Genomic DNA, 144,179 nt, shown 5'->3' with positions numbered 1-144,179 from the left:
TGCATTATTTTTGTGTAGGATCTTGAGGTAAGTCACTTAGCATGGGTTGAGTGAGCTTTCTATTTTATTATTTGGATTCTAAAATATGTATGCAAAAAAGGAAGAGCAAGGTCAATGACACGAAGACCACAAGGGCATGGCATGAAAACACATTTGCAGAGCTAGGGCATGACCATAGATTGACTAGAGATTATTACAATTTAGTCAAGCTCATTTGATGCCATAGACTACATAAAAAATATTTTATTATCTTATAGGGAGGAAGATATTCAAAGTTAGTGTGAAACAATAGAAAGACTAAATAATGAGGAGAATGCATTATAATTAAAATATGATGGCAAAAAAATACAGAGCAAGGCCACGGCTAGGAAATTGTAGATCTCTACACTCCACACTCTTTTGTAACTTCTCTATACCCTTGTTCAAATTTCTCCACAACCTTTTGCATGAAGCTCTCCACAATCGATCAAACGAGAATAATTAATGTTGTGTTATTTTTTTTTTGTAATCACACCGAAGTTGAAATTACAATGCCAATGTCGATATTATGATGACATCAAGGAAAATTGCAAAAAAAAAAACATGAAAATCACCACAAATTACACCGCCATTGCAATTTGACCCCAGATATTGTAGTGAGGTAACAAAGCTTTCCATCACCAAAAAATTAAAAAGAAAAGAGTGGGCATGTTAGTAAATAAATTTTTTTCCATCAATGCCAAAGGGGGAGATTGTTGACCTTACATGTATCTTCAACAAGAATATTAAGAGAAGTATTGAGTGTTGTCATTGATGACCAAGAATATCTATTTGGAAAATGTATTGCAACTATTCAGAGGAAGTGGCAGGAGAAAGAAGTCTAGAGTTATTGATTGAGAATCACACCGACGTACACCTAGGCACAACCATATTGGCACACGAGGTTAGATATTGATTACAAAAAATAAAAATCATCAACATGATGAGTCACCAACAATGTGACATTAGAGAAAAGATAAATGATGTAAGTAGGAAAGGACGACTTGCCACCATTGGCTCATAGAGAGATTGGTAGTGCTACCAGTCTAGACCCTAGATGTAGGGTTCACAAGTCCTCTATGAATGAAACAAACTTGGAATTCAAATTTTGAACTTGAGAATGAGAGGGATAATTTGGTTGTGGGTAACTATACCCTAACAACGATAGAAGAATAAATGCAATAAGTATCAAAAAGTAGAGATTGATAACCACTGAACATAAAGAAGACAAAAAGAGTACACACAGAGAGTTGAGAGGGGAGAATTCAGCTGAAGTAAGTGTAACAGAGAGAGAGTAGTGAAAAGTGATGAACCATTGTAGGCAACCATGGAAAAAATGATAACATAGCTCTAACCAAGTGAGAAGGAAGATAATTGTATCTTTAAGAGGAGACATAGAAGAGATCGAAATGACAAACTATTGCTACATTAGATCAAGCACTTAGTATGCATTCTTACCCTTGCATCTATCACTAAGCTTCTAACTAGGAAAGCTTCATTAGAAAGCTCATTGTAAATCCTATAACAAGGTGTCTCTTATAAAGGAGATTTTTAAATCCTCTAAACAAGTAGCTTTAACAAAGCTTTATTAACCCTAACACACTACAAGCATTTCTGATAGGATGTGCTTCTAGAAGCAACACTTGTAGCTCTTAATAGGGAACCCCTTTACATGTATTATAAGAGTTAGTGGGTATATTACCACCACCATGGTTTTCATTCTCACATTGAGGGTTTCCATGTACAAAATATTTGTGTCAACTTGATGAATTCTTTTGTGTGCAAGTTCGCTTTTTTTTATCTTACTACATTTATCTTGTTTATAAGTGTAAAGTGGGTTATATTAAGGTTAGTTGGAATTGTCGGTAGAAGAACCAGTTTCATGAATGGTATTGATTCACACCCCCTCTCAATTCTTATTAGAAAAAACATCATCACCATAGGGAATATTGTTGACATCATTAAGAGAATGAGGCAATCTAAAGTAAGATCATATGGTAAAGGAAGAATGTCTAGATCTCCAAAAATCTCCCAAACAATTTTCCAAATTGTGTATGGGCATTGAATACCTCCCAATTCTAGGGTAGATGTTGTTGAAAAGATACCAAGTGATGTTTCTATTATCAAATTTATAATATGATCATTCATCTCTCCCCAAACACATTGCTTCACCTATGACTTTCACTCATGAATGAGTCCATAAAGATGAGGCAAGAGTTTAAGCCGTCTATAATGTTTGATTATTCCTTTTTCACATGACTCATAATTATCCTTAGTCAAAAGTATTACCACTAGATGTGTTTCATAACCCATGATTATATTATTGATATACTTCTCACACTACAAAGTGAGATCAACAAATGATCGTACCCTACAATTAGCTTATAATAGACTTAGATCATTATGCAAATGAAAAAAATAAGGCCTATACATTACAATTGCAAAACTAATCTAGATTGTGAAATTACAATTTTTCTCACAATCATTAAAAGCTAACACCAAATTTGAAAAATATAGAAAAAATCTATGCACTTAAAAAAAAATTTGCACCTAAAAAGGAGTTCATATGAGTTCAAACAAGGACTTGGAAGTAACAAAAAATTGGATTTGTGATTTTCATAAAAACTCTGGAATAGAGACCCAAAATCACTTGCACATTGTGTAGCTTGTAAAATTGTACTCTAAAACAAAACAAAAATTGCTCCAAAAAAATATTTTGGGTGAGTGAGATATCACTGTCTGAAAATCGTCTCCAAAATTATTTTTTCTAAATCACTATCGTGATGTCGTTGCACTTCCAAAATACAAATGGCTCTAGATTTGGTCTCAATTGTCCAATTTTGATGAAAAAAAAAACTCATTTAGGATATTTTGGACCTCCTTTATGTGATGCAAACCTCTGATTTGTATGAGTAAGTTCCAATTTTCACTTGCAATAGAAAGTCACAAAATACAAAACCCCAAATTTCTCACAAATAGATTATGCAATGATGATGCCCAAATTGTCATATTCTACATCAACAATTGAAAAAAGTTGAGATTGCTATCTTTAAAAGAGGTTTCCACACCTCGAGAGATCTGATTCCATGTTAGATTTTTAAGTGACTCTGCAACATCTCCAAGGATCAAATGAAAGACCAATATAACTTCCAAAAGAGATTGACAAGACAACTGCATAAGATGCAATAATGATATTATTGATAATGAAAATTAATAGATTACATTGACATGATCGATTGAGTCCAATGGATTCATTCAAATGAACATAATATGCCTCTTGAAATAGGAAGGTCATAATAGACAAAATAAGGAGAAGGCAACCTATCACCTACACAAAGTGGAATCACATGTCTACCAAAGGTGGATCATCCTTCATTATAAAATACAATATATGCAATTCTGAGGACGATAATGTGATATGTGCACCAAAGGTGAAGTGAGATAACATGTATCACCACATAGATGGAATTCTCCTACACCATGTGCTTAATTGAGGTGTAAACTCCTGGGTGTCTCAATGACATACTACCATGCAATGCATTATCCTAAGTAAGCTTAAGTAAAGTGTAATTAGTGAATCTTTAATTACAACTAAAAATTTTAATGAAAGAAACACATCCCTTACCAATTCTTTGTGGATTCTCATAGTTTAGAAATTTTTTTGTAGGTTTTGATGGTCATGAGGTTCAATTAGATTAAGTTATTGGACCTGTTACATGATGGACAGGTGTGGGTTTTTAAGAGGAAATTTCACACAGCTACACTAAAACTTGTTTCTCCAATGATCATACTCCATTTGAGATAGCCCTACATAATTTTATGGAAGCCCAAAAGTTGAGAGTAAATGTCATCAATTGTAAAAGAGATTTTAATTGGATTGAATTGACCCTCTACATAAATTTAGCAGAGTTCATAAGAGCATTAAAATGGGTTACTTCAGCTAATTGTCCTTGTGACACTCCCACTTCAAGAAGAACCTCCTTTACTTCTACACCATGGGCTCTTTGTTCAATTTCAATTCTTCATCCTCACTACCTTCACTGCATTGGTCATTATTTTTTTGGTTGGAAATCCAAAGCAAGTGTTAATATACAAAGAAAATAAAAAATCCTCCTAATTGTTTTAAATTTTAACAAAAACAAAATAAACTACTGGGCAATTTTTGAAACTAAAGAAGAGATAGTGAACTTACCTCAAGTGATTTAGATTTGATGCTCTCTTTCCCTCTTCTCACTATTGTTCCTATCTTTTCTACTAGCTATTCTCTATTTTTTGTATTTCACTCCATAAGTTGAAAAATGGCAAGATGAGTTTCTTTTCTTATTTTAGATGTCAATATTTTAATTTCATGTTCAAGTTTTGTGTAAAGGTATGTGGGGGTTCTCCTATCCCTTTATTTATTTATATTGATTTTGTGTTTACAAAAATACTTGAGTGTTTTAAGTGCTTGGCCTTATAATAACTTAGTGTCCCCTGCCCATTTTTTCTTGCATTCAAAATTTTTCTAGGAAACCAAAGCTTGGGTGGTATGCTCACAAAGAGTCATAATCCTTCATCTTTGAAAAAACCACTTAATTATTTTCTTCTCTTACCTTCATTATTTGGTTAGGGTTCATTTGGCTCGTGGAATTGTAGAAATCAAGATTTGTACAAATCTTGATTTAGCCAAATCAAGGATTTGCATACCTTGAAAATGATTTTTGCAATTTTAGTAGAATGTTTAGTTCACCTAGAAGATGAGTGGGAAGATTCCATTTCTACATTTGGTTCCTCAAATTAGAAGTGGAATATGTAGTGCTTAGTTATCCTATGCATGCAATACTCCTTAGATTCCATACAATCCCTCATGAATGAAGATTTCACAACCCATGCACAAAGCAATTATTGTGTTGACTAATAAGCACAATCTTGATTTGATGATTAGAGAAGAAAATAACAATGTTTTCGAACATAATTCAAGCAAAATCTTTGTTCTTGAAGCATTGGGATTATTTTGATAATATTCGAGTGTATGAGTACCTTCCAAAGGAGATGTCAAAATCTTACTATGAGATGATGAAGAAGAGAAAATATTGTTTGTGTCTTAGTGGATATGACATAGCCAACCCTAGAATTGTAGAGGTCATCTACGGCTAGTGTGTGCCTATCATAATATCAGATCATTATGTTCTTCCTTTTAGTGGTGTCCATAATTGGAAGGCCTTTTCAGTGTACCTTGCACTGACTAAGATCGCCAATCTAAGGAGAATACATGAATCAACCCCCTCGCAAGAGATGCAAAGATGCAGCAAAGGCCGAAGGAGGTTTCGAGGCATTTTGAGATAAATTAGCCTCCCATGTACTATGACATGTTCCACACAATCATCCATTCCATATGGCTCAAAAGGCTCAACGTCCATCTTAACCAGGTCTAATATGAATAATGTTGCAAATGCCCATGAATTACAAATTTGAATTTCTCCATTGGTTAAAGAATGATTCACCTGAATTAGCTTCATTGTTCTTTTAAAATTAGCCTAAAATGGCCATTCATAGAGAAACTCAATGCACAACTTTGAACCTGAGAATGGTTAAACAAATAGGTTAACTAAACAAAAACGAACATGAAAAATTAATAAAATTTGATTTTTACACTCTTCAAAAAAGTGTAGCTAGGTTACAATTTTCAATTCCAGGTATGTAAAAGGAAGTGTAGTTATCTCATTTTGAGGGAAAATTAGAAGTTTGATATTCTAATTCCATTTTGACACAAACTCAAAAAATTTCAAATCTAGATTATGCAAATGTCAATTCTAGTCACCTTCCATGAACCAAACAAAACCTTAAATCATTCCTTCATTCTTATGGTCTCTCTACTTCTTCCCATTTTCTCCTCAAATGAAGTTCACTTCTCTCCATTTTATTTCTTACATTTGTGGGAAACAACTTCTCTGTTCATGCCTTTTGACCATTTGTTTAACAAACCAAAATTTTAGTAATTTTCAAATTTAATTCTTTTATATTTTAATTTAATTATTATTGTTTATTATGTAATCCAATTTCAAGGAGTCATGACTTTTTGAAACTATTGAATTTCATTCCTTTTAACAACATTATTATGCCACTCTAATTTGGTTTCTTCAACCCAAGCTACTTGTAATATCGAAGTGACCCTCAACAATGCCTCATCTTTTTCATACTTTCTAGATCTTAAAGTTATGACCCAACATCTTAGTGACTCATTCTTGTTATTCTTCAAAGTTTAGATGATAAACCTTTCTCTAGAAAATATTTTATGCTTTTTTCTTTTGTTTAAAATTTGATGTTCTAGGAAACCCCTCAAAGTCTAATGCTTCAAAGAAGGGAGACAATAAGTGACCCAAATACTCCACTTTGTTGTGGCCAAAAGCACACTTCGAAGGTATAGAAAAAAGTTGCTATTGTTGGATAATTGACGATGCTTGGTCTACATGGTGCAAATGGTTTTTCCTTGTCTTTTTATAAATTGATATATCATCAAATAATACTAGAAAACTCCCAAAAGATTATATTAAAGATAGAATAATCAAATTTTGAAACGTAGGAGCATTAGTAGGATCCAATGGTGTCTCAAGAAAATCATAATGAGCCTCATAATTACTATTTATATTTTGGGAATATTTTGATCCTAAATTTTTAAATGTTATAACCTGATCTAAGATAATCACTTGTTAAAAAATATGGCTTCATTTAGTTTGTCTAATAAATCATTAGTAAGTCAAATAGGAAACTTGTCTTTGATGGGGTACTTGTTTAGTTTTGTATAGTTTGGTCACATGTGCCAAGTGTTATCCTTCTAGATATCATCAGCATTAGAGAGGATTGAGTACATTGGTGATGACTAATAATACTTGTGTCTAGTATCTCCTAATCCATCTTATCAATCTTAATTTTTTGTACATAGTGATACTTGTTGAATGGTATGATCTTTATCTTCCAAACTATCTTCTCAATCTCTCTTTTTTTGTACATAAGGATACTTTTAAAGTTTGATGTTGGGTGATTAGATTCTTGGTACTAGTTGAATGGCATGATCACAAGTTACTTTAGGAGGGGATCATTTAGATATATCTTCATACATTTTTAATTGATTATCTATAATTTCTTATACTTGTAGGTCTAGCTATGTGTGAACATTTGATTGATAAGATGCTAATAATAACGATTCAGCTACAAATCCATCAACATCTTTGTTTTGCATCTTTTACATTTAACGATAGCTTGCCCTCTACAGGGACTTTGTTTTTAACTCTCATAGTTGATTATCTTATTGTTTGAGTGTAATTGTGTAAATAGTTGTTGGAATGTCACCTTACTTGTCCCAAATGAAGTAAGTCATTGTACTCCCAACATGGTATTTGTTCCACACATGAGACTAGAAACATCAGGCAGTCTAGTTGGTATTCTCCCCTAATTTTTAATGTTGTTCCATTTCCCCAAACAACTAATACTATCTCATTACAATTGGACCTAAATTTTTGGAGCTGGATATATAAAACAATTCAAATTAGCAACAAACTTTTTCCTAATTAAGTTGGGAGTGCTTTTATGAGTCTATCGATGTTACTCTCTCTTTCTTTGATTAACCTACCATCTTGAGATTTTTTGGGCTACTAATGACATAAACTGCTTGCTAAGAAATGGTTTGTTGGATATCTCCAAATTCCTCATCTACCTTGGTAAACTCTTCTTCGTCACCTTCTTCCTCTCTTGGCCTTTCGATGTAGTACAATTTCTTCTCTGCATATTTATGCCCTCTACAATAGTTTCTATCATTACTAATCTAACCCTTTTTTTGTCCCCCTTTTTTTCAATATGTTGGAAAGTCAATTTTATGAGGTGGAGTGATTACATTGAAATACTCCTCTCTTTTGTCACTGTACCTTTGGCTTTTAGGCGCTGAAAACTTCTCCTCTAACATGTTAGTCAAGCCAAAAGAATTACTTCTAGGATTAGGAAGATATAGGTGAACATATGTACCTCATGCTTGATATGATCTATGACGCCTTTTAAGAAGATTGTAATTAAAATTCTCTAAAATTGTCTCTACTTGCAAGGATTCATTTGTGAATTGTTGAATGTAATCTTTGAATGATTTTGTTTGTTCAAGTTGGTTAATTGGTTGAAGTAGTTGTTGTCCAATACACCTTTATTCACCATGTAATTAATGACCATGTGACCATGTGAACACTTTTCTTCCTTTGAGTGTGCGACTATGTAGTCATTAGTATTAAGTGAATTGCTCTAATTCTAGATATAATGAATTCAAGGTCACTTTTTATCTTTATGGATTTCAGAAAATTCTATATTTGATTTACCCAAGATAGTGGATCCCTCCCATCAAACATATGCATATAAGCCTTACTTAGTAGGTTCCTAGATCTTGTGTGAGTCCCAACTTTTAGATCTAGATCACATAGCTTGGAAGTTCCACTTTGATTCCTTGAAACATCAAGTTGCTTCTTTGATTAAGATATACATCCTCTAGTTTGTAATATTGTATCTTTAATGTAGGATATCACGTCACTATGCTATTAACTTCTAATTTATCAACTAGTGACAATATCCTCCATCTACATTTCATCCCTTACACCATCCATGAAAATGGTATCTATCTCCCATATTAATGAATTACCATTATCAGGAGTCTTTCCAAGAGTAAGATTTCTTGCCAGTACCTTAAGTTGTGGACCTATTATGTGAGGGTTTTTAGAAATGCTTTAGAATCATTTATTCAAGGTCCAAATGTCCTATTCAAACTTTTTCACTAAGTATAGTGAGCCCATTCATTCCTTCCTTCATCCAAGCTTTAACTTTTCTAACCAACAAGTTACTATAAATCAACATGCAAGCATAACACATAAGAAATCAACACATAACACAGTGATTTATGTGGAAACCCAATTTGGGAAAAACCACCAGTAACATGCTACTCCATTCTCACTCTTCTGAAGTGATGTCCTATGAAAGGCCTTCCCTTTTAAAGGCTTACAACACTGTTAAATGTGACTTTATTAGAGGATTTAACCACCCTATTAGAAGTGGGCCTAGTTAGAGGACTTTAAAACATTCACTTGGAATGCCACCCTATTAAAAGATTTACAAATGGCTATTAAACCAACCTAAGTCCATAAGATTTTCTTATCTAATACAATTGCTAGAGAGTATTAGAAAATCTTTGACTTGACTACAACATACAACTTATTTTACAGATCTCAGATCAGTTCTCAACTCATACCATTGCTTGGCCTTCAATCTTTGCAACTCTGACAACTTGCCCTCCTTTCAAACTTAGTCTCCTTAAGTCTCCATGCTCAATGTACTAGTGCAATCATCTCTTCATGGCCACTTGTAGAAGTAGAGCCTCTATGCTCTTCCTTCTTCTAGATGACTCCTCCTTGACACCCTTCTAACCACTTTATAGATTTGGCTCTTCAACAGCAATAGTATCAGCAACATTTGCTTCTTGGTCTATGACTCCTTAAGTAGAAGTCTTGGAGTTCTTTTCCTGCTCGATTCTTCCATTCTTTAATTTCAATTTGTATGGATTAGGTAGGATTCATTACATCTAACCCATATTATGTTTCCTCTAGAAACTTCTTGAATAATCCTTTAGAATTCACCTTAAAATCATTTACATAGAATTCTATGCCACCAGCTCATCATCCTTATCTTCCAACTCATTCACAAAATTCAAGGTAACCACTTTGTTAGCTTAGATTTGGTGAATCTTCGTTATTTGAAATAATGCAGCAGCTTGGCACTATTGAAATACTGGTGCTCGACACATACTATATTACTCGACATCAATTTTGTTTTTCCTGATACTTGACACCTAAAGATCACTCGACACCAACTAGGATTTTCTAATGCTCGGCACCTGATCTTCACTCAACACATGAAGATCACTCGGCACACACTAGAATTTTCTATTACTCGGCTCCAATTGAGAATTTTCCTAGCTTCAACTAACTTGCTCGGCACTCACTAATGATCTTAGTTTAAGCTTTACAGTCAAGCTTCTTACAACTTCTTCCTCCAATGTTTCTAAGTGTGACCAACCTCTGTATCTTTGAGTATGCTATCAATACATCATTTAACCATTATCTTATCTGATTCTTGCACTTCATTACAACATCATAACTCAACCTTTCCCTTAGGTTCTCTTGTTACATCTTGTTGATCAAATCCTCTTCATCAATCAACTAAGTGATACTACTTGGATCTTATAAGAAAATGTCATTCCCACGAATAGAAAGTTTGACATCAATGACAAAACAATGATTGAAAACAACAATCTTTGCAACAATCTTCCTTCTTTGATCTTCAACAATGAGCTTTTCAATCAGATTTCCAACAATCTCCCTCTTTGGCATTGATGGCAAACCAAACTAATCAACCATCAGACTAAACTATTCAACCACAAGCTTACTAAGTTAGAATAGTAAGTCAAATGCCAAAAATTAAACTATAACTTCACATCTCCTTCTACTATTTTGATTACTTCATTTATGCTTCTCCCTCTTGGTTGTTGTGTCCTTGTGCTTTATTTTTCTCCCTCTATATTGCTCATCTTCTATTGTTCTGATCAACTTTTGATTACCAGATCATCAACATGTGATCAGTTACTCACAACTTCTCTCTCTTGCTTCAGCAGTTGTTGATCAATTTTCTACTATTTTTCTCTCTTTGACAACAATGCCAAAGACATATTAGCATCTTAGTATGCAAGTGTAGCTTTTTAAGGTGCATTTCATTTCTCCCTCCGTCACCTTGCATGTGACTAATTTGGAACTTCAACACTTTTACTACTTTAGGCATGAAACCCAAAGTAAACAACCTCTACATCAATGTGTAATATCTTCAATAATTAGCTCATTTGATGCAGGGCATTCTTGCTTTTGCCTCAAGTAGCCTTGGCTAGGCGTATCAACCCTAACTTACCTCAAAGATACTCAAAAGCATCTTTAGGTAGTGCTTTTGTGAAGATGTCAGCAATTTGTTCCTTTGAGCCAACATATTCCATCTTCACTTGTTTTTCTTCCACCAACTCTCTTACATAGTGATACTTGATTGCAATATGATTGGTTTTAGCATGCATTACAGGGTTCTTTGATATGTTGATAGCACTTGTATTATCACAATAAATTATCACAGGCTCAGTTACCTCTTCCTTCATACCTTGTAGCAAATGTTTGATCCATACAATATTGGTACAATTTATAGCTGCTGCAACATATTTAGCTTCAGCAGTAGACTGTGAGGTGCAACTTTTCTTTTTGCTAGTCCATGTAATCAACCTTTTTCCTAAGAAAAGTGCTCCTCCACTGGTGCTTTTTCTATCATCAATGTTACCTCCCCAATCTGCATCAGTGTAGGCTCTTAGTTCAAATTTTTCACTCCTCTTGTAGTACAAGCCAAAGTCATCAGTTCCTTTCAGGTACCTCAATATTCTCTTTACTGCCATTAAGTGATTTTCTCTTTGATTTGTAGAAAATCTAGCCACTATTCCAACTACTAGTGCAATGTCTGGTCTATGTACAACATATTGCAACTTTCCAATCATTGATCTATATAATGTTTGATTCACTTTAGTAGACTCATCATTCTAGGATAGCTTATGGCCTGTTGCCATTGGTGTGCTGACTAGTTTTGAGTCTTCTAACCCAAATGTTTTGAGTATCTCCTTGATGTATTTGGACTGGGTCATAAATATGCCATGCTTCAATTGATGTACTTGTAATCCAACAAAGAATTTGATTTCTGCAAACATTGACATCTCAAATTCATGTTTCATTTGTTCAACAAAATCTTTGCAAAGAACATCTTTTCCTCCAAATATTATATCATCAACAAAGGTTTCTAATATCAAAATGTCTTTACCTTTTTCAGCTTTGATGTATAAGTTGCTGTTGTCATCTATTCTCTCAAATCCTATCTTCACAAGATATTTGTGCAACCTCTCATACCATGCTCTAGGTGCTTGCTTCAATCCATAAAGTGCTTTGTGTAGTTTGCAAACCATGTCCTTGTTCTTATCATCTACAAATCCCTCTAGTTGTTCTATGTAGACTTTCTCTTCCAGTATACCATTCAGAAAAGTAGATTTAAAATTCATTTGGTAGACTTTGAAACCTTTGTATGCAATATATGCAAGTAATATTCTTACTCCTTTCATTCTTACAATAGGGGCAAATGTTTCCCCATAATTCAATCCTTCTTCTTATGCATAGCCTTTGCAAACTAATCTAGCTTTATTTCTTGTTATCTCACCATTCTCATCAAGTTTCTTTCTAAACACCCATTTGGTACCAATCACATTCTTATCAACTAGTCTAGGAACTAAGGTCCATGTTTTGCTCTTCTCAATTTGATCTATCTCCTCTTCCATGGCTTTATACCAGTCATCATCTTGTAGTGCATCTTTCACTATTTTAGGTTCAACCTTGCTCACCAGACATGATTCATTTCTTAGTCTATTCCTTGTCATGGGTCTGGCATCCTTGTCACCAATGATTTGTTCTACAGGGTGATGTCTTCTCATATACTTGGCTAATCTTGGTTTTGTTCTTCTTTTCGTGTTTTATCCTTCAGCTTCAAAGTCATTTTGTTCTTCTTCATCTGGAACTTCATCATTCCTTTTATGTATACTATTTTCAAAACCAAAATGTGCATTTTCTACATTTTGCAGCTCAGCTTCTAAATGCAGCTCGACATTCACAGGCTAAGACTCGGTAGATACTAAAATTTTTTGTTGATTCCCAACTTGATTTGTAGCATTGTCTTCAACAGTCATTCCTTCATAGAAGTATACAAAGGATCTATAATCTTCTGATTTCTTGGACTCATCAACTTAAAATTTTGTATGCTCATCAAAATTTACATTTGCACTCTCTACAATCTTGTTAGTATTAGTATTCAAACACTTATATGCTTTACTTCTAGTGGAGTATCCAAGGAATATGCCTTCATCACTTTTTGCATCAAACTTGCCATTTATAATATCTTTTAGAATATAGCATTTACAACCAAATACTTTGAAATGTTTAACATTAGGTGAGTGACCATACCACAATTCAAAAGGTGTTGCATTTGTACCTTTCTTGACTTGAACTCTATTCAGTGTGTAGACTACAGTACTTATAGCTTCTCTCCAGTACTTTAGTGCAACATTTTTCTCCATCATCAAGGTTCTAGCACAATCAATCACTGACCTATTCCTTCTTTTAGCAATACCATTCTGTGGTGGAGTTCTTGGTGCTTATGTTTTCCTTTTGATGCCTTTATCATTGCAAAATATTTCATACTCTTTTGATGTGAACTCACCTCCTATGTCTGACCTTAGACACTTCAAATTATTTCTTGTTTCCTTCTCAACTCTGGCCAAATACCAGTTAAACATTTGAAATGCATCAAATTTTTTCTTCAAAAACATAGCAGTCATCATCCTAAAATAGTCATCTACAAATAGCATTATGTACCTGTCTCCTAGGTAGCTTTGCACTTCTATTGGACCACATAAGTTTGTATGGACTAGCTCTAGTACTTCTTTGGAAGCATATGTTTTTCTTTTGAAACTAGACTTAGTCATCTTTCCTAGTTGACATTGTTTGCACATTGTGTTTTTAGGTTTCTTCAATTTGGGCAATCCTCTGAGTTTGTTCTTCTTGATGATGCTAATCATATTATCAAAGTTAACATAACACAACCTTTTATGCCACAACCACACATCATCAAATCTAACAATAAGACATGTTGCATCTTCCATATCTAGGTAAAATAGATTACTCCTAGTTTGTTCACCTTTTCCTATCAGCTTTCCATCAATGTCATAGATCTTGGTAGTTTTGTTTCCAAATTCAACTTTGCAACCTACATTGCCTAATTGTGATACACTCAACAAGTCGTAATTTAGTCCTTAAACATATTATGCATTATCACATGAAATTTTCTCTATGAGCTTATTAGAGCCTTTTCCTTTGATTTGACATGGAGCATCATTACCAAATCTAACACTATTTCCATCATATTGAGTAAAGGTAATGAACTTAATTTTTTCTCCTATCATGTGATGTGAGCATCCACTATCTATGATCCACTTGTCATTCTCGTTCACATAGGTAACCAATGTTGTTGCTTCATCTTCATCTTTATATAATTCATCCTTCATTGCCATATAGACTACTTCATCACCATTCTCATCAGAATCTTCTTCAACAATGTAGCATCTGTTGCTTTTCTCCTTGTAGTCTTTGTTATCATCTTCTCTTTTGTTCCTATTCTTGTTTCCTTCTTTGTAGTTCTTCTTTTATGTACATCTTGCAGCAATATGAACTACTTCATTTCAATTAAAATATATGATAGGGAGCTTACCTTTGCCTCTATGGAATCTCCTAGCCAGTAGTGCTTCTAACTGTTCCACATCTTCCTCATCTACGTTGCTATCACTGGATACATGTTTTCCTTTTCTTCTCTTCTTGCTTGATGTCTCCTCCTTAGTGTCTTTTATTGTCATCTTGGCCTTAAAAGTAGATTCAAGGTTCTCTAGTTTGTAGTTATCAAAATTGGAAAGCTCAAATGCAATAAGTCTTCCCACTACTCCTTCAAAGGTTAGTGTGTTTCCTTGTACACACCTTAGCTCTTGGATGGCTGAAAATCTAATAGCATAAATAGGGAGTAGAGTTCTTAAGTATTTGTTGATGACAATTTCTTCTTCCAATTGACCACCTAGACTTCTTATTGCACTTACCACTTCTTTCATTCTAGTAGCATATTAAGTAGCATTTTCACCTTCCTCCATTTTCATGTAATCAAAATTTCCTCTTAGGCTGTCTCTCTTTTCTCTCTGAACATTTTGATCTCCTCCATAGATATCTAATAAGGCTTTCCACATCTTGAATGCAGTGTCACAATCTTTAATGTCATCATATTCTGCATAGTTAAGTGCATAGGCAATCTCCAACATTGCCTAATTGTGCTCCTTCTTTTTGTTCAAATCATCTGTAGTAAGAGGTCCAGCTAGATTTACATGTTATGTTCCACTTGAGGTTTGTGCATGGTCACCTACTGATCCAAGGTGCAATTTCATCAGACTCTGCGATGTAGCAAAGTTATCTTTGTTGAGCTTGGGAACTTCTCTCTTGGACATCTTGATCTTCTTGCTTCTAGTACCTTGAAACTAAATTAGTAGATGACTCTAATACCAACTGTTAGAAATGCTTTAGAATAACTGGGAGGGGGGGCTGTGAATCAATTAATCAAGGTCCAGATGTCCTATTCAAACTTTTTCACTGAGTATAGTGAGCCCATTCATTCATTCCTTCATCCAAGCTTTAACTTCTCTAACCAACAAGTTATTGTAAATCAACATGCAAGCATAACACATAACACAGTGATTTACGTAGAAACCCAATTTGGGAAAAACTACTGGTAACATGCTACTCTTCTGAAGAGATGCCCTGTTAAATGCTTACAACACACTGTTAAATGTGACCTTATTAGAGGATTTAACCACCTTGTTAGAAGTGGGCCTGGTTAGAGGACTTTAGAACATTTACTTGGAATGCCACCTTGTTAAAGGATTTACAAATGGCTATTAAACCAGCCTAAGTCCATAGGATTTTCTTATCTAATACAATTGATAGAGAGTATTAGAAAGTTTTTGACCTGACTACAACATACAACTTATCTTGCAAATCTCAAATCACTTCTCAGCTCATACCATTGCCTAGCCTTCAATCTCTGCAACTTTGACAGCTTGCCCTCCTTTCAAGCTTAGTCTCCTTGAGTCTCCATGCTCAATGTACCAGTGCAATCATCTCTCATGACCACTTGTGGAAGTAGAGCCTCTATGCTCTTCCTTCTCCTACATGACTCCTCCTTGACACCCGTCTAACCACTTCACAGATTTGGCTCTTCAGCAATAACCATATCAACAACATTTGCTTCTTGGTCTATGACTTCTTAAATAGAATTCTTGGAGTTCTTTTCCTGCTTGATTCTTCCATTCTTTAATTTCAATTCATATGGATTATGTAGGATTCATTTCATCTAACCCATATTATATTTCCTCTAGAAACTTCTTGAATAATCCTTTAGAATTCACCCAAAAATGGTTTACATAGAATTCTGTGCCACTAGTTCATCATCCTTATCTTCCAACTCGTTCACAAAATTCAAGGTAACCACTTTCTTGACTCATATTTGGTGAATCTTTGTTATTTGAAATAATGCAAAAGCTCAGCACTATTGAAATACTGGTGCTCAACACATACTGTGTTACTCGGCATCAACTGTGTTTTTCCTGATGCTCAACACCTGAAGATCACTTGACACCAATTAGGATTTTCTGATGCTTGGCACCTAATCTTCGCTCAGCACCTAAAGAGCACTTAGCACACACTAGAATTTCTTGTTACTTGGCTCCAACTGAGATTTTTCTCAGCTTCAACTAACTTGCTCGACACTCACTAATGATCTTAGTTTAAGCTTTGCAGTCAAGCTTGTTACAACTTCTTCCTCCAATGTTTCTAAGTGTGACCAACCTCTGTATCTTTGAGTATGCTATCAATACATCATTTAACCATTGTCTTAACTAATCCTTGCACTTCATTACAACATCATAACTCAACCTTTCCCTTAGGTGCTCTTGTTACATCTTGTTCATCAAATCCTCTTCATCAATCAACTAAGTGATAGTACTTGGATCTTATAAGCAAATGTCATTCCTACAAATAGCAGGTTTGACATCAATGACAAAACAATGATTGAAAACAACAATCTTTGCAACAATCTTCCTTCTTTGATCTTCAACAGTGAGGTTTTCAATCAGATTTCCAACAAGGGTTTGACACTAGAAAATCTACTTGCTTTTATCACCACCTTAGATTCAAAATCATAGCTCTAGGACTTGGACCAGGCCAAAATATTGACTCAGAATTGGGACTTGGGAAAATACTTGGTATAGACCTAACAAAATACTTAGCCAATAATTCAACACATACATGATTGCAAAAAAATTCATAATTACACACAAAAACAATAATTAATGTATCTAGAGAACATAAATGTCTAACTTGACTATCAACTTGTCATAATTCAAACATTACATATCACTTGATCCTCAAATTCTCAAATTTTGAAATTTCATAGTTTGAACGTAAAATGATATACTCTAATACAAAAGAATGATGAATAATAAATAATCAACAACATTATAAATTTTTACATATGATTCTAAGTCAAAATGAAAAAAAATGAAAAAGCACAAAATTGCATGGTACAGATATAGATTTGAATACTTCGAATACTAGTGCAAGATATGAATACAACCAATTTTTAAGACCTCCAATATGGATAAGGTTGAGACAACATCCATTAAAAAAACCTACATATTTCACACAATTTTCTAAGTTATTGCATGATTTTTTAATAAATTTTAAAGCATTATAGACATGTAATTGCTACATACATAAATACAAGATCATTGCAACATATGAAAAAATGCTCTAGATGATAATCCCAAAAAATGGGAAGACGAAATAGAAAAAAATATTTCAATTTTCTTCCTCATATGGTTAAGTTATTTTTTATACAACCAAAAAAAACTTGCATGAAACAAGTTTTTTTTTAATTAAGGAGGATTTATGTCAAACTTTAAAAAAAATTAGATCGGATGGTATTTGGCATAGTCAAAAAATTAAATATTTTCCGGCACATCTAGGTAGGGAATCTGATGTGTATCCATGATATATTGTATTTGTATCCAATATATATACAAAAATGGATGTGGACATATGTGTAACCAAGGAGGGATTGTGGAGTTTCTGGCTTCACTGACCAAATACAATGAATGTTTTTTTCTTTTGACAATTTCCTCTAAATTTTAAGTTTTTTAAGATTTAAATCAAAAGAAAACCATAGTTGTTTGATGATTTGATCAACTCTGAATTCTTAAATTTCACTTTAAAAATGTGGCTTTCATGTCTAAATGCTAGATGAGTTTGAGCTCAAGATTCAAGATTTCAAGAATAAATTTTGATGAGTCTAGGAGTAGGTTTTGGTTGAGTACCATCCAAGATTCAACCAAAGCATGTACTGCTTGCTTAGGGGCTAGTAAGTATGGTGAGTCTTGCAAAGTACTCACAGATCCCTAGAATGATGTTCAAAATGAGACCAAATAACTTCAAACTAGGATTGTAGTAGCTTCATCCAACCGTTTGTAAATTATAAAAAAAATCCAATTTGAGAGATGTGCTAGAGAATCTGACTTCCCAACTCAAAAAAAAAATTGCATTTTTTCTTGACTTCCAAGTGTCCATAATACTTATAGTGGCATTACTTGCACAAGAGGAGAATGTATGTAACAAATACATCATAATACTTTAGAATAATAAACCAATCATAGGGAAAAACAATCAAACTCTTTAGGAACACAATTTGCAATTTGGTGATTATAAGCTAACCCTCCTACTCATATATATATTGTGATATTGCTATCAGGATTTAACTGTGTAGTTTTTGAGTCAAACTCATTGACTCACGTTTCATGAGTAGTGATTCACACACAAATTCTTTCTTATTTTTATCCATAGGTATTATTTTCCAATCCATTATGTCTTCCTCAAAAACTTCATAGCAAGAGTGAAGCCTAAGAAGAAGATGTTGTCTAGGAAGGCCTAGTAAGCCTAGAAAGAGCTCAATTAGGGTTATCTAACTTAGAATCATAACCCATGTCCAATCCTTTAAAATTTTAAAGAATCTCCAAATGGGTGTCTAAAATAGTGAAAATATCTTGGTGTTGTTTAAGAGTTTTGAAAGTTGAAGGTGAAAAATGCAATGGGCTAATTCAATTAGACCTACTAGGACATCTAGTGCAACTAGTTGAATCTTGAGATTGTGAATAGAACCTATGGTCCCAATGATAAAAATACATATATATGAAATCCACCTAAATTAAGATAGTGAAGAGTTAAGTGACTTGGAATCTTGATTGGTAGGGAAATTATGGGGATTGGCCAATTGAAGGGGTAAAGTGCTCATCCATACTAATGGATTGGTAGGAAGGAATTAAACTTGTTTGAGGAAAAACCTTGGGCAGGCTCTTAGATTGCTAACCATTGGATGATTCTATAATAAAGTTGAATAGGTCAAACCTATTGTCAAGTTGTCATGTGTTGCTTTGCATCATATGTGCACTAAAGGTGGATATAGATAACAAGTATCACTACCTAGAGTGGATTTCTCCTACACCATATACTTAATTGAGGTGCAAAATCCTAGGTGTCTCAATCATAAACTACTATACAAAGCATTATCCTATGTAATATTAAGTAAAGTGCAATTAATGGATATTTAAATACACCAATACCCCTAACTTAGAGATATGTACTTAAACTCAAAACGTAAGATGGGTCCTAACCAAAAGTTCATTTTAGATACCCATGTCAAATATTTGATGAAATAAATGAAATAACATCTCTCATAAATCAAAGAAAGATTAAAACTCATGGGAAAAACCCTCCCCCAAAAAGAGAGATGAAAAATAAGATGCATGGATGGATGAAGTATCCAAGACCCCCCAAAAACTAAAAACATCATCTATATATAAATAAGTATCCCACCATAGGAAGGATGATAGGAGACATTATATTATCACCACAATGAAGAAGCTCCAATATTTATGAAGTCTACCTACAAAGAAAAGAGAACCTAATTTGTAAAAGAAACATGTTTGCCCTAGAAGAAATTAATACATCAAATAATGAAGAATCCAACCTATGTGAAAATAGAAGAATTAAGAAGAAGGTCTCCAAGTATGCATCTCTAAAAATTGAATAGGTCTCTCCAAATACAAAGATTATATCACACCATCAAGCCAACCTATGAAATGTGACAAACGAAGTGAAGTTGAAGAGTTAGGAAGTCCAATATCCAAAGAAGGTGAAGAAGTGGAGTAGAAAAACTCCCTCAAGTATATCTCCCAAATTACAATACGAGACTCAACAAAAAATAAACCAATATCTGGAAAGTAGAAATCCCAATTAGGAACACAAATAGATATCTCTTGCAATGACTCTTTGGATTTGTCAACAAGAGATGAATGTGTGATCTCAACTAGAAAAGTAGGAGTTGTAAGAGGAATCATTAGATTATCCTCTCTCTCAATATATGCAAATTATTCAATATCATCTAAGGTATCATTTTTTGACCTCACGTGCATCTTCAACATGAAGATTAAGAGAAGTATTGAGTATTGTCACTGATAGCCAATAATATCTATTTGGAAAAATGTGTGACAGCCAATCAAAGGAAGGAAAAGGATAAAGAATTCTAGAGTTACTAATCGAGAGGCACACCAACATACACTCTGGCACAACCACATTGGTACATGCAAATATATCCAATAAAAAAAAATAGATCACATAGAAGAGAACACAGGACACTAAGATTCAACATGGTTCACCCAATCCCTGGGCTACATCCACCAACAACAAGTCCAATATTATTATTATCTATTGATTACAATCTCGATTCCCTTATAGCTCAATACTATTGTAAGAAGCTACAATATTACCATTACATTATGAAATCCCTAACCTTAAACCTTTTTATACAAGCTTTTTCCACTTACAAAATTAGGGCTACAATAAGTCATCCAATGGGAAAAATAGAAGTCGATGCCTTTTACAATATAAGGGCATTTTCGGCTTCAAGGTCACTGCCCTTGAAAATCATTGCAACGGTGTTGCTGCTCAACCCCACCATATACTACGATAAGGAGTGCACCTAGGGAACTACCCCAGGACCCCATAGGAGTGCTACCCCCAAACCCCCATAGAAATAATATGGGGAGAAAATTGCACTGAACAAACCTCTAGTCCAATTAGGCTCCACATCACAACAATCTCCCACTTGGAGACTAATCATAGCACTACTAAACTTGTAGCTCCCACTGGAATATCAAACCACCCTGGACTCTATTGTTCTTTTATTCTATTCAATCCAGAAGACCAACCAAAGATGAAGAGGAGTACAGCTTCTCCCTTGTTACTACCTTGGTAAACATATATGTTGGATTATCATTTATATGTATCTTGTCCAACTTTAACTGTCCATCATCCAAAATTGATTGAATGAAGTGGTACCACAACTATATGTGTTTTATCTTTGAATGCAAAGTGGAATTCTTTGCAAGATGAATAGCACTCTGACTATTTGTAAACAAATAATTATCCTATTGAGGGCGTCCCAATTCTTCCAAGAAGAACTGAAGCCATATCATCTCCTTGGATGCCTCTGTAGTAGCAACATATTTTGCCTCTGTAGTGGATAAAATATTAAGCTTTTACAACCAAGAAACCCAACTCATTGCAATCCAAATAATAGTAAATACATAACCTATTGTACTCCACCTAGTAACAATATCCCCTACCAAATCTGAGTTGACATTGCCCTAAAATAAGTAGTAGAGCCCCAAAAGTGTAGACATTTACTAGATGTTCCTCTCAAATATCTGAGAATCTATTTCACTACATTCTAATGCTCAATTCTTGGATGACTCATATACCTGCTAACAACTCCCACTGCATGTACAATATTTGGCCTTGTACATACCATAACACACATCAAACTTCCTACAGTTGAAGCATAGGGTACCTTGGACATCCTCTCCTCCTCTTCTCGTATCTTGGGACACATCTCCTTAGTAAACTTCAAATGACCAGGCAAAGGTGTGCTGACAACTTTAGCATTCTCCATAAAGAAATGTTGCAATACCTTCACAATATAATCAACCTAGATAATGTCAATTTCTTGTTCTTCCTGTCTCTGCAAATCTTCATACCAATGATTTGTTTTGCTACCCACAAATCCTTCATAGCAAATGCTTGTGCTCACTAGCATTTCATCCCCTTAATGTGAGCCATGTTAGACCCAACTACAAGCATATCATCAACATATAAACATAAAATAATGTAGTTGTCATCATCCAACCTCTTAAAATAAACATAATGATCTGAATGACACCTACTAAGTCTATGTTCATGCATGAAACTATCAAATTTTAGATACCATTTTCGAGATGCTTCCTTCAAGCCATATAAAATTTTCTTCAATCTGCACACTAAGTTCTCCTTACCTTTGACCTCAAATCCCTATGGTTGTACAATATACATCTCTTCATCCAAATTACCATGAAGGAAGGTAGTTTTAACATCAAGCTATTCCAAATGCAAATCTTCAGTAGCCACAATACTTAAAACAATGTGAATATAAGTCATTTTAACAACATGAGAAAATATCTCATCAAAATCAATGCATTTTTCTATGCAAATCCTTTGACACAAACTCGGCTTTAAATCGTGTCTTACCTCCATCCTCTTCTTTCAACCTGTAAATCCATTTATTCTATAAAACCCCTTTACCTGAAGGCAACTGGCATAAATCCCATGTCTTATTTTTTACAAAAGAGTACATTTCTTCTTTCATTTCAGACTCCCACTAAATCTTTATATCCACCTACATTACTCCATCATAACATTTCGGTTCACTAGTATAGAATACAAAGAGGGAGAAAATCTCTCTAGAGGTCTACTTAGCCTTGTTGACAGTCTAACAGTCACTGGTGTGTGTGGCATTTGTTGTTGAGGTAATTGCAAATCATGAGGAATTGTTGGAATGCCATCTTTTGAAGTTCAACCAACACTACATAATCATCTTTTTTCTTCTTGTGTTGCTGCAACAGATCTTTGTACAACACTTTCTCATTGAATATGACATCCCTACTTCTTAAAATTTTGCAAATTTCAAAATTCCAAAGCCTATAACCAAATTCATCAATTCCATATCTAGAAAATAAACATTTCTTTGACTTACCTTCCAGATTGGTTCTATTTTTAGAATCTATATGAGCAAATGCTTCACAACCAAAGGCTTTGAAAAAAGAATAACTCACTTTTTTACCAGTCCATGCTTCCTCCAGAATGCCACAACCAAATGGAGTAGAAGGACCTATGTTAATAAAATATACAATAGTATTGATAGCCTCTACCCACATGTTTAAGATCAACCCTACATGCAACCTCATGCTTCTAGCACGCTCCATTCTAGTCCTATTCATGCATTCAGCCACTCCATTTTCCTGTGGAGTCTTTGGAATAGTTTTTGTTTATGAATACCATTAGTGGAGCAATAATTTTCAAATTCATGACTACAATACTCACTACCATTATCAAATCTAAGACATTTTAATTTCTTACCAATCTCATTTTCAACCAAGCATTTCTGTTTCTTAAAATTTTAAAATACATCAGATTTATGTCTAAGAAAGTAAACCCATAATTTTTTAGTTTTATTATCAATAAATGTAGCACAATAATGAGAGCCACCAAGGGAAGATAGTTGAGCTGATCCTATACATCTATATGCACAAGCTCTATTCTCTCACTTTTCTTTTCTTTCCCATTTTTCACAAAACTCACTCTCTTTTGTTTTCCATACACACAACTTTCACAAAAATCCATATTAACACATTTCAGACCTGGTAAAACTTTATTTGAATGAATTAATTTTGTACCTTTCTCACTCATGTGCCCAAGTCTATGGTGCCCTAGTGTTGTATCAGAATCTACAACAACTATTTGTTCTCCTTGCTCAACTACAACAACTATTCCTAAACATTCATTTTTCTCTAAAACAATCAAAGTAGAAGGAATAGTATGACTTGTACAAAGATATAAGGTACCTACTTTCACACTTTTTGCTACTACAAGGGAACCTTTTCAAAAACTTCCAATTTTTTTCATTAAAAGTAACCACACAACCCTCATCACTGAGTTGCCCTACTGAAATTAAATTCCTACTCAACCTTGGAACATGTGTTACCTCATGTAGTAGCAAATGAATTCCATTCTACAACTTAATCTTAATTTTTCCTTTTCCAACAATCTTACAGTGTTCATTGTCCCCCAAATAATCAAGCACAAAATCCCCTTGGACGTAATCAATAAAATAAGCTCAATGAGGTGTAGCATTAAATGAAGCACCAAAATCTAAAACCCATGAATCATTGACACTTTCTAAAAATAGAAGCAAAGCATCCTCTTTATATTTGTTACTTACCACATTTGTCTCCTTGTTCCCTTCTAGTTTATCCCTTTCGTTATTCTTTCGAGTCCAACAATCTTTCTTCTTATGTCATGCTTTACCAGAGTACCAACAATCTCCTGGTCCTCTAAATTAGACCTCTTCCCCTTTGACTTTCCTCTTGATTTGCCACGATTTCTAGAATTATTTCCTCTCTCAGTTTTTCTGCCTTTGCTTTGTGCATTCAAAGAACTTCTTAATGTAGATTCACTTGAAGTTTTCCTACGAGTTTCCTCACTCAGAATAACACTAATCACATCATCAAATTTTAGGGTATTAGATCTAGAAATAGAATTACTCAAAGCCATTACCAAGCCATTCCAACTTTTAGGCAAATAAAACAAAATCAAGAGTCTTAATTTATTCATCAAAATTAATGCCCATAGAAGATAACTGACTAGTAATAGTATTGAACTCATTTAAATGATCTACAACAGATCCACCTTCTATCATTTTCATATTAAATAAATGCTTCATGAGAAATACCTTGTTTGAAGCAAAGCACTTTTCATACAATTTTGCTAGGATTTGCATCAACTCTTCCATCATCTTCAATTTTGTAATGTCAAATGTTATTGATGGCACCAAGCATAAACAAAAGTTTCCACGTGCCTTTCTAGCTAAAATCTCCTAGTCCTCATCTGACATATATCCTTGTTTCTTTGATTTTCCTTCCAACGAATTCCATAAGTCCTTCTGATAAATATAGTCCTCCATTTTCATCTTCCATAATTGAAAGTTTTGCCCATTAAAATTCTCCACCTTTAGCTTACCCTCATTTTCCATTGCTCCCACTCAACTGTGAGGCTCTCACTCAACTATGAAACCTTCCTACAAAGGATTGCCAAAAAAAAATGATGACATTTTGGCTAAAAAAAATGACAACCGTCTAGCTCTGATACCACTTGTTAGGATTAACTTCAAACAGAAATAATAGTTACATGCAAATATAACCAATATCAAAAATAATAGATCACACAAAAGAGAACACAAGACACCAAGATTTAACATGGTTCACACAATCCTTGGGTTACATCCACCAACAACAAGTCTAATATCATTATTATCCAGTGATTACAATCTGTAGTCCCTTACAACTCAATACCACCACAAGAAACTACAATATCACCATTATATTATGAAATCCCTAACCCTAACCCTTTTTATACAAGCTTTTGTTGCTTACAAAATTAGGGCTAGAATAAGTCATCCAATGGGAAAAATATTAGCCGACACCTTTTACAATATAAGGGCAGTTTTGGCTTTGGGGGCACTACCCACGAAAGGGTCATTGCCCCTCGACCCCACCTTGTACTGCGATAGGGAGCACACTTGGTTTGTTGCCCCAGGACCCAATAGGGGCACTACCCCTTGATCCTTGTAGAAATAATATGGGAAAAAAATTGCACTGAATAAACCTCAAAGTCTGATTAGGCTCCACATCACCACAAGTTCATAGAGATATTGGCAACACTACCAGTCTAGACCTTGGGTGTAGGATTCATGAGTCCTTTATGCACAAAACAAACTTGGAATTCAAATTTTGAATTCTATCAATCATGGGTAACTATAGCTTGATAATGATAAAAGAATAAATGCAATAAGTAACAAAAGTAGAAGTGAGGATAATCAAGAGTTATTGAGAGAGATTGATAATTCTTGAAGAAGAAGAAGACAAAAAGAGTACACACAAAGAGTTTAAAGGGGAGAATTCAACTAAAACAAGTGCAATAGAGAGAGAGAGAGAGAGAGAGAGAGAGAGAGAGAGGTGAAAAGTGACAAAGTGTTCTTGGCAACCAAGGAAGAAGTTACAACATAGCTCTAACCAAGCAAAAATGAAGATCAATGTATCTTCAAGAGGATACAAAGTAAAGATCTACCAAAAAAACTAGTGCCACATTCAACTCAAACACTTAATATGCACTCTTATTGTTATATCTATCAATAAGCTCCTAACTAAGCAAGCTTCATTAGAAAGCTTATTGTAAATCCTCTAACAAGGTGTCTCTCAGAAGGAGATTTGTAAATCCTCTAATTTGGTAGTTTTAACAAAGCTTTTATAAACCTAGTAGGTTGTAGGCATTCCAAACAGGATGTGCTTCTAGAAGAAGCACTTGTAGTTCTTAACAAGGCACCCCTTTACATGTATTGCAAGGGTTAGTGGCTATATTATCCCCACAGTATTTTCATCCTCATATCAATAGTTTCCACATAAAAAATATTTGTGTCAACTTGATGAATGCTTTTGTGTGTGAGTTCATTTGTTTCTATCTTACTGCATTTATCTTGTTTATAAGTGTAAAGTGGGTTATATTAAGGTTAGTTGGAAGAGTTTGACGAACAACTGATTTTGTGAACACTATTAATTCCACCCCCTCCCTCTTAGCACTTGTTGGGACCAACAATTTGTATCAAAGCAAAAATCCCTATGAAAACAAGCCTAATAATTTGAGGGAAGATCTAATGGCATCATTGAGGAGATAGCTAGAGGAAGCCATGGATACCATCGAAGACTTGAAGGAGAAGCTAAGAAATTCCTTAGCTAAAAGGAATAAGTTGACGCAAAAACTTAGAAAAATCCATAAGTCAATGAACATCAACATAGTTGGCTCTAAAGAGTCAGAGGAAGTCATTTATGATGTAATACCTAAAATAAAACAATTGAGCAAAATGACCACTTAGCTAAGAAAAGAAAAAGAGGAGCTGACCAGAGAGCTCACCAAATTCCAAGTAGGGAGAGATGTTTTCATCCTAATAAGAGATGAAGTTACCACAATATCAAGGAGAGTGGGTGAACAAAATACTAAAGTTAAAAACAATCCCAACATGGAGCAATTCACGGATCTAACCCAACAAGTGCTCAAGCTCACTAGAGAACTGAGAAGCACAAACAAGTAAAATGAAAAGTTGAGGAGATTTAATGAGAGCTCCAAAAATATTGATGATCAACTGAAGGGTAAAAGAGGGAACAAAAGCACATTTGATATTGGTTACCAAGGTGATAGTAAGAAGGAAGAAGGAGAGACTTCTGGAGCAAAGAACCTAATCAATGACAAATCAAGAAGTGCATCTCCAAAATGTAAGGGTACTACCAGACCCACCTATAGATTTTGTGCAAGAAATGATACAAATCTGGTGTGTTTTGGTTTAAGTAGATCACACCATTCAAAAATGTACCTAGGAAGGTCATAGTAACATCTTCCATCTCTATGGCCATACTACAAACCAATGTATATATCTTTTTAACGAGAACATAATTGTTAGACATTGCTATTATTGCAACAAATATGGACATAGAGCAGAAGATTTGTGAACTAGATCTTGAGATAATCAAAGGTCTCCAAAGGAAATGTGTCATGTTGGAAGGGACAAGCTCCCCACGCTAGTTTGTATGAGCTATGGAAATGAAGGTTACCCATCAACTCAATGCAAGTTGAGGATGAACTCAAGGACCAACACCAGACCATGGAAAGGTACTGGAATGACCTTCTCTATCTACCACAAGATAGGCCATCTTATAAGAGATTACAAATGTAGTAGAAGATGAGGCAATAAGTCCTCGATTAGAAAGGAGAAGATGATGATTGTAGAACAGTTGGAGAAAGACCCACCAAGTGCACAAAGAAGAGTGAAGTGGCTCAAGCTAAGTTAGAAGAAGTGGAAATCTAACAAGTTAGTGGTAAGACTTCACAAACTAACTAAGCTCACAAATCTTAGAGGGGTTAGAAGACAAGGGTAAAATTTAGAAACTAGCAGTAATGTTTATAAAGAGAAGTGCATCCGCTGAAACAAAGCATAACTTATTGATCAAGGTAGTGAGAAAGAAACTAGTGCAAAATGACTCAGAGAATTGATAATATATGTCCTATGGTATGTTAATTGCTTGTCAACCATTGCAACCCTGGGTAAAAGGATAGATCTATGTCACCGTTTGTGATACAAAAACCTGTTTTGGTCAAATCTCATTTCTCTATCAAAACTCAATTTTTAAAAAAAATTTAAAATACCCTTTTATAGATTCCAAATTCAATATCATCATTATATAAATTTTTGAGTGTTTTGATTAGTTATAATATGTTATAATCTCAAAATATTATAAGTCGATATTTCAACATTTCAGAAGATGCTCTCTCAAAAAATGATAAAAAATAGTAAATCATATCAAAAAAATAAAAAATATATATTTATCACTAGAGGAGAGAATATTTTTCACAAATATGTAATTTATTTTCAAGAAGGTATAGATTTGATAGGGAAGTTTTGACGGGAGGAAAAAACTGTTGGATTCTGACAAGGTCGAGCTTGAGTACTTATAACAAAGAAAATATACATCAAAAATAATTATTTCTTTTTTTGTGCACTAGCTATACATGTCATCTATAAAATATTTTCAAATTAGAACAAAAAAAGGTGATTTGCACATACTTGTTTGACGGGAACTACATCCTATATTTTTTACAGTTAAAAAAGGGACGTCAAAATAAAATAAAATAAATAAATTCTTAGTCAAAAAAATTATAAAAATTATAGGCATAAAATTCATACAATTCTACACATTTCATTAGTTTACATCATCTTCATATTTTAAACACAAATACCATTTTTTTGTCATTAATGTTGAACTGTCACATTCTGATATCACATTTCTTTATAAAAGGTGACACAGGTTTGTGCTTTTACCCCCCTAATAGTAAAAATATTGTGACATAAATATAAGGGTCGAGAGTCATTTGATACTTTGCATTGTGAAAACACTTGTTCTTTGATATTGTGAAACCCTAAAAGCTCAAAGGCAAAAAAGTATTATCTACAAGAAGAAATTATTATGGCTCAACACAATAAAGAATCTGGAATCAAGTGTAATTATGGTAGAAGAGATCAACAATGTGAATCTGATCGACAATAAGAAAAGTGCTCACCTTGAATATCAAGGAATCATAGCAAAAGGGAAAGACATTGAAGATGAAACCACACTATCATCTTTGTATGATGATGTCTTTCTCATAGAAGATGTGAGTGCATGGTTGGAGGCCGAGATAAAAGATACCGACGATAATGAAATAAGGAATATGTATGACACATTCTTCTCGGAATGAGCCCTGAAAGAAGAGCATAAAGATGTAGTGGAGTCCATGCTAAGTAAAGCAATGGAAATACCCAATTTTTTCTGTAAAGAGTGGGTAAGATTTGTGCTTTATAGAATTCATGAGCAATATGTATGGTTGGAAAAACCATACACAATCACTAAGGCCCTAATTGAAAGGTTAATTGGGTTAAACACATCAGGTGTTGATATGTCAGTGAGTGTTGTCTTGGTGAGATAAGTTACTTCATTGACTAGAGGGAAGACAACATAGGATGGAATGGGATGCATTATAAGTGATATTCCAAGCCCCAAATTGAGGTTTACAACCATTATAGAATAGTTCAAATCATCCACAAAAAATTAAGGGTTGATATATGTGGATACCTTCACAGGTAGATAGTGGAAAAAATTGGGAAAATAATGAACAATCATCATAATCATACTCTACAGTTTGGTCCATACTAGTATGTATCTTATTCTATCTAAGAGGAGATTTCCTTGGATCCCTAAACATCAAATAGAGTAAAGACCAATTGGTCATGGCTCAAATAGGAGAATTATACAAAGGATTGGAAGTAAAGGGAAATACCATGATGTGAGAGTATTTCAATAACTTCCAAAAGGAGATGAATTAGAGAGAACAAATACCCACAAGTCTAGTAGAAAGCTATAAAGACAATATTTTCTTTCTAGCAAGCACAAACATGTAGTGCCTGCCCCTGGTTCACATTTTGTTATCGTTGCTGAACTCTTTTAGAGCTAATTTCATGTTGATGGTTAGTAACATTATTATGAGATTATCAGATATTGTGCTATGGATTCAGTTTATTATGTGATGAGATTACTTAGACTCTGCATTTCATGTATGTATGATGATTATTTTTAGTGTTCACAATTATTGATGATGATTATTACATTGCTTTCAATTATTAATGATGATTAGTAAGATGATTTATTATCATATGTGCTTTCTTATGGATACTTACCCCATACTTGCATGTGTATGGTGTGTGTGTTTGCCTTGCGTGTTTGCTTTTGTATGGCGTGTCTGATGTGGTTAAGGAAGAGAGTCGTAGTCATCTGCTAGTCGAGATCTACACGATGCACCACTTCCTACCATTGTCTATTTAGTTTAGTATATATTGTGTTTGTACATGCATGGTTTTTATGCAGATTGCAAGTACGAAGTATCGACTTTCCTGAATTGCCAAGATGAGCGTACCCTATCACATTATCTCAATGATAAGAGAGGGGAGATAAAATTTCAAGTCCAAATCCCAACCCTTTAAGCGATTTGTTCTAATTGAAAAATTAGGACAAGTATCTAAGTTGAGTACCCTCTGAATGCATCAGATGATGTAGTTCGTGATATAAACCCCTTGGTTTGATTTGTATGTATTTTGGCTATGATGGGTTTTTCGTATTTTTACCTTTGTGTGTCTTTGGAGTATTTTCTATTAATTAAGCCTAATTAAAAGATTTAATTAATGGTTTAATTTAATGGAAAAATTAATATGGTATTTTAATATTTATTTTATTTTATTAATTGAAAAATTAATCAAATAAAATAATTAAATTTGAAAATAAAATAATTAAATTGGAAGATAAAAGTTATAATATTAAATTTGGAATGTGACAATATTTATAATATATTTGGAGCTCATTTTTAAATAAATGACTAAATAATAATATTATTAAAGCTAATAAATATTTTAGCAATAAAGTTTTGGAAAATGAAATTTAAAAATGGAAAATATATTTTAAATTATTAAAAGATTCTAAATCTCATATGATTAAAATATAAATATATTAAGATTGAAAAGTGGAGATATTAAAGTTAGTGTATGAGACTTAATAAATAAATTAATTAAATTTGGAAAGAGTAAAGTAAATTGGAGTTATAAACTTGCATGGAAATTAACACGTGTCAGCAACACGAGGGTTAGTGCATCAATTAAACACAAGGTGTCTACAATTCTATGACTCATCAAAAAGGTTGGAAAAGACCCATGCTTAGTTGGTGACACCTTTCAGCGGTTTCAAGAAGCAATCCAAAGGTTTCTTGAGAGCTCTTTATATTCAGGCATTCATAGAAGCTTGGAGGGGGGGTGGAAAGCAATTGGAGCATTGGAGGACTCAAGAACGTTGAAGAAGGGAGCTTGCTCTGCGAATTTTCTGAGGAAGAGCGAATTAGCATCAAAATTCGGGTAGATTCTTGTGATTTTTCTTATGTTATTTCCGCATCATGCATTCCTGTCTTCTTCATGCCTTCAATATGTCTTCTGAGGAATTTCATATTGCATGCATTTTCAATTTGGGCAATTAAATTTATTTGAGAATTTTATATGCATGGATTTAAAAAAAAAGAGAAAACGGGTTTGGGTTCGAATTAGAATCAAATTGAAATAGATTTGAAAATGGTTTCAAGATTTATGGCCAAATCCATTAGTGAAATTATTGGATAAATTTAGAGATCAATTACCTTTTTAAGAGAAAATTTTTAATTCATCACAAATTGTCTTGTCGCTGCCCCTTGGATAGACCCGAACTCAGTCATTCATAACTTTTTATTGGGATCGAATTTATTCGATCGCTCTGGTCAAAATTGGTGCAACTTGGCCCTCTCCAGTATATTTAAATTTCAGCCCGATCCAACAGTTCATTAGGGAGATATGGCCATCGTACTGAGACTATTTTATTCGAGGACAAATATTTTTCCATTTCCCATAACCAAGAGTTCTTTATGCTTAAACTTCACAAAAATAATATATCAAAGCATGGAATGAATTAAAGATAGTATTGAAATCTTCCCTTATTAGAATCTTATTAATATGCATTAGTTTTATATGGTGCATTATCTAATCTAATTAAATCAAATTTAATTAAAATTAGTTAATAGTAGAAGAAGTGTAATTAAGAGAAAATTAAAAGAAAAGAGATTTTGATATAGTTTATATAGTGGACTTTTTATATTTATTTAATGTATATTAAATACTATTTAATATATATTAAATAATTTAGAGATGGTAATTTTATATTACGAAAATGATTTTAAATTAAGAGACTCAAATTTTAATGATATTGGACAATGGGTCATTGTTACATTTTGACCTTGTTATAACATAGTTATGATTTGAATTATTGTTATGATTAATACATTGTGTATTATTGATATACTTTAATGGTATTAAGAGTTAGCTAATAAAGCTTATGTAAAGTTTTCTAGATCGATTAATAATAGTTTTGATGAGTTTATTATTTATTAATGTTTGTTGGGTCTAACAAACTATTAATAAATAATATTATAAATAGTTTAAATAGTTATCAATTAATACGATTAGAGTAAATCTAGAGGAGATTAGTTAATGATTGAAGTACTGTAAAAGATATTAATCAAATTGAATTGGTTAATAATTTGGAGGAGTATTAATTAATTGAATCAACGTACATAGGGAAAACTTATTTGAGATAATAATACTTGGTATTGGAGATTTATTATAACTTGTTATTATTAAAATATAAATGGGAACATTGTTGTAGAGTGAGGAATGTGGTCATTACAGAATTATTATTAAGATTTCCAATATAGCTTGTTATTAATTATTAACAAGATTATTATTATTGAATTCTTAATATGATCATTTGAGTATTGAATTATAGTTGACTTTCAACTTACAGAATTCTAGTTGGTTATTAGTCAATTGATATTAGTTGGAACGTTGCTATGGTTATGCAATTATAAATTAAATCAATTAATGAGAGTTAATTAGATTTAATTAATAATTAAGTTATGTAATAGAGATTTAATTGATATAATTCTTTTAGTGAGATTGTAAAAATATTGATATCAAGTTCATAGGTCTTATTCTTATGACTTGAATGATGACCTTAGATGTTTTAATGGTGAAGACTTAGTAATATTTAATTGAGGACTATTAGAATATGGACCTATGTTAATTGATTGATGTAATTGATCATTTTAATAAAGTTATAATCTCTTATTCGAAGAATGATAATTGGTCCTCTTATAATATAACGAATAATGATCCTAAAAAGTTGAAAGGTTAATCAATTAGAATATGGATCATGGTTAAATATAAAAGACAATTTAATTTAGGTCAATGATGATCAGTTTAGTGAATATTTATCCTTAAGTTATTTTTAGAATATAATTTTAAATGATGGAAGGATAATGCTATCGGGGAACAAACGGGTTGACTTGTAGGTCAAATGATGAAACTTAAGACACTTGAAGTATACTTGCAAACAGAAAATTGGAAACCCCTGCACATTATTCAACTATGTGAATTTAGTAAACCAAAACATGTGTTTGCATCGTGTATTCTATATGCTTCTTGTTTTGGGTTTTGGGTTGACTAGTGTTGACCAGTCCTAGGATGTTACCAGAGGCTCAGAGGTTATGAGATATAATGGCATGTTGATCTTATTTGGTCTCGATCTTTATAAGCCCAACCATGGTAATGTGATCGTATGCTCTATGAAATGTTTGTATTTACTGATTGTTATTGTTCATCAACCTTCATGTGTGAAGCTGAGAGGTATGTGTATGAGACACTTGAACTAATCATTTTTGAGTCATCGATTAGTTATCCTTGGATTATTTTCTAGTTGCCATGATGGGACTGAAATGTGGATTTATTTCTTGATGATGTCATGTTGTGACATGTTTTGACTCAACCATTTTGGAGTCTTCGATCAGTATGATTTTGAGATATTCTTGGTTGCTTGTTGAGAACCATTTATCTTGAGATATATTTTGGTTATTGAGAACCAATTGATACTTATGATTATCAGTGATGCCTTCAATTTCCAATAGAGAACTGTTGTGGTCATGATTTTCTATGGATGCTTTTTCAGATGCTCATGGAGATTTGATGATTCTTATCTTGGTGATTTGATGATTTTTATTATGGATATTTGATGCTTTTATCATGGATATTTGATGATTCTTTTTATTGGATTATCTTTTGAATTTTCTTTATAGTCGCTTGTAAAGGACTGTGGTGATTTATGATTCCATGAGCTTAGGGTAGGTAATCTACTTGTAGTGTCGGGAAGTGGCTTGCAATGGGGGTCGGGGCCCTAAGTGGCTGCCAGGGTAACTCATTGTAAGTTTGGTTAATAAGTGATAACATTTACACACTAAATGGGGATTAAATGAACCTAAAAAGATAATTGTTTTGATGTTCTCGCCCATGCCTTGAGTGCTTGTATAGACTAGGATGGGAGTAGTGAGAACGCATGGTTGCGACCGTGCATTCCGTAGTATGCCTCATCAGTATGAGAGGATACTAGTGGCCGCATGAGATCAATATGGACCCGTGGAGTTTAGCTAACAGCTAGGGTAACTTGTACATGATAAATGCGATGACACTTTTTTGCTTGTAGAATAGGTTTCCTACATGTCATTGTGTGCCTCTGGGAATTAGATGTCGATTTTGTGTGTGATGGGAACCTTTGAGTTAGTATACTTTTAGGATTCCTGAACTTTTTATGCTATGTATTGATAGCCTTTTTGAGACTTGAGATTATCTCCTCAGCACGGTGGGAGTGGACTACTTAGGTTCCACGCGATCGGGTGGTAGTGTATTTTCACTCTTATCATTTGAGATTTGCCCGAGACACCGTGGCTGGAGTATCCTTAGTTGGTATTTATTCTTCATTATGTTCTTGGAGCATTATGATAGATAATATACCTTATGATGGATGTATTTACTGGTATGTTTCTTATATTGATGATTTGCTTTACTTTGCATATGTTAGTTGATGATTTATTATGCTTTACTTTGCATGTTAGTAGGATGTTTTAAGAGTGACATTCCTACTATGTTAATACCGATAATCTCTTCGGTGCTTTGGAATGTTACGTACAGAGGGATGGCTAGGATCCACGATGGTCTAATGATGCTTTTTACGGTTGGGAGGAATCGTGCACTTAGTTATTTATGTTTGTGATATATGGTTATCTTTTGTGATGGTTGTTCATATCTTTTGTGATGATGTATCATGTATGATATGTGGTTTCATTTATGTTATTGCATCATGGATTAATATTAGATGATGATGATGTACTTTATTTACTTGAATGTTTATTCTGTTAAGCTTTTCATACCCTGTGATATGTACAGTGGATGATTGAGCTAAACTAAAATATAATTACAAAAGGACACTTGTATATTGTTTAAGTACATTGGATGTATCATTGTTATTTCATAAGGATGGGATGTTAGATGAATAGTTAATTTAGATGTGATACAAAGTTAAGAGATCTTTAAAGAATGTAGCCTGTTATGTATATATGTTATGTTTATTTTCATTTGAATTGTTGCTATTGCTTCTGCAAATGTTATGAATGGTTTTATCATTCATGTTTAAAAAAAAAAATTGTTTGGAAAACTTAGTAAAATTCTTTGGATCCCTTGGTGGGGCATTACAAAACAAGTGTATCATGTGCTTGACACAACCAAGAGCCCTTTGGCTGACACCCTTTGGATATGAAGTAAGAGATGATGAGGTCATTCCCTACATAGAGAAGTTACTAGCCTTTATGAAATAGTTATCCTACCAAGTTTTATAACCTATACATAAATAAGAAGTAGGCTAGTTCTGGAACAAAAGGATATACAAAATCCCATTGCATAGAAGCCCACTCCATAAAGAGTAACAAGGAGTCAGGCACCGAAGCACTTTAGAGCTATGTCATCTAATGAAATGAGTGCCAAAAAAATGGAAGAAGAGTTAAGAACTGGTCCACCTTGATGACCCCTACACTAGAGAGAAGAAAACCATCCTCAAAAGATCTAGAAACTGAAGACTCATAATCTAATAATGACACAACAAGAGAAACAATGATCATATAGGCACTAAAGAAGAAGCATCACCAACAGCATGGAAAGGTAAGAAGAAATCTAAACCAATTCTCATTGGTGTAATTATGAACACAATTGTTAAGAACCATGATTATGCTATTGTAAAGAATAGATTTAGGAGGTTTTCTAAGGAAAGCAAAGAAAAAGCTATAAGTATTGTGTTAAGAAACTTGAGGATAATAGAAAGAAGGCCATATGATGTTGGGTTACAATTTCCCAAAGACTTTAGAAAGATCCAAAATGATTAGAGTATAGGAGTAAAAGATTATAAGAAAATGGTGGAAGACTCTCTAATCAAGTTGAGACCAAAGATGAACAAGTCTCAAAAGAAGGCATTGATAGAAATATACAAAGGAAGATATAACAACATGAGGGATATAATAGACCTCATAACCTGTCAAATGAACCAAACCTGAGCTAGTATAAGTCAACATCTAAAGGAGTTCACTCCAGATATGGATGCCTACTTGAAGAGAAATCAATTTCTAGGAGGCAAAGTTGAATCAACCAACCACAAGGTCAGGGGAACATACAAGATCAAATTTGCAAAAGAAACAACTAGATCTACAGATAGAAAAGAGAAAAGAAAAGAAGAAAGAAGGGAGAAAAATCCTAGTCCTCAAAGAGAGAATGATGTATCTTAGGGAGAGGAACACAAAATGATCAATATGACTCAAGAGGAGTATATTATGGCCAAGGGAACTAAAGCTAAAAGGTTTGCAATAGAAGCAAAGAAGGATGAACAACTAATAGGCTCTCCATCAGTTACATACACAAATGAGCAGACCATACAGGAGCAAGTTAAGTCACCAGAAGGTATGACTCAATAGCGGATTGATGAGGCAATCAATAATATGACTATATCTATTGGCTTGTCACCAAAGAAGGATGATGATAATGAAATTAAATTTCCTATAGTGGTACACATACGAAATGATGAACCTTTAGATGATAAATACCTAGAAACAAAGGAAGATATAGAGTCACCAACCAAGCAAGTTGTACAGGAACAAACACCGCAAGAAAAAAGACATGGTACAATAACGAAACTTGCATCTTCATCAAGAATGCTTGAGAGAAATACAAATAAACATGAAAGTAGAATGAGAGCACCAAGAATATCTAGGACAATAGGAGGAGAGTATGCTATAAAGAAGAGAAGGTCAACTAGGAACATGATAACATCATCATCCTCATCTTCTTCATCATCACATTCAAGTTTCAAAGATGAAGGATAATTTTATGAGAAGGATTTGGGACCAACCAAAGGAAAGACAGAGCTAGATGGGCTCATAGCTGGAAGGAACAAAAAGACTAAAGACATGGATCTAGAAGAGATCAATGAGTATGAGTTGCACCTAAAGAGGTAAGACAAACTTAAAAAAGGAGCAACATGCTAGCACACTAGTGATCACTACAAACATCATTGCAGAACTAGCTTCTAATGTCCAATATGATCCTAATATGAATCTCATCAACCAACTCTCCACATTGGTTGACAAAGCCAAAGACAACTAAGTGAATGTAGAAGCACTAGTCAAGAAGAAGATTGAGACCAAGAGAATGAACACTCTAAAAGAACAAGTGGAAAAGAACTGGACCACCCTATAGGAAACAAATGAAATTTGAAAGAAACTTTATAGGCTTTAGTCTCGGTCATGAAGAAGTCATCAGATCTAGAAGCACTATCTCTAGTTCTAGAACATAAATTACAACAAGCTCAACATGAGCTACAAAATATGAAAGATAATTATAACATAGTCACTAACTTCACAACTAATTATCAATCCAAAACTCAACAAATATTGCATTTCATACATGAGATCAAGGATGAGAAGGAGAAGAGAGTGCTCAAGATTATGAAAATATGATAAAAACTATCCTCGGTGAGAAGCATCATCCAAATGTAAATTGAAAAATAATAAGTAGTCATCAACCAACTCCCAAGAAACACCACGAATGAATTATACACTCTTGGGAGACATGAAGAGTGAGATCATTGCTCTTAAAAATCTAAAAATTTCATGGGACACCCATCTTTCCACCATTTAAGGTCAATATCAAGATATATTCAGTAACCTATAGGCACCCCACTACCACCTTTGCCATTGATAACAATAAAGGGGAGAATGAACTAAGGTGGAGAATGAGATTAAAAAAAAAAGGAAGAATGACATAAAGGGGAGAAAGATAGAAGAGAATGAAGAAGAAGAGAAAGAAAAATGAAAAGAATATATGGGGAGAATGGAAAAACAAAGGGGGAGCATCCATCTACCGTCATCGTCTACTGGCACAGGCAAAGGTATGGTACCAATTTTTCCCATCGTGATACTTTACAAAGAAAAGAGTGGGCATGTTAGTAAACAAATGTTTTGCCATCAATGCCAAAGGGGGAGATTGTTGACCTCACATGCATCTTCAATAGGAAGATTAAGAGAAGTATTGAGTGTTAGCATCAATGACCAAGAATATCTATTTGGTAAAATGTGTGACAATCAGTCAGAGGAAGTAGCAGGAGAAAGAAGTTTAGAGTTATCGGTCGGGAAGCACATAGGCGTACACTCTAGCACAACCACATTGGCACATGAGGTTAGATACTGATTATAGTCAATCCAAGTCATCAATATGATGAGTCACCAATGATGTGACAATAGAGAAAAGATAAATGATGTAAGCAAGAAAAGATGACAAGCCACCATTGGCTCACATAGAGATTGGCAATGCTACAAGTCTAGACCCTAGGCATAGGGTTCATAGGTCCTCTATGAATAGAAAAAACTTGGAACTCACAATTTTAATTCAAGAATGAGCAGGATAATTTGGTCATGGGTAAATGTGCCCTGTCAATGATAGAAGAATAAATGAAACAAGTATCAATAATTAGAAGTGAGGATAATAGAGAGTTATCAAGAGAGATTAATAACTGCTAAAGACAAAGAAGGCAAAAAGAGTATCCATAGAGAGTTGAGGGGGGAGAATTCAACTGAAACAAGTGCAATAGAGATAGAGAGAAGTGAAAAGTGATGAACCGTTGTAGGAAACCAAGGAATAAGTGAGAAAATAGCTCTCACCAAGTGAGAAGGAAGATCAATGCATCTTCAAGAGGAGACATACAAGAGATCTATATGAAAAACTATTGCCACATTTAGATCAAACACTTAGTATGCATTCTTACCATTGCATCTATTAGTAAGTTCCTAACTAGGTAAGCTTCATTAGAAAGCTTATTGTAAATCCTCTAATAAGGTGTCTCTCAAAAGGAGATTTGTAAATCCTCTAACTAGGTAGCTTTAACAATGCTTTCGTAAATCTAATAGGTGACATTCCTAATAGGATGCACTTCTAGAAGAAGCACTTGTAGCTCTTAATAGGGCACCCCTTTACATGCATTATAAGAGTTAGTGGGTATATTATCCCCATTGTTGTTTTTCATCCTCACATCGAGGGTTTCCACGTACAAAATATTTGTGACAATTTGATGAATGCTTTTATGTGTGATTTCACTTGTTTTGATCTTACTGCATTTATCTTGTCTATAAGTGTAAATTGGGTTATATTAAGGTTAGTTAGAAGAATCGTAAGAACAACCAATTTTGTGAATGGTATTGATTTACCCCCTCTCAATACCTGTTGGCAACAACATCATCATCAAAGGGAATATTGTTGACATCATCAAGAGGAATGAGGCAATATGAAGTAAGATCATAAGGGAAAGGAAGAATGTTTGGATCTCCAAAAATCTCCCAAATAATTTTCCAATTTGTGTATGGGCATTGAATACTTCTCAATTTGGGGTAGATGTGGTTGAAGAGACACCAAGTGATGCTACTACTGTTAAATTTATAACATGATCATTCTTTTCTCCCAAAACACATTGCTTCACCTATGACTTTGGCTCATGAATGAGTCCATAAAGATGAGGCAAGAGATAAAGCCATCTGTAATGTATGATTGTTCCTTTTTCCAATGACTCATAATTATCCTTAGTCAAAGTATTACCACTAGTTGTGTTTCATAATCCATGATTATATTAATGATACACTTCTAAATTACAAAATGAGATCAACAAATGATTGTACCCCACAATCAGGTTATAATAGACTTAGATCATTATGAAAATGACAAAACTAAGGACTATACATTACAATTACAAAACTAAGAAACATTGCGAAAGTACAATTTTTTATCATAGTTATTAAAAGCTAACACCAAATTTGAAAAACATAGAAAAAATTATGCATTTAAAATAAATTACCCCTGAAAAGGAGTTCATATGAGTTCAAACAAGGACTTGGAAGTTACATAAAATTGGATTTGCGATTTTCATAAAAACTCAAGAATAGAGACCCAAAATCACTTGCACCATTGTGTAGCTTTTAAAATTCCACTCTAAAACTAAAAAAATTGCTCCAGAAAATGATTTTGGATAAGTGAGATATCATTGTTTGAAAATCTTCTCTAAAATTATTTTTTCTATATCACTGCTATCACACTTTGAAAATTCAAATGGATCTAGATTTGGTCTCAATTGCCCAATTTGAATGAAACAAAATTTGATTTAGGAGTTTTTGGACCTCCTTTATGTGATGCCAACCTTTGATTTGCACAAGTAAGCTCCAATTTTCACCTACAATAGAAAGTCACATATAATTCCCCAAATTTCTTGCAAATAGATTATGTAATGATGATTCCCAATTGTCAAATTTTGCATCCACATTTGAATCAGGTTGAGATTTCTATCTTTAGAAGAGGTTTTCACACAATTGAGAGATCTGATACAGTGTTAGATTTTTAGGCGACTTTGCAACATCCCAAAGGATCAAATGAAAGACCAATATAACTTCCAAAAGAGATTGACAAGACAATTACATAAGATGCAATATTAATATTATTGATAATGAACATCAATAGATTACATTGACATGATTGATTGAGTCCAATGAATTCATTAAAATAAACATAATATGCCTCCTTATATAAGAAAGACTATAAGAGCCAAAAATAAGAAGGTGACCTATTAGCTACACAAGATGGAATCATATGTATACCAAAGGTGGATCATCCTTCATTATGGAATGCAATATGTGCATTGATGAGGATGATAATGTGATATGTGCACCAAAGGTGAATTGAGATAACAAGTATCACCACATAGAGTGGTATTCTCCTACACCATGTGCTTAATTTAGGTGCAAACTCAATGACATACTACTATCCAATGCATTATCCCAAGTAAGCTTAAGTAAAGTGTAAATAGTGAATATTCAAGTACAACAATAAATTTTAATGGAAGAAAAATATCCCTTACCAATTCTCTGCGGAGTCTCGTAATGTAAAAATTGTTTCATAGGTTTTGACAGTCATGAGGTTCAATTAGATGAAGTATTTGGACTTGTTACACGATGGACAAGTTCAAGTTTTTTGAGAGGAAATTTCACGCAACCACACTTAGAATACTTTCTCCTATGATCATACTCCATTTGAGATAGCCCTTCATAATTTTATGGAAGCCATTAGCGAACAACATTATAAAGAAGAGTAAGAACAAATAGAATATGCTGGTGTTGTGTCACTTTTTGTTATACCTACTTGTCTAGATTGTTGTTCTAGTTATTGAGGCAATATACCATCCCTACAGTCAAAACATCTAGGATGACAAGATGCTCGGCTAGATGGAGGGCCCTAAGGATGGAGCAACTAGGTTACAATAACCTTGGTGATAGACCATGACAAACTCAATTATCTACTAGTCAATTTATTCATTCCAACTTTGTATAGCTATTCAATGTACTTCTCAAATTGTATATGATATTCATCTAGATGACTAGATCATATACATGTAACCATAACCTTGTATTATCTAAAACTCTCAATAGTTTCTTGTAGTAGTAGCTTTGATATTCATTATTGGTTTTTTGCAATTGAGATATCTTATATAGAACATAAATAAATAAATAAATATAATCTTATTTTACTTGTATTTTATAAAATATAGTTATATTAGTAAATATAACATTCCTATGCTAGTGGGACAATTTCTAGACCCATCCTATTTTCGCTTTAAAAAATTAAAATTAAATAGATTTCAAACAACCTTAATGACACGTTTATTTTTCTTCATTAAAAATTTTCTTTTTAAAAGACATTGAGCTTTAACCCCTTTAGAAGACCTCAACTTAAATGAAAGAATGACACGACGCAAGGTAGGAGAGTCCCCAAAGGAGATGTCCTAGCCCCCAACAAATAACCACACAGAGGAAACATAATAACAATGCAAGATCTGATATCAAATCACAACTCTTTATTCATAAAATAACTAGAACATGTAATGTGTCGGGCTATAAGACCTTCCAGCGAGTTATGGCCAAATACAAAGAAAATAATAGTTCTGTAAGATCCCTTAAGATCCAATCTAAACATTAGCTAGTCCAGATCCACACTCTGGTAGAAACCTCCAAAATCTCATCTTGTGCTCACAAGCCACCAAGCAATCTCCTTGTTTCTAACCCATAACCATTAGCTCTTCTCACAAACTCGCAACTCCACCACAATCTTGCTGTAAACTGCCTCACATTCGGTGCTCTATCCACTGACTCAAGAAAACTCACTCCTCGCTTCCTCCTTCTCTCCAAGCTTCTACTAAGAAGAGATCACACCTTGAAGCTTGATTAGAAATGCTCATATGCCTTGCTTAAATAGGCACTTACCACCCAAGATGTTACCAACACAACCAACGTGGGATAAAAGGTAAATGCAAATACCTTTCAAAAAATACTTAATTCCCACCCAAATACAACTAAGCACAACCACGTGACCCAACAAATATTAAATACATGATTTAATAAAATGTCCATAAACTTCTAAAATTCCACCTACACACCTCGTTAAGTGGAAGGACAACCATTTTATTTATTTTTCTATTTATACCATCAATGCACCTTGAAAATAGAAATTCTTATTTTTAAAAAATATTTATTATTATTTTTCCTCTAATTTTCATCACTTTTTCTCTCCTCCAATATATATATTTTTAATTTTTTAATTTTTAATTTTTTTAACACAAGATGCTCGTGCATCAGGCTCCCCAGGTAAAAAGAAAAGTGTGTCTCACACTTTGACGCCAAAACAAAGATCTACAACCATCTTTATCTTCACCAAAGGTTTCCACCTCAATAGGGACAAGAAAACCAATATGCACATCTTCCACATTTGCATCCATATGTCAAACACCAAAATCTCAACCATCCAATCAACATGGTCACTCCCAGGAACAAACTGAACATAATACTTCATTAGCAAACCCTCATCCGCACCAGTAACTAGTGAATCCACACCAACAACAACAAAATCCATATCAACAACAATATGTAACTCCTCAACAATATGTGCCAAACTCACAATACCAACAAACTCATTGCTCACAACAAGATGCTCTACAACACACAACTCATCTAGCAATCAGATCATCCATGACCAAGTGCTCCACAATTTCCATGTTAGATCCAACTGATTGATCATGAAACTAATGTCCATCCTAGCATCAACAAGGTTAGGGATATCCTCAACAACAACCTCTAGTTGCTTTGCAAGTTTTGTGTCAAGCTCCACAAACTAATCAACAAAATCAACCTCTTCCACCTCCACCTTATTATACCATCTTCTTTCTTGAACAAGTCGCTTAACCAGCCAAACGACTCTCTTCTAGATTGGTAGAATCCAGCTCCACAAACATCTACGGAATGCCTTCCTCATCCTATCCTTATCTTGATTAGTCGAACTAGTTTCAAACCGAGCAACCTCCTTCTTAGCTCAATCCGCCAAACTAGCTTCAAACCGAATAGACATCCTAGAAAAATTCCTGCCCACCACATCACAGAGATTCACAATCATCTCAGGGTCCAATCCTCTTGGAGCCATCTTCCAAGATATTCAAAAACCCTTTGCAAAAAATACCAACAAATTAATCTTCCCGAACAAGATCAACCTTCCATCTTCGCAACCATATATCCACCTACATGTCCTCCCAAGGTCCTGGTGCAAACTGCCTCAACTTTGGTGATTTGTCTACACACTTAGGAAAATATGCTTTGATACCATCTGATACAGCGTAGAGGAGAATCCCCAAAGGAGATCGCCTAGCCCCCAACAAATAACCACATAGAGGAAACAAAATAACAATGCAAGACATGATGTCAAATCACAACTCTTGATTCATTAAATAACTATTACATGCAATGTGTCAGGCTTTGAGGCCTTCCCGATTATAGCCAAATACAAAGCAAGTGATAGTTTTGCAAGATCCCTCAAGATCCAATCCAAACACTAGCTAGTCTAGATCCACACTCTAGTAGAAACCTCCAAGATCTCAACTTGTGCTCCCAAGCTACCAAGCAACCTCCTTGTTTCTAAACCGTAACCATTAGCTCTTCTCACAAACTCGCAACTCCACCATAATCCTGCTGTAAACTACCTCACATTCGGTGCTCTGTCCATAAACTCAGGAAAACTTGCTCCTCACTTCCTCCTTCTCTCCAAGCTTCTATTAAGAAGAGATCGCTTTGAAGCTTGATTAGAAATGCTCATATGCCTTGCTTAAATAGGCACTTACCACCCAAGATGTTACCAACACAACCAATGTGGGATAAAAGGTAAATGCAACTACCTTTCAACAAATACTTAATTTCCACCCAAATACAACTAAGCACCGCCATGTGACCCAACAAATATTAAATGCATGATTTAATAAAATATCCACAAACTTCTAAAATTCCACCTACACACCTTGTTAAGTGGAATGACAACTATTTTATTTATTTATTTTATTTACACCACCTATGCACCTTGAAAATAGAAATTCCTTTTTTTAATATTATTTTTCTCTAATTTTTGTCACTTTCTCTCTCCTCCAATATATATTTTTTAATTTTTTTAATGCAAGATGCTCCTACATTAATGAATGGATGATTTATAATGTTTGCGAGGTCAAACCAGCCTATAGGACTCACTATACAAAAGACAAGCAACCCTATAAAATAAAGCGTGTGAGAACATTAGACCTTTTGGAGCTGCTTCTCTAAGTCTGCCCTTCAACAATGAATGCTGACCACTAAATTTGCAGTCCTATTCAATTGTATTTCCTCAAAAGAGTACCTAAATTGCCAGTTTCTAGTATATCCCGATAACTAGAATGAATGTCATTGTATGCTTGGAATTCCATGAGAAAGTGTTGCTTGGTCTCCAACACTCTTGTGTAGCAAAAAAGACACATTCTCTCCTCCCATTCTTCCTTGGGTATAGTCCATCTACCATTTCCCATCTCAAATGATGAGAGCTTGTCCTAAGTTGCCATATGACCATTTTATATTTTAGCTTTCCATTTGATATTTGCCTCTATGTATGCTTTCTCTTCACGAGTCTACGTTGAGTTAAATACTTTCATATAATAGTCTTTTTTACACTCATTTATTTTGACCATATGTAACTCTTGAATTTTTCCTTTATGAACTTTTCTATCCCAGCATTGTTATTTAGACATTCATAACTACTACCATTCTATTTTTCCATCCACTCAACATTTAGATTTCATCCTCATGCTTTTTTTCTCTTGTTAGACCAACAATCATTTTTCATACTTCAAACTTTCTCTAAATAACCAAATCATTGGCGAGGCCTCCAAAAAGCCCGCTTTCAAAAATTGCTACCATGGTATTCTCAATCAGATTAACCGGCTGGGATCTCCAACGCGCTGCAAACTTGATATAAAATAACCAGGCCTCGTAACGTGGGGATTAATTCCAGAACGCACGCACAACATACCGTTCAGCAATTGTTTGAGCGCCATTGGGGAAGCTTAAAATATTGAGGCTAAGCTTCCAGAAACACGAGAGGTAGGTAGCATCGGAAAGTCTGGTTGAACAGATTGAGTGCCCTTGTCAAAGTTTTGGATTAAATTTAATGCCCGGTCGTGTTTGTCAACCGATAGTGCAACGAATTTAGAGGTCAACACGCTCTGTCCGTTGTATGTGGGCTCTGCAAGAACTTAAACGCTCCACGAAACTGCTCAGAAGGAACTTTAAACTAACAGTGCCAAAAATTGAAAATGGCATACACGTATTGCACCAATAATTATAATATTTACAATTGCCCTAACTGTCGAGAACAGCGTTGTTGGACTTTTCACTCTCCGCGCTTGAAGTGCAATTCTGACTGTATTGCAACATTCTCGATTTTATTGGGTAAACTGCTAGAAACTAATTGGCATCTTTCGAGAGAAATATCCACTGGTTTGTGCTGGCAGGAGGCCACAAATTCGAATTGAATTATAACCAAACGATCAACCTGTATTTTTAAATTGTTTGCACGAGTGGACAGTGAAGCAATCGAATCATAGGGAAAAGGTACCACGTCATTCGTTTAGGTTATCCGATTGGAACTGGAGTGACATAAGGGCGGATCTGTGAAGGATTCCGAAAAGATCAAACTGGTCTCTGAATCTCGTGATAAAATAACTGGGATTCACAGCATAATTGCTTTGTAAAGGATCTCGTAAAGATCTGAAAAAAGACTCGCCATAATGACTGAGATGATGCCTGTCATCGATAAAGCGTTTAGTCTTCCCACATCTTGGATGGATGCCAAATGTCGGATTCGAAAGCGTACTCTGAGTACCATAGCTTCTACAGTTGAGTTGTTCACGGGCTCTCCTAAAGTATCACAGCATGATGATTATGGCGACTTTCCCAGAGTTTTAGTCGGTCCCGTCATAGGGAAAGTCACTATATCTAGCGTTAGAATCCTGATAGAGATTAATAAGGAAGACGATGTGATTGTAAAGTTGTTTCAGGAAGCAGAGAGCAGTACTACTGGTCAGGATGTCCCTTCCGGCTCTTTTTTGAAAAGGCTTGGCAGTTCCCTCAGTTATTCGCGGAAAAAGTTTGAGGAACACAAGCTCAAGGACAGCAGCTCACTCGAGCTTGAAAAGCATTTGAAGGACAGAAGCCCAACTGTGTTTGCATTTAAAGGTTTGGAGCCAGGAACGCGTTATATTGTTGAAGTTTGGTACCGCGATAGGCTGATTCAGGGTACAGTTCCCAGTAGCTTCAGGACTTTTCCGAAGAATCCTGCCGAGGTTCTGAATATTGGGGCAATAAGTTGCAACAAGATCTTTGTTACCAAGAAGTGCATTTCCTCTCATTCTGATTTGTGGGCTCATCTTGCCAAGAGTATCGAGGCCAGAAAGATAGATCTGCTTGTGCATTTGGGTGATCAGGTAATGCTGCAATTAATGCTCAACATCATTAATTTAAACTCTTAAATATTTCGAACATAGACGGGGAATGAATTTTGAGTTAGTTTTGATATAGTAAAGGCATCAGACTTAATTATTTCCTTGAATTCTCTTTTATATCTTTTACATCTTTCAGTCTTACTGATACGTGTGTTTTCTTAAATCTTGTGGTACTAATATCACATTGCTTTTTATACATATTAAATGAGGTTTATTCTATGCTCCAACATTTTTCTGAGATAGGGATGACACAGGACCAGGGGGCCATTTTTAGGGGATTGCTACTTTAAAAAATTTGAACTGTAAAAGCATAAAAAAAAATTCAAATATTCATATGATAATGATTATAAGCCATTCATCATATACATCATAGAAATTTAAAGTTAAATGAGATTTCACATGAGATATAAAGAAGTTACAAAATCTAATTGCTTTCATTGTCAGTGTGATAAAAATTAAAACACAATGTCTAGAGGCTGCAAGTTTCAACCACAAAATGACAAAAGCATAGTAAATTTGCAACTGTTTTCATATTTAACATCTAGTGACACTGCATCAAAATTCAAGCCTGAATCCAAATCATTGCCACTAATAAAGGTTGCCTCATCCAATTCTACCTTTAACATCCCTACCATGTCTCCTCATCAATTGGGGTGGCATGCTCGTTATCAACATCCCAAGTGTGGCTGGAGTCTAATGATACTCAGGAGTTTATCAATTATGAAGCACAAAGACTATGCATGGCCACTAGCTTGTCAAACCATGTTCATATGCTAGAAACTTAGAAGCAACAAAATTAGAAATTTAATAATGGAATAAAAACCAACAATTTAATAATAAAACCATTTCGCCAGTTTATTATATAATCAGCAATATAATAAAATCAAAAATTTAATAATAAAATAATAAAATTGTTACCTCCTTATGGATCAGAAATATCATCGAAGATTTTTTCGTTCCACACTTTTTGCTTGAGCTATGCTTGCCTCTCTCCATCTACCTCACTCCAAATCAACAATCAGTAACTGTGGAGGCTTTTGCACCTCAAGTGCCTTCGCCAACAAACTAAAGTAGTTGATATATCTAGTATCCATGGACTTTGAAGAATTCTGTTATAAAGAAAGTTCTAAATAAAATGATGTGTGTTGGTTGCAAATGAATATTTGTGTCTCTAGCTTTGGCCACTATTTCCTTCATGCAATCATTCTTTTCACGGTCTTTCACTGTGTAGTTCAATGTTTTAACTTTGAACACAACATCGAGTCCAAAAAATGTGCTTGTAAGCAACATCCACTGTGAAGCCAACTAATTCACATACATAGGATGAGTCAGTCATTACTTGAGAGGGTCCAACCTTTTCCATGCCATCCTCCAAAATCTAAAATACAAGTTTGCATCCTTCCTCTTTTTTCTACAATCAATAACTCGAAGAAAATAAGAGTCAATTGGATATGTGACAATGACATTTCATGAATGACCAATAACTAATGTTGTTTAATCCGTCTGTGATGATAGAACAACCATCCTCTATCCAAATTTGTCTTATCTTCTTGATCATTTCGTTTGCTTTGGAATACTCTTCAAGGAGGGAGTGTGTAGCTTATATTCTCTAAAGGGGACAAACAGACTACTAATAACAATTGCATCTTTGAAGATGTATTTAATGGAGAGCATGACACATGAATTTTTGTGGCATTGACATATAAAAATTGGCAATAGAAGACTCAATTAGTTCATGAGATTGCGTATTAAACATGAGCGCAACACTGGTGGCCCCTTTCTTTCATTTCTGATTCTCAGCTTATATGGATTGTGCAGGCAATGGCACACTTGATTATGAAGATTTTATTGTCATTCCCTTATTTCTTTTGTCCGCCATGTGCAGCCTAATTAGCGTGGCTGTTTTTTAAGCTAGGATTAGTTTTACTCGCCATCTAACCCCCTGTCCAAATATGCCCAACAGATGAGAGTAAACTTTTGTATAACTACCCTTTTTGCATGAATGACATAGCTATACCCAACTCTCTCCGTTGATGTTTTTTCTTATTTTTGTGTATAATAGGTGCAAATTGTAGAAGAGGTTTAATTGGATTGAATTGGCCCTCTGTATAAGTTTAGAAGAGTTCATTGGCATTCCTTTATTTCTCACATCACCCTCCATGTGTAACCTAGTCAGCTTGAACTTTTTAGTTTAGATTTGTATATCACATTCTTTTATCCCTTGTCCAATTATGCCCAAAAGATGAGAGTAAATGTCGTAAATTGTAAAAGAGATTTTAATCGGATTGAATTGGCCCTCCGCATAAATTTAGCAGAGTTCATAAGAGCATTAAAATGGGTTACTTTAGCTAACTGTCCTTGTGACACTCCCACTTCGAGAAGAACCTCCTTTACTTTTACACCATGGGCTCTTCGTTCAATTTCAGTTCTTCACTCTCACTACCGTCACTGCTGCTCATTATTTTTTTGGTTGAAAATTCAAAGCAAGTGTTAATATACAAAGAAAGCCGAAAACCCTCCTAATTGTTTAAATTTTGACAAAAACAAAATAAAATACTGAACAATTCTTGAAAATGAAGAGAAGATGGTGAACTTACCTCAAATGATGTAGATTTGATGCTTTCTTGCCCTCTTCTCGCTGCTGTTCCTGCCTTTTCTGCCAGCTATTCTCTATTTTTTGTTTTCCACTCCATAAGTTGGAAAATGGCAAGATGAGTTTCTTTTCTGATTTTAAATGTCAATATTTCAATTTTAGGTTCAAGTTTTGTGTAAAGGTATGTGGGGGTTCTCCTATCCCTTTATTTATTTATATTGATTTTGTGTTTAAAAAAACACTTGAATGTTTTAAGTGCTTGGCCTTATAATAACTTATTGTCCCCTGCCCATTTTTTTGTTGCATTCAAAACTTTTCTTGGGAAACCCAAGCTTGGGTGGTAGGCTCAAAAAGAGTCATAATCCTTCATTTTTAAAAAAAACTACTTCCTTATTTTCTTCTCTTACCTTTGTTCTTTCGTTAGGGTCCGTTTGGCTCGTGAAATTGTAGAAATCGAGATTTGTACAAATCTCAATTTAGCCGAGTCAAGGATTTGCAAATCTTGAAAATGATTTTTGTAATTTTAGTACAATTTTTGGTTCACCTGGAAGATTCCATTTCTGCATTTGGTTCCTCAAATTAGAATTGGAATATGTAGTGCTCTGTTATCCTAAGCATGCAATACTCCTTAGATTCCATACAATCCCTCAAGAATGAAAATTTCACAACCCATGCGCAGAGCAATTATTGTGTTGACCAACAAGCACAATCTCGATTTGATGATTAGAGAAGACAATAACAATGTTTCTGAACATAATTTAAGCAAAATATCTGCTCTTGAAGCACTAGAAGCATTGGGATTCTTCTGATGATATTTGAGTGTACGAGTACCTTTCAAAGGAGATGTCGAAATCTTACTATGAGATGATGAAGAAGAGCAAATACTGTTTGTGTCCCAGCGGATACGAGGTAGCCAGCCCTTGAATTGTAGAGGTCATCTACAGCTAGGATGTGCCCGTCATAATATGAGATCATTATGTTCTTCCTTTCAGTGGTGTCCTCAATTGGAAGGCCTTTTCGGTGTACCTTGTTCTGACTAAGATCCCCAATCTGAGGAGAATACTTGAATCGACCCCCCTTGCAAGAGATGTGAAGATGCAGCAAAGGCCGAAGGAGGTTTAGAGGCATTTTGTGATAAATTAGCCTCCCAAATCCTATGACATGTTCCACACGATCCTCCATTCCATATGGATCAGGAGGCTCAACGTCCAGCTTAACCGGGTCTAATATGAATGACGCTGCAAATGCCCATGAATTTTGAATTTGAATTTCTCCATTGGTTCAAGAGTGGTTCACTTGAATCAGCTTCATTGTTCTTTTGAAATTGGCCTGAAATGGCCATGCACAAAGCAACTTGGTGCACAACTTTGAACCCCAGAATGGTTAAACAAATAGGTTAACTAAACACAAACGAACATGAATAATTAATAAAATGTGATTTTTTACACTCTTCAAAAAAGTGTAATCAGGTTACAATTTTCAATTCCAGGTATGTAGAAGGAAGTGTAGTTATCTAATTTTGAGGCAAAATTAGAAGTCTGATATTCTAATTCCATTTTGCCGTTTTGACACAAACTCAAAATTTTTCAAATCCGGACTATGCAAATGTCAATTCCAGTCATCTTCCACAAACGAAACAGACCCTTAAATCGTTCCTTCATTCTTATGGTCTCTCTACTTCTCCCCATTTACTCCTCAAATGAAGTTCGCTTCTCTCCTTTTTATGTCTCACATTTGTGGGAGACAACTTCTTCATTCATGCCTTTTGACCATTTGTTTAATAAAACAAAATTTTAGTATAATTCTTTTATATTTTAAATTTAATTATTATTGTTTGTTATGTAATCCTATTTCAAGAAGGTTTCATGACTTTTTGCAACTATTGAATGGGATTCCTTTTAACAACATTATTATGCCACTCTAATTTGGTTTCTTCAACCCAAGCTACTTGTAATATTGAAGTGGACCTCAACAATGCCTCGTCTTTTTCATACTTTCTAGATGTCAAAGTTATAACCCAACATCTTAGTGACTCATTCTTGTTATTCTTCAAAGTTTAGATGATAATCCTTGCTCTAGAAAATATTTTATGCTATCTTTTTTTGTTCACAATTTGATGTTCTAGGAAATCCTTCAAAGTCTAATGCTTCTAAGAAGCAATCATTCCATCACATCTTTGCTTTTGTTTGGATCAACTTTTAGTCCTTTAGGAGACAGTAAGTAACCCAAATACTCCACCTCTTTGTGGCCAAAAACACACTTGGAAGGTATAGCATAAAGCTGCTATTGTTGGATAATTCGCAATGCTTGGTCTACATGGTGCAAATGGTTTTTCCATGTCTTGCTATAAATTGATATATCATCAAATAATACTGCCAAACTCCCTAAAGATTATATTAAAAATAGAGTCACCAAATTTTGAAATGTAGGAGCATTAGTAAGATCCAATGGTGTCTCTAGAAACTCATAATGAGCCTCATAAGTGCTATTGCTATTTTGAGAATATTTTGTTCCTAAATTGTTAAATGTTATAACCTGATCTAAGATAATCTTTTGTTAAAAAACACAGCTTCATTTAGTTTGTCTAATAAATCATTAGTAACTCAAATAGGAAACTTGTCTTTGATGGGGTACGTGTTTAGTTTTGTGTAGTTTGGTCACATGTGCCAAGTGTTATCCTTCTAGATATCATCACCATTAGAGAGGATTAAGTACTTCGGCGATGCCTGATAATACTTGCTTCTAGTATCTCCTAATTAATCTTCTCAATCTCACTTTTTTATACATAGCGATACTGTCGGCCTTGATGTTGGGTGGTTAGCTCCCTTGTAGTAGTTGAATGGTATGATCTTTATCTTCCAAACTATCTTCTCAATCTCTCTTTTTTTGTACATAGGGATACTTGTAAAGTTTGATGTTGGGTGATTAGCTTCTTGGTACTAGTTGAATGGCATGATCACAATTTACTTTAGAAGGGGATCATTTAGATATATCTTTAAACACTATTAATTGATTATTTATAATTGCTTGTACTTGTAGGTCTAGCTATGTATGAACATTTGACTGATAAGAGGCTAATAATAATGACTCGGCTACAAATCCATCAACATCTTTGTTATGCATCTTTTACATTTAATGATAGTTTGCCATCTATAGGGACTTTGTACTTAACTCTCATAGTTGACTATCCTATTGTTTGAGTGTAATTGCGTGAATAGTTGCTGGAAGCTCACCTCACTTGTCCCAAATATAGTAAGCCATTGTACTACCAACATGGTATTTGTGTGTGAATCACTACTCATGAAGCATGAGTCAATGAGTTTGACTCAAAAACTGCATAGTTAAATTCTGATAGCATATCACAATTTGACTACTTGTGGAAAATATCTCCTACTTCTCCTATAGATATGCTATGTCAACCTTCACTACCTATCTAAGGCTATATCAATGATCATATAACTTAATAAAGACTTATCGTAGGCACATGCTAACTACTTATATCACCTATGTCAAAGGGTTTGAGTTCAAGTTTGTTTCAACAACAATAGATTTCAATTGAAATTTGGGAAAGAGAAAAAAATCGCTATTAAATATGCTTTAAATAAGCAATATAGCCACAAATTTATCAAAGTAAATAATACCTTGCTTAATATAATTTTAATTTGTTAAATTTTATATATTAATAATTAACAACTAATTTAAATAAAACATAGAAGCATAAATTGTTTAAGGAATAGATCGACAAACCAAAGTAGTTTTTTTTGAAAAAACTGAGAAAAATAGTAGGATAAAATTGGATTAATTAAACAATGTGCGAAAATTTGACAAAAAATAGTAAAGAGCTACCTTTTATTAAAACTAAAGGACATTTCCATAACATAGATGATAAAAACTTAGATAATGATTCAATTCACTTGCACAACCTCCTCTTGATATATTTTTTTAAACTTGGAGGAGTCAATTCTAACGGCCATATTGAAGTAGCACCAAAATATGATGTGGGCTTTCTTATTTCTCAAAATATTGTCAATAAAATAAAATCTTCATATTACTATAAGGAGAAATCATTTGTGATTTTGCTATAAGGATTCATTGTGTTGTTTTTGAGTCAAATCATTGACCCAAGTTTCATGATTAGTGTTTTACAAGATTCCATCTCTCATGAAAATGAATGGAACACACTCATTGCATCCAAGGGATGCTCGTGGAGGTGAACCACCAGGACTTCTTGTGAGATTACCCATCCTAGTACTACTCCAAAACAAGTGCACTTAACCACAGAGTTTCCTCCAAGGTTAAGCCCACTTGCTTGTGTTGGCTAAAATTTTTGAACGTCATTGACTACGACTTACAAAATTGTGACTTTAGGCAACATTTCATGAGATTTCTCTCCTCTCAGCAATTGGGGAGGCTCCCTTCTTATTGTAGGTGGCTTTAATAGCAACTTAACTGAAATTACAAAAAAGGACAGTTCTCTTGATCAATTCCTCTTTTTTTAGGAATGATTTGCATACTATAACTTTTTAACTTAACAAAAAGTGCCTTATTGCTATAATAATACCGCTGACCTTGGAATTAATGTAAGAACAACACTAGGGGCAGTAGTCTACTTTTTATATTTTGTGAAACAAAAACAAGAACCCAAAGTCTCCTGCACTGTCTCAATTGAAGATTCAAGTAGAATAAACAATAAGGCACAAAGTCTCTTACTGGATACTCTCAAATTTAATAAAAATACTTGCAACTGAAGCTTGAAGTCTTCAGCTCTAAGTAATTGAAGATTCAAGTAGAATAAACAATAAGGCACAAAGTCTCTTACTGGATACTCTCAAATTTAATAAAAATACTTGCAACTGAAGCTTGAAGTCTTCAGCTCTAAGTAATTGCAGCCACTCTTATCTATTACAATTTGTCCTCCTTCAACACAAAGTCTTCAAAAGTTCAAATTGGCTCTGAATGTAATAGACAGGTCAAAGGCTGCACGATTAAATTCAAATCCCTCTTGATCAAAGCTCCAAAACTCACAATCAATAGCTAAAAAATGTCGTCACATAACACCTTGAACCAACACAAAGTTTGAAAGCAAGTTGCCTCTTTTATTAATAGCAATTTAGATTTACGTTCAAGCACAAAATCTTAGAGTGTACATATAAATTGACATAATTTTCTTGCCTTGGCAAAAGATGATTACTTACAATGAGCTCTCTCCTTTATATAGGGAAATAGGAGAGAGAAAAGTGGATGGAAAAGGGGAAATCCTCAATCACCTTGACTTATTCTCTAACAAACTTCTAACTAACTAATTTGACTTATTCAAAGTTACATGCCTAATGCGATTGCAACTTGATTACATGTTACAACTTTGCACGTGATACTATCACACACAATTACATCTTGTTTTTCCATTACATGTGATGAAAATAATCCAAGTGTCTGACAAGACATGACTCTTATTGCATCATCCTTTTTCTATCTTCATGTTGTTATAGGAAGCTCAATGGTCGATGTGCTTAGGTTCCGTGGAAGCTCGTGAACTAGGACATGAACATCCTTGCTTTCTCTGTAATGTAATGGTGATTGTCTCTTGAAAAACACATTTGTTTCTTTTCATCTCCGTTTTGAAAGCATTTTATGTATTCAATCATTCGCTCATCTCGTTGTAAGCTCCATTATATGATCACTCTTGCTTCACGTTCCTCTTTCTTCTTTGCACGTCTGGGGTTATACATGCTGTCGTTAGTGAGTTTCCAAAAAAACCAACATATGTTCTTTCAAGCATAGATGGGTCCATTTCTCACTCTTGATGTGTAAAAACATGGATTTGGGCAAAGTATAAATAGGGAAAGTGTATGAGATGATTGCGGAGATCAAATGAGCACATGGTTTAAGCTCATAATGGCTCAAAAAGAGTAGAAAAACCAAATACAGGTTTTCCTAGGTGCATTACACATGTGAACATCAAGCTTTAAAATGTTTAAATGAGTAAAACATAGTGGAATGGAAACACAACATGCTTTTTATAGGTGTAAATCATATTATGTATCTGGTAAGCATGTGGGAAATTCTTTTTCAACCATAGGGAAGCCATATGGAGGTTCATGGAATGCATATTGGTGGGACTCATACTTACATTCTCATGAGGGGAAAAGAGGGACTTGCTTCCATATTAGAACGGGATTTTATCCCTGATTGCATATGCAAGTAAGTGAGACTTTGCATATGCAACTTGGATAAGTAGACGAAAGTATAGAAGAAGTGACTTGACATGTACAAAACAAATGCAAACCTGAAAATGGAAATGATGAGACTTGCATACACAACATAGCAAATATATACAACAAAACCTTATGAAAAATAACAAGGAATCATACCCTTTTATCAAGATGCAAGAGAAGAAGTCGTTTTAAACACTTATGAGAAATCTGAAAATGCAATCAAACAGATTTATTGGATTTAGAAAGATTGCAAGATGAAGTGTTAAATAGACTTTGAATCTTGATTCGATCCTTGCAAGAGATGAAAATTCGTAGCTTGCAAAGTGCAAAAAGTTGGAACAAAAAATTGCATCATTTTAACAACTGTTTTGACCAAGCAATGTGCAACATGCAAAGAATTTAGAAAATGGCATCCAAAGCATATCAAGTGATTTAAAAGACTTGAATGCAAGCTAGGTAGGATCGGAAACGCTTTCAAACTTACCTTGATCCAAACAGTTGTTGTTTTAATGGTGCAAATTGCTCAAAACTAGGGCATTTATGAGCAAAATGTGCCCTAGATGGGTTGAGAAATGAAGAAAACACTCAATAAACTCCCATTTTGAGTAGCCCAATGTGTTCTTTGGGTGATTTTAGACAAAAATGACCTATAGATCATAAAAAACGACCAAGAAATGCTCAAGATATGAGCATTTGAAGGCTGGAAAACCCGTTGTTGGAGAAAAACGCCTAGAAAGGGGAAGTGTTGAGAGCCAAAACGTGTATTTGGGCTAAAATCGCCAATTTGAGATGTTTGATAAAAAAGCCTCATACTATGAAGTAAAACACACTTTTTGGTTGCATTTGCATGTTCAAAACATATGCAATGGCTGAAAAAAAGGGAATGCACTACAAGACATAAAAACAAGTTTTTAGAAGCCATTTGCATATTTAAATGATATGCAGATGGGTCTAAAATTCCCACTCTTGCTTAAACACATTTTTAGAAGTGAAAAACATGTTTAAAACTACATGTTATTGCATGAAGAATCACCACTTATGATTTTTAAGTGAGCAACAAGGTTTTCCAATGCATAGACATGTCCTTTTAGCATTTAAAACACATGTAATGGGGTCAAAATTGCAAGATGAAGTGTTAAATAGAGAGATGAGTCAAAATTCGTAGCTTGCTAAGTGTAGGAAGTTAGAACAAAAAATTGCATCATTTTAGCAACTGTTTTGACCAAGCACTGTGCAACATGCAAAGAATTTGGAAAATGGCGTCCAAAGCATATCAAGTGATTTAAAAGAGTTGAATGCAACCCAGGAAGGATAGGAAACACTTTCAAACTTACCTTGATCCAAACACTTGCTATTTTAATGCAAATTGCTCAAACCATGAAAAGGGAAGTTTTGAGAGCCAAAAACATGTGTTTTTGGGCTAAAAATCACCACTTTGAGATGTTTGATAAAAAAGCCTCATATTATGAAGTAAAACACACTTTTTGGTTGCATTTGCATGTTCAAAACGTATGCAATGGCTGAAAAAATGGTAATGCACTACAAACCATAAAAATGGGTTTTTAGAAGCCATTTGCATATTTAAATGATATGCATATGGGTTTAAAATCACCACTCTTGCTTAAACACATTTTTGGAAGTGAAAAACATGTTTAAAACTACATGTTATTGCATGAAGAATCACCACTTATGATTTTTAAGTGACAAAGGAGGTTTTTCAATGCATATACATGTTCTTTTAGCATTTAAAACACATGTAATTCAAAATTTGCCACTTCTAGTTTTGGCTTATAGAAATGGGTTTTCTTTTACCAAAAACATATGCAATAGGGTCAAAAAACACCACTATTGGTTTACTTAAGTGAAAACTCACTTAAAACATGTATTTGCATGTTATAATAACATGTAAATTGATCTCAAAAGTCCACTTAAGTGGCAATTTTAAAAATGCATATGTAGTAGGTTTGAAAAACTCCACTTTAATGCATTAAAACATTAAAATGAACTTATAGATGCAAAAACACATGTAAATGGGTTCAAAATCTCCACTTATATTGATATAATAAGTTCTAATATATGCAAATGCATATTAAAAACCCACTTTATACCATTGAAAAAGAGCACTTTAATGATGCTAGGACTTATAATTTATTGGAAGTGGGTCTTCATGAAGTATTTTGCATGTGAATATATGCAATATGGGATAAAAAGTCCACTTTATGCACTTAAGTTGTCTCATGTAATTATATTTAATATTCAACTTTAATTTTTAATAAAGTAACATGAAAAATAGCCAAGAAATAAGCTATTTTTATAAAACATAAAAAACTATGGTCAAATCAACTCAGATTGAGTTGAAATTTTAAAATGGAACACAAGATCCACTTTAAATATTAAATATAATTTATATTGTGCAATTGTCAATAAAAAAACCCACTTTCATGAGGTTTTTAATAAAAATATGCAGTTGACCTGAAAAACCCCACTTTTTTTCCCTATAACTTGAGCTAGACAACTCCAATTTTGACCTAGGTTAGTTCAAATCGAGCATAATTCCAAGGGCTATTTACCTAAGGCAAAAATAGGACCAAAAACTATTTACAACACAAAGAAAAACAAAGAGAAGACGTGAAAGTTTATCAAAAATTGAGTGTTTGTAGTGTGAGAAGAAAAACAATTGGGGGATAATCTTGACGAAGAACTTTCAAAAGAACACATAGACAAGATTACATGAAGAACAATTCGGGCATAATGAATTGTTTTCATGACGCCTCATCAATGCGTTGAAACAAAGAGGATTTGCCTACAAAGCCATGAGAAAATTTTGTAGGGTTGCCTCAATTTTGTGATGTCAAAATTGAGGACAACAACTTGCAACCCCATTTGCAAGAACATCATCAAGTGTTGTGCCTTATGCACCATTCATTTATAAAGCCTTTTAAGCTCATCAATTGATAAGTAGAAGATATTTTCTACCAGTCCAATTTTGATATTGCTATCAAGATTCATCTATGTAGTTTATTGGTCAAACTCATCGACTCAAGTTTTGTGAGTAGTGGTTCACAAGAACCTATCTCTCATGAGACTGAATGGAACACTTAGCACTCATTGCATCTAGATGACGCTCATAGGTGAAGCACCAGGTCTTCTTTGGAGGTTACCTATCCCAACACTACAACTCGAGCGTGCTTAACCACGAAGTTTCGTTCAAGGTAAAACTCACTTTGCTTGCAGTCCCATTCGCAAAACCTTTAACAGGTGTTGTGCCTTATGAGCAATTCATTAGAAAGCTCCTTGAGCACATCAATTGATTTCCACAGCAAGTCAAATTGTGATATTGTTATTAGGATTCATCTATGCGTTTTTGAGTGAAACTCACTGACCCAGGTTTCATGAGTAGTGGTTCACAAGAACCCATTTGTCATGAAAATTAATGGAACACTTAACACTTATTTCATCTAGGTCATGCTCATAGAGGTGAAGCACTAAGACTTCTCAGAAGGTCATGCATCCCAGTACTACTCCAACTCAAGCACACTTAAACACAAAGATTCCTCCAAGGTTAAGCCCACTTTGCTTGCAACCCCATTTGCAAAACTTTCAACAAGTGTTGTGCCTTATGAACCATTCATTAGAGAGCTCCTTAAGCTCATCAAATGATAAGTTGGAGATATTTTCCACAAGTCAAATATTGATATTGCTATCAAGATTCATTTATGTAGTTTTTAAGTTAAACTCTTTGACCCAAGTTTCATGAGTAGTGGTTCACAAGGACCAATTGGTCATGAAAATAAATGGAACACTTATCACTCGTTGCATCTAGGTGATGCTCATAGAGGTAAAGCATTGGGACTTCCTAGGAGGTCACTCAATCCAGTATTACAGCTAAAGCATGCTTAGCTACCGAGTTTCCTCCAAGGTTAAGGTCACTTTGATTGCAACCCCATTTGCAAAACCTTCAACAAGTGTTATGCCTTATGAGCCATTCATTAGAAGGCCCCTTAATCTCATCAATTGATAAATAGGAGAATTCGTTTTCTAAAATTCTCTCAAGTTCCTTTTCTTGTATATACCCAATAAACAAAAGCTCAAGTAGAAGCTTGTTTACGTATGTTTGCTCATCTTATACAAAGTTGGCATGATATACTATGTGAAGTGATATATACGCATGGATATACTAAAACAACTATATATATATATATATGTTAAACTTGGAGACCAAATTGCATGAACTATTTATTTTAATTTTGAGTAAAGTTATAAATATCTAGCAATTTGATTAATCGTAAGAACTTATATGTCATAATTGACAAACCTAAAATGATTCTAATGATTATTGTAGGGTTCTTTGTCTTCTCCAAAATAAATAAGACAAAACTATGTTACGCTTCTCTTTTAGATCATTCGTAACAAATAAACAAGGTAGTTTTGCTAGAGCCTTCTTTTGTTTCATATTGCAACAATTTAAATATTTGAAATTTATACAAACAAAATCAATGTAAAAAAATAAATTATCAATCAAGCTATACATTATATTCAATGTAGAAAGAGAGGAAATTTTTGTTTATAATTGCCTATCTCCCATGCTACTTTTCCATTTTGCAACACTTCAGGACTTTGCAAAACTTTCAACTAAACTTTCCCCCCCACATCTTCAATGTTGCGCGTCAATTTCATAGAGAATCGCGTCATGTTTTTTGCAGATTTTCTTGTTAGTGTCGCTTCTAGAGTTTTTGATAGTCTCCCACAATTTTTTTGCTGATTAAATTTCACGTTTTTCCAACTAATTGTGTAATAAATCACAAAAAAAAGCTTTGGGAGTCGTCGACCAAAATATCTCGATTTCTTGGGAAATAAATCACTGCACATGCCGACATCTGATTAATCAAGTATAATCATGATTTTTTGCTGTTTTCTGCTTCTATGCTAGTAATTTATATTAATAAAATTCTGAAACTATTTTATAATATTAATTATAAACTATAGGAGTTCATGTTAAAGGGCAATCTATAATAGTGCATAGATTATTTTAAAATCAGTGTAGAATATTAATTATATAGTTGACCTCATCAAAAATCCATGGGGCAAGGAGTGCAAAGAGTTTGGGTCAATATTGGAACCATGATTAAAACCACATTCTATAGCTGCTTCAACACTATCTCACATGCCCCCGACAATTTAGGATGATTGCAGCCTTTCAAATTTCGTCGATGACCACCATTGCTCCTCTCGCTCCTATGATTAGGGTTTTCCAAAGGTTGGAAAGAAAGCTACAGGGACAAAATTACAATTTTTTTTAAAGCCAATTCCTCAGTGATTCAGTTCTGTCCTAGAATAAGCCCTATTTCTGCATTTTGTGAGTGTTTTTGTTGGGTTTTGTAGGTTTTGCAATGATTTTCTCATCTTTCTTTTTTGGCCTTTTTAGAGATTTCAGTATGATTTTAATGTGCTTTAAATTAAAAAAGGTCATTGAAAATCAGGTCAACAATTGGTCGACGCTTTTTCATAAATTCGGATTTTTTTCCAGGAAAAAGCCAGCAAGCTTCAGGATTCAAGATTAATCAGGTTTAAATTTTTTTTTTGGCAGAATTCTGCTTATATGAAATAAAATATTAATTCTTTTACGGATGATTTTTAATCATCGACAAAGAGCTTTTAGCTACCTGATATGGAAGCATGATCCTTTGGACTGAAGCCTTTTTAATTGGAAGCCAAAGGCCAAGGGTTATTTATTTTGCCAAATTCACCTAGGGCAAGATCTTGACCTCATCCCTTATGATGCCAAGGCATACACTCAACAAGTTCAGATCCCTTGTGGGCTCACTAAGAACAAGTCAATTTCACCACTAGATCAATATTATTTCTAATCCTAGTAAGAAGGATTCCACATACAAATTTTGATATATGAACTATAGAAAATATTTGGCATTAAGAAGACAGGAACACAGATCATCATCAATCAACATTATATGATAGCTAAGAGCTCTAAGAGGACACAAGAACGGTTTATTCTACAAATTAGCTACGAAGAAAACCTGCGACAATCTTTCTTCTTTTGTATGCCTTCTCAGAGAGATTCTTGTTCTTTCAAGGGTCTCTTTAATTGTTGTATTTCTGCTCTTCAATATATCCAGGTCAGTTAAACAACTAGGTCATGATATTGTATGGGAGCCAAAAATGTGAGGCGAGTTTCCTATCTGCTACATTATTTTTTTGTTTTTTGTTTTGTTTTGTGGAGTAGCTACGCTTTTAGGCCCATGGTTTTTTCAATTTGCTAGAACAGATAGAGAAGCCTTGGTTTGTATATGCATTGCATTTTATCAGTTGTGTCAGTCTTGGTTTGAATATGCATTGCATTTCATCAGTTGTGTCTATGAAGATGCTATGGTGCGACGTTCTTTGTAATCAAAGACATTGCACTGCTGACACAGCAATTCTATAAGGTGACTTTAGGGCTTAAATAATTTTGGAGGTGACATAATCTATTGTGTGCTTTAAGCTATTGAGATAATTGTGCTAAGTATTGCACATTGTGGAAGCCATACCATAGTTAAGATTTCACTTTGATATTTCCTCTATATCATCCAAATAGCTGATTGACGCAGTAGCCTAAGCACTTGGAGAGGACCACTGATAAGGCTATTGTAAGCTAGAATGATGTATTTTACTATTTTGAGAAAAAAAAAGAAAAAAAAAACATCGAGTTACTCATATTTTGATTTTCAGTTTTTTTAAAATATAAAGTTTTTGTTGCTTATAGTATTATACTTATGATGGAGGCTTCTTCTTCCTCATGCTATCCCCCCTTCTTCCTCATGCTATCTATAAGTTCCATAATTATCTATTTGTTGGAATCTAGTATATCAAGTCATTGGTCAATCTATCTACAAAAGGATCCCATCTCCTTGTGACATAAAGGTTTTTAATTGTAGGGTGATCTAACATGAGTTCTTTGTCTTTGTTTTCCAGTTATAATTTTCACTAGATTTTTATCAACTTGATTTCAAGAAGATAATATCTAAGAGCCCATGCTCTTGACTTTGAGCAATACACTAATCTTTCAGGTCTGGAATGGGAGCTCCAATTTTGTTTATTGTTTGTTTCTAAATTCATCTAAGAGCCCATGCTCTTGACTTTGAGCAATACACTAATCTTTCAGGTCTGGAATGGGAGCTACAATTTTGTTTATTGTTTGTTTCTAAATTCAAGCCTTTAGCATGATTTTTATGATAAATTGATGTATAGACAGAGAAGGTGGAAATTCCTTATATAGATTTACAAAGCGGCTGTTTCAAGAAGAAGTAATTGTGAACTAAAGACAAAAATAGAAACTGCTCAATAAACTAGTGATTAACTAAGATGACCGACCATTAAAGAAACATTACAATATTCTAATACCCTCCCTTAATGGTCATTGTCCAGTTACCTTGCAGAAGATAGTACCTATCTTGTGGTCATAAATTCTTCAAAACATTCTGCTGCTGTAGAGACCTTCCCTAGATCTGGAAAAACTTAATAAACTAGAAGTCATCCAATTTGATGTTAGGTAACAAAGGTATTACTCCTTGTAGCCAGAGACACCAATCTTGTGGTCATAAATTCTTCAAAACATTCTGCTGCTGTAGAGACCTTCCCTAGATCTGGAAAAACTTAATAAACTAGAAGTCATCCAATCTGATGTTAGGTAACAAAAGTATTACTCCTTGTAGCCAGAGACACCAAGATGAAATTTAAACCATGCTCTTGACTTTGAGCAATACACTAAACTCTTAGGTCTGGAATGGGAGCTCCAATTCTATTCATTGTTTATTTCTAGATTCAAGCCTTTAGCGTGATTTTTATGGTTGATGTTGTTATAGACAGAGGACATGAAAATACCTTATATAGATTTACAAAGTGGCTGTTTTGAAAATAATTAATTGTGAACTAAAGACAAAAATAGAAACTGCCTAATAAACTAATGATTAACTAAGATGACCATTAAAGAAACATACAATATTCTAATACCTTCCCTTAATGGTCATTGTCTAGTTACCTTGTAGAAGATAGTACATATTTTGTGGTCATAAATTCTTCAAAACATTCTGTTGCTGCTGAGACCTTCCCTAGATCTGGAAAGTCTTAATGAACAAGAAGTCATCCAATCTGATGTTGGGTAACAAATGTATTACTCCTTGTAGCCAAAGACACCAAGATGAAATTTAAACCATGATTTTGTGTAAATTCCCAAACCCTTTTTGCTGTTGAGCACTATGCCCCACAACAAACTAGAAGATGATTCACCAAGAACTTTTGCAGATGAGAGCTACAACTCAAAAAAGACCACAAAAAGCCACAATTTTTAAGAAGAAAAATTGGGAAAACCAAACATGATTTTGGTGGAGAATCGATCAAAACTAGAAAATAGAATCCAAGACATGGATTAGAGAATACAAAGCTTTGTATTCGAGGAAAAAATGGTAAAACCTAACAAATAAATTTGAGCAAAAAATTATTAAAACCCATCAGATAAATTATGAGGAAAAAATTGTAAAAACCCAACAAATAATCTGAGGAAAAAATTATTAAAACCCAATCATAATTTTTTAAGGGAGAAATTATAAACCCATTAGAGAAACCTTCATGTAGCAAAACAAAAGATTTCTTGTGGTAAAAATCATTTGCAAGCAACATGCAAGTACATGCAATGCTCGGAAATTATAGACTTTTGCTCAAACCAAGTATTTGCATGAACAAAATCCTTGATCAGGCTCATGAATTTTAGCAAAAATCTTTGAAGACAAACCACAAAATTTTCACAAAATACCTCCAACGATTTTCATTTAAAAAAATCAAAAAAACAATTTTCAAGAAAAAAATTCCAGATCAAAAGAGGCTTGAATTTTTAGATCTCATCAACCTGCTATGTTACCATGTTATGGTAAATCGATGTTGTAAACATAGGAGATGAAACTCCTTATATAGATTTACAACGACGATGTTTCTAAAAGAAACAATTTTGAACTAAAGACGAAAATAGAATCTGCCTAATACACTAAAAATTAACTAAAATGACCATTAAAGAAACATTACAAAATTCTAATAATGATGACATCTCACATTAATATCTTGAAGAATGCTACCTTCTTCAATGGTGTAGCCCTCTTACCCTTCGGATTCTTACAAATTTACAATAATGCTATATTTAAAGGCTACACATATGATTTAATGTTCCTCTGATATCCAGAATTCTACCACATTTCTTCACTTCAGATCATTACAAATTTACAATATTTCTGTATTTAAAGGCTACACATATGATTTAATGTTCCTCTGATATGCAGAATTCTACCACTTTTCTTGATTATAAGTGATGAGAATGCTTAATCCTTTAGTAATAATTTAAATGACATTTGATTTTGAATTTATCTTCATCTACTCCCTAAAAAACCATGAAACCAAAAAAAGTCACAATCTGCAAATAACAGCCTCATTTCAAGCTCAAGTATAATATTCTTTATGACTTACTGCATACCACATTTTGACTATTTTTTTTGAAAGAGTTTTCCAATTTGTGTATTTGGCTATTGTTGATAGGCACTCTTAGAGGATTTTCTGATTAATTGCTTTTCATAGCTTGTAGTTTGATCTCTTCTGTTTCAGATATATGGTGATGGGGATAAAAGATATGATGTGGAAGCAGGGCATGATTGTGACAAGTGGTCAAATCGATTTCGCAGAGCTAAGGAAAAGCTTGCAAGTGTGAGGCCGGATGAATGGGAGCTATACAAGGATTACATATGTGAGAGTTACCGTGAGGTATACAGGGAAACTTGGCAACATCCTCCTACAGCTAAATGTCTTGCAAATTGTTCAAATCTGATGATTTATGATGACCATGAGATCAGGGATAATTGGGGAGATATTAAAGATGACTGGAAAAAAGACAGCCCTGATTTCTTTATAGCTCATTGTGCCTGGATTGTAAGCCTGGAGTATCAACGGCAATTGTACACAGATATAAATTTAACCAATTTGCAAGCAATCAAGAAGGTAACTTAATTCCTGTGAACAATGCTGCCAGTTGAATTCATGAAATGCATTTATCCATCTTGTTACAACTAAAGCCAATCTTTTTCTATTCTTTGCAACAGGATTATCATTTCCACATTGTTGGCAATGTAGGGCTGATGTTCCTGGATATTCGCGGTTCTCGTACATTTCATCGTGTTCAGGATGATGAGAATCCATACTTGGGTTCTCGACAATGGGAAGATATTGAGAAATCATTAAGAAAGGAAGGTATTTTTGATAAATTGAAGATGTTGGTTATTTGCTCTCCAGCACCTCTTGTTTTCCTTCAACACACGATTACGAGCACAGCATCAAATGTAAACCAGCTAGAAGATTTTAAAGGGCACTGGTCTGTACACCCACATGAGCAACAACGCATGATTGATTGCTTATCCCAATGGAAGAATTCCAAGGAACACAGAGATATCCTCATTCTAGGAGGTATTTTGTTTTGTCTGTCTACAGGAATTTGTACCAATGCATTTTCTAATTTCAAATGATTATTTTCAATCCTTTATAGACGTAAAACACAAAACGTAAAATATGATATAAATTTGTTCAATTGGGCTTGTTAGATCCTAGACAGATCATGTACGTGGCGCTAGCCTGAAAATTGCCATCTCTGTGTATACTTTTAAGTTTTGCCTTTAAACTGGGTTACAGAAGGAAACCTATTTTTCATATGAAGCATAAGTGGTTCAAATTTTTTATGTTTGGGTTTCAAATGATTTGGTAGTGCTAGGATGCCTATGGGTGATAAAAGAGTAAAACTTTTACTGTGTCTATTGTTCCTTATGAAGCACAACTTTGCTAAACGATAGGGAGGATGTTGAATTATAATACAACGAACAGCAAATGGTATTTGAAGAGGGAAATGACAATGATTTGACAAATATGATACTCTGTCCCCTAAATGGCACTATCCATATTTATTTGCAAAGGAAAATGTAATAGGTCATACAATCAGAAATAATTTAGCGAGTCAATCCAGGATTCAGTGCTGCTGTATCTGTCATATCATCTTACACCTCAGGCTATAAGTAAGGCAATTATGTATGCTCAAACTTTTTATGAATTTGTTACTTCTTATTTTTTCAATTTATGACACACTCCAAGACATCTCTTAAACTGTAAAAGCTATAACAATGTCCCACGACAAATAGTGCTCATTAATTCTCAAAATGCAAGCATCTAACATTCTAACACTAAGCAAGCCTTGCTACTAAAATAAGGGATTGTTTAAACTTTAGACATCCGATATAAAATTATGTGCATATTTGATGATAATGCAGAATTCAATGTTAAATAATTAACCAAATATCTGCACCATTTTTAACCATATAGAAACTCTCTGCACACTAAGAAGATGAAGAGATTACTCATCAGATCTGAAATCCTCCCCTTATTATCTGTATCCAAATATCCACTGGATTGATGGATGAGACTCGATAAAAATGTGGATTCGTCCCCTTATTATTGCAGCACATGTCATATATACAGAATAGGAACAACATCAAAGCTGTTTAAAAATTCAGGATTAACCAGGGTTCTGTCCTTTACAGTTTAAAGATGCCAGCGCAGTTTTTTCTTTGAAAGCCAGAGGTTCTATATGTAACATTGGCTGTTCTGCTGTGGTAATAATTGTGGTTTGGCAAGAGAGGGGGTTATGGATCTGTTTGCGACAGTGGCATTTACAGTTTTATTATGACAGCTATGGTTTCATCCTGCAAATTGTCAGATTTGCTTGGAAGCTGTTGAATGTTCAAAAAACATCCAAGAAATTGCTTCAAGTTGCTAAGAGTTGGTTTTGGAAAGTTCTTCATCTTGTTGTTTTGAGGATGAAATATTTCATTTAGTTGGACGGAAATCTTATACTACAAAGTTCTCAAACATGCCACAGAATCATAAATGATGAGAATATAGACTACACAATATCGACATTGCTCTGAGTGTATTAGGCATTTAACAAGTGTTTGCAGCTTGATCAAACAATTTGGATGAAGAGAATGTACACGATCAGTGGTTGTGTCTCTTGGTTTTGTAATGTGTCGAGTCATTATATATGACTCTAGATTGCACTATGAAATGTAGCATACAATAGATATAGAGAGAATCATTCTGCAGTGATAGGTAAACAGAGACGGTTGTAACAGGAGTTGAACACACTGAGATTAATACAAAAGATCTCAATGAAAGGGGAGACAACTAGTGCCAAAATCCTTTAAGCGTTCAGATATTTCCTAGGAGGACGACCAAATGTATTGGTGTATGGTGTATCACTGTGTTGCAGGCAAGGTCACATGAGACAAGAATGTCCAAGTACATGGTTTCCTGGACTTTATTTTATATGTACAAATTGATCTTTTGATTTGCACTGCAATTATGATAGAGGAAGGATCATACACAAAAAAATCTTTGAATTATTAGACTCACATCTTCCATTTCTTCCACTCAAAACCCTTTCCTTTAAAGCAATCCATAGGAGCATAGCACACAATGTGAATTTGCATCCTACACCTTTTTCAGTTTCATTATTTAATTATTTAAAAAAAAAGATTTTCTCTTTATTTATTTATTTTTGATCGGTAATATTGGGTGGATATTTTGCAACCGACAGTTTTGGGTAAAAATCTAGTCGCAAAATAGGATGACTAGCCACTGCGTGTGAGACAGAGTCTCTCCTACCTTAAAGGGAAGGCTCCCCCTTCTCACCGTCCCTTGGATCAACTCAAGGTAAGCAAGAAGTCGATTTTTTATATAAAATGGGTGTTACCAATATCCTTTCTTCTTAACTTTCAAGAAAGAATCCACTTACTCATGGAGCAAGTAATCGGTAGGGTGAATCTCTAACTACACTTCTATCAAGAGCTTGAAACAGTGATACCAATAAACCCTTACTAACTCAAAGGCTAGTTAAAAATGTACTGGTTTGGCTCTAAGTCCAGTCCTACTTCTATATGAAAGCTTTACAATTAGGGCACAAGGACTTCTAAAAGTGAGAATATTTAACTATTTTGCAAATTAAGAAGAAAATATAAGCTATAGACAAAGCTTCTAGCTATACATTTTCGCAATTGCTCCTGGTCAAAGCTCTGGCTTCAATTGTTTCTTAACTCTTTTCAATTCAATTCACTAGAACAATTACCAATAACACAAGACAATATGAATCAAAGACAACTTGGATGAATCATAGATAAAGCTTACAATTCACACAAATAACAATCTCACTTAATCAATGTTAAGTCTCGAATGCTCCTTTGTATTCACTTTCTCTCAAAATGGTGCTTACACAAAGACAGTTCTGCTGGCACAATTTCTTCAGAGCTCTCTTGCATAAAAGATAATGATAATTTTACAATGAGGGGGCACTCCTTTATATAGGCAAAGAAGTTGAGAAAAAGGTGGAGGAAAAAGTGAGAGCAACTCAACCAACTTTGACCTAGTCTAACTACAGAAAATAAAGGGTTACATTCAACTGTATGTGCAACTGCACATGCAACTCACATTACATGTTTTCAAGTACGTATAACTCGCATTACATGTAATATACTTTTTCATGTAATGCATTCTAAACAACTATGAACATGAAACAAAAACAACAATCTTAGAGATTGTTTCTTAGTGCTTTGAATTTGACAATAATATCACACATTGTGGGAATATCAACAATCTCCATAGTCTTCAATATGGCTTCAACTCTCACTACATTCTCATATGCTGATTGCACAACTTTGGAATTTACTGTTGTAGTATCTAACAAGTGTTTTGTCAAAGATTTGTACAAAACAAACTTGTTCATCGTGTGTGAACCAAAATCTTTAGAATTTACATCAGCATTGATCCTGATTGTATATTCTGAATTTGCTCTCTCCACTGTCAAAAGGTTACCAAAATCATCAGTAACACGGCATCCCATCTGTTCTAAATCATAAGTAAGACTTGTTTCAATTGCTTGACAATCTTCAAAGGCCACTTGCAATTTTGTGATCAGCTTTCTTAATGTCTCCTCCTTGTAACCAATGAGCCCTTGAAATCTGAAGAACATCTCACATGATGAAAGAATATCACATGAGATCATAGCATCCAGACCAAATTTTATCATTTCATCCCAATCATCAAGGATTTCTTTCAGGTTATTTGCTTCTAGAGTCAAAGAAGAAATTAAGTTTTGTTCTATTTCATTCATCTCTTTGACACGCTTAAGAATTGCAAATGTCTCTATGATAGCTTAGACTCCTTCAAAAATGATTTCTTGTATCCAAGACTTGGCAGCTTCAATTAACCTTTTCTCTTTAGATGTTTGAGATTTAACAACACTCTGAGAAGATTGTTTCTAGATAACCTCATTTAAACGAGAGATCTCCTGTTTTAATTGATTCTTCTTTTCCCAAAGTTCATGACTACTTTTTGATACGTTTGTCAATGCATCTTGAGCATCTTGCAAATAACCCAAGCGAGATTGCTTTCCAACTTCAACTTTAGTAAACTTGTAGTCAGAACGAGTAAGTTCCTTAACAGGTTTATCTACCAAAGGCTCAACTATCTCAACAAATTTGGTTTTATCAGAATCAACTAAAATTCTAGAAACAATCTTATCTTTCAAAGGTTTGGATTTAGTCTTCTTCACAGGAAGATTGTCAGGAGGAATAACCGCTTTCCTTCTCTTTGTTGTTATTCTTCTCAACCATGCAGGCAGGCTGAAACTTTCATCTATAGAAGTAGGTATAGTGGAGACCATTGGCATTGATCCAGATTGTATATCTGTATTGACTGAGTATGATTCAGTTTGTACCGTTGAAGGCATAGGAACCTGTTGAGAAAACTCTGTCATGAAAAGTTCAAATCCTATCAAAGATGTATCAAGTTGGGAAACTTGACCATTGGTAAGAGTCGAAAAAATCTAAAAACACATTTGCTAAGTGATCATATTGTTCATGTGCGGGAACACGAGGAGCAGCAGATGAAATAGGAAGAGCCATGGTGTTAACCTTCGAGACTGGAATGAAATGAGTGAAAACAATAGAAAAATGAATCTACATCATCATCAACCTCCTGCAAAAAGGGTTCTTCATGTATAAAAGACGTACAGGCTTGTGTAGGCTTTGGGGGAGATGTGATCATGATTTCCCCTTCTTCATTTGAAACTTCTTTATTAGATTTTGTTTCCAAATCCTCTTCTGATTCTGCCACTAATTCTTAAATTGACTCAGAAACTTGAGATGTTTTACTTCCTTTTTTGCCCTTCAACTTGAATTTGAGGGAACTGTTGGCATTTGAAGATGAGACACCATCTTTCCTTGTAATCTCCAGTTGTGATTTCTTGCCAGGAGGACCAAAACTTCCACAATCCAGGCCCATCTTAGGTTTTACTCTTTTAAGGCCTTTACTTTTCAACCATTTGTTAGTGTTTACTGGGATGGATTGAAACCTGTCCATGATAGATGTACCTTCCTTTTGTTGCCGTTGAATAGGAAAGGGGCGCTTCTTATCAAAGCCAGCTTGATGAAATTCCGGATCAAGGATGTCACCATCATCTTCAACTTGAAAATCTGAAGGGATTTCCAACATATTAAGATCAATTATCTGCTGCAAGGTTAATCTGCAGTAATCCATCTCCATGATGTCAAGTTTTGTTCTCATATTAATCTAAATGTCTTCAATGCGATGAACATGAGTATAGGTTCTTTTTATCTGAGAATTCATTTCTCGATAGTCAAAATCAAACCTAGCCTTGAACTTTTTCAATGTAATCAACTACAATTTTGCTTCCATATTCTTTGCTTCAGGCATAGAAACAATTGAATAATTGCCAATAGCCAAAGGCTTAACTAAGGTAATGCCAAATCCGGGCCTATGTGAAGCATGCTGATCACTCTGCACATCCATGAGCTGTCTAGCTAGCTCCATCAGGACGATTCGATCTGTAGCATACCTAGGTGAGGTATATGGATCTCCCTTGAAATATCCAACTCTCAAGTATGTGAAAGTAGGAAGCTGAAGAAAAATACAGCCGTACTGATTTACCTTCTCCCATGCTGCATTAGATACTCTCTTGATGGACAACTGCTTATCAAACAAGCACCTGAAATGTTCAAAGAAGGCATCTTGGACTCTACTGAAGTGGAATTTACTATTTGCCAAAGTGTTCTGGTCATAGTAATCCCAAATAGGAACTTGAAAATGATCTCCTTTGGTAGAAAGACTAGAGAAAGATCCCATAGCAGCAGCGATGTAGACTAGATAAGAATTCATATATAAAGGCACTGACGTTTTCACATTACATATCTGTTGGCAGAGTGCAGTACTGATAAGTTCTCCCCAAAAGATTTGTTCTTTATTCTCCATAATTTGAAAAATCAGAAGAATCTTTAAGGCCACAAATCCTGCTGAGAAGGATGATGAGATCCTTGTACTCTTGTTTGAAATTTTACCGATGAACAATCTTTGGCCATCTGGAAAAATTGCTTCTTTTATTGTCTAACTAGTAAATGTTGACATACTTCTGATAATTACTCTTTTGCTCATTCCAACAAGCCAATGATGATTCTTTAGTCAAATCAGCACATTCTGATTTACGTGGAACTTTGAAGATTTACTCTATAATCTCAAGATCAAGGCTAATGATAACCTTGCCGTCAACATCTTTAATAGTCTTCGTCTTGGGAGTAAAACGCCGTGCACATCCATAAACGAAGTCAGGTTCTATAGCCACCATAGGAAACATGGATACCAAATGAATGTTGCTTCTCCTAATGCGCTTCATTTCATGACTAGCCGGGGCTTCAATTCTTTGTAGAAAATCAGCCACGTCTACATGACCAATCTTTGTGTCCAACACGTTATCCAAAACAGATGTGACTGAAGGAGCTGCATGAGCCAATTCTTTATCATATTGATATTTCATTTTGCCTTTGGACTTGGAATGCAAGGAGATATCTTGTGCTTGTGCTGCAACACAAAAATCCTAAAACATAAACACATCATCAGAGGGAACCTCCATACAAGTGAATTCTGGATCAGCAGTGAAGATTCAAAAATGAATTGGAGACTTCTTAAACCCATCAAAGTAACCTCAAAGAGAAAAGCATATGCATATGCAATGGAATGAAAAGCGGAATGAAATGATATGAGAGTGTAAAAATGGAAGATGAAATGAAATGGAATGGAATGAAAATATGTAAAGGTGAAACGCATGGGAATGCATGCAAAATGGAAATTGCTGATTTCAAAAGTGACTTAGTGTTTTCAAGGCTTTATTGTATGAAAAATGAGTACATGTAAATGCAACATGTAATGGGAGGTGAAAGGTGAAATGAGATGCAAACGCAAGTGAATGATAAACTTTACATGTATGTGCGAATGAAGGTCAAGATGTAAAGCATGGAATGAGGCAAAAACATGTATTTACTCATGTAAGCGCAAATGCATATGAAGAGGTGGAAATGAAAAATGGAGGCGAAATAATGAGTTTTATAGTCACTTTTAGGGAAAAAAGAAGTTAAAAATACACGGGAAGCGAAAGTGATATCCTTTTTGACTTTCCAAAATGTGACTTTGAATCAAAATTGGACCTTTTAAATGCAACTACACGTAAGGCATTTCGTGTAATCGTGTCGTGCAAATGGAAGCGAAAAGTGAGATGGATGAAAACGGAAGCGAAAAATGGGATTACATGCATGTGCGGATGGCAAATGAGATGGAAAACATGTAATTGCATTTCGTTGAGTGAGATGAAGTGTAGTGACATGGAAATGGAATGTGAAAGATGACGATGCTTTCGCATGAAATGAAACAAAAAAAAAACTTCTAACTTCTCCAAGTGGAGAAAAACCAGCAAACAAATGCAAAACACAAAACACAAAAGAAACAACGTACCTTCGAAAATAACTCAAACATGCCAAGATGCAATGCACTTCAAAGATCAAATTCGAAATTTGGACTTGGGAAAGAACCAAAAACATGAAAATCAATGAAAACTTCATATTTAAAGGGAAAATGCACTTTCCATGGCAAAGATCTTCACAAATGGCAATCATATAATAATTTCATGCATAAAATCAACAAGATAAGCATGAATTAATTGCAAGAAGGAAGAAGTCCACTTACATGAAGATTAAGTGCCAAATAAGAAGGAAAACGATGCTCCAATGTTTGAAAAATTCTTCAAAAATGGTGAGACCTTTTCCAACCTTGCAAATTCGAATGGAAGAGGGCAGCAAACAAGGAGAAATTGTTGCAATATGCCAAAACGTGCCCTAAAATCTCTCCATATTCCAACGTTTTTAAAGATATAAACTCATAGGACGTTTTTAGAAAAAATGTGTTTTACCATGAATCTCCAAATAAAATGTTTTGGTGTTTAAACACCAAAATGTGAATCAATATGCAATGTAATCACCCAAAAAGAGCAAATTGATTCATCTTAATGCAAAAACGTCAATCAAAAGTGAAGATTTTTGGAGTTTTTTACAAAAATGTGCCCTAGATTTGGACTTTGAAAAATGATTTTCAACTTATTAAATCCATCTTTGATGCAAGCAAACTCATCACAAAGCCAAAATGCCTTGAATGAAGAAGATTTCGTGCAAATCCATGAAGAAAAACTCCAGATATGGCCAAAATCGGGTTCTTGAGGAGCAAGTGCATATTTTCTTTCCAAAATCAGACTTTTTGACGGACATTACACATTTTAAAATATGTCTTCCTCCAAAATTGGACTTTTTGGAGTCATATGCATGTTTTAAAATATACCTAAAAGTGAAATCACACTTTGTGGAGTGCATAGCACGTTTCAAAATGTGCTCATGGGTAAAATCAGACCTTTTGAGGTCACTTGCACATTTTAAAGTGTATCTCACCTTTTTGATGCTTAGGCATAAAAACTTGGCTTTTCATATCATAGCATCAAAAAGGTATACTTATTGTGAACTTTTGATGCAATGACATGAAAAGTTTACTCCAAAGTGAATTTTATATGTAATGGCATGTAAAGAGTCCACTTTTCATAGTTTTTACATGCAATTGCATATAAAAAGTCCACTTTTGAAGCCTTTAAGTCATGTAATTCACTTAAAAATATAAAAATGTCACCAAATGGGTCAAAAAAAAATTCATTTATCATATTATTAAATATAATACATAAACATCATTTTAAGTTTATCGGGAGACCCGTCTCCCCCCTAAAAGTCGCATCTCAAAGACTTTTCGCGTCTCCGGAGACCTCAAAAAAGGTTGGAGACTTCATGACGAAGTCTTCTGAAGTCTCCCCGTCTCCTAATCCAAAAAGTGAAGTCTCCTCGAAGTCTCTTGGTAAAATATAAATGTAAAATATAATATTAAATAATTTTATATATTTTAGCTCTCATTTTAATGTTTTTAATACAAAAATCAAGACCACCGACAATTTCAATGATTAAATCATTTAAAATATTTTATTTAATAAATTAATAACTTTAAAAACATTAGAAACATTTTTTAAAAATTATTTTTATTCAACAATTTAAATGATTAAATCATTTAAAATATTTTTGGAGAGTGATGATTTTTTGGAGAGCATGATAGCTGAAGACCTTGAGATGAATGATCACAAAGTTGTGGAGTAGATGATAGTACCATCGACATACTAATACTAGATATATTTCTGTTTTTTGTTTATTGTACAAAGTGTTCATTTTTGTTTGCATATCGGCAATTTAGCATCAAACTATACTTTTTTGAATTTAAAATTTGAATATGTAATGATAATCTCAGCGATTGTCAATCTGATATGATGGTGATCATATGCAATATTCGAAAAACAAATATGTTTATGAGATACAATATTGTGATCATGTGAGTTTTGAAATCTTTGACTTTATGAGTCTATTTTAATTTTTAATGTGACATTACTGTTATTATTTACTTTAGTCTTACAGTATTACTATTTTCAAATTTTTTATTTACTTTTAGTATTAGACTCTTTAAACTATTAAAAAAATTAAAAAAAAAAAAATTGCCATCTCCAAGTACCCCTGTCTCCTATTTGGAAAATTGCCGTACCGGTACCGGTACCAGTACCAATACCAGTATCGGAGACCTCGAAGTCTCCCCGTCTCCTGGTGACCTTGTTTTAAAGTGACATTTAAATAAGTATTTGATTTTTAAAACTAAAAATTTAAAAATAAACTATATAGTTATATAGTTACTTTAAGTGAAAAATTAAAAAGTAACTCAACTTAAAATTATAACATAAAGTGTACTATAGTCACTTTAAGTTATAAATTTAAAATAAAAGTAACTTTGAAACATAACAAAAAGTGAGTATAATGTTATATTTTTCAAAAAGTGAATGTCAAATTGAAAATATAACATCATATTTTTAATTCGTGCTGTTGCACCTAAAATGTCCACTTTTGAGGCACTAAAACGGGCATAACTCTTGACTGACAACTTCGATTGACCTCTAGGTTAGACCGAATTGAAGGGGAAAACGAAAAGCATAACGTGAGCAAAACCAAAGGACTAAAAACAAGCAAACGCAAACTCAAAAGCAAAGAACAGACTGTGAAGGCTTCAAAAATCAAGCCAAGGCTCGACAAAAAGAAAAACGAAAAAGACTTGACGTAGGCTTTCAGTAAAACAATTTGATATACGAATTGAAATGGATCAATCGATCAACATTAAGCAATTGAATATCAAATTCAAGCTTAGAGAAATGCGAAACTAGCTTGAAAAAGTTTCATGCTGTTACCAACATTTTGTGGTGACAAAATGCAGGACAATAGGTAAGAGGCCGAAGCCAAGATTAATTATTATGTATTATTATTAATTATTATTTTATTAAGTGCGAGTAGATTTGAACCCAAGACCTTTTCGATAAGAGGCTCACAATTTACCGTTGTGTTGTAGTTGTAGGCTCTTGCCTGATTTTCTCTTTAATTGCTTCATCAGCTTCATCTTTTATTAATTTCAACAATTCTTGGGAGGATACAGTTAAAATAAAACTAAGAAAACAAAACTGGACAGCTGGTAGAAGTATTCTTCATCTAAGTGAAACAAGCCTTCTGATACATTGCAGAGATCTCTAATGCACTGCAACAGCTTTAACAATGACAAGGATTGATAAGGAAAATTTTGTTCCTAGACATTTATGACATCATAAAAATGCGTGGCATGATCAAATGACTAAGATGGAGAGTGGACATGAACAATGGTTTTGTAATGTATTTAAAGCACTGCAAATGACATTGTTTGTGGCATGATCAAACAACTAAGATGAAGAGTGGACAAGACCATTTGACCATTTGTTTTGTATTGTATTAAGCCTTTAAGGCATTGGAAATGACATTATTTATGACATGATTAAATAACTAAGATGAAGAGTGGACATGACTATTGGTTTTGTAAGGTATTAAGTCATTGTAGTAGACATTGAATTGTTGTTTTAAAACATAGAAAATGATAGAGACAAATATAGAGATAGTATATGAGGAGACAGTTGTATAATGAAATGTAATAGAAACTGATATTGAATCAGGAAAAATTTATTCCTAGACATTTGACATCATAAAAATATGTAGCATGATCAAATGACAAAAATGGAGAGTGGACATGACCAATGGTTTTGCAATGTATTAAGGAACTGTAAATAACATTGTTTGTGGCATGATCAAACGACTAAGATGAATAGTGGACAAGACCATTTGTTTCATATTGTATTAAGCCTCAAGGTATTGTAAATGACATTATTTATGGCATGATTAAATAACTAAGCCGAAGAGTGGACATGACCATTGGTTTTGTAATGTATTAAGTCATTGTAGTTGACATTGAATTGTAATCTAAAACGTAGCAAATGATAGAGACAAATATAGAGGTAGTATATGAGGAGATAGTTGTATAATGAAATGTAATAGAAACTGATATTGAATAAAGATAGATTGAATATAAAATGTGTTATGGGTGAAATCAAGTATCCACTTCAATTCATTTGATTGTTAATTTGATACTCTCTTCTATATTAGCTCTAACTAGGGTCAATCTTGGAAGTTGATGGAATTACATTGGATTTATGTTGACAGTTGGGTTCAAACTTCATTTAGAAAGGATATCCCAAGACTTGAATGAGAAACATGACCTTATTATAAAAAAGCCTGATCGTAAGAAGTAAGAAAGTAAATTTAGCTGTTCAAAAGTAAGAAAATATGTAAGGTAACTGAGAGTTGAGAAAAGTGTGGTAGTGGACATTTACTATAAGGACACTAGTAATTGTATTCTCTGTAAATCACAAATTAAAGGGAAGTTGTAAATTGAGAATTCAAAGATGATTTCTACACAACAGGGAATTCAGTTGCTCAGAAGTCAAGAGAACCTGTAACTGATATTTGATAGAAGTGTGATAGTAGCAATTCACTGTAAGAACACTTCAAAGTGAATTCTTTGTAAATGACAAATTTACAGAAGGATAATGCAAGTTGTCAATTGACACTTCGAAGATGGTTTTCCACACATCAGGATAATTCAATGTGTCCACGTATATGTTTACATTTGAATTTAGTTGTTTTATTTGTGTTACATTTCCAACAACAAATACATACTAATTTTCAATGTACCCCAAATTCTAGTAATATCATTTTTCAAGGTACAAGTGAAGTAGATGCAGCATTTGATTTGTCAAAAAAAAACTAGCATATTATAAATTGAAATTTTTTAAATCATAAAGCAGGTTAATATTCGGGTATTGTGGAAGTGGTTGTATTAACCATACGTTCAATAATTAAGGAACAATTGTCTACAAGAAAACTTGATGTGGGAGGGCACAGGTGAATAAGCAATTGCCACCACTAAAAGTATGTTTTCTTTAAATTTTGGTTTGCTTTGAACTTCTTTGGCATTCCTCTTAGTAGCTTTGCAGCATTTCCCTCCATGTTCGACATCAGTGCCTAAATTTCTTAAGGATGATGATCAAATTACATATAAAGCACTATGTGGAAACATGGACAAAGCTCGTTAACTGTTCACTACAAAATGCGAGGAAAAATTGTGGTATCATGGAATTCCATGATTATAGAGCACACTGCTAAGGCTTCATCAGGAATTCAGCTGTTTGTTTAAAAAGATTTGTTTTATTCTATAATAATTGCTTTATTTTGTAAAATACAACTCCTTTAGTATCTTTGTTCTTTTCGCTAGCTTTATTTTTGATATTTTTGTATCCACCTTAATATTGAAGATTGCATGCAGCATTTCTGAAATATTTATTTGAGGCATTGATTTGATTGAGTTACAAATCTCATTTTAATGTCTTAAAAAAATATACATTGAATACTTACGGAATTGATTGATTTGCGGTGAGTTCTATTTGGGAACTTAAACAACATATGTTTCCATGGATGAGGAAATATTTTAACTGCTAAGATAGTATAGAGTATGTTTATTACATAAATAAATGTAGTCTTATTTTGTGATGGTGGCACCATCTATTTGTGACCATGGTGTCACTTTAAATGCATTTTTATTAATATCTTACTTTCTCCTTGTTGCAATTTCGGAAAAGTTTTATGAGCTGCCATGGGTTCAAATAAACCCATGCTTCCACTAGCCATTTTTGCAATTTCCAATATGATGTAAAGTAGATTAGAAAGAAAAGACCTTCTTTTGTTTCCTTAAGTTGAAGTACAGTATTTTATCTCCTTTTGGAGTATATCTGTTCTTGGCATCTGCAATGTTCTCATGGCCTGCAGGCAATCTACTTTGAACTTTTGTAGGTGATGTGCACTGTGGTGGGCATTCAATTGGTCGCAAAGGAAACGATATTGCATTTTATCAATTGACAACTAGTGCCATAGCAAATAGGCCACTCCCAAAGGCCGTCTACTATACTTTGCGCCTAGCAGAGCAATTGGGAAACTTGGGATCGATGTACACATTCAAACATCATGACTGGACGAGGGCTCGAAACTATGGCATTGTGCAGATCAAGAACCATAGAATCCAGGTACCATTGTTATGGCTGTTAGATTGCATGAAAAAATCAAAATGAGCCTTTTTATGTTATTACATTTGCTGAAATTAAATGTATGCTGGAATGTTTCTAGTTCTGTCATCAGAGAAAATATTAGGTCTGGTGAAGAATGAAACCTTTTCTTAACTTGCTTACACTTCAAAGTTCATTTGCATTATATAGCTGCTTAGTTGCTGGATTTGTCCCAGACAGACCGGATCCGGGCTTGGATGGCCGCGGATCCTAACGGATCCAGAGGTAGAATCAAGGATCCTTCTTGGATACAAGCCACAACTCGAGGATCTAGCGTGGATCCACGACAATACAAGGCACAAAAATGTAAAACAATGGGCCCAAGTTAAATTTCTAATGTTTTTTTTGCTTCAAACCCTAAAAACGACCTTTTTATTCATGATGCAAGTTCATTTGCTCTCTATTTTGTTCTCTCATTTTGCTCTCTCATAGTTGCTAGTTTGAAGTAAAGTGCTTGGATTGGATTCAATTATGAGGTATGCTAGATCTATAGATCCATACTAGAATCATAGACTCATACTATGAAATGCTTTAGTTTTAGATTTATGTATATTTCTCTTATTTTTCAGTATACACACACACAAATGAGTCCTCCACAAATCATAATTGGGGAAAAATATTTCTGAATCAAGGATCCGATTCACGTGCCTGAATTGGATTCGTTTCATGAATCAGCAACAAATTATAGTTTTTGTAGCAAAAATCCTATCTATTTGTTCTCTATGTTTCCCGGGATTGTCCCCATTTTGGGGACTTGGGGACGACCAGAAACATTTCCAAGCTGTCCCCACCCAAGCAAGAAAATCAGAAACCCGTCCCCAAAAATTCGGAAATGGTCAACATGTTTCCAGATGGTGTTCACTGTCCCGGGGACTCTGTAGCCGTTTCCCATTTGTCGTAGGGACTGCTTGAAGTTTCCAATTTTAAAATTAAATTGAACTCAAAAAAATTGATAAATGGCAACTTTTTGCCCATTCGCAAGCCCCACATCAAAATAATAATTTATGTTAATATAACGTGTTGAAAGTTTATTTTTTTGGAAGCCATTACAAACTTAGTATCCAACTATGACTGAAAATTCAAACTATATCTTTTGTTCAACAAACTAGACCTGACAATGATTATACATCAGACTTCTATTTAATCATAATTTTCACACCCCAAAAATCTCTGACAGTTTGATAAATGATATCTTTCATACTTTTATTTGGGGAGTTATTTGAAATTTGCGATGTGTTTCCATAATTATGAAATGACATCCCTCTTAATTTGCATTCGCTCTTTTTTTTGTTTGTACGACCACGTCTCCTCATTTCCAATAGACCTTTGTTAAATTTAGCGGACATCATCACATAATTGCCAAAATTGAACCCAACTCTAAATTTAATACTCATAATTAAATAATATTCCTGCCTCTTTCTTTGGTTATCAATGACTTAATATCATCATTGAGATCTACCATATTCCTCCAGCACGTGATTGCCGTTGTTTTAAACCCCATAGCAGCCGTTGCGTCTGCCACCTTATTTCCCTCCCTGTAAATGTGCTGCAAGTGGACACTTTCCATCCCTCCTAAAATCTGCTTGATATCCATAATGATATTTTGAATATTCCATCCTGGTTGGGAGGCTCCCTTGACCATATCGATGATTAATTTGGAGCCCCCCTCAATTGTTATTTCCTTAATTTGCATTTCCCTAATCAGCTGAAGGCCCCAAAACAATGCCATTGTCTCAGCCAGATTATTGCTTCCATTTCCCACTTTTCCAGAATAGACCAACAATGCATCACCATTCCTGTCCCGCAACACTCCTCTCGCCGCTCCTATACCTGCTCTAGCAGCACCATTGAAATTCAGTTTGTAATGTGAAAGGGTAGGTGGTCTCCATCTTGTTTGTTGTCTCTTCAACATTTTTGAGTTATCAAAGATGAAAAAATCCTCATGACAGCCCCAATTTTCAGCAATTAGTCCTTCTTGTCTACTTGGTTCCTCCTTTGGCATCTTACATTTAGCCACTCTTAAATTTTCCTTCAACAACTTCTCCATTATTCCAAAGACCACCTCCATCGGTTTATTCTCCTCCCTAAATATTTTGTTATTTCTTTCTTTCCATATGTGCCAGCAAACATATGGTGGAACCATCTTCCATAGAAAATTCAATCTAGGGTGAACAAAAGGACAGCTCCAATTCTCCACAAATTGTCCTAGATTGTCCTTCATAACCCAGTTCAACCCAAATCTCTCCCAGACCCTATTCCAAATCACTAAGGCAAACTGGCATTCCAGAAATAGGTGAGTTATGGTTTTCTCCTTTTCCTTGCAGAGACAACAACGGTTTGTAATATAAAAGCTTCTTTTTTTCAAATTGTCCAAAGTTAAAATTTTGCCATGTTGAGCTGTCCACCAAAAGAAATTAATTTTAGGAATAAGGTTACTAATCCAAACCTTACTTCATAATTGCGGGCAGGGATCCTTGCTAAATAGGTGTATGTAAGCCGATTTAATTGTAAAGCTACCACTTGGAGTTAAATCCCAAGCCGTAGTATCCTCCTGGAAAAATACAGAGGGTCTCTGTTCCTCCATCAACTCTTCTAATTCCTTGAGACGTTGAATGTACTTTTGAGAGTAAGTTTCCTTACAAAGCTTCCTCCACTTCCTCCCTTGGTCAATATAATCTCCAACTTTACTTCCCACATCTTCTTTAAGCAACCCCATTAACCTTCTAAATTTGTTGAAAACCAACGGTTTCCCTCCCATCCACTTGTCTTCCCAAAACCTAATGCTAAAACCATTTCCCACAATCCACCTTGTCCCTTATCTTAATAATCCTCTACTTCTGACTATATTCATCTAGATTTTAGACCCTCCAGAGAGGTGATTTTTAAATATATTCCAATTGAAAGGGAAATTTGACAGATATTTAGCTTTCATAATCTTACCCCAATCCGTATTGTCTTCTCCTAATCTCTAGCCAATCTTCGTGAGTAGAGCCTTGTTAAGGTCTCAAAGTCTTCTTACTCCCAACCCCCACTTATTCTTTAGTTTGCACACTTCCTCCCACTTGACTAGACTCACTTTGTTTTTGTCCTCCGTCCTTGACCAGAGGAAGTTTCTTTGTATCTTCTCAATCTTCTCTGCCATGTTGTGGTTAATTTTGAATAGGGACAAGAAATAAAAGGGGATACCTTGGAGAGCCGTTGAAAGCAACTGTAGTTTTCCAGCATTGCTTAGTATCTTCCCTTTCCATCCTGCAAGTTTCCTCTGAATTCTCTCCACTATCGTGTTCCAGAATTCATTAGTCACTTCTTTAGTGGTTAGTGGTAATCCAAGATAAGTATCTGGAAGGCTGGCTGATTGGCATTCCAAAATATTTCTTATCCTCCTTTGTAATGAGGCATCCGTATTAAAGAAATAAATCTTACTCTTATGGTAATTGACTTGCTGACCTGAGCTTTCTTCATAATTATGTAGTATAGTCTTCCAAGCTTGAGCCTCTATAATTGAAGATTCTCCAAATAGGAATGTGTCATCAACAAATTGCTGTAGGACTTTAGTATCTGCTGTAGTAGCAAGCTTAACCCCTTCACAACCAGTATTCACAAGTTTATAGAAAGACCTCCCTAGAACTTCAGCAATCATAATGAAGAGGTAGGGGGAAAGTGGGTCATCCTACCTTAGTCCTTTCTCTGCTCCAAAGTTGCCCTAGGGAGAACCATTTAAGAGAACAAAATATTGAATTGTGCCAACCATCAATTTGATCAGGTTTATAACTTTGTTACTAAAACCCACTCTTTCGAGTACCTCATAAAGGAAATCCCACTTAACCTTATCATAAGCCTTGGAGATATCCAATTTGAATTCCATCCCTGGTTTTTTGTTTTTCTCTATTGAGTGAATAACTTCATGTGTGGTTATAGCCGCATCTAGAATCTGCCTTCCTGGGACAAATCCTTTCTATGGACTGCCAATTATTCTTTCCAAAAAAGGCTTTATTCTATTCACCAAGACTTTAGCAAATATCTTATAAATAGTGTTACATAAATTGATAGGTCTAAAATCTAGCAGGGACATTGGTGTGGGGATTTTAGGCACTAATGCAATAAAGGTCTTATTGATCCTTTTTAACATCTTTCCTGTTTTGAAAAAATCTCTAGTAGCTCAGACCAATTCAGGTTTAACAACCTCCCAGAAATGCTGAAAGAACGCAGGGGGGAACCCATCCAGACTCGGAGCCTTATAAGCTTTTATAGAAAACACCGCACATTTCACCTCCTCCTTCGTGATATTGCCAAGAATGTGGTTGTTCTCCTCCATTTCTAGTGCTTGTGGAATCGTATTAATCAAGCTTCTTCTGATCACCGGATTCGCAGCTTTATTTTCCTTGACATAAGCCTTTGTAAAGTATTCCACCGCATGTTTTCCCATCTCCTCCTGATCCTTAAAGACCCTTCCCCCTTCCCCATCCAGCCTATTAATAGTGTTTCTTCTTTTATGGTTAGAGGCTGACCTGTGCTTAAGCCATTGAACTCTTGATCTTTGTTTCCAGAAAATTTCCTCCCTCAAGAGAATATCCTTCCACTTTTTTCTATACTCCTCTTCCTGAGTTGCATTGTCCAGGTTGATCCCTTCAGCAATCTCCCCTTGGAGTTTTTTAAGCTTTTCCTCCACTTCACCTTTAGTTTTGAACAAGTTACCAAAAGAATCCTTAGCCCAACTCTTCATATTCCTCCTTATGTTGTCAAGTTTTTGGGTCAGTCTGTACATCGCAGTGCCATCTATCCTTATATTCCACCAGTCTTGAACTCTCTCTTTGAATTCAGGGTGAGATTGCCACATTATTTCATATCTGAAAGGTTTTGGCCCACTTTTCAAACCATCCTCCCACGGGAAGATTATAGGGGAATGATCTGAAGCCGTTCTTATAAGATTCTCAAGATGAGAGTTCCCAAGCCTATTCCAGTTCCCTGTCACCAATAACCTATCACCAATAACCTATCCAATCTAACCTGGATAAGGTCCTTTCCCTTTCTATTGTTAGTCCAAGTATATGGGTTCTCTCTCAGTTCCACATCTATAAAGTCCATTCTGCTCATAAAATCATTAAGGTCTTGCAAGCTTTCTGGGCAGTCCCTGTTTCCACCCAATTTCTCCGAATGATATGAGGGGTATTAAAATCTCCCATACACATCATTTGTTTATCCTTCATAGTTTCAATAATCCTAGCCAATTTATCATACGTTTCCTTCCTTCCTAGTTTGCTATTAGAAGCATAGATATTGATCAGCCCCCAACAATGAGTGCTAGAATGGAAATCAATAAATATAATTTTTTTATCCTTCCAAACCTCTATTCCCTTCATGGAGTTCAAATTCCACATAGTAGCAATACCCTCTGAGGCACCATCAGCATCCCTATGTAGATACTCAGCACCCGGCCAAATATGACTAACTATTTTATCAAAACTAGCACTAGACTTTTTAGTTTCTTGTATTAAAACAGTCAACTTTTTCCTGAAATATGTATTGTTTCAGAGCATATTGCTTCTGAGGGTTATTTAACCCCCTCAAATTCCAAGAGAGGAATTTTATTTCTTACCTCTAGCAACTGTCTCCAGTGTAAGTTGCTTACCACTAGCTACATCCCTTGCTGCTTGCTTTGTCCTGGTTGCTCTGGTAGATGGTCTTCCAGCTGTCCCACAGGCTCCTACATCTGGTTTTTTTCTCCCCCTCTTCTTTTTCTGAACCTCCCATTCCCCATTATCCTCATCATGTAGTGGGGTAGGGCTAAGCTCCATCTCAGCCTTATCAATGCTTTCCATCACTTTTGCTGCAATCTCTGCTGGAGAAGCTTTAGCCATCGTTAATGGGGTACACACTCTCTCCTAAGTATTGCCTCCTGCAGCTGTAATTTCCTGTTGGCTGTCACCTCCCTGAATTGCTGGGGAACCAGGAAGAGGGTGGGGAATCTCAATTTCACCTTCCTCCAGCAGTGTCCCATCTCCAGGCCCCCCCATGGGTGAACTCAAGAGTTCCTCTAACTCCCTTCTAAAGGGGTATTCATCCATTTTCTTTTTATCCTCCAAGGCTTTCCTCTCCCTAGGGACATTTTTGTCTGGAGTGGAAAGCACTAGGGGAATCTCCATAGAATGAATTTCCACAACCTGTTTTGGGGCATCCGAAGATTCACCCAATGTTTCCATAACAATCCCTGGAGAGCCCTCCTTCTGTAATTGGATCTTGCAATCCACAATAAGGTGTCCAAAGTCACTACATTTTTGGCAGAACAAACTCACATTTTCATATTCTATAGGTTGGACTTTCTCTCCCCATTTAGTCTTCAATGTAACCACAGTGGGGAGTGCTTGATTCAAGGCTACATTCACACAGAACCTTGCATAAACCAGCCGTGTTTTTTGCATAGTCACCTTGTCCGCTGTGACAAAATGACCAAAAGAATTCCCCACCACCTAAGGATCTTATCATCCCAAAATTCTAGGGGCAGACCGGGAAATCTAACCGAAACCGGAGCAAGTTTGTTCAGCTCTGCACTAGCATCAAAGCCTAGATGCCATTTTGTTAAGGTCAGACAATGCTTCCCATAATACTAAGTACCAAAGAGAATGAGGTTGATATCCTCCTGCGAGGTGAACTTAAAATAGAAGGGGCTGCTAGGCATTGCAGGGACACCAACACTGCCCCTAACCTTCCATCTCTGACTGACCCATTTACGCACCATCTCGATTGTAGGTCGAAATGCTACAAATCTGCGAACAACACACAGTTTAAGACCAAACGTCACATTGTCCACCAAACAATCCGGGAGGGAGATCATAGGGCCATTTTGACCATGGGAAATCTTGGGATCCTCCGTAAGGACATTAATCTTCGAGGGGCCAACAAGCTTGTTCTTCCAACTCGATAGTGTATCATCTGTTAGCTTCTGACCACCCTTCAGCGGACAACCAACAGGGCCTCCACAATCCAAAGCAACAATGTCGGCAAGAATCTCCCCATTGACCCCAATGGTCCCACAACCATCCAATTTGTCTTCCAAATCTTTGCAAAACGCAAGCACGAGTTGTAGATCCGGGCAAGGAGGCAGATCTAGAGGCACAGGGCCCGCCATCAGCCAAATTCAAAATTCAAATTCAAAGTTGAGTGGTAAAGTTGCAGAGCTAAAACATATTATATATATGGTTATTTATATTACTAATATATATAAATATGTTAACTAGTGATGATTAACCGCAGAGACATGTCTCCTCTCTAATTAATAAGCCTTCATTTGCATTTGCAACACAATCAATTACAATGGCAATTGTTAGTACATTTGCAACAATCCTATAAGTTCGCATGGTATCAGAGCCAACTGCAAATTTAACAAAGAAAACACAGAGGCTTCCTCAATGGGTGATTAAATACAAATGGTATTGAAAAAAAAAAGACAAGGAATTTGAGGGTGGATAAAAGCATTGAAATTTTCATAAAACAACAGAAGGGAAAAATAAGCAATTTCTTTAAAATAATTTAAGCACCCTTATAGAATCAATAAGATAAAGATATGATTGTGATCTAAATAAACCTCATACCTTACTGAAAAGTGAAAACGATCATATATGTTAATAAAATAGTCCCTCTTGTGCTACTTCACAGTAATATTTTCAAGCCTTTCCAAGCAGGAGTTTGTGTTTATAAATGAGGATTGCAAAGAAATCCTTCATCTGGGAAAATATGGCGAAAATGATAAAATGAAATGAATTGGGATACTAGAATAGAATAATAGGTTCAAGTATCTATTATATTGCAGATGTCCAAGGCAAGTCTTAGAATTGCAATGAGCTAAACTATAGAAGGGAAGGAATCTGATATCTTCTTAATCCTAATGCAGATATTTGTAAAATCATTTACCATGATAATCAAAACCAATATTATGGATCATAGCTCATTCGTTCGACCGTTTATGCATAGACTAAAATATTTTGGAGGAATGTGTATATAATGATTTATTCATATTTTAAAACTGCCAACTTGGTACGCATAAGAGGAAGTACGCAAATAGACATTGAAGGTAGAGCCCGCATCATAGGGCAAGTCATAAGAATATTATATGCAGGACCGAGAAGCAAGAATATCTTGCAACAGGTCCACATCATGGAGTCATGAAATAAGAGGAAACATGTAATGCATTGGCAAGACCGATTACAAAAGGCAAGAAGACAAACTCTTGGGAAATAGAATTTGACATGGCAATCAATGTAGAGTCCCTGTCATTGCACATTGGTGGGCCATAAAAGAATAAAGGATAAAGAAATAAAAAACATCGATGGCATTGGATATAATAAGCCTCCGATCAAATATATGAAAACTATCAACACAACATTTAGACATCATTCCCTGTAATCTTTACTTCATTGTTTGTAATCACATCCATACAAACAATATCAAGTCTCCTTTCTTATTTGTCAGGTCAGCCCCATCTCACTGATAAGTACGGGTTGTCAATGAAGCACAGTGGGTTCCGTAGTGCAAGTTAGGAAAGTGGTGCCACCATTAAAATGTTCCTTACAGAGAATTTTAGGATTTTACATGTCATTAGCTAAGTGGAGATTAAATGAAACAAGATTAATATAATGTGATCCATCATGAGTTATAAGAGGTAAGTTCAAGTACGATTATCTTTTAATTACTATATGTTGTCATATCTTATAAAGTACGTGTGACACATTTAGATTATTGAAAAATAAAATTGAAGAGCTATATTATAATTATTTTGTTGTTAATAAAAGGCATGAGTTAATTTGCTAACATCCAAATTAATATGCTATAAGAGCTATTTGCCTTGATCTTTTTCCTATGGAAATGTTACTGTAGGAGGAGGGAGATTGAGAGGGAGACTGACAATTGGGGCAACCTTAAAAGAGAGGGAGCATATAGAGGATATGATTCAGTCAACCTTTGGTGATCTTGATCATATTAATTCAGCAGGAGTAAACCATGTTATGATGGATTCACTAATGATATAAATTTGGAATACATAGATTGCAAGATGTGCTTAATATAGGTCTAATCAAAAGATCAAACAAATATCTTTGCATGAACAAAGGAAATTTGAGTTGTTGTGAGACATTAATGAAGCCTTTAAGAATTCATTTGAACCATCTAATGAGTCTCTCTTTGATGAATGAAACTCGATGTATGAGTTGTAGATTTATACATGTGGGACAATATACTCAATCAAGATATTGGCATATTGTGGACGAGTTTGAGAAAATGGAAGCACATGTTCACTTCTTCTGTTAAGCTAAATGAATGTTTGGACCTTCAATGGAGGAAAAGAGCAAGTTGGAACTTAGAAAGGAGTTGTCATATTTTAATAAAAATGAGTGGAAATTTTATATTGTGGGGGGAGTAATAGTCATGTTCCACTTCCTCTTGAACCTTATTTAGAGGGGAGATGTTCCATTCTCACATAATCTAAGAAGACAATTTATGAATCTTCATGTGAAGATAAGTATTCTTATCTTTTACATTTATCTCTCTCTTAATTGTAATTCTATACATACTATAAGGCTTATTTGCCTTTTTCTTTTCCTTGTTTGAAGATGTTCTTACAATAAAAGAAAATTGTTACTTTACACATGCTACCAAATATTGTGCAGACTCAATCTAATGGTGGTAGCTCCAAAGACTCTAATGATCAATATGGATAAAGTGAGTCTTGAAGCAAACATATTTGATGATTGAGATCATGAGATCCTTCTATATTAAGAGGGAGTATGACACTTCTTTTAAAGAAATGTAGGGGCTTAGAAGATTGATACTCAGTGAGAGTCTAGAAATACATGTGTGACTGCATGATGTTGATGGGCCTACTCCTATGTATATCATGAGGAAGTGATGACTTATCACTAGAAAATCAAAAAATTGATATCAGATTCAGAGTGAGTCTGACAAGAATCCTTCGGGGGAAGAGAGCCTCTAAGGGAGTAACTACTGGACTTGACTTCCCAGGATCATTGTTCAGAGGGAGAATTTTCGAGGTGCAATCCTTTGTGAATGATGTCTTGTCTATGAGGAGAAGTTCAAAGTGAAACTCCTTGTAATGCATTCTTCTTTGTGAGAGAAAATTAAGGTGAAAGCCTTTGTACCACCCTCTGACTAGGTTTATGGTGGTTACTATTTCACATATGATATGTAATGAAAGGTGACGATCTTTTATTGGCATATATAACCATAAGGTAACCATTGTAAAGTGATGATCTTATAAATGGTAGACCTGTTGTCATGACATACTTCATTAACTAGAGTGCTGGAAGTCATGATAACGAACGTATCAACTAGAAGGTAACCATTGTAAGGGGACGACCTTATCAATGGTTGACATATCTCCTAGATATGCTACATTAACTTGTAGCACCTAAATGTGGTGGATGTCTAGGAGCAAGTGTTATCATGGTTCTTTGGATCGGATTTTGCCAGACACCTTGATAACCAACTTATCATGGTTCAATCGATGATTGATGCTACTGCCTGGGTGCACCTGGAAGCAAACTAGAACTAGACCAGTACCAGTACCTGACTCATATATGCAGTATCCAGTAACATAACCGGCAATAGATGGCAATTCTAAATTTTTCCAAGGGCCGTGATATTTTACCACAGAATATAGTGCTGTTTTACCAATAATTCTGTCCGTATTATGCCTTAAAAATAAAAACTGTCAAATTCTCTTAGGTTATGATTTATAGAGAAAAAACTGTCCCAATCTTGGATGCCTCAGGCTCAAACTCTAATATGATCTGCTATGATTCAACCCTGAGTGTTGGTGCCGAATTCCAACCTGAGTTTGCTTTCTTATATGTCTTAAACAGATCTAAAATTTCTACAAACTTTTCCAAGAATGGAGTGGCTTGAAACCTAAACCAGTTGCACTTATATTCAATAAAATTCTTCCTTTATATCTGTTATAAACTGTTAAATTTTATGATTGCTACAAATATAATAGCATTGCTTGTAAAGAATGTGTTTTCCGAAGGCAGTGATCTCTTACATTTATATCTAGAATGAGCCAAGAAGAGACATGTCCCTTCATGGGACATGCCTATTCATTATTATGTAACTAATATAATGACAGTTATAATTTTGTACATATATATGTACATTTCATATATACTAAATGCACGTGCACACGCGCACGCGCGCACACACACACACACACACATCTTCACTAGTTTTGACTGAAGCTACAAAACAACAAGACTCCCTCTTAGCTAGGGAGGATAAACACATGGTTAGATATTACCTCAATATAAGATCAAGTTGGCATGATTAAGGATATCTTTGATCATAAGATACCCACCATTTAGATATCATCTCATGATATTAGGAATGATGGCCTCAAAATATCAAGTCGCATGATATTCACCAAGTACTCTTGAGTATTGGCCTCCTAAACATCAAATAGATAAGATATTTACCGAGTAATGGCCTCCTGAACATCAAGTTGCATGACATTCACCAAGTACTCAAACAATGTCCATAGCTTATGTGCACACGTATCCTCAATGATACCTACCATATGAACATTATATTCATGGCCTATTAAGGAACTTAATCCATCATGCAAGCTATAATCTATCATGATCTGCTTAGACATCATAAGATATACATCATAATATAAGGAACTTAATCCACCATGCAAACTATAATCTATCATGGTCTGCTTAGACATCATAAGATATCCATCATAATAGAATATTAAGTTATTGTAAGATCATCACCTTTCAACAACTTTTACAAATACAAGTGATAATCATTTGGAAGTCGTCACTTCCTCAGTACATAGGGTGCAGACCCATTAAAATATGCATTCACATACATGGATTGTTAGACTCCCTTTGAATATCAATCTGTTGAGCTTCTCATCCAGTGTTGCCTCTAATAAAGTGTCAGACTCACTCTGTATCTGATATCAATCTTTCTTTTCCTGCAAGAACATCTCCGGAGAAAAAGGAAAAGATCAAGGCAAATAACTATTATAATACGTACAGAAATACAAATAAGAGAGAGACTGCAATGAGTAGACAAATGTAATACTCAAGGAAAATAAGTACTTATCTACACATCAACATCCTTAATACAAGTTGCTCTAGTGAGGGTCCATATGCAAAATTTTGCTTAATGAATAATTATGTGCATATTCCACGATCATGCTTATAATAAGACAACATTTGTTGGAGCCAGCTTGTCAACAGTCACACGCCTCGTCTTTCATTTCATATTTTGCATGTATGAAGAGGCACACCATTTCAAAATAAATATCTAATAATAATATCATTGCTCATTGGCATTTTATCATTGCCCTTTTACAAAATCCATTCAGTGTATATGCTGCAATTACAGTATCCCATGGCATTGTATCTTATTGAAGCAATTTGTTATACAGTTTACATGCGAACCTTTCATCGCATTCCTTTGAAAAAAACTTCTCAACGAACCTTGTGAAAAATTCATGCTGTAAGCACGGGTGGGAATATCGTAGGGTAGTTTAATGTACTCTATTCTACAAAGCTGCCTATCAATCACGGTCACAGCTCTACATTTAATTATTTTGGCATCCTACAGGCACAATTAAATTAATTTAAAAGTTTCTAAAAACTTTTTCATAAATCACTTGTATATTGTTGGCATTCACTGTTGACCCCCCATAATGTTGCAATGGTGTTAGGCACACAGTTTCAAAACAATAGATAAGGACACAACACTGAGGCAATTGTTAAATGGCTTGGGCTATTTGTTCACGATACCACCTTTTGAAAATATTCTTGCATCCATACTTTGATGGGTTTCTTGAACTAGCTCGAAGCTTCCATATCTAGATCGACTTGCCAGTTTCATTTGTCTCAATTTTTTTTTTAAAACTTCTCATAAACTGCTCTTCTATAGATGTTGCTATGGTAATACAATTTTCCATAACATATTTCACTTTTGTTGAATGATCTATTTTCTATTCATTTACTTTCACATTTCTGCAAACTTATCTGTTATCACAAAAATCCTTTGTTAGTATTTTTTGGTGGATGCCAATGACCTCTGAACTCATATAGCTTTGGCATGATTATCAATATGCCACTTAGCGTTATTCCTTTGGAAGTATGTTCTTGGCAAGAAGTGGAATTTGGTATGTGCATTCATCTGCGGTTGACCTAGGGATGTCATCTGATCTGGCCAACAAGGAATTCCCACTCCGTCAACACGATTTTAATATCTCATTTCTTCAATTATTGACTGTACTTACATCTTATCCAGCTGCTGCATTTAACTTGTCCAAACCTGTTACTTGCGATATTAGACCTAAGTCACAAGGTTCGAATTCAAGTTCATCAAATATAAAATTCAGATGAAGTTTGGGGAGGACAAAAATTCGCAATAAATTCAACAATAAATTTGACAATAAATTCGTCTTGAATAAATTTAATTTTTAAATTTCTAAATAATATATTTAATAAATTATCAATTTAATTTCAATTTTTGGAAGAGAAAAGATTTAAATTTAAATTTACTATAATTAAATATGATATTTTTATTAAAAAATTAATATAAATAAAATAATATTTAATACAATTGACATCTAAGTAAATATTTAATTTAAAAACACAAATTATAATTTTTTATTTATAGAACATAAAAGAACTTAAGAAAATATGTTTTTATGTTTTCATCGAATATGAAACAGAACGGGGAAAACCTAAAAAGATTGGATGTCGAAAATGAGATGATTGACCCACCGTTGAGAGGGATTGGCAGTGTTTGAAGCAACTACTAGGCAGCTACTAGATGGATCGATAATTTCCTAGGGTCATTGATTCAACCAACCACTCATTCAATGCCAAATCCTGTGCTTGACTAGGTCAATTTTATTTTCCGTTGAAGAGGTGAAAGCTGCAGGCACTCTCCAGATTCTCCCACTACTTGCGCAGATAAAAGTAAATGAAAGCATTGTCTTCATTCCTGTTTGTGCGTCGGTCTATGTTTCCCAGATCTACTTTAAAAGCAGCAGAGAAAAGTGACCAACGGGGATACAAATTTAAGAAAAATAAACAGATTTGTTTGAACACGAATTCGTGCACGAATTTTAACAATTTTTTTTTTCACCGCTTAATATTCGAGAGATTTCCAATTTCATCTTTGAAGTTCACCGAACCCTGCATCCTATATTTCATTCGCTTATGTAGCCTCAAAGCTATGTATTTTGTTCTTAGTTACCGATTCATGAAACAAATCCGATTCGGACATGTGAATCAGATTTGTAGATTCGTAATTTTTTTCCCCAATCATGATTCGTGGAGGATTCGTGTGTGTGTCTATATATATATGCATTATATATACTAAAAAATGAGAGAAATATACATAATTCTAAAACTAAATCATTTCGAAGTATGAATCCATGAATCTAAATCATTTCATAGTATGAATCTATGATTTTGGTATGAATCTATAGATCAAATCCATCATGATTATAAGAAAATAATTAAAAAAATAAAAAATAAAATAAAATCTGGAAGAATCCGGACAAATCCAGCCATGGATCGGATCTGGATTCAATCTGGATCCGATCTCTAGGGCACGAATCCGGTAACTAAGATTTTGTTAATGAAGATACAATTTTCCTATTGCATCTTATTCCTTCAATACATTTGCAGCCTGGCTTTGATACCATGTTAAATTTTATCATCGCTGCAAATATAATAGCACTGCCTGTAAAGTATGTGTTTTCCAAAGGCAGCAATCTCTTGCATTTATATTTGGAATGAGCCAAGAAGAGACATTTCTCTTAATGGGGCATGTCTATTAATTATTATGTAATTAATATAATGACAATTGTAATTGTGTGTGTGTGTATACATATCTTCACTAGTTTTGACTCTGTGTTTATCTGACTGAAGTTCCAAAACATCAACATAAACCAATGACAAACTGCCGTTATCCTTGAAGAAGTCAACCACTTGAAACCCTCAAGGGTGGCACTTAAATCTAGAAATATATATCTTGATTACCAACTGAACATTTAAAAAAAATGCACAATAGTGATTTCTGTTTGAAATCACTAAAGAAATTGTGGGTTTTGTCCTCCAATTCTAAACATGGAGGGTTTTCTTCCTTAGGTTAGTTGAACTGAAGTTCCTAGCTCCGGCAAGGAACATAAATCAGAAGTATAATGCTTGATCAATATATGCCTCCTCATTGCTTGGGCTCTTTAAGAAACCTTATTTTATATTTTGACTTTACTTGAGGCCTTCATTATACATTTTCAAAATTCCCAAAAGCCGCATAAAATGTATGATGGACATTTTGTGATTCAGCTTGGCATAAGTTGGAAAAACAAACATTTCAATACAAACTATTGAAATGCTTGGAACTCATGATGGTTTAAATGCAATAGCATCAATTCATTCTTGACAGGGCTATATTTAGTGACTAATTGCCCAAGGAATCCCAAGATTCCAATATTGAATCTTGTTTTTGGAGCAACACTCAATAATTCACATAGAGAAAAATTAGTGCTTTCTTGGTTGCATGAAATACGTGAATTCTAATTCATTAAACTTCCTTATTTGTAAATGTTGCAGGATGAAGGAGGACCAGATTTTACGGTGCAGCTTATCAGAGCAAAATATGTTAGTGGTATAAAATTTGGAGCGAAAAGAAGTAATCGTGATGAAAGGAAGCAAAAGCTTGGGCATAATCTATTTTCCACGAGTGTTCTTGCTTCCTTATTATGTTCTTTAAAAGGTTGCAGATAGTTCAGGCTTCAGAGTTACTGGTTAAAACTGGATTCCCTCTTCTGTATATTGTAGCTCCATTCTTCGGTGCAAAAAATCTATACAAGGAAGTTTTTCTTCCTCTCAACAGGGGAATGAAAATGCATGTGTACGGTTGCAGTTATGCCAACTCAGCTAATGTAATTGAAAGGCCATATTGAGAATGAAGTACTAGTCTTTTGGAATGGAAATATGCATTGGCTCTGTCTCATGACATTCTTTTGGGTGATGAAATGGCCATTCCACTATCTGTGATTTACAGATGGTTTTGTTGAAGAAATGAATGCATTGCAACTCTGGTCACTCCTACACCCAAGGCTGTAATAATTTTATTATAATGCTGTTCTTTTATTCTTTTATTTGCAGTGATAATCTCGGTTTCTGGATTTTGTAAAATACATGTTTATGGAAAAGATGGGAACATATTTAGTATTACCTCTTATAACTGATCTTAAAGAATTTTATTTCCTTTAAATTTAGCAATCAATTTTCACAAATCACCACCAAATTTGCCACCAGGGCTACATTTTCTCGACTTACCATCCTTGTACCAAATGTTGCATACGAGACATTATACAAGTGGCACAAACTATGGGAACATAGAATTGCTAGTCAATCATAACAAAAAATGCTTATAGCCCAATTTAGAACTGGCTCACTATTCAAGGTGCGAAATGGGTAGATGGCTGGTGTCAAAAGAAGAGTGCGAAAGCGAGACATACCTATTTTGCGACATGAAAGTGGTTGAGGCAGAGCATAATTTTATCTTAGAGTGTTTGGCATACAATGGCATTAGATCTAGTTATGTGGATATTATATAGGCATGCAACTTAAACTACCTATTTGAAGAAAAACAGTTGGGCAAAACTGCAAACCTGATTATCAAAATTCATCATTGGAGAGAAGGTTTAATCAAGAGGTTACAACGGGGATGTAGGCTAGATTGTGGGTCCCATAGGCTGCTTTGGCCTCACGGACATTATTAAAATCTTTTATTCATTCATTCATTGTGACAAGTCACATGTGAAACAAGAAGTGGCAGTCATTATTTATTATTTGGTCGATAAGTCTATATGAGTCAGTCTTCCATATAGAATAGAATGGGTGGGTGGGAGATTGATATATTTTTGTGATTATGGTCCATATGGTGTGGTTGGGAATTCAAAAAGTTATATATCTGTAAAATGGTAAAATCTAGCATAAAATGCCTTATTTTGTAGACAAAAGTGTGGTCATTGTATGTAGGTTCTCAAATTTTCAAAGTGACAATTAATTAAATTAATTTTTATTAAGTTGTCAAAAAACAAACGAATAAATATTTATATGATGTCTTAATATATTAACTAAATTAAAATATTATAAAATATTGTTAATGCCATTTTATTAAATATTGTTCTCCAATTGTTAAAGTAGGCCTAGTCTTTTAGATGTTTATTGAATTTTATAATAGATTAGTTTTCTTTGTGAAGTGAACTGAGAGAAAAAAACCTTAGGAATTGAAGGTCTCAACAAAAGCCCATTCCTTTATTTGTATTGTTTGTAAAGCATCAGGAATCATTGGGCACAATTTGTGAAGTCTTTATTTGTAGAAAAATCTTGAAGTACTATATTTGATATTTGGAAATGAAGATTATTTTCTTTTGAATATTTATTGTCATCCACAAAATAATTAAATGGAAGACAATAAGTGACGATCAAATATTTTGTTGGCATATTGGGATGAGAAGGTTTGTAGCTTTAGTTGTGTAATGTTTGAGTTGATTCCCAAATCTTCATATGGATATATGTAGTTATTCATTATGAGTCATTAATGTTGGCTTGCCTTCAGCTCCTCGACTTTTCAACTAAGGAGATTGGTCCCATGGAAAGAATTCTTAAACTGTTTTAGTTTCTCGTTGGTTTTTATTATTATTGACGATTCTTTTGTAAAGCTTAAATTGCAAAGAGGCAATGTTCCAAGAGAGTGTTGAGCTTGAACTTTGAACTATGAAGTTCAAGGTTCAAAGTTCGAAATGCAAATTCGTCGGTTCAGGAGTTCAGTTCAAATTTCAACTTTACATCTGCCAATTCTAAAATGCAGGTTAGCGCAAATTCAAAGGTTTAAAGTTCAATGGTTTGAGCTCAAAGTTTCAAAGTTAAGGTCTAGAATTAGAATTCAATAGTTTAGAGTTCAAAGCTCTAATCCAGTTTAGAAGTTCAAAGTTTGAATTTCAAAATGATAGTCTTAGAAAAATAATCTTGGTGTGAGGGCAATATTTCCAAATTTAACTGTTGGATTTCTCTCAATTTTGGATATGTTGTTGAGAGGCAAATTTACCATATTCTTACTGGAGTGATTGGAGAAAGTTTATTAGATGTAAAAGTTACTAATCTCTGAGTACAAGCCTATCGAAACAAATAGACAACCTCAAGTTATCATATTGAACTTGAACCTTGAACCACTTAGTTCAAGTTCATTGATTCAGAAGTACAGATCCAAGTTTAGATTCAAAATCCAAATGTGACTCAAGATCCGAAAACCATGAATGCAATTCAACATCATCATAGTTCAAAAGTTTAGGTTCACAGGTTCAAGTTCGAAGGTTCAAAATGTGTAGGTTTAGGGTCGTAGGTTCAAAATATTCAGCTTTAACAACAACATCTCGAAACAACAAATTTTCCAAAGATTGGAAAAATAGGGCTCAGTGTGGGAGGCATATGTTTTAGCTCCACCATTGGGTCTTTATGATTTTTGGATATGTTGTCCAAAATCAAATTTTTTAAATAATCAACAGTGCGATTTTCGAAATATGGTCAATTCTGCACCCTTAATATTGGTGTATATAGGGTTATGAATAGTCAACTTGTCGCTATCTTAATCCTTAATTAAGTCATGTTATTATTAATATATTATTATTTATGTAGGTAGGTCAGCCTAGGTGTTATGTAGGGTTGTGTCTATTCAGCCTAAGCATACCTAGGTATATATAGGAGGTTGTCAGTCTTATTTCAAGATCATATTGTGAAGTGCGTTCTCATTGGAGATATTTGGAAGTTGCCCCCTTGAAGTGGCCTATTACGCTCATTTATTATCGAGCATTTATAGAATATTTCATATTATCTCTTCCATTGTGCAAGTTATTCATTGCAAGTGGTATCAGAGCATGATTTTGGCACCATAGAGGCAAGATTTTTTCTCAATATTGGAGGTGATTTTGGGAAGAACATAACTCTCATATTTTAGTGAATTTTTAAAATATTTTAAAAGGGTTTTTGAATACCATATTAAAGAAGCTATAGTCCAAATTTCAGAGGAATTGGAGCAAATTTGAGAAAATTATTGCAAAATTACTATTTCTACTCAATTTATTGAGATCTACATATCTCTCACATCCTGTCCAATTGGAGTACAAGTTGTATTGGGTTTTTGAATACATACTAGAGGAGCCTACATTTCAAAGCTTGGAGAAATTGAAGCAAAAATAAGCAAGTTATTGCAAAAATAGGAAAATTTTCTCTCGAGGCAGCAAATTTGCTAATTTTTCGGGATTTTTTTTGAGTAAGGGTATCTTGGCCCTAGTAAGTTAAAGTAAAATAAAATAAAATAAGAGAATTTACATTTCATTTGTATGATCTATTTCAAAAATATTGGTTTCCATCATATGATGGGCCTCCAACAAGAGGCAAAAAGAATGCTACCACAACGGGGAAACCTTTTGATAAGGATTGGGAAACAACAGAGGATAGTAATTCCCATGAGGAAATATGTAGGTTCAAGGAAGAGGTTAAGAGGGATATGTGTCACCTACAATGAGATATATTAGAGATACAAAGCATGTTAAGCGCCTATAAGAATGAAGCAAGGAAGGAGTTATCAAGCAATCAAGGTGAAACCTTCAAGTTGACTAATCATGACAATTTTTAAAACTCCTATGGGCTCTAGGAATTTTTTTTCCAAAAGTGGATATGTGCAAATTTGATGACAATGATCCTCTAACATGGATAAACCAAATGAAGAATATTTTTGAAGTATATCAAACCCCATATGGACAAAAGATCCTGATGGCTTCCTTATATCTAGAACCAAATCAATTCATTTGGTATTGTTGGCTTTGTACTCATAGGACAAACAAGGGTCTCACAGTATCATGGTCAATTTTTACAAAACTCCAAGCACAATATAACAATAGTGTGATAGGCAACTTCTTTAGCCAACTTGCTAAGCTTCAAAAAATAGGATCAGTTAAGGATTATATTCCAAAATTCCAAAATCTATCCTTAAGAGTGGATAAAATTATAGAGAACTTGAACGATTTATTCTTGGGTGGTCTCAAGGATCACATTCAACATGAGGTGCACATGTTTAGTCCTAGCTCATTAAATGAGTCTTTTATATTGGCACAAAGGGTAGATGAGAAGTTCTTGATTGCTAGAAAGCAAGGGGCCAATGTGACAAGAGAAAAAGGATATTCAACAACTTCTCTTCCTCAACCTATTAGGTTGACTCCACAACAAATTGAGGAGAAAAGAGCAAAAGGGTTTTGTTTCAATTGTGATAGCAAATACAATCAAGGACATAAATCTAGTGAAAAGAAATTGATCTCTATTGAAGTTCCAAGTGAGGAAAAAGAGGATGAACCCATATAAGCAGAGGATAGGGAGTTAACTGAGGAATCACATGATTCTCAACCAATCATTTCTTGTCATGCACTTTCAGGTTTCAGTGCACCACAAACTCTCAAGGTAGTGGGTTTCTTAAAGAAGTAGAAAGTAATAGCATTGATCGACTAAGGTAGTACTTATAATTTCATGAACAAAAAGTTGACAACTCTTCTAAATTGTTTCATATATCCATCCCAGAGTTTCAGGTTTTGATTGCAGATAGGGGTATAGTTAGTTGTTTAGGGAAGTGTCATAGCATCAAATTATCCATGGGAGATTATCAACTTGATACCCCAATGTATGTGATATCCATTGGTGTGACATATATTGTTTTGGGAGTACAATGACTTACTACATTGGGAACAAAGATTTCAATCAAAAGGAAAGGTAGTGGAGCTAAGGGGGTTGAAGGAAAAATCCCCATAGATGGTAGGCTCTCATCAATGTAAATGTTTCTTAAAGAAGGAGTAGATGGATTTGTGGCCCAACTATGTTCATTATAAGTCTCTCAATCTAATGCTCTTACTCATCTAGATTTGCAAGCAATAATTGATCGTCACTCAATGATTCTTGGAGATATATCTAAGGGACTTCCTCCTAAGAGGGATCATGACCATGCCATACAACTAGTTCTAGGAAGCCAACCACAAAACATTGGGTCTTATAGGTACCCACACATACAAAAAAGTGAGATAGAAAAAATTGTTGAGGAAATGTTAGAGGCAGGAATTATCAGGCATAGCCAAAGTGCTTACTCCTCACCTATGGTGATGGTGTGTAAGAAGGATGAAACTTAGTGCATGTGTCTAGATCATAGAGTGCTCAACAAGTACACAATTAAAGACAAGTTTCCTATTCCAATCATTGATGATTTGCTAGATGAATTAAATGGAGCTATGCATTTTACCAAGTTAGATCTTAGATGGGGTTATCACCAAATTTGGATTAAGGAGGAGGATATTTGTAAGACAACATTTCAAACTTATGAGGGTCATTATGAATTTTTGGTGATGCCGTTCGATCTTACCAATGCACCATCTACATTCCAGAGTTTGATGAATTCCATTTTTAAGTTCTTGAGAAAGTTTGTGTTAGTGTTTTTTGATGATATATTGATTTATAGGAAGACTTGGGAAGAATGTTTGCAACATGTAGATCAAACATTACAATTACTCAAAGATCATCAACTCTATGCTAAGCCATCTAGGTGTACTTTTGGTCTTAAGGAGGTGGAGTATTTGGGACACATAGTTTCGCATGGAGTAAAGGTGGACCCTAACAAAATTAAGGCTATCATGGAATGACCTATTCCAAAAATCATTTAGAAGTTGAGGGGTTTCTTGGGATTGACAGGGCAGTATAGAAGATTTGTGAAGAATTTGTTGGAAATACAATAGGAAAAGTAAACTTTGGCGGGGGGGGAGGGTGGGGGGCTCGCTTGGGGGGTGTGGTGGAGAATCAGTCCTTAAAAACTTTAACCCTTGAAACATTCACCACACGTCCATCTCACAATTTGCATGTAAACTAAAATACCAAACTAAGCATGTTCATCCATAGCATGAAGTCAAATAAACATTCAACACATATGTGACACAAGATATTTGGTTACCCAGAAACCCTCCAATGAGAAGGTCAATCTGGGGTGGGAATGACACCCACAAATCTTCATTACTGCAGTTGTAAAGTGTATCTAATGAAGGTTACAATGTTTGATCAGAAACTATGATCTACCCTGTAAAAGGTCACCCTTGTTAAAGGCTTACAAAGATTGTTAGATCTTACCCTATTAAAGGATTTCAACACCCTATTAGAAGTGTGCTTGGTTAAAGGACTTCAACTTTCAATGAAGTAAGCACTCAGTTAAGAGATTTACACAAAAGTCTACTAGAACTTGAAACTTGTTAAAGCTCCTCTGTTAAGAGATTTTACTGATTCACCTATTAGAATGTCTTAGCCTTGATCCTTCGGTTAGCACTCCTTTGCTAGATAACATATCACCTCTTTCCTGATGTATACTTGATCCTCTTTGATTAGATGTATCACTTCTGTCCTCTCTTCTTTCCTCTGTTCTCTCTAACTGATTCTACAATGCATATCTCAATTCACAACTCCTTGGTCACCATGAATGCTCTATCTACACATGAAAACTTATCTTTACTCATGCATTATTTTAGGGTTTTTCCTCCTTAGGAATACCTAGGTGACTTAGGGTTAGGTAAGAATCAACGATAGTGATTCACCCATTTTTTCACTGAAAACATCCCTCAATTTGATTGGTTGCATGTATTGTATAGGGATTCTCAATATGTCTTCGAAAATATCTTCTAGAATTGCAAAACAATCCTTGTGTTGGCCCAAAAATAGTTTACATAGAAGTTTGTGCCATTACAAACAACTATGTAAAAAAATTTTTACTCGACACTTAAAGAATCTGATGCTCGACATCCACTATATCTTCAATGTTGTAACTTGACCTCTGAATGACTCAACATCCACTATTCACTCAGCATGAAAATCACTCACAAAAACTGACTTGCTCGGCACTAGAGTGTCTCGACACTAACTATTTGCTCGACACAAACTGGTGTTCAACACTTACTATATATTTCGCTCAACATGCACTATCTAACAACTTGTGCTCAAAATGCACTACTTACTTGACTTGCACTTTGTGAATATGACTAGGTGTATAGTCACTCATATGTCAAAACCAATCCGAGATTAACATAATTATGGTCATATAACAGTGCCCTTCACTACTCTATTGAAGAAGGATTCTTTTCATTGGAATGAATCTGCTTATGTAGCATTTGAGCAATTGAAGAAGGCTATGTGTACAACTTTAGTGCTTGCCATTCCAAACTTTACCAAGGAATTCATTATGGAACGTAATACTTTTGGAAATGGGATAGGAGCAGTTCTCATGCAAGAAAGTTGACCAATTGCTTTTGAGAGTCGTCAATTAAAAGGTAAAAATCAACTCAAACCTATTTATGAGAAGGCAATGCTAACAATCCTTTACACATTTAAACAATGAAGGCCTTATTTCGTGGGTTGACACTTCAAGGTTAAGACAGATCATGACAGGCTAAAATATTATTGGAACAAAGACTATCTTCGGAAGAGCAACGAAAATGGGTCACTAAGATGTTGCGATATGACTTTGAAATTGTCTATAAGAAAGGGAAGGAAAATATTGTGGCTGATGCACTTTCCAGGAAGGATGAAAAAGATGAAGCCTTATTGTGTGCTCTTTCAATATTACAAGAAAATTGGGTGGTAGAAGCCAAAGAAAAGTGACAAAATAATTTTGCAACAAGTAATCTCACCTAGCAAGTAAAAAGTGATCCTAGTAGTTCAGATAAGTTTTGTTTAAAGGGGGACATTCTTTGGTATAAAGAGCACTTGTATCTCTACAAGAATTCCACTATTAAACAAAGATTCTCATAGAGCTACACAAGTCCCTAGTTGGTGATCATTTAGGATTTTTTAAGACATATCATTGGGTCAAGCAAGATTTTTTTTGGGAAGGGCTAAAAGGTGATAAAAAATTCATGGCTGGATGTTTGGTTTGTCGAAGAAATAAGGGAGAGACAATTAAGACACTAGGTCTCTTGCAACCTTTATCTATTCCTAGCCAGCGTTGGGAAGAGGTATCCATGGACAGGGCTTCCCAAATCTAAAGGTCATAATGTCATCATGTTAGTAGTTGATTGCCTCACTAAATATGCACATTTCATTACATTATCATATCCCTTTACAACAAGTATAGAGGAAAAAGTTTTCTTGGAGAATATCCAAAAGCTACATGGTACACCTAAGGTTATTGTCATTGATCGTGATCCTATCTTTACCAGTCACTTTTGGAAAGATTTATTCTCATGTTTGGGTACTCAATTGGCTCATAGTTCTTCATACCATCCTCAATCAGATGGGAAAACTAAGATTTTTAATAAATGTTTGAAAGGATATCTACATCGTTTTACTTCAGAGAAATAATCTCAATGGGTAGATTGGCTACTTCTTGTAGAATGGTGGTACAATATTGTTGGTGTAATTATGTATTTACTAATTACACTTTACTTAAGTTTACTTAGGTTAATGCTTTAGCATATTAGTTGTCATGTAGACACCTAGGATTTTGCATAGTCACATGAGTTATCATGTAGACAACACAGTTGTTTGCACTCCAATTGAGCACATGTTGTCGACTACATCTCTTTATGAGATACATCTTGTATTCTTATCCTCTTATTGTTGCATGTACATTCATTTACAATGGAGGATAATCCACTCTTGGTGGACATGTGCTTAGTTGTGATGATTATCTCTTTGCCGACTCCTAGTCATCATAGTTGCCTTTCTATACAAGCACTTCTATTTGTATTGATCTGATATCCATTATCATTTTGATCATTATTGAAATTCTCACTTGATCACTATTTGTCTCTTTTGTACTATCTACTGAACTTCTTGATCTTGGCATTGAATTATTACCTTAGGCAGATTCCTATATGGTATCAGAGCCACAAGAGCTTCATTGTGTAGCCATTGGAGAGCTTCATTTTGTTTTATTTTTTGGAGGACCATGATTCAGATCCATATATCCATAGTTATTGGGAGCGTTTCGAGCAAGATCTAACCTCACCATTGTGTCCGGGTGTTTGTTTCCATAAACTATGACTATAAATACGCCTATCTTAGGTGAAAGTCAAATCTGAGGCAATTTTTTTTTGCAAATCATACTTGGAAGCCTGATTTTCCCATTTGGAGGTTTGCAAGGTTGTTGCGGTATGGAGTCATTTGAAGGAGTCTTCTTAGTCAATCTTCATACTTCCCCATTGGACATTGCAAGAAGACGCTGCGAGCCCCATAACAATCTGGGGAACTCTTGGTGGTTATGGTGTTCGCCATATCATTTATGTCTTTTGCATTGATGAGATCACAACCTTTCTCTTCCACGCAGGTTGACCCTCCATTTGTTGGCTCAAGCTTGATATCCATAGAGCTGTCAGGGAGCCCATATCAGTAGTCGCATCATAGGTCGGTTCTCACATGCATCATCTGGTTGTTGTGCCTCAAGCCACTTCAAATCAGTGCACGATCTCCCTTCCATAAGCATTGTTGTGACTTGGTATGGTTATCAACTCACATTGACATTGCTATTTTGAGCTTGTCCCATCCTTCTAACGCAAATCTACTATTGTTCAAACATTCTCACCCCGAGTTTGGAGAATTGCATCAATTTTTACAAGCATTGGACAAGATTAACAATTTACAATCCATGAGCCCAAGATATTGGCACTAGATATAACCATGTGGCTACAACGATCTGATCTATGAACATTTGAATTGGCCAAGCACATTGGTTTGAGAAACTCTTGAGTAGACACGATTTCCACATCTACAATCTGTCCCATTGCTCCATTAGCGAACCCCACATCATTTGGCAATTTCTCATGAGCCCAACCTACATAACAAGATCCGAGTACAACTTCAATCTCATCAGGCATACATGAGAAACTCAAGCATTTTATTGGGCATCATCCATTCAGATCCAATTCATGGAGACATCCAACTCCTTGCAAGAGGCTGAACAATTACGGGGATCTGAGGAACCATCAATCCAAAGTTGATGTGAGTTCCATCATCATAGAGATCTTGAACAATAGAATTGAGGGCCAAGTATGGAGGAATGAAAACTTGAGCAAGATCCTCATCATCATAGACATTTGATCCAGTGGAAATTTGGAGATCTTTGATTGCACAGTGATTTGTGGCTTCTTGACAAGACACAATTGGTAAATTTAATTAAAATTTTTTGTATTTCCATCAATTTTTCTAACAACAAAAGATAAAGGTAAGTTTTCTATTGAAATCCCTGACCAAATAATTGATAAAAACATTTCAAGCATGGATACTACTCTGGTTGGGAGGTTTATTGGGGCTAGACCTAACATTGATGATGTTAGGAGTTTTGTGCATAAGAAATGGAGTCTAAAAGGTTAGGTTGATGTCTCTATGATGGATAAAGGGTGTCTCTCTTTTTGCTTTTCCTGTGATGAGGACAAACAAGACATTCTTTGTAGCAGCCCTTGGGTGATGGGGAGGCATACCTTGGTTCTCCAGAAATGGTCTCCTAATCTTTATGCTATGGATGACTCTGCTATCCAAGCCCCTGTAGGGATTCATTTACTTGGCCTCCCCCTCAAGTTTTGGGTGGAAGATGTTTTTCAGGGTATAGCCAACACCTTTGGTGAGCTTCTTTCATTAAATCTAGTGATAGTATCTTGGAAAAGGACGAACTATGCTAGATTTTGTGTTGGAATTACTCAAGGAGTGGATATGCCTAAATCTATCTTGTTAAAATTCAAGTTGGGCATATGGGATCAATGCATTGAGTTTGAGTCATTCCCTTTTGTTTTCTTTCATTGTAAAAAAGTAGGGCATTGGGCTAAAAAATGCCCTTCTCTAAGAGAGAAGTCCAAAAAGGGTAAAAAAGTATGGCAGCAGAAGGTTGTGGATAGGGTTGCTGGATCTTCGTTGAGAGGAGGGGTTATTCCAAATGGGAACACTACCTCTAAGGATTAGATCAAGGATGCAGGGACTGCTAAGACTATTGGTGAATCAGCCAAGACTAATGGAGTGGTTGCTGGTGTCTTGGAGGCTGGTCATTTTGAGAAGGATTCTTCTATGGTAATGAAGGAAGGTGTTGAGATTCATGCACAGATCACAACATTGAGTCCTAATTCAAATGTTTTGAAGATTACTCCTACTGATAAGAATGCTAGTCTTAAGGATGGGAAGGATAGCCCTACTAGGCAGGCTCCTGTGGAAGCCATGGAGAATGAACTGGAGTGTATTGCTCAGGAATGATTGGATGACCATAATAGAGACAATCTGAAGATGACCCTAGTTGGTCAAGATGTTATCCCTTAGGATGGTAAGGATCATGGTAAAGAGGGTGCCCAACTGGTTTCAACTCTTCCTTTAGATCCCCCTATGATGGATTTGTCTATGAAAGGAAATTTTGTCAGTGGAGAAGTTGAGGACTTGCTCTCTATGTCACATGAGGAGGAAGATCAGTGGGAGGAGGATGCCTCTATTGCTGAATTGTCCATGGTTGGAAAAAAAAAAACAAAGGCAAAAACAAGAATAGGAAGAATGAAGGGGAGAAGGTTGAGCAAGTACCTCTTAAGAACATGAAGAGAGGCCCCAAGCCAAAAGGGGATGTCTTATAGAATAGACTAGAAGGTAAGCCTCTTGGGGTATCTCGTAAGAATGGGGATGTTGGATCTTCCCTTTCTCTGGTTGGTAGACCTTCTAACCAGCAAAAGAGAACAAATGAGACCATCAGAAGCATCACAAATGGTAGTCAGAGAACTGTCCTGGAAGCAAATTTTTTCATAAATTATGAAGATTATCTCATGGAATATTTGAGGGTTAAATAACCCTCACAAACAAGATATTTTGAAGAATATGATCAGAGATAATAGGCCAGATATTTTGGTTATTCAAGAAACTAAGATGCTAAAAGACAAGGTGGAAAGTCTCCCAATGTTTAAGAGTGGAAAGATTATTGTGAATGACTTGGTGGGAGCTTCAGGAGGTTTGGCTATTTTTTGGTCTAATAGATGGATTCAAGGGGAGATCATTTTTCAAAACTCTCATTTTATGAATGTTAGATTTAATAATTCCAAAGATAATTTTTCCTGGATCCTCACCAATGTTTATGCTCCTAATACTAAATGGGGAAGGAAGGCATTATGGACTGAAATTTCTAATCAGAGGAAGTCTTTTGAGGATGACAATTGGATTATTATTGGGGATTTCAATACTCTGCTTAAAGAAAATGAAAAATGGGGAGGGAGCCAAACCTAATTGGATAACATGATTGATTTAATGGAGTTTATTGATCAACACATTCTTCATGATATTGATTTACATGGTATTGAGTATACCTGGACAAAAAAAAGAGCTGGTAATGATCTTATTTAGGTCAGGTTGGATCATGCTCTCATTAGTAATGACTGGCTCCTTACGTATAAATGTAACCTTAGTGCTCAAGTAAGGGTGGGTTCTGATCATTACCCTATTTTTTTGGTTGCTGATAAGATCAATTACCATAAGAACTTCCCTTTTAGGTTTGAAAAAATGTGGACTCATCATCCGAGTTTGGAGACCCTTATCAAGGAGTGGTGGGACATTCAAGTTGAAGGTACAAAAATGTTTAAAGTTGCTACAAAACTGAAGAATGTTAAGAAAAAGATTAGAATTTGGAATAAAAATACTTTTGGTAATATCTTTGAAAACAAAAATAAGATTATGGAGAAACTTAAAGATACTCAAGATAAGATTCAAATGGAGGGTTATGAGACCTTTTCTAGGGAAGAGGAAAGTGGTAAGTTGGTTGAATTGCATGATATTATAGCTAAAGAGGAAATTTTTTGGAGGCAACGCTCTAGAAAGGTCTTCCTTAAGGAAGGTGATTGTAATACTAAGTTCTTCCATGTGACTACTCTCAAGCATAGGATGGAAAACAAAATTTGTAGACTTAAAGTGGATGAGGGATCAACGGACAATGAAGAGATCATTAAAAGGGAGGCAATGGGCTTCTTCAAATCTCTATTACAAGAATCCAATCTGGATCTGGATAAATAGGAGTCTTTTCTTGAGTGCATCCCTTCATGTGTCTCTAAGGACCAAAATCTGTTTCTCACTTCTATTCCCTCGAATGATGAGATTTCTCAGGCTATTTTTTCTTTTGAAGGAGACAAAGCCTCTAGTACTGATGGATTCCTGCTCTTTTTCTTTCATAAGCATTGGCATATTATTGGAATGGACATCTGCAATGGGGTGAAGGAATTTTTTGGGTCCAGGAATATCCTTAAAGAGTTGAATGGCACATTCCTTGCTCTCATTCCTAAAAATCCAGGAGTTGATAGTATGGACTTGTTTAGACCCATTAGTTTGTGTAACTCTTTTTATAAGATTATTTCCAAGGTTCTTACACTGAGGATTATGACTCTTTTGCCTCACATTATTTCTAGTCAGCATAATGGGTTTGTTCCTGGCAGGAAGATAGTGGACTCCATTATTATGTTGCACAAAAATATCCATTCCCTTTTAGTGTCTAAGAAGGAAGGTTTTTTTCTCAAACTAGATCTTTCTAAAGCCTATGACAGAGTGGATTGGCACTTTCTCCTTAGGGTTTTGTAATCTTTTGGCTTTAGTAAGAGATTTCGGGATCTCATTTTTATGCTGGTGTCGTCGGCTTCTTTCTCAGTGCTTGTGAATGGTTCCCCTTCCTCTTTCTTCAACGCTTCTAGGGCTCTAAGACAAGGTGACCCTATTTCTCCTATTCTTTTTATCATTTTAGGTGAATGTTTGGGAAGATTTGTTGATGGTTTGGTTCTTAAAGGAGACTTTGTGGGCCTCAATCCTTCTTCTTTAGCTTTAGTCTGCTCCCATCAACAATTTGTTGATGATTCTATTGTTATGGGAGAAGCCTCAATGAAGAATGATAGGATTTTAAAGAAGGCTTTGGTGGATTATGGTTCTGCTATTGGTCAACTTATTAACTAGAATAAGAGTCTGATTTATTTCATGAATGTTAATATGGAAAGGCAATTGAAGATCAAAAAGATTATTGGCTATGAGATTGGTTCCTTACTTGGCTCAGGTTTACCTATGGGTTTATCTCCTCCTAACAGTTTTTGGAACTCTTTGATTGACAAAATTCACTCCAAACTTGAGGGCTAGAAGGGATCTTTACTCATCTAGGTAGGTAAGGTTGTTGTTCTCAAATCTATTTTGCAAAGTGTCCCACTGTATGCTTTGAGTCTTTTTAAAATTCTTAGAAAATTTTCCCTCGCTATTGAAAAGATCCAGAAGACTTTCTTATGGATGGGCACAAAGAATGAAAAAAGACTCCCTTTCATTGGTTGGGAAAATGTTTGTATGCCTTATAAGAAGGGAGGTCTTGGTCTACGAAGGGTTTCTTCCATGAATGATTTTTTAATGGAAAAACTGTTATGGCAATGGCATAAAGAGAATGGGGAATGGAAGAATATCTGGAATGATAAATACAACTTTGAGAACCTTGACCTTTACCATTTCCTTAATAGTAATGTGGAACAAGGGGGGTCAATGATTTGGAAAAATTCTCAGAAGCTTAAAAATATTATTAGAAAAGGAATAAAATGGAAGGTTGGCAATGGAAGAAGAGTTCTTTTTTGGGAAGATGTTTGGATTTTGGACCACCCCCTATGTGATGACCCAAGATGGAACAGATATATGGAGTTGTGTAAGACCCAGTTTGGTTCTCTTGTGGTGGACTATTGTATAGAAAATGAATGGGTGGATCTATTAGACTGGATCCCAATTTGGTAGAACTAAGAAAGAGCCTAAATGCTTTTTTCTTAAACCAAAAGGAGGATGAGCTCATATGGGGAAATGAACCTAATGGTATTTTTTCTATCGCCTCTACCTATGCTAATTCTTTTGATAACCATGATGAACCATGTTGAGAAAAGGTGTGGATGAAGGGTATGACACCCAAGGTCAACATTTTCTTTTGGATCTTGTTGCAAAATAAAGTTCTTACTTTGGATAACCTTAAAAAGCGTTGGGTTATTATTATCAATAGATGTGTACTTTGCAAGAATGATGGGGAATTAGTTGATCATATTACCTTACACTGCCCTTTCTCTATGAAGATTTGGGATTATATATTTAACTTATTGAAGGTTTAATGGGTTTTCCCTTCCAATCTTCAGCTGTTCTTTATTAGTTGGAAGGCTCCTTCAAATAATTCTTTGATCGGTAAATTATGGGATTTTATTTTTTCGTATGTTGGATGGGGTATCTGGAAGGAGCGTAATGGCAGAATCTTCAAATATGTTGAATCCAGCCCGGTGCAAGTTTTCCATAAAATAAAGACTCTTTTGATTGAGAACATAAAAAATATAGCACCAGAACAACAATCCTGTAATGATTGGGATACTAATTTTCTCCTCAATTGGAATTTAAAGAGTGAGACTATGGGTGATCAAAGACTCAATCCTAGGGAACACGCTAAATGGGATTGCCCTCCTGACAACTGGTACAAGATTAACTTTGACGGAGCTTCAAAAGGTAACCCCGAAAAAGTAGGGTGTGGTATTGTGATTAGGAATTCCAATAGGGATAATGTGGGAAGCTTGGCTATTCCAATTGGTTTTCAAACTAATCACATTGTTGAAGCCTTGACTGCTCTCCATGGTCTTCTATATGAAAAAAAGTTAAACTTGAATAAGATCTGGTTAGAAGGGGATTCACTCAATATTATTAATTATCTTAATAAAAAAACTACACCTTCATGGACAATTAGTAATATAATTTATGATTCTATTCAAATTATTAATTCTTTTGAAATATGTATTATTTCCCATAACTTCAGAGAGGCCAATGGGACGATTGACTGGGCAACGAATGTGGCATGCAAAAATGATCAAACTGTCATTTGGGATACTCATGAACCCTTACCACTGGAGGCTCGACTTCTTTTCCATAATTGTAAATGGAGGTCATCACAAAAGGCTTTTTAATTATGACTATGTCAGTACGAGGGTATGATGTTGAGTTATGTGACTGCAGGTTTTGTGTTTTAATTCCCAATGATTTATGTAAAACCTTGCATGGATTCTGGGTCTATATTGCTATTGTGCTCGTTATCATTTGTGAGGCCTTTATTTGGGAGTTACAGACGAAGAATTTTGTGATTTTAGGTGCTTTGCAAATGGGTGGAAAGAGGAAACGAGTTGAACCAGGGAGCTGCATTGAGTGGATGAAGAAAGAAGAGGTGTGGGAAATTTTGAGAAGGGGTAATTTCACTAGGTTTATGGAGAGGTTGAATGGCAACAATCCCGCCATCATGCAACAATTTCTCAAAACTTTGAAAGAGGGCTCGATCATGGTGGGGAACCAATGCATGGAGATAACAGAGGAGGTGATTGCTGAGGCTACGGGCTTGGAGCTTGAGGGTCTCAATTTCTATAGGGAGCAAAAATTGTTTAACAGATCCATTGAAGAGTTTGTTGACTCAGAGCTTGAGAAGAGTTGTCTGGTTAAAATTGGTAAGTCTTACATCAACCCAGCTTCTGTCTCTCGTCCATGGCATTTTTCCCTGTTTGTTATCATGGAGTATTTAACTTTGGACGAGAGATTTACCAAATGTTATGGCTACCACTTCATGTTGGCAACCCACTTTAGGCACAATGTTAAAATTAATTTCCCTTACTATTTGAAGCAGTCACTTACTATCTCTATTCAAGCTTTATAGAAAGACCCAAATGGCAAACATGTCTGCCATGAGGGTCTCATGGTGCTCATTTTGAATGTTTTAAAAGCCAAAAGAATTGTGAGGAGCAAAGGTCGTATTAAAGATGTAGATTATGAAATAGAAGGGAGTGCCTAGGATAAGGGTTATGACTTCGAAACCCAAGATGAGGCTGAAGGGGGTGAGCTTAATGTGGTTAAGGGATCTGAGAATAGATCTAAGAAGAAAAGAAAAGTTGTGGGTCACTTTGATTCTGAGAACGAGAGTGATCTTGTGGAGGATTTGGTAAGGGATTATAAGAAGAAATATGAGATTAAAGGAAAGAGGGTTAAGGAAGGTCTAGGGATGAGGGATTCTTCCCCTTCAGATGATGATGAGACCCTAGCTCAATGATTGGAGAATAAATGATACCCATCCAAATGCCTTGAAAAGTATTTAGGACATAAAGGGGAGTCAAGAGATGAGGACTCCTAGGAATAGGGGATACATGCAGATAGGGAGGATAGGTATGAAGGTACCCCTAGGTCTATGAAAGGGATGTATGGTAACCCAGGAGCTATACTAAAATAAATTGGGGTCAAGAAGAGCCAAATGAAAACACTTGGCAGAGACATGCATGACCTCAAGAAAGAAGTCGCGCATGCTAGTAAAATTGCACATGGTGAGCACACCCTTGTTCGACATATTGATAGGCTTATGGAGGTGGTTGGGAGCACTGAGGATGTTAAAAATATTATGTAGAAGATTCCACAATTGGAGGCCAAGAATAGGGATATTGACAGAGACTTCAATGCGAACCAGGGCAAGGTCACCATGATGGAAGCCAAGATGTGTAACCTTGAGAAGCTGATAAAACAAATGGTTGATAATGTGTCTACTCTGTTGAAGAAATTGGATACAGACAAAGGCCAGGATTCTCCTCAGGCAGTTGATAGCCAAGGTCCCAACAAATGCACTAGGGCCCATTCTAAGAAGATTGATGACATGGGAAAGAAGGATGAGGTGAAGGCTATGGAAGATAACATGCAAATTCTAGCTGATCAAGCCCTAGACCTGATTAAGGCCATGTAGCTGGTTCTTTCTTGTCTTTTGTGCTATCTTTTTGCTATCTTAGTGGTGTCTCTTTGCTATTTTTTCAGCAGTTATGTCTATGACCTCTTTTGTATTCTTTTTGGAGGTCTGTTTCATTTATGCTTCTAAATGCTCTATATATTTCTAGATAGTCCTTTTGTTAAAAGGTTTTAGGTCCTTAAAACTTGCTTTTACTTAATCAAAACTTGACTAGTGTACAAGTGTCATGAGGTATGCTTTTTGCCATGACGGGACCCAAATTGTCAATTTTAGGCTCTGGTTTTGATGACATCAATTGGTGCTTGAATTTTGGACCCCTCTTCATATTGATTTTTGATTTGGTAGTGTGACTTTAAAAGGCCATAAGTCACCCATCCTGACTCCAAATTAGGCACAATGTTTTTAGATTTTTTGGGTAGAATCTCCTAGATATTTTAGTGGTGCAGTTATTTTTTGGTTTTGGTGCATGAATTGATCATAATTAATAGATTTTGGTGACTGTTGTTGAGCAATCCTTCTTTCTGCAACTTCAGAGGCTCCATTCGGGTTCATATGAAGATATTTTCAGATGCCATTTTTTTTGAAAGTTCATGATTTTTTTTCTACTTTCCAGATTTGATATCAATTCAGAGAAATTACAAGTAGATATTGTACTTTCAACATTTGGTCAATTTTGACCTATTTTAGCACTTGTACTTGTTTAGATCCTTGAGAGATCTAGTGTCTGATGTACTTGAGTTTCCTATAACTTCATCTTTTCTATTTTAACCATCAAAATTAGAAGTCCACTTTTGTCTATTTTGGCAAGTGGAAATTATAGATGCACTATTTATAAAGTGCCAAAAGCATCACTTTTGGGTAGGGGGTCTTTGATTGAGTGATTTGGGGAGGTGTCTTGTGTTCTTGTGCCTCTCTTTCTCTCTTGTGCTCTTTTAATTTTGGGATCATGGGTTCACCTAAAACTCCACTTTTAACTTCACACAATTATACTACATGGCAATATATTGTATGGAGTAGACTAATGGAAAAAGGTTTAAATCTATATGTTGATGGTACTATTGTAAAATCGACTAATGCTAATGCCCAAGTTGATTGGAAAATTAAAGACAACCAGGCTTTAGGAATTATTAGGATTTGTGTTCATAGAGATCTCTTCTTCCACATTTCCAGCTTTAAGGATGCCAAGGGTGCTTGGGACAAACTTGAAGGGTTGTATGGTAAGGTGGATGAGGAAAAGGGATTCCAAATTGAGGATGATATACTTCTCTTGGATCCTAAGAATTTTGACACAATTAAAGACTATGTCAAAAAAACTAATGAGTTGAGAGCACTACTCAAGGATTGTGGTAATCCCATGAAGGATAATAGATTGATTCATCACATCTTCAAGATGCTACCTTCAGAGTATGTATCTTTTGTTTTGAGTTTCAAAACTCACAAGTTGACCATGGGAAGTGCCTTCAATAAGCCTTCATTTGATGCATTTGCAAAAATGTTGATGTTGGAACAATCCAAGTTGATAGATATGGGAATTCTCAAGTCATCAAAGTCCAAGGCATTGGTGGCTAGTAATGAGAACCAAAAAAATCAAGGCGAAAAAAGTTTCACCAGCAATAAGAAAAAGTAGTGGAAGCCAAAATCACAATCAGAGTCACAACAATCTTCCTCCTCACAACAAGGAAATTCTTCTTCCAACAAGAAGGGAAACAACAACAAGGACAAACTATTTTGTGCATATTGTAAGAAATCAAATCATGATGAGCATCATTACAAGACTAAGAGAATAGGTGAGTTGGAAAACTTACTTACGAAGAATAAAATCAATGTGCCAAATGCTTCCAAGGATTCAAATCCATCCACTTCAAAGGGAAAAGGGCAAGCACTTATGGAAACTTCAAGTTCTGCAGGGGAATGAATTCTTGAATTGGGTGCCTCACATCATATGATTTCTTCAAAAGGACACTTTTCTCCATTGGAGCAATCTAGGGTACCTCACATCTTTGTAGGGAATGATACACGAGTGGAAGTTGAAGGGAAAGGACAAGTTGAGATGGAAAATGGAGAGTTCAAAGATGTTCTCCATGTTCCTAACCTTAGCACTAATCTCCTTCCAATTTACCAAATCACTCACTGTGGAGGTGGAAATAAAATTGAGTTCTTTCCTAATTCAGTAATGGTGCAAAATCTTAACGATGATTCATTGGTTCATGTGGATAAAGTTAATCATGACACAAGATTTTATTCTTTCTCCCACTTTGTGCCTAAGTCTCCTTCACATGCCTTCTTGACACATTCACAATCACAAAGTAAATTATGGCATGAGTAGTATGGAAATCTTACCTTCCGCTATCTTCATCAACTTAGCTCAAAAAATATGGTGAAAGGTCTACCTACAATCAAATTTTCTATGGGTGAATGTTCAATTTGTTCAATGGATATGCATCTAGAAGAGAAGTTTGACAAATGGAAGTCTTGGAGAGCATTAGTTGTTCTTGAGTTGGTTCACATGGTTCTAGCAGGCCCTTTTTCGGTGACATCATTTAGGAAGGGTCACTATGTCCTCGCTTTCATTGATGACTTTTCATGCTACACATGGGTCTACTTTCTTGATCACAAGAATGAAGTGTTCGATAAGTTTCTAGCCTTCAAGAGTCACATTGAGAAGAAATCAAGTAAATTCATCAAGGTTCTTTGTATGGACAATGAAATTAGATATGTGAACTCAAGACTTAGAGACTTTTGTGAATTTGAGTGTATTGATCTTTAGAATCCAATAGCATTTAGTCCACAAAAGACAAGTGTTACGACAATGAGGATTAGAACTCTTAAGTCAATGACAAGTTGTATGATTCAAGTTAAGTCTCTTGATCCATCACTTGAAGTAGAAGTTAATAAGTAGTACCAATCACATCCTTAATAGGTCTCCTCATAATGTCTTAGATGGAATGAGTCCTTTTGAGGCATGGTGCGAAAGAAAACCAATTGTGAAACACTTAAGAGTTTTTGGTTTTCTAGCATGGACACACATATCTTCAACAGAATGCAAATGCACCACCACCAAGGCTTTGCACTTTCATTGAATATGAAGAAAGTGTTAAGGCATACCGACTTATGGATCCTAGGACTCATTATATATTCATAGAGAAGAATGTTCTCTTTGAGAAAAGTTTGCCTAGCTTATCCTCTAATCCTCTCCATACTTCATACATTGTGGAACTTGATAGTGACAATAGTGATAGTGATTCAATACGCTCACTTGTGGGGATCCTTCTAAAAAATGTGGGAAAATGTCACAACATTAGTAAATTCCACATGCAAACATTTCTATAGTGATAGGTCCATGTAATTCAATACAGTTGGGTAAACCTTGCCTTCCAGTTCTAGCATCAGGGGATGACTATTTGACAAATATTTCAAGTTTTTTTGTGGAGTCCTACATAGTAGATTTGGGAGACATTATTACTGATATACATCTTCTCTTTGATGAAGAAGATCATTCTTTAGTTGTTGTGAGGGAACACTCTGACCCTCTTGTCCATTCTTTACATGATTAGTCTTATAAGGTTGATATGATTGTGGATTCTTATGTACAATAGTTGCAGGAGGTCTCTTTATCATTCGAGGAGACAAATGGTTTTTGGGGATATGTTCTACATCCATTCTTGCTAGATCCAAACTTGTTCTTTTCAGTAGTGTTGGAAGGGGCGACCATCAATATTGACACAGGGACAATTGAACAATTTTTAGAGACACCATTCATCTTGAGAATTCTTTCTACACATTGGGGAAGCATCTCATATGTACCTATGACATTGTTTCTTCCTAAGGGGAGGAACATTATTCAACACTCATGGATCAGTTTCTACATTCCTCTTGGAGTAGCTATCACTGATGGGCATTTTGTATTGAGAGGGGACTACCTTATCTCCTTTCTTCTTGGACCTTTTACTCTTCTAGGATTGTGTTCTTATCATACTTCTCTATTGTATTTACATGATGTATGTTGTAATGGGGGGTTTTAATTACTCCATCCATCCATGCATCTTATTTTTTCATCTCTCTTTTTGGGGGAGGGTTTTTTCCATGAGGTTTTCTATCTTTCTCCACTTTATGAGAGCTTGCATGCATTTTTCATTTTGTACATGGGTACCTAACATGACCTAGTAGCCAAGACCCATCTTGCATTATCATCTAGCTTTTGTGAGCTTAAGTGCATTCCCCTAAGTTGAACTTAAGGTGGGGTGTTGGTGTAATTAAATATTTACTAATTACACTTTACTTAAGTTTACTTAAGTTAATGATTTAGCATATTAGTTGTCATGTATACACTTAGGAGTTTGCATATTCACATGAGTTATCATGTATACAACACAATTGTTTGCACTCCAATTGAGTACATATTTTCTACTACATCTCTTTATGAGATACACCTTCGTATTATTATTCTCTCATTATTTCATGTAGATTCATGCACAATGGAGGATAATCCACTCTTGGTGGACATGTGCTTAGTTGTGATGATTATCTCTTTGCTGACTCCTAGACATCCTAGTTTTCTTTATATACAAACACTTCTATTGTGTATTCATTTGATATCCATTATCATTTTGATCATTATTGAGATTCTCATTTGATCACTATTTGTCTCTCTTGTGCTATCTACTAAGCTTCTTGATCTTGGTGTTGAATTATTGCCTTAGGAAAATTCTTACAAATACATCTTTTCATAGCTCATACAAAATGTCTTGATTTTTGGCACTTTATGGATATCATCCTCCTTCCGTCGCATCATCATTAAAAATGTCACCAAGAGTTCAAGCAGTAGATGTTGAGATAATGGGTGTTGCACACATTGCATAATATTTTTTATATTTCATTATTTTATTTTACTATGTAATGTTGTATCTACAAGCACCTAGATGGACGTACATGTAAGATTCCCATGAGATATACTTGATGAGTTACATTGTAACATTGTGATAATATTTGATGTAATTATTTAATATTGGAAAAAATAATTAAATTTTCAATATTAAATGTGGAGTCAATGGGTTAGGTAGCACATGGTTTATGTAATGCCACTTGGTGGTTTTGTGGGACTTGCTACTATATAAGTAGCCACAAGGGTAGTTTTTGTCTGAGAAGACAAAAGACAAAAAGGGAAAGAGTCAAGTGGGACAATGCTTGATAGGTTAGCCAAGGGAGCATTTGTGAAAGTTAGAAGCATGGCATGGGATGTGTGGATTCATGATTGTTCACATGGATTGCTTGGTTGTGGCTATGGCTTTAAAGACTTCCATGGTTTTATTGCAATAGTATTTTTGTTGAATAATACATGGTGATGGATGCTTTTGGAGGCTGGGTTTTTTCCATCAATGAGGGTTTCCTAGGGTATATTTTGTGTCACAATTTTTTTGGGTATGTTGTCTATTCTTTTTCATGTGGATTTTAATTCTATATTTATTTCAAATCTATTATGGGTTATGTAGAAATGGTTATACTCTTTGTGACAAGTTTCCTTACAAATGATATTAGAGCTATGTTTTTTTTATTGTAACCATGGATTGAATCCATGGGAATGTATGGGAGGATAAAAGAAAGGGCAAGATAAATGAGTTGTTTATTGCAAATCTAAGGGTTTTGGGTTTGTTGTTATGATGAGATATTTGTAGATTTTGGGTATGTGAAATTATTGGTCAAAATGATTTTTTGGATGTTTCATTTAAATGAGGATTTTTGGGGGAGCTTGCAGAAATGATCTCCTAGGTAAAAATAAACCTCACTATTGGATCCGGGTTGACCTTTCCATAAATTTTGATATATAATATGCCCTAGTTTGGCCATGTTTAGAGGAAATGGAAGATTTTTTTTGTTTTAGCCTGTGATGGCCGTCAAATTAAATCCCATCAAAATTTTTGTCAGAAAAAAATAAAAATTGCTGTGAAAATGGTAAAAAGACTATTTTAGTAAAAAACCATAACTTTCTCTTAGGATATTATATTTTAGACTTCTTATAGGCGTTGGAAAGATAATTCAGAGCACTACAATTTGGTGTAGGTTTGGTTCTATGATTTTGACATTTTGTTAGGTTTTAAAAGCTTGAAAGTTAGATGTTTATTTTAAGCACATATTAGGGCATAACTTGGGCATGCAGAATCAAATTTTGTTCTTTGAGTAGTCAATGAAAAGCTCTTGGAGAGCTCTATACGTTGATTTGGATTTGGTGTAGGTTTGGTATGGTTAGTTTTGGTAATATATTGCTCTGAATAGTTTATAATATATATTGACTATGGTAGCATTGTGAGTTTGTTACATTGTATATTTTGGAGATTTAAGATTTGATGTCATTGTATACTCAATTCATATTTCAAATTGGTCTCATGATGATATGGTTATTAGTGTTTGGTTTGGATATGTATGATGAATTGTTGGGTCTACAAGTTGTGGAGTGCTGTAAGTGGTCTATAGTCACAGGTTGCATTTATAGCTTGGTTATGGGTTGTCTTTTTCCATTTATCTTTCATTATTGATGCATATTCAGATTGGTGACTTGGATTTGGGTTGTTTATGCCTTAAGTCAAATGATTTTCTAATTTTTTCTTCATGTAGAAGGGATGAGATGTTATTACTAGGTATAGTCATGATGGAGGATTGTGGTTGACTATTTTATGCTGACAAGTTGGACACTTTAAGATTTAGATGCTCGGTTCATGGATGTGAACATGGTGCCATATATTTTGGCATGACATGATTCGATGCATAGGTACATCTTTGGTGTTTATTGGTTTGGATTCTTGATTTGGTTATGGTGGTATATCTTCTTGGTTGAGGATCATGGTTATTTGGTTTCTTTTGAAGAGCTCGTGATGTGCACTTTGAGTTCTTTGATGGTTTGATGCCTTGGTTGATTCTCATGGTTAGAGGATAGTTGTTTTATCATGATGTCATGGATATCTTGGATACATAGTTTAGTGGGAGCTTGTGATAGTGATGAGGTGATAGTGCATGATTAGTTCTTGGTTTGGTTTGTATCTTCTTGGTTTGGAGATCTTGGTTTCACTTGGTATTGACACTTTGGTTGTGTGGGTGTAGACCTAGAGGATCTTCATGTAGGAGATGGATTTTATGATGCCATGGGTTACTTGATACCATGGTTGGGTGGAAGTTCTTGGCATTGATATATTTATTATGTGTTTGTAGATGTTGAAGGTTTGTCCTAGATCCTATTGCTATAGAAGCATCTTTGACATTTGCATGGTGCACTTATTATCTTTACGATGTGTGAAGATGGTTAGATCTTGAGGACTCATGGAGTTTTTGGTTATATTTATGGTGTGTGGAGATGGTTCTTCATGGTATGTGGAGATGGTTTTCTTCATGGTGTGTGGAGATGGTTGCATCTTGAAAATTAATGGGGTTCTTGGTAAAGGTGTGGTTTATGCTTTCATTTGACATGTTATCCTTGGTGTTAGGATGGTTTCATTATTATGTCATGGTATACTCTTGATACGTGTTTAGAGTTTTGACATTTTATATTATGTTCATATGGAGCATATTATCTCTTTGGTTGAGATAGTTTAGATCACGTTGTCATGCTCATGTTCCTGAGGCCATGGTTGGAACTTTGACAATGATCTTGGTACAATTTCTTGGTATTGATTACATTGATCATAAGATGGATAGTTCATGATATTGCAATTTTTCATTTGGAGTTGGCATGGATTGATTGGTTATAGGTGCTCATGGATATATAGAGATAGTGATGTTGATTTTTGTTGGATTAGAGAAGTATTTGTTGGGATAGTTGTTTGGTTTTAGAAGGAAGGCTAAGGGGCATTCACCTAATATGGACTTGAGAGGAGATTTTTTTTAGATGAGTCTTTGTTGGAGACTTGGATATCTTGATGAGCATTCTCATTCCCCACTCTTGGTCTTCTCGGTGGTTTGTTACTTGAGAGGTATAGCCCATTGTTTTTATGCTTGTCTTTCATGGATATGGATCTTGAGCTATGGTATATGAGTTAGTCCTAAGGGGTTCATTTGAGACATGGTTTAGCATTGGTTATCTCCATGTGCATATGTTGTTATGTTGGTTAAGTTTGGGAGATGGTTTTATATTAGGCATATTCCTTGGTTTAGGGATGGTTCCTTGGATTAGGAATGATTTATGAGTTTGATCTTCTTGTGAGAGATTTACATTCATGATTAGTTATATAGTATGGTTTGGGTTTTGTTGAGGCTTCTTAGTTGGGGTTTTATGGAGGAGATCATACTTGCATAATTTACATCTAGAGGTGTCTATATAAGGACATGATACATGTTATGATTTGCATGGTTTCTCTTTAGTCTTGGTTATCTTATTGGATGTTCAATTTTTCTTACATTGAATTTGAGATTGGTTAGAGATTGTGATCACTGGTTTGTGCTCATGTATGTCATGTGAGAGATGAAATGGTTATTCTTTTATCTCTTTCCTTTGTTAGTTGTGGAAATCTTGAGAGAGCATTAGAGACTTGTTATGAGAGTTTTCTTGTAGGTTATTGGTTTATATGTTGTGCATGTCCTTCAAACTACATGGATTCACTTCTTTGAGATGTTTTGAGTGGATTGGTTATATATTTGAAATTATCTTGTGCAATGGGAGCTTTTTGTTGGTAGGTATTGCTCTTGAGGCTTGTGATTGCAGGGTATAGATTGGATATGTTGATGATTGTGAGATTTACTTGGTATACCTTTGGAGGTATGGATAGTTGGATGGGTTTGGCACTTGTTGTGGGTGCTATTGCAGCTATGGATATTATACAGATACATGTGATTACCTTTGGATCAAGTTTTTGTGCTTGACATTTTTAGTTGGTACAAGATTTTATGATCTTCTAATGCGACAGGTTGGGTGGTTCTCTCTTTGGATGGCTTCTATGTATGTCCAGTGGTAGTGGCAAAATAGGAGGTGCTATCATTCATGTTTGAGATGCTGGATACTTTGATTTTGTTGTGGCTACTAGGATGGAGCACATGGTGTACTTTGATCCATGATGGTGGATGTGTTGGGAGGGATTGTTCCCTTGTTCATTTATGTGGCTATAGATTGACCCTATGTAACGTATACAACAAGTGGGAGTTGTTGAGATAATGGGTGTTGCACACATTGCATAATATTTTATATAATATATTATTTTATTTTATTATGTAATATTGTATCTACGAGTATTTAGATGGACGTGTAACATGTAAAGATTCCCATGGGATATACTTGATGAGTTACATTGTAACCTTGTGATAATATTTGATGTAATTATTTAATATTGGAGAAAAGAATAAAAATTTCAATATTAAATGTGGGGTCAATGGGTTAGGTAGCACATGGTTTTAGCACATGGTTTATGTAATACCACTTGGTAGTTTTGTGGGACTTGCTACTATATAAGAAACCAAAAGGGTAGTTGTTGTGTGAGAAGACAAAAGGCAAAAATGGAAAGAGTCAAGCGGGAAAAGGCTTGATAGGTTAGCCAAGAGAGTATTTGTGAAGGCTAGAAGCATGGCATGAGATGTGTGGATTCATGCTTTTTCACATGGATTGCTTGGTTGTGGCTATGGCTTTAAAGACTTCCATGGTTGTATTGCTATGATATTTTTGTTGAATAATACATGGTGATGGATGCTTTTGGAGGCTAGGTTTTTTCACTCAATGAGGGTTTCCTAGGGTATATCTTGTGTCACAATATTTGTGGGTATGTTATCTATTCTCTTGCATGTGGATTTTAATTATGTATTTATTTACAATCTATTATGGGTTATGTGGAAATGGTTATATGCTTTGTTGCAAGTTCCTTACTATAGAGCACCCCTTGCTTCATCAATAGGTACTTTCAAGACTCAAGAAGAATTTAGCTATGGCACAAAATTGAATGAAACAAGCGGACCAACATCGTAGTGAAATAAATTTTGTAGTTGGGGATTGGGTCTTCTTGAGATTGTAGCATTATAAACAAATCTCAATGAAGCAACAAAAAAAGAATAATAAGTTGTCTCCAAGATATTATGGACCATACAACATCATGCAAACAATTGGTAGTGTTTCTTACAAGCTAGAGTTGCCACCAACAACAAAGATGAATTCTATTTTTCACATTTCTTGTTTGAAGAAGGTAATTGGACAAAATATTCCCACTCAAATGGTACTACTAGAGCTTGATGGATAAGGAAGAATATTTTTGGAACTAGAGTGCATTCTTCAAACATGCATGAAGAAGTTGAGGAATAGAACCCTCACCTAGTATCTCATCCAATGAAAGAATTTACTAGTTGAAGAGGCCACACAGGAGGATAAGGATTTCAAATTCAAAAGAATCCATACTTTGTGAGAATTGAGGACAATGCTTCTTTGAAGAGAGGGGGCATGCTACACCCTTACTATTGGTGTATATAGGTCATGAATAGTCAACTTGTGGCTATCTTAATCCTTAATTAAGTCACGATATCATTATTATATTATTATTTAGGTAGGCAGGTTGGCCTAGGTATTATGTAGGGTTGTGTTTATTCAGCCTAAGCATAATTAAGTATATATAGGAGGTTGTGAGTCTTATTTCAAGATAATATTGTGAAGTGTGTTCTTATTGGAGATATTTGGAGGTTTCCCCCTCGAAGTTGCTTATTACTCTTAGTTATTATCAAGTATGTATATAATATTTTATATTATCTCTTCCATTGTGCAAGTTATTTCATTACAGTCAAATTCAAAATTTATACGATTGCATCCGGGTCTATCAAATGGACAAGCAACCACAAATTTGTTGAAGCCATAAAAATAATCATGTTGCGAGGGACATACCATTTAATGCTACTATCAGATTGAGCTAGATTTTGGATATGTTTTGGAAAACCTAATTCTCTAAATTTTCACCAAACAGTTTTGCAAAATTCTATACATATCAAAAATTATGAGTGACTGAGTACAACACTATCAAAACTGTTAATGATAGTTATAAGATGATAACAACACTTTTTCATCAACATCTTCCACATGTCCAAGAATACATATGAGTTTTTTTTTTAAAATAGTAAATGTATTTGTTATCATCTTTAGTAGCTTTAAAATGGGTGAAATATTAAAGTGATAAGAAGGGGATGATTTACAAGAATAATTAAAATGATTTCCAAGAAATGGTTACCAAAACCAAAATACAAGTTAAATATGTTATTTATTATAAAGATTTCCACACAATGGGGGTTATTCTTTCCATAGAGGTCTGGAGGCTATGGGAAGGGGGAATATTTTTTGATTGTAATAGAGAGGAAGAGGGGATTTATTTCTATTTTTTGCAGCTTGATTGTAATTACAAAGATAAAGTAATCGTATGGTTATTCTGTCATGTATTTGAAATGAGAAGGAATTTACATGTATCAGATCTTGAGGTCTTAATATGGGTTTCTTGGATTAAAATTGATTGTGTGTTCTCTTCTTTTCTATTTTAAATATAATTCTGTATTATCAAGTGCACGTGTGTCTATAAATTAGTTGGTTTACATACTTATTGTTTGCACAATAAGATATCTAATTTCTTTCATTTCCTCCATAATGTGAAAGGATTAATAAGAAGTCTTGCGAATGTTTGTTGGTCTTTTTTGTTGATCCCTAAGTCATGTTGTCTATTAGTGTCAAACACTTAGTCATTCACAAGGAAGATTTATTCGATCATCACTATGACTGAGTCATCCTCTACGAATTGAGCTAAGGAGTGAAGAATTGTAAATATTCCAAGTCATGTGCCAAGTAGTAGTTCCTATCGAGCGAGTGAATGGTTGCCGAGTACTCTAATGCTTACTATTTTTTTCAAGGATAGTCATTGACACTGAGTGATATAGAGACTGAGTCATTTAGTTTATGCTAAGTATAGTCAAGTCCAAGGGGCATCATAATGAAATAGTTTATACCAAGTGTCAGTGTGATGTAAGTAGTGAGTAACATAGTTTCACATTTTTTTGGAATGACATAAGATCTAAGGTAAATCATTTTATTGAGTTGGAAGTGTGTTTTGAAGACTAAGGAGGTAATCAAGGAGGTGAGTACATGTTCAAAGAAAGATCATTAATCCCTATGTGAGGCAATTCACCAATAAAAAAAATGCAAGGACTAAGCGACAAAAGGATTGATTCTAGATCATTGATTTGGACCTAGAAGGTTCACCCAAATATATATTTAAGGAGGGTCTATGACCTAGTTCATGTGAATGTGCATGTACGAGCGTGCCTGAGTGAATGAATGAAGATTTTGATTGCATGCAAAGTTTTGGAGGTAAATCAGAGTGTTGAGACTGATCAATGCAGTACAGAGTTTTGAATAGAGACATAAAAGATCAATCAGATTTAGGGTGATATTATATTGCATAGAGAAGATATGATATCAAGCATTGAAGTGCTAATTGAAGGATCATTCTAACAGGTGTTTCAAGGTGTAAATTTCTTAATAGAGTAGCTTTAACATGCTTTTGATAGAGTACTCAATTATGATATAAAATCCTTTAATCAAGGTAGAACCTAGTAGTTCTTTTATCTTTTAATAGGATAGACCCCTTACAGGGAAGATCATAGAAGTGATCAAAATGTTATAGCCTTAACATGCATAACTTTACTACTATAGTAGTGAATATTTTGTGGGCATCATCCCCACTATAGTTTTACTTTCACCTTGCAAGGTTTGTGTGTTACCAAATCTATGTGTTAATGTGTTATGTGTTTATGAGTTTACATTCATGTAGTTAGAAGGTAGTTTGATATTATGTTGATGTGAATGATTACATTGATATGAGATTAATGTTAATATGAGAGTTTTTGTGGTGATGTCAAATATGTTTCATGTTTGAAGTGCAAGAAGTTTAATAGATCTTGATTCACCCCCCTCAGTATCTCACTTTCCCTATTAAATTTCCAAAAATTAGTATCAAAGCTCTAGACTCTTGGAAAAAGTCTAACCACTTGAGAGTTAAAGATCTTGAATATGGAAGCCTATAAACTGGGAAAGATCATTGAGAACAAGAAGATTGATGTTCAAATTGCATATGTACAAGTCAAGGATGCAAAAGAATGATTAAGTAAATCCTTGAAGAAAAGGAAAGAGATGACAATACAACAAAATGATACCCAGTACAAAGAAGAGACTGTTGAAGAACTATTTGATAAAGGGAGTTCCAGTGAATCAGATGTGATAATAACATATCTGTTGGAGAGGAGAAATAATTTGAATGAAGAAGTCAAAGCATTGAAAAGAGAACATGGAATTCAATCAGTAAGGCTATTTGAAGTGACTGAACAAAAGAAAAAGGCTGAGGAAGATAAAGAAAATACTGAAGATGACAAGGCAATGGTTGATGAAGACAAGATATAGTTGGTTACAAGACTTGATGAAAGGATCAATAAAGTAAAAAAGATGACCCACAATTAGTCTGACATGATCAATCTGTTACTAAGTGTAAATCATGATATTGCAAGAAAAGAGTTGGAGATTGCAAATCTACAATTTGAGAATGATATATTGGTGAATGATTTGAAAGCTAGAAAATAATTTTTTGAGAGATTGAACAAACCTAAAGATGCTATGGAATTTCTTAATGAATAGATGAATGCACCAAGAAGACCTCATGACATCTTTCAACTAGGCTAGGCTAAGTTCCTATCAAGTGCCAAGCAAGGAGAATCATTAGAGCAAGGAGAAAAAAGGAATGTCAATACAAAGTCAAAAAACAAGAAGCCCAGATTCTATCACTGTGGAAAACCTGGCCATACAAAAAATGTTTGCAAGAGCAAGATTGGTAAGTCAAACCCTAAACCCAAATTTAATGATTATTACTTCACTTGCAACCAACAAGCTCATCAAGCACATGAGATTAGATCAAAGGTCAAGCACTAACTATTTCTAGATTTGAAGGTTACTATTATACATGTCAGAAGCATGGTCATGAGGCACAAGATTATAGAGCTAAAGAAAAGAAAAATTGGACACTAAAGGTCAAGGAAAAACACCTAAGCAAGATAATACCATAAATTGGAATTACAATACTTGGATAAATTGCCAATATTGTAGAAAGTATGAATACATTGCAACATATTGTGCTAGATACATCTAAAAGGAAGATCTAGAAACTATAGAAACTTTGGATCAATATGTTTTAACTATCAAAAGGTCAGTCATCTAAGAAAGGAGTATCTGAATCAAGCACCAACACCAAGTGGTGAGGTAAACAATGGAAAGGCAAAGGTCAATGTTGAAGAAGTAAGGAATGAAATGAATCAAACATGGAGAAAGAAGTTAGATGGATGCAATATCACAAATGGAGAAGTTGTGGTCACCAAATCTAATGGATTAGGTGATTACCTTACCTCAAACTAAATAATAAGTTATGTATAGAACTATGTTTCAAATTAGGTCATACATTAGTTCCTAATCCTATATGCATGAAAGTCCAAATCAACACAATGTTAGATGCATAATGACATAAGTTAATGCTTGAGATGAAATGAACTGTGATATCAAGTTGAAAATTTGGTAAAGATTGAGTGCCAATATTGAATGCTAGTATGAACTGAGTCGTGATATTGACCAAGCGAAGTTGAAGGATGTGTGTGTGCCAAGTTTCATTGAGTAAGTCGAGACAACTTTTATGCACTTAGTGTACACATAATAAATGTATTGAGCATTTAGTGGAGACTCAATTTGACCGTTTGAAGCTATATAGTGAATTTTAAAGCTCATTTGAACTCACTAGGTTTTTGAATTCACGTAGTGAAGAATTTAGGAAATTGCAAAGCAAATTTGTGCAAAGTTGCAAAGAGATTCACGTGCATGCTGTTGGCTTCACAAGTAAGTTGTGTAAATTTGTATTTGAACTGAGTGTGAAGTTGTTTGATTTTGAAAAATCTAGATTCTGAAGATGACATCATCCACATCTTCTAGCAAGAAGGAGGCATTGAAGGATAACAATGCACATATTGTTAGAAATGAGGCATGTCCTACATCAAAATTTGAGGCATACCTAGAGATTACATTGATAGGATATTCTTCAGGGGTGTTGTTAGCAATTTCATTAAGATTTATCATACTACACGATGTTAGGTCATGTTATATGTGCAAGATAGGAGAGATCAATAACTTTGAACTAAGAAATGCTTATGATAAGTTGTGTGACAATGGAAGATTGAAAGATGAGAAAAAGGTCATGACCAAGAGAGGGTTAAATCTTGCCCTATCATTTCCAAAGGTATAAAAGGTTGAATGGATAAAGATTGTATTGGGTAGAATACATGACATGAAATTATGGTTGGAGAACAAAGTAGTTAGAATCACAAAGTCAATCATTCATCATGGGACTAGATACCCTATTTTAGACATAGTAAAGATAGTTCATTGTCAAGGCAAAGACATAATTGAGAGCAATAAAAATGAAAAGTGGAATGACAGAGACATGTTTATCAACACCATCAAAGACCCTATGATCAAATTTTATGTTTGACTTATTGCACAAAAGTTTTATTGATCGAGCCAACTGAATAACCTGTGATGCATAGTTTGATATGAGATAAACTTATCAAGAAGGATTAAAATTATGATCTGGCTGAGTTTCAGCTCATCCAGCTGGAAAAGATCCTAGGAGTAATAAGGAAGGCAAAGAATACATCATGTAAGTTCAACTCTCTCATTGTATGTAGATTCTTCTATGTACAAAATTTGTTTCCCACTATTAGAGATGTGGTATGAGATAAAAAGAGACCAATCACTAAGTAGATAATTGGGTTCATCAATTAGATAAGAGAAAATTTTGAAACCATATTGGATGGTTATTTTGAGGATTTCAAGCAAAAAATGAAGAACATATTTAGGATCCCTAAGTTAGTAGTTGACCAATACTACAATGACATATGTTTTCTTTTTGATAATGATTACACATATGTTAAGGCTATAATTCCTAGAGTGGCATGGCTAAGACGTCTACATCATGAGGTAAATATTGATGAAGTTTCAACTACCATCACAACATTGTTAGCTAAGGAGATTCATAAGAATGTTGAACCCTTCAACACATATGAGACAACTAAGATTAAAATGATGATGCAAACAAAGTTTCCTAAAATAGATAGGAAAAGGAAGAAAATGATCCAAGATTTAGAAGGAAAATTTGGTGATATACCATCTTGTAGATAATATGGTAAAAAGGTGAAGACCTCATGATGCAAGAGCATCTTGGATGTATGATCAATCTTGCATCACCCAAAAAAATTTTCTTTTCAGTCTTTTCTATTTTAGTAAGGACTAGTAGACAGGGTGGTTACTATTAAGCAGAACTTGCTATTTGTAGTAAGTTTGTTATACGAGCTTAGAATGTTCTCATTTTCTACATGAAGGTTCATTTTTGAATTATAAGCCTACCATAAAAATCTCATTACTCTAGCTTAAGTATCAGAGAAGTTATTGCATATTTTTGGTGGAAAAATTTGTAAAAAAGGCTTTAGGCTCACCGTTGGAGGCCTTAGAGTATATGAGGTCCAAAAACTCGATGGAAGGGAACTTGCATGATTTTGAGCCTGTAGATTAGAAGTTGACATTTTCAAAAAGTGGTTATAATAGCCAATCGAAGAAATGGTTCAAGAGTTATGGCCTTCGAAAGTTGGGCTACCATAATTTCTAAAATAATTTGTCAAAAATGTATTTAGCTGACTCTATATGCATTTTCAGGGTTTGTTGGCCCTAGGTATTAAGTTTAAGCATCTAGAACCTTCCCAGGTGGCATAAAATTGCCTATTTAAGAAAAGCCCAAACATTGTCTAGGATAGCTCTGGGTGATAGTTCATAGCTTGTCTTGTAGATTACTATAATGAAGGAGCCCATGTGGGTTAGCATATTGTACTTGTGAATTCTATAATTTTGTATTTGCAATGCAAATAAGAAGTCCATATTTTGTTCTCACAATTTCTGTAGTTTCTTTATTTCTATTATGGTTTATGGTATTAAGGGGAGTCCCCTTCATCAAGTAGTATCATAGCTAGAGTTCTTGAGTGTGTGGACAGATCACTGATTGTGAGGCCATTCGCACTAGGACCATGGTTTGGGCTGAGTGTGTAGATAGATCATTGATTGTGAGGTAGTTTACACTAGGGTTTCAATGGAACCATGAAAGTGCCTCCAAAAAGAGAGCGTGGCAGAAGAGCTGTAGGTGTTACACCTAAGGGTTTTCGAGCCCTCCAAAGACAAATGCACACATTGGAAGAACAAATTCATAGAGGAATAAATATTTCTATAAGAGATGAAAGTGAGGACAAGGATGAAGTAGAAGAAAATGTCAAAGCAGAGGTAGTTCTAAACCCAGAGGAAGAAAGGCTTTTTAGGGCCATCTCCAAGATTGTAAAAAGACCTAAGTTTGAGGTTCCCACATTTTTGGGAAATCTTAACCAAGAGGAGCTCATCGATTGGATCAATGAATTAGAGGAGTACTTTGAGTATGAAGATATTGAGGATCCAAATAGGGTCAAGTTTGTGAAGGCAAAAGTGAAGGGACATGCAAAGATCTAGTGGCAGGAGGTTCAGTTGGAGTGAAATAGAAAGGGAAAGGACAAAATCACTAGATGGAATTGGATGATAGCTAAACTAAAGTGAAAATTCATTCTTGTGGATTATAAGCTTGATTTTTTGAAGAAAATGCAAGGGATGAAACAAGCAAGAAAATATGTTCAAGAGTATACTGAAGTGTTCTATCGAGTTCTCATTAGAACGGGCCATACAAAAGATGATAAGTAGAAAATTGCCCATTATCTCAATGGGTTAAGGCCAAGTATTCAAAATGAGCTAAGTCTAGTTCAAATGAACATTATTAAGAAAGCATACCAATTTTCCCTAAGAGATGAGGAGAAGTTGAACAAGAAGTTTGACAACAAGAATAGAGAAAGAGGTCATAGTGGAAGATCTGGTAGATGATCTTATGGAGGCCATAATGATGACCAAAAGAATAAGGATGAGGCTAGAAGTAGCAGTCAAAACTAGAGGGTAAAAAATTCCAGTAATTTCCATGATTAGAACAATAGAGACCAGAGAGGAAGAGGTAGAGGACAAGGATATGGAAGAGGAGGCTTCCATGGAAATGTGTTCACTATAGAGAAGAATGAAATAAAGCATTTGAATGTAGCCAGTGCCAAGGAAGGATAGATCAAAGAACAAAAGGCCAGGCCAGAGTTGCACATGTCGATGAAGATGCTAGATCATCACATTCTAAGGATGATAAAAGAGGAGAAGTCCTAGTTAACAAAAGAGTCTTGCTGAGTGGTGATAATGAACCTGATCAAAGAAGGGGCTTTTTTTGCACAAGGTGTAAATGTAAAGATAAGTGTTGTGATGTTATAATTAATGGTGGAAGTACTAACAATCTAGTGCCAAAAATGATGGTCACAAAGTTGAAGTTGAAGAAATAGAAATATCCATGTCCATACCATATTGCTTGGGTGAAAGATGACCGCAAGGTCATGGTCAATGAGCAGTGCTTTGTGAAGTTCAAGATTGGAAGCTATCAAGATGAGGTACTATGCAATATTATACCGATGGACATATGTCATATGTTGTTGGGTAGGCTGTGGCAGTTTGACTGAAATGCTATACACAATGGGCGAGCGAATACCTACACTCTGACCAAGGATGGAGTGAAACTTAAGTTGAAGCCATTGAAGGATAAAGAAGAAAAGGTATGTAGTACTACCAAAATATGTTTTGTTGATGGAAAAAAATTTCTCAAAGGTACGAAGCATGAGCATATGTGTTTTTCTATAATTCCCAAAGATAGTAAAGAAGAAGTAGAGGAGGTACCTATAGAAGTTGCAGCTATGTTGGGATAGATTTATGATATTATATCAGATAATGTACCTGATGGATTTCCCCTAATGAGGAAGATCAATCACCATATAGATTTGGTTCCAAGAGCCAGTTTACTAGACAAGGTAGTGCACAGAATGGCACTAGTGGAAAGTGAAGAGTTGAATAGACAAGCTCATGAGTTGTTGTAGAAGGGGTTGATTTGAGAGAGTTTGAGTCCATGTGTTGTACCATCTATATTATCACCAAAAAAAAAAAGGATAATGGAGGATGTGTATAGATTCTCATGCTATCAACAAGATCATGATCAAGTATAGATTTCCATTGCCAAGGATGGATGATATTATGGATTGTTTGAGTGGAGCTGAGTATTTCACAAAGATATATCTGAAGAGTGGATACCATTAGATTTGTATTAGAGAAGGTGATGAGTGGAAGATTTCTTTCAAGACTAAAGAAGGACTATATGAGAGGTTTGTTATACCTTTTGGGCTAACCAATGCACTGAGCTCTTTCATGAGGCTCATGAATGAGGTATAAAGGAATTTCTATGTAAGTTTTTCATTCTTTACCTAGATGATATTTTGATCTTTAATAAGATATTGGAGGAGAATTTGATCCATATTCGCAAGGTGTTTGATAAGTTGAGGGAATAAAAGTTACTAATAAACCTTAAGAATTGCAATTTTGCAAAGGACTTGGTGTACCTAGGATTTATAGTCTAAAAAGAAGGTCTAGAAATAGACCTAGAGAAAGTGAAGGCTATCCTTGAATGGCCTACTCCAAGGAGTGCAATAAAGGTAAGATCTTTTCATGGGCTGGCTAGTTTCTATAAAAAGTTCATAAGAGGTTTTAGCAGTATTTGTGGACCCTTGACTGAAACAATAAGAGGGGATAGGAAAGAATTTAAGTGGACTGTAGGAGTAGATAAGAGTTTTAATCTATTGAAATAGAAAGTTATTAAGCAACCTATTTTAGAACTTCCTAATTTTAACAAGGTGTTTAAAGTAGATTGTGATGCTGGTAGTACTACAATAAGAGCTACTTTGAGCCATGAAAGTAGACCTGTTGCTTATTTCAGTGAGAAATTGAATGATGCAAAAAGAAAATATTCTGTTTGTGAGCAAAAATTTTATGCTATAGTTCAAGCATTGAAGAAGTGTAGACACTATGTTCTTCCTAAGGAGTTTTTTTTGTATACTGATCATCAAGCTTTGTAATATTTGAATAGTCATGGAAAATTGAACTAAAGGTATTTGAAGTGGGTTGAGTTTTTGTAGAGTTATACATTTTTTTTGAAACATAGGAGTAGGAAGTCCAACAGAGTTGTAGATGCTCTTAGTAGAAGAAATTTTTTGCTAATAGAAATGCATATAGAGGTGGTTGGGTTCAAGGAACCCAGTACTTTGTATCCAGATGATCCTAATTTTGGTGAAGTTGGAAGGCTTGTACAAAACCTATTACACTTGATAGGATAAAGTGGTTGGATTTCATGATCCAGGATAGTATGTTGTTCAAAGCAAGCCAATTGTGCATTTGAAGAAGTTTAATGAGAGAGAATCTCATCAAGGAGAAGCATAGTGGAGGATTGGCTAGACATTTTGGAAGAGATAAAACCATTACTTTGGTTACTGAGAATTATTACTAGCCATAATTGCAACAAGATGTGAAGAAGTTTGTACAAAGTTGCAAAGTATGTCAGATGGTGAAAGGAGTAAACTAGAATACAAGGTTGTAGCAGCCATTACCTATACCAGAGAAGTTGTGGGCGGATGTCAGCATGGATTTTGTTCTTGGATTACCATGGACTCAATGTGGGCATGATTCTATTTTTTTGGTGGTTGACAGGTTTTCAAAGATGACATATTTTATTCCTTGCAAGAAGACTAGTGATGTTATTCATGTGGTAGAGTTATTTTTCAGAGAAGTGGTGAGACTACATGGTCTGTCAAAGAGTATAGTTTCAGATTGAGATACCAAATTTGTTGGATATTTTTGGCATACATTGTGGAAGAAGTTGAAGATAGATTTGAAGTTCAGTTCATCACATCATCCACAGACTAATGGACAAACAAAAGTTGTGAATCATAGTTTGGGAAACTTATTGAGATGCTTGGTTGGAGATAAACCAAAAGGATGGGATATGATTTTTTCACAGGAAAAATTTTCATTTAATAATTCTATCAATAGGAGTACTAGTAAATCACTATTCTAGATTGTATATGGGAGTAGTCCCAAAAATGTTTTTGAATTAAAGAAGTTGGGTAAAGGTGAGATAAGTAGTGCTAAAGCATAAGATTTTTTCAAAAATTTGAAGAACATCCATGAGGAGGTGAAGAAGCACATCATAAAGATGAATACATAATATAAAGCTAAGATAGATGTGAAAAGGAGGTATAAGGAATTTTAGATTGGAGATGAAGTCATGTTTCATTTGAGAAAGGAGCATTTTGCAATGGGTACATATACTAAGCTAAAGATGAAGAAGTTTGGACCATGCAAGATAGTGAAAAGACATGATTCTGGAAATTCTTATGAAGTGGAGTTGCCTATTGAATTGAATATTTCATCAGTATTTAACATTTCAGATTTGATAGAGTATTATGAAGGAGGTTGTGGAGATGAAGTTGCAAAAGCATAATGGAGTATTCTAGCAGCTAGTTCAGGTATAAAAGAGGTTGAGAGATACTAGACAACCATGTTGGCAAAAGTATCAAGAACATAACTTATGAGGAATATCTAATCAAATGGAAAGGGAGGCAAGTTGAGGATTCATCATGGCTAGCAAAGGAGGAGGTTGACCATCTCGATTTTCCTCTGAACACTTGAGATGTGATGGAGTCACTTCTCAAATCACCCTAGGTGTCTGATGCATGAGCATCCTAGGTGTAAGAGCAATCTTGCATCACCCAAAAATATTTTCTTTCCAGTCTTTTCTATTTTAATAAGGACTAGTAGATAGAGTGGTTACTATTTATAAAAACTTGCTATTTTTAGTAAGTTTTTCATATGAGCTCAGAATATTCTCATTTTCTACATGAAGGTTCATTTTGGAATTATAATCCTACCAAGAAAATCTCATTGCTCCAGCTTAAGTATCAGAGAAGTTATTTGGAATTTTTGATTTAAAAATTTGTAGAAAAATCTTCAAGCTCACCGTTGGAGCTCTTAAAGTTCTTGGATTAGGTCTGAAAACTCGACAGAAGGGCATTTCTACAGTGTTGAGCCTATAGAACATGAGATAGCATTTCTGAGAAGTGGTTATAATAGCCAATCAGAGCAACGGTTTGAGAGTTATGGCCTTCAGAAGTTGGGCTACCAAAATTTCTAAAATAATTTGTCAAAAATATATTTATCCAAATTTATATGTATTGTCAGGGTTTGTCAGCCCTAGGTATTAATTTTGAGCATCTAGAACCTTCTCGGGTGGCATAAAATTGCCTATTTAAGAAAAACCCAAACATTGTCTAGGACAACTCTGGGTGATACTTTGTAGCTTGTCTTGCAGATTACAGTAATGAAGGCACCTATGTTGGTTAGCATATTGTATATATGAATTTTATAATTTTGCATTTGTGGCACAAATAAGAAGTACATATTTTATTCTCAAAAATGCTGTAGTTTCTTTGTTTCTATTATGGTTTATGGTTTTAAGGGGAGTCCCCTTCATCACCTCAATAGTGAAGAAGGAGATGAAGGCTATGATGAAGAAGAACATGAAGGAAATAGAAAAGAGCTAATTTTTCAAGCTGAAGGAAACAAAAGGAAAATAAATTATTGAGATTGAACTTGAGGTGAAGAAAAGCTTAGAGAAGGTGGTTGTTAAGCCTACAATCACATCATAAAGGATCACTAGGAAAAAAACTAAGTTAGCAAGTCTTGTAGCTTTCAAGCCAATGAAGAAAGGAGTTGTGAAGATCACAAGGCCAATTAAAGGAAAAAGTCTTAGGAAGAGGACATCTAATGCATTAGGGGTTGAGAAAAGCCAACAAAAGAAAAAACCAAGGAGTAGATTAGTAGTAAAGCTTGATGATGATGAGGATGAGGTAGAAGAGACCGAGTCTGATGACTTGAGTCAATTCCAAATTGTTCAAAGGAAAGAAACTCAAGATATTGATAAGGTATGTGAAAAATTGAGAAGTTCAATAGGATTAACAAGATTTAAGTATATTAAATATGATACCTTAGAAAATACTGATAAAGAAAAGTTAAAATAGGTTGTTATAGATATGATGGTGAACTTCAAGTATACACCAATAGAACTAGGCCAAGGATTATCTAAAGAACTATATAATAAGATAGATGCTAAGTGGAAAAAGGGCACTAAACAAAAAAATAAAATGAGAGAGGCTACATTAGTCCAAGATATACCTGATTTAGGCAAACGATACATGTCTATAGCTATGAAAGATTATGCTAAGAAGTTTGTGCCAAAAAAAAGGGCATATAAGATTTTGAAAAATAAAATTGAATTTTTAGAAGAGAGTAAGATGGTATGGAAGATTTTTTTGGTCTCATGCCCATAGATTAGGAGAAGGAAGATAAGAAAGAGAAGGATGCATGCAAAGAAAAGTTGGACAACAAAGAGTATATCTATGATGATACAAAGCAGTTGGTTGAAACAACACACAAGATGATGTAGGAGAGTGAGAAGATGACATAAGTAGTCACTATAGAAGATGAAACTCAAAAAAATACAGTGCTAGATGTGACTACTACTGGAAAATAGTTAGAGAGGACTGTGTTAGCTGAGAAAGAAAAGAAGGAGCAAACTCCTAAATTAATCAAAGATGCATTGCTGGAAACCAATCTAGTGACTATGCAAATAAAAGAATATTAGAAGATTGGTAAGAAACAATAGTCTCAATAGGTAAAAGTTAGTTTGATTGATGCATCTACACTTACTATTGATTCTCATGTGAAAATTCAAAACGAGGCAAAAGATGATGTTGTTGTTGCCGAGAAGCAGAGTGTGCTAAAAAATGAAGATAGTGATCAATCTGATGTTGCTATCAAGGGAAACCAAGTTGAGAACAAGGAGAAAAAGAGCCAAAATACACAAGTAGAGAAATCTACTACTAGCAGTGAGAGATCAAATTTCTCAAGACCTCATATTGAGGGAGATCAGGAGATAGTTCAACCGATTTCAATTGTTGAACTCACATCAACTGAGGTACATAAAATAGAAGAAGAGCCAAAGACCGGGTCTAGAGCTTGAGACTCAAAGATTGAAATTATCATTGCCAAGCTCTAGCACTCCTGATTCTAAAGTGAAGAGGATTAAGAAGAAGGTGAAGTCACCTGGGAAGCTAGTGACACTAGATGAAGTTATTGTGATTCCAAACTGGGACACTAATAAATTGACATGTGAGAAAATGAAAACTTTGCAAGATTTAATGGCGAGGAAGACAAGACAAGAATAGATGAAGAGAGAAAGACAAAAAATACAAGTATTCTAAGAGATTAAGGATATTTTCCTAGAAGATCTTGATGTGGAAAACCTTAATGTGCAAGCAACTGTAATGACTCAATTAGTTTAGATTGTGGAGAAGACCAATGACTTAGACATTAATACAAACATGAAATTGATGCAATGGACAACGAGAAAAATTGAGAAGAAAGTTTCTATAGAAGTTGCATTAAGGCCAGTTCATCTTTCAAACCTTGTAAAACTTTGGAAGAAGTTGTTAAGAATATTACATAGTTTACTAAGGAACATCCAGAGGTTATTGATAAGCTACAAGCTGATTTATAGTATTCTGGAAGTATATTGAGCATGGATGCAAGTAAAAACTCATTTCATTTCAATAAGTTTATATTTTCCCAATCAAGGTTAGTCAAGTTGATGGCTATAGATGGAAAAAAAGGGCTAAGCTTAGCTCCATTTGGAAAATATTGATACCTCACTTGGAGGTTATGTAGAGAGAACTACAATCAACTAAAAAGGTAGTGCAAAGAGATCAAAATATCTCTATCATTGATAGTTTGGTAGATCTAGCCGCTACACTAGAAATTAAGATTCAGATTTTGGACAAGTATGGTTTGACCCCTACAACCCCAAAGCCATGAGTGACAAAAAAAGGGGGATATATGAGTAGAGTAATAAAGAGAGAAATGAGATGAGAACAAGGGGGAAATATAATAAGGATAATTATAAATTTTTGCACTTTTGAAGTTTTGAGGTTTTACATGTATATACCTAGTGTAGAGTTATAAAATGTATAGTGTATACCGAGCTAAGTTACATATTATATTCTATGTGGGAGTATTTATGTTTCATTTTTGTACTAATTATATTTTTTTATCATGACGAAGTGTTTTTACCACTAATGTCAAAGGTGGAGATTGTTGACCCCTAAGTCATGAACTGTCTATTAGTGTCAAACACTTAGTCATTCACAAGGTAGGGTTATTTGGTCATTACTATGATCGATTCATCCTATAACGAGCTAAGGAGTGAAGATTTGTAAATATTCCAAGTCATGTGCTGAGCAATAGTTACTACCAAGCAAGCTAATGGTCGTTGAGTACTCCAATTATTACCAAGTTTGTCATGTATAGTAGTTAATGCCGAGTAATACACATGCCCAGTCATTTAGTTTATGCTAAGAATAGTTAAGGCCGAGGGAAAACACGATGAAATAGTTTATGCCAAGTGCTAGTGTGATATAAGTGTTGAGTAACACAGTTTCACATTTTTTTTGGAATGACACAAAATATAAGGTAAACCATTTTATCGAGATGGAAGTGTATTTTGAATATCGAGGAGGTAATCAAGGAGGTGATTATGTGTTCAAAGGAAGATCATTAATTCCTATGTGAGGCAATCCACCAATTAGAAAAATGCAAGGACTAAGCAATAAAATGATTGATTCTAGATCTTTGATTTAGATCTAGAAGGTCCACTCAAACATTTATTTAATGAGGGTCTATGATCTAGTTCATGTGTATGAGCATGTGTGAGTGAATGAATGAAATTTTTGATTGCATGCAAATTTTTGGAGGTGAACCAGAGTGTTGAGACCAAGTAGTGCATCGAAGATTTTTGAGATCGAGCACTGTAGTGAAGAGTTTTGAGAAAAGACAAAAAAGATCAATCATAGTTAGGGTGATATTATATTGCATAGAGGAGATATGATATCAAGCATTGAAGTGCTAACCAAAAAATCATTTGAATAGGTGTTTTAGGGTTTAAAACTTTTCTAAAGCTCCTAATAGAGTACTCACTTAATTGTGATGTAAAATCCTTTAATCAAGGTAGAACCTAGCGGTTCTTTTGCTTATAATAGGGAAAAATCTTCACATGGTAGATCACCATAAGTGATCAAAATATCATAGCCTTAATAGGCAATAAATTTATTGCTGCAATAGTGAAGATTTTGTGGGTGTCATCCCCACTACAGTTTTACCTTCACTTTAGAGGGTTTCTATGTTATCAAATATGTGTTAATGTATTATGTGTTTATCAGTTTATGTTCATGCAGTTAGCAGCTATATTTGATAGTTTGTTGATGTGAATGGTTACACTGATATGAGATAGATGTTTATATGAGAGTTTATGTGGTGATGTCAAATATGTTTTATGTTTGAATTGAAAGAATTTTAATAGATCTTGATTCACCCTCCCTATCCGTATCTCACTTTCCCTATTAAATTTCCAACATTTATCTCTTTATTCAGCTTGTAAGTCTAATAACCACACTCATTCCATGTTTATAGGTGGATGTTAGTTAGCCTTAGCATCTTTTGGTAAAAGGCATAACCAGTTATTTAATTCATTGCAAATATTTTTTGGAGGGATTTGTACCTCACAATTCAGCGGAAAGCTATCAATCTCATGATATCCTTTCCAATTGTTGGTGGCTTTTGTTCTTCTAATTGGGAGATTTGAGTCATTTTTAATATCTCTTTTCAAGGGACAAATCTATTTACTAACAATTAGCATAAATGACAGCTTTAATTATTATCTACAATTATTTTTTATTAAGAAACCTATCATGGGGGCTGACCCTTACACAACCATAGTCCAAGGGTTCTCCAAAAAACCTATTTATAACAAGGCAAAGAAGAGGACATCAACAAAAAACTAGCTCCACAACTTACAACCCTCATCAAGAGTGGGTAGATAGGTCATCCATAACATGGGGAGAGAGTTTGCATAGTGATTTTTTATTCTCACATGGATAATGGTCCAAGTGATACTTTCAATAGGTTCCCCACCACAAGGGGAAGGTAGCAAAGCTAATGTGTACCTCAAGAGCCAAGGGTTGATGTAAATAAGGAACATTAACAATTAGACAAGGGTCCACAAGGAAAGAGGGCACTACATCAACAACAAGAGGTGAAGTCAAAACCATTGGGTTAGAGGAGGCCAACTCGTTAGAAGCATCACCTTATGTGGTGTCATCATCAACCTATGAAGACTCATTAGAGGAATAGTCAGAAGTTAATATAGCCAAACGAACATCATTTGTCTTCCTCCACTAAGTGGCAACAACTCTTCTGTACACTAGAGAAAAATTAGTAGCTAAAGGGACCATTAGAGAAGCATCCCAAAACCTAAACGCGGAGGCCCTCATAGTCTAGCGGCTGAGTCTATGGCTTGTTCCCAACCATGAGAAGCACCTCTCCATAGAAATTTGTGGAGATGTCAATATTAGTCCAGAATGTGAAGATAGAGAGGCCTATCCTAGTCGTAGGCTCATCCATCTTTAAGAAATGACCAATAGAATTTTCAATGGCCTCAAAGAAAGAGAGTTCCCAAAAATGAAAGAGGAGATTGAGGAGACGAGTCCATGCTAGACGTACATTGAATGATTTAGTAAGAGAGTTAAACTAGGTAGTTTAGGGTTTGGGCAAGAGAGAGTGAATCCCCTACACCCACAAATTTCCCAACACCAAATCATGTTCCTCATAATAAGAAAACCGACAATGAATAAATCATTAAGTGTAGAGGAAACACTCGATGTTACCTTAGCCTAAGGGTTTGAAAGAATCAAACACCAAAGATGCAAGTCAAGAAGAGAGGGCTATAAGCTAATGAATCTACAAACCAACCTACAACAGTTCACATTATCCACCACATCCTTGACAAAACACCACCATGAGGGATGTCTTGGCACATGTCATGGGTTGAGATTTCAACTTTGAAGGGATAACAACAATAAAATTTACAACATGGGTAAAATTGCATCCATTAACAAGAAGTTATTGGGGCATAACCATAATACCAAGTCCATCTAAAGTATTTCCAAAACATACAGCTCCACTAGAAACCCTTTCACCATTATGACCAAGAACCCCCAAATCCCCATACATAGGACAAAATAGGGGAAACAACTAGCTACCTCTCCTTTACTCAACACACTACATGTAGTGTTGGGCACAAGGAAAGAAATAGCCACACAAGAAATTCCCATGTTTAGTAGGACATCTCGAGGAGAACTTAGGTGAGAGTCAACCATTGGTGATAGAGAGGGAGTCGACGTAGGTGCATGAGCATACATTTTGAAAAGAACTTTATAATATCCACATTTTTTATCAAAAAAGTTAGTTCAAATATAATGTCTTTTTTAAGAGCATATTATATCAAAGTATTATTATTTGGTGGGTTTTGCTTCAACAAGGACCACCCATCTACTATATTGTCACCTATGGGATACAACACTAAGATTTATATATTCTATTAACATAAATAATGTTGGTGTGTAATTCTTAGTGGTATTTCTATAGTATTATAGATTGTACATCATGTCATTCTTTGAGTCAATTATTTATTGAAAATTGAGGTGATTGACAAAGCAAGCTATCACACACTCCAAATTTTTAGGACAAGAAAAAATATGCTTTGGTAGATTAGTTAAAACATGAGATTATTAAGGATGACTAATTACCTTACTTAAAATAGAATTCCTATTAAAAAATATCACTGTATACAATGTGCATGATAAATATATATATTAGATATCTATGGGCTCACTACAAAATGATTATTCTAAATTAAGGAATTAATTTTAGGAATGTTTGTAGATACATGAATAATGCTAAAATTGATTTTTTAGTTAAATGCCACCTAATTAGAATGATCTAATGATTGTATACAATATTAATGATATTAATACTATTTTTAATGTGAATTAATCTAATGGATAGTCTGAAGAGACAATTCACCTTAAGAATTTCTAATCTTGATTTAGATAAATCAAGATAATATGTGACATATGTTTTACATCATAATAATATGGCTGTAGTGATATTTACATGTTTATTATTAAAGACTCGTGAATAATCATAACTCAGTTACTCATATCAAATCCAACTACATGTATTGGTAGGAAACATGAAGCTAGAGTTTAGTCGTGGAAGGGATATTTATAAATGAAACTATATGATGACATTGTACATGTCATAGTTTGTAACATGCAACCTACTTGTATCTATATTTGTACTATAATTGATTAGAAATGTTTGTCATCGTATCTTTGAAAAAATAAAATAAAATATTATACTTCAATAATTATCTAAGAATTTTTAAATAGATTTTATAGAGAGATGTCTGTTTTTGTTTTTTGTAGCTTGTATTTGCCTTGTTTACTTCTATATGATGTGGTATATTAAATTTTGTCTTGTTCAGTATCTTCTAGTGATCACGGGTTTCTTTTCTCTTGTTCTTGTTATAATTAATCTATTTTTGGTACTTGTCAATAGGCATAGTACTATTGCAATCACTATTCCATAATGAGTGATTACAAATTTTTCATTTTTACCAATCAAAATCAAGTGTTTCTTAATTTTTCATTTTTACCAATCAAAATCAAGTGTTTCTTAATTTTATCGTACAAACAATTAATCATATCTATAGTATAGATGTAAATTTATTACATTTCTAATTAGAGAAAACAAATTTAAAACAATGTTATTGGCTATAGTAATTGGGGTCTTATACACAATTTTTTAGGGAGCACTATGTCTTTCCAAAATTTTTGTCGACATATTGAGAGACATTTATGCATAGTATATTAGTTTTTTTAGATTATGTTTAAGTTATAAAACATTAACCTTTGTACAATTTATATTTATAACTATACAAATTCTTATATTATATATAATATATATACTTTTACATTTGATAATTCATACTGTTAAAATTTTATTTTTCA

At 34.7% G+C, this 144,179-nt stretch overlaps 1 protein-coding gene across 2 annotated transcripts; it reads left to right on the top strand.

Annotated features, from left to right (window-relative positions):
* Window positions 1-45,946: 45,946 nt before the first annotated feature.
* Window positions 45,947-96,535, top strand: LOC149575349 (uncharacterized protein YGR266W-like). 2 transcript variants are annotated; one of them, XM_089815116.1, is made up of 6 exons: window positions 45,947-47,425; window positions 65,894-66,283; window positions 66,385-66,745; window positions 80,050-80,279; window positions 80,469-80,624; window positions 95,948-96,535. In XM_089815116.1, the coding sequence occupies exons 1-6, from the start codon at window positions 46,730-46,732 to the stop codon at window positions 96,119-96,121; spliced, it is 2,007 nt and encodes a 668-aa protein (XP_089671242.1). In that variant the 5' UTR covers window positions 45,947-46,729; the 3' UTR covers window positions 96,122-96,535. The 2 variants fall into 2 exon arrangements, with proteins under 2 accessions (XP_089671242.1, XP_089671243.1); XM_089815117.1 differs by lacking the exon at window positions 80,469-80,624 and having other exon boundaries at window positions 95,948-96,498.
* The last annotated feature ends 47,644 nt before the right edge of the window (window positions 96,536-144,179 follow it).

This window comes from Cupressus sempervirens, chromosome 2, assembly GCF_028749045.1.
Source record: "Cupressus sempervirens isolate cs-2001-9-10 chromosome 2, ASM2874904v1, whole genome shotgun sequence".
Taxonomy (NCBI): Eukaryota; Viridiplantae; Streptophyta; class Pinopsida; order Cupressales; family Cupressaceae; genus Cupressus; species Cupressus sempervirens.
Note: the sequence above shows the minus strand (reverse complement) of the source record. Positions and strands in the feature narration are given on the sequence as shown.

Coding starts and splice junctions, on each gene's coding strand:
- LOC149575349 (XM_089815116.1), top strand. CDS start 46,730: ATGACTGAGATGATGCCTGTCATCGATAAAGCGTTTAGTCTTCCCACA. Junction 66,746..80,049: donor AGATATCCTCATTCTAGGAG/GTATTTTGTTTT, acceptor GAACTTTTGTAG/GTGATGTGCACTGTGGTGGG. Junction 80,280..80,468: donor TCAAGAACCATAGAATCCAG/GTACCATTGTTA, acceptor TGCATTATATAG/CTGCTTAGTTGCTGGATTTG.